Source organism: Ictalurus punctatus, chromosome 9, assembly GCF_001660625.3.
Source record: "Ictalurus punctatus breed USDA103 chromosome 9, Coco_2.0, whole genome shotgun sequence".
NCBI lineage: Eukaryota > Metazoa > Chordata > Actinopteri > Siluriformes > Ictaluridae > Ictalurus > Ictalurus punctatus.
The window spans coordinates 13,645,314-13,772,268 of NC_030424.2; the positions used below are offsets into that span (position 1 = coordinate 13,645,314).

The 126,955-nt window shown below is 39.7% G+C and overlaps 4 protein-coding genes across 26 annotated transcripts; all 4 read right to left on the bottom strand.

Moving 5' to 3' along the window:
• Positions 1-1,623: 1,623 nt before the first annotated feature.
• senp6b (SUMO specific peptidase 6b) lies at positions 1,624-10,993 on the bottom strand. Of its 12 annotated transcripts, none has more exons than XM_053682820.1 (18): positions 10,913-10,993; positions 9,657-9,809; positions 9,506-9,567; positions 9,038-9,141; positions 8,724-8,882; positions 8,313-8,346; positions 7,867-8,025; positions 7,322-7,494; positions 6,424-6,554; positions 6,235-6,351; positions 6,007-6,129; positions 4,918-5,010; positions 4,624-4,814; positions 4,071-4,123; positions 3,931-3,983; positions 3,722-3,790; positions 2,139-2,289; positions 1,624-1,942 (listed from the first exon to the last, which is right to left on the bottom strand). In XM_053682820.1, the coding sequence occupies exons 1-18, from the start codon at positions 10,921-10,923 to the stop codon at positions 1,805-1,807; spliced, it is 1,974 nt and encodes a 657-aa protein (XP_053538795.1). In that variant the 5' UTR covers positions 10,924-10,993; the 3' UTR covers positions 1,624-1,804. The 12 variants fall into 12 exon arrangements, with proteins under 12 accessions (XP_053538795.1, XP_053538792.1, XP_053538790.1 ...); XM_053682817.1 differs by having other exon boundaries at positions 10,917-10,957; XM_053682815.1 differs by lacking the exon at positions 10,913-10,993 and adding an exon at positions 10,792-10,894 and having other exon boundaries at positions 7,322-7,485.
• Positions 10,994-11,237: 244 nt separating this feature from the next.
• Positions 11,238-22,247, bottom strand: mapre3a (microtubule-associated protein, RP/EB family, member 3a). 5 transcript variants are annotated; one of them, XM_017476905.3, is made up of 7 exons: positions 22,141-22,247; positions 17,146-17,268; positions 16,774-16,919; positions 14,819-15,014; positions 13,848-13,984; positions 13,246-13,398; positions 11,238-12,560 (listed from the first exon to the last, which is right to left on the bottom strand). In XM_017476905.3, the coding sequence occupies exons 2-7, from the start codon at positions 17,264-17,266 to the stop codon at positions 12,492-12,494; spliced, it is 822 nt and encodes a 273-aa protein (XP_017332394.1). In that variant the 5' UTR covers positions 17,267-17,268; positions 22,141-22,247; the 3' UTR covers positions 11,238-12,491. The 5 variants fall into 5 exon arrangements, with proteins under 5 accessions (XP_017332394.1, XP_017332396.1, XP_053538615.1 ...); XM_017476907.3 differs by having other exon boundaries at positions 22,116-22,246; XM_053682640.1 differs by lacking the exon at positions 22,141-22,247 and having other exon boundaries at positions 17,146-21,570.
• Positions 22,248-26,918: 4,671 nt separating this feature from the next.
• Positions 26,919-48,316, bottom strand: dpysl5a (dihydropyrimidinase like 5a). Its single transcript, XM_017477192.3, has 13 exons — positions 48,161-48,316; positions 44,439-44,707; positions 38,094-38,252; positions 37,630-37,809; positions 37,467-37,535; positions 36,087-36,131; positions 32,813-32,888; positions 32,513-32,669; positions 30,930-31,071; positions 29,915-30,057; positions 29,472-29,679; positions 28,496-28,664; positions 26,919-27,140 (listed from the first exon to the last, which is right to left on the bottom strand). The coding sequence occupies exons 2-13, from the start codon at positions 44,697-44,699 to the stop codon at positions 27,055-27,057; spliced, it is 1,695 nt and encodes a 564-aa protein (XP_017332681.1). The 5' UTR covers positions 44,700-44,707; positions 48,161-48,316; the 3' UTR covers positions 26,919-27,054.
• Positions 48,317-52,192: 3,876 nt separating this feature from the next.
• Positions 52,193-116,424, bottom strand: dnmt3ab (DNA (cytosine-5-)-methyltransferase 3 alpha b). Of its 8 annotated transcripts, none has more exons than XM_017476842.3 (23): positions 116,275-116,423; positions 114,690-114,889; positions 112,046-112,153; positions 100,800-101,133; positions 90,773-90,819; positions 90,018-90,167; positions 77,882-78,208; positions 77,428-77,586; positions 77,133-77,240; positions 76,882-77,038; positions 76,249-76,398; positions 75,977-76,021; positions 74,673-74,752; positions 72,747-72,859; positions 71,767-71,950; positions 67,074-67,158; positions 65,509-65,654; positions 65,277-65,358; positions 64,939-65,087; positions 61,981-62,066; positions 59,169-59,238; positions 58,940-59,058; positions 52,193-56,599 (listed from the first exon to the last, which is right to left on the bottom strand). In XM_017476842.3, exons 2-23 carry the CDS (start codon positions 114,762-114,764, stop codon positions 56,458-56,460), a joined length of 2,916 nt encoding a protein of 971 aa, XP_017332331.1. In that variant the 5' UTR covers positions 114,765-114,889; positions 116,275-116,423; the 3' UTR covers positions 52,193-56,457. The 8 variants fall into 8 exon arrangements, 7 of the variants coding, with proteins under 7 accessions (XP_017332331.1, XP_017332330.1, XP_017332332.1 ...); XM_017476841.3 differs by having other exon boundaries at positions 65,268-65,358; XM_017476843.3 differs by lacking the exon at positions 90,018-90,167 and having other exon boundaries at positions 65,268-65,358; positions 116,275-116,421.
• Between the last annotated feature and the right edge of the window lie 10,531 nt (positions 116,425-126,955).

A 126,955-nucleotide genomic window follows, 5' to 3' on the forward strand; every position in this document is an offset into this window, starting at 1 on the left:
AACTGCCTCAGGTTACTTAGCAACGGATGGCTGTAAAAAGCGTCCTTTACATGTTTACACTGGACCTTGTTTTTTCCATGGTGCATGCACACTTCTCTCACTGTAGCTTAGAGCAAAACAGATATAAGTGTCAGACTGCTGGTATTCCCAATTAAACCTACAGCAAGTTGTTGGGTCATTACTAAAGTGGAAGCCTCATGTACTCCTGCTTGCCACATTGAATTTAACACAGCTGTAAAGCTCATGCTGTCTTTCCTGTTAGTTTTCCAGAGCCACCCTGATTCTCTTACACTACTACACCAATTGTGTGTCCATCTGTGAAAGCAAGATTAAAATAAATGCTGAGGATAATCATAACAAGGAAGGCACACTGATCAGGTATAAAGGGTTTTCCCACACAAGCATTCAAATCGACAGGATAATGAACTACCCACAACAGGACTTTAATGGCACTGATATTTATAATTTATCAACTCACAACAGATGCTAAATGCTAGTCTTAGAAGATGCGAGTTAAGAACGTGTATTAACCCATCAAGTAATTCTGTAGCTGCACACAGATAGAAGTTACAATGTGAACACAATAAATGAACATTCATATACAGTTGTGCCCAAAAGTTTGCATACCCCTTGCGGAATCTGCTAAATCTTAATACTGTTAACAAAATAAGAGGATCATTAAAAATCCCTTGTTTTGTTTTTTTTAATTAGTACTGTCCTGACTAAGCTATTTCATATAACGGATGTTTACATATAGTCCACAAGATAATAGCTGAATTTATATAAAAAATAAAATTACCGTTCAAAAGTTTACATACCCTTTATTCTTAATATTGTGCATCATTACCTGGATGAACAACGACTGTGTTTATGTTTTGTGATAGTTGTTCAGGAGTCCTTTGTTTGTTCTGAGCAGTTAAACTGCCCACTGTTCTTCAGAAAAATCCTCCAGGTCCTGCACATTCTTTACTTTTTCATATTTGACCCCTTTCCAACAGCGGCTATATGATGTTGAGATCTGTCTTTTCACACTGAGGACGACTGAGGGACTCGTACACAACTATTACCAAAGGTGCAAACATTCACTGATGCTCAAGAAGGCAACACAATACATTAAGAGCCAGGGGGGTTAAACTTTTGAACAGGATAATCAGTGTAAAATTGTTTTTTTTTTTGTTTTTTGTTTTATATAAATACAGTGCCCCCCCCCCCCCCCCATTTAGTACTGCCCTTCAGACACTAAATAAGATTGTTACATCTCCCAGAAGACAAAACACTAACAATTTACACCGATCATGCTGTTCAAAAGGTTTACACGCCCCTGATCCCTTTTATTTTGTTAACAGTATTAAGATTTTGCAGACTCTGCAAGGGGTATGCAAACTTCTGGGCACAACTGTACATCTGTTAAAAATACCAGGAATACTAGTTACAGTGAATCCTGACTGATACATTTGCCCCAAGTTACAACACATTCCATGTGTTGGTTTAAGTACAGAGCAGGTGGACGACATGGTCTACTGTCTTATTAACTTTAGCATGCTTTCACAAAGTACAAATAAGCACACATGAACAACTGAACCATGGTATAAGGGAAATGTGAAAATATATAAACAAACAAAATAGGTTTCATTAAATACTTTATTTTGCTATATACTGTTTACACAATATTTACAAACAAATGTGTTCTTTGTCTAAATACAGAAAACAAAAAGCATTCGATCATAACAGACATTTGAAAGCTGGGCTAAGTGCCTGAATTGGAGTTAGGTTTGAATTATCGAAGAGAATCTCTAGGAGGCGCTCATTCTCCTAATTCAGCTTGCTGTTGCTGGTGGAGCCTAAAAATAAGCCTTTTGATTCTTTCCCTCTTTTTTTTCACAAGCTTCTGTGGAAACCAGTCCCTCAGATCCATGGCAGGATTGAAAGTCCTTGGTGGGTTCTGGAAATAATATATATATATATATAAATAAAAAAAATAAAAAAAAATAAAAAAAAACAGACCTTCAAAGAAACTGAAATACTACTTATTGCATACAGCGTTATTCATTCAAGACACATTTTGCTGACTGAGTCTACAGGTCACACCTTTAATACTCAAGCTGCTCGACACCAAATTAAATGTGTTACATACTTACTGTGATAAAGCTTTCCACATACTGCAAAACATAAACTCCACAATCAGTATGATTATCCTGCTGTGGGACTTGCACACTCCATCCCCTCATGGGTTGTTTCCCAAAACTCCACAACGAGCCCTTTCTCACTCGCCACTCCATCGCCAAATACCTTTTTATTTACGACACATAAATACACAGGAATACAAATCATTTGTACATGTATACACTCGCCATTCACTTTATTAGGAATACTTGTATAACCACACATTCATGAAGTTATAAATCAGCCATTCATGTGGCAGCAGTACAGCAGCACAGTTAATGTACACATCAAACATCAGAATGGGGAAAGTGTGTGATCTGTTTAAATTTGATCGTGGCATGGTCGTTGGTGCCAGATGGGCTGGTTTGAGTATTTCAGAAACTGCTGATCCCCTAGGATGTTCACATACACTGGGGTCCACTACTGTCAGGCAAGAACAGGTATTTGAGACTATCATGAGCACAGACTCACAGAGACTGGACACTGAAGACTTTGTAAAAGACCAGCTGGGTTTTTCCCTCCTAATCTTCAACTGTCCAGTTTGGGAGAGTCTGTGCTCATGATAGCCTCAAATACCTGTTCTTGCCTGACAGGAGTGGAACCCAATGTTGTCTTCTGCTGTTGTAGCCCATCCACCTCAAGGTCTGATGTTTTGTGCATGCTGAGATGCTTTTCTGCTCACCATGGTTATAAAGAGTGATTATGAGTTACCAACCAGATCATCCTGCAGCTCTCGCCTGGTTTCCCACTGCACCAGGATGAGAGACCTCCTGTGGAAAACTAAGGTTGCTGCTGGAAGTGGTATTTGGGAGGCCAGCAGGGGATGCTCACCATGTGGTCCGTGTGTGGGTCCTAATGCCCTGTACTGTAAAAACAGCACTGTCTTTCAGATGAGACCTTTGTAATTAAAAATCCACCAATGGCCCCCTAATAATCATCTCCAGCCCTGAATTGGCTACATCACTCTCCTCTCCATCAATAACTGGTGTGTTGTGGGCATTTTGGCGCACTAGCTGCCTCATCCAGGTGAATGCTACACACTGGTGGTGGTTGAGGAGATTTCTCCCCCATACAATGTAAAGCACTATATAAAATCTAAGGAATTATTACTATATCCTTGGCAGCTCAAACAAATCTGGCAGTTTTCTGTTTTTTGCACCATTCTGTGCAGTTTCTAAAATTCCCAAACCAGCCCATCTGGCACCAACAACCATAACACGATCAAAGTCACATAGATCACACGTTTTCTTTCTTCATTCTGACGTTTGAATATTATCGCAACCTGTGTCTGCATGATTTTTTCCATTGCGTGCATATTTTATTTATATTATACACACACACACACACACACACTCACACACACACACACACACACATATATATATATACATATATGGAGAGAGAGAGAGAGAAAACACGACAGGCATTCATTAGAAAATATTGGGTACTCGGGCCAGAATTCTTTTGCAAGCAGGCAGGCGTGGAATTAAAAAAAAATTTTAACAAAAATTTACGAAAGCAATGCAGATAATCGATTAGATTACTTGAAAATACTTACTCTTGTAGTACTTGCACCACTGTAGGTTTGGCACCACAGCTGAGAGAATCCATAATGAGAATACAGGGCCTACAGATACATGATAAACACAAACCAAGATGACTAGTATGCCAAAAGTAATCTGCAGTGCAAGTGTTTTTAAAAAGATAAAATCCTGATTTGGAACTGAAAGGTACGTCATAGGCAAGAGACCCGAGTGTCATACTCACGGTTTATAAGTAGTATCACTTATTTTGAATGCATATCTGCTGCTTCCATTACACTACAAAAAAAGTATTTAAAAATTACTAATAGCATGACAAACTGATATCGGTTCGCACCTATGAAGCCCAGAAGACTTTGACCAAACCTGCTCATCTAGGTCATCATCTGAAACAAGACAGAACCCCTCATCCATCACACCTAGAACAAACACCATGTAAAGAGGAGTGTAATGTTTCACCTTTTCAACAGTGTTGGTTTGCATACGTGTCAGAATGTACTGTATACTGACAGATTACCACATAATCAATGCACAGCTTGGGTACTGCATGTTATTTACTTAAGGATAGAGGTTACTTTATTCTGATTGACACATTTCAATGTGACTAATGTGGAGTAGGTCACCTGCTAGAGTTATATTTTTAAACAATTTGCTGTCACTGGAAATAAACCCAGCCAGGCTAGGGATGTGCCTTTTGCCACATTTTTATTATTTGGATATCTGTAAGAGATGACGATGGATATTTGGTTACCTTGCTATGAGAGGGGAATAAAAGCATATTTAATATGACAATCAAATAGAAAATTTATACGTTTATACGTTATACGTGCCGAGTGTGCAATGTCACTTCTGGGTGTTCAAATACCTGTGGCACATCCCTAGTAGAGATTGAATAACCGATCAGCACGGAGTTTGTTACCTTCAGATTCACTCCACTTGGAAACCTGCTCAGATGTTTGGTGATTGTAGAAAAGTGACATGGGGTTTGAAAACGGTGAGCTGGAAATAAATACTATCGAGTTCTCATCCTTCTTATTCTCACAAGGATCCACGATGGAGCATTGTGAAGCTCGGCCCGGGAAGCAGATAACAGCCAGGTACCAGTGAGCCCTGAGATAAAATCTGAATTAGCTAATATTTAATAAATGATTCAAAATTCTACATCACATCCGAGACTGATATTAAACATTATATCAGGAAAAGCAGAACTCACGACTGATTAATCGGGACAAAAATGAAGTCCTTCTTGAAAAGATCCAAATGCCTGGTCCAGGTTCTCACCCGTTTATGCCTCCTCTCTTGAATGCTGTGGAGAAATTGGCCAACGTAATATTTGAGGACACATAAGTATCAAATAATCGTTCGGACTGGAGCTGCAACAACTAATCGATAAAAATCGGTAATAATCGATTATGAAAATCGTTGTCAACGAATCTCATTATCGATTAGTTGGTCTGCACGCGGCATGGGGGAATTTTACTCATTAAGTTACTCCTGTACGGAAAACACGCTCCGGAGAGTAAATACTAAACTTGTGTCCCAAATGATGTACAATACATTTTCACTATGCACTACCCGGCTAGTGCAGTGTTTCTCAACCGGGGTTCGCGGACCCCTAGTGGTCAATGGTGTAATTGCAGGGGGTCCGGAGGAAAGTTTTTAAAATGTTTAAATAATATTATGTATATATTTTTTGTTAAATGTATAAAAACATTAAAATTAGATGTTTCAAAAATAATCAATCAATTTGGTTATTCGCAAATATCGTTAATTGATGGATTTATTTGAAATTTTTTACAAATGAAATGAAAATTTGCAAAAACCTATGAGTGGTAGAGTTCAAGTGTTGCGTTGATGGATAAAATAAACAAAGGATAATTCAGAGTCAAATTAAATGTCACACCAACAATTAAATGTAAAAAATAAAATCTTGAAATGTTTGAATTAAATTTTAATGTTAATATTATTAATGTTTAATATTAATAAAATAAAGCAACATATATAGAAATGACTGTTAAATATACAGCCTATAATTGTTGTGGAGCGAGAGGGACCTTGCGGGTTGTTCGAAATATGCTAGGGGTCCAAAGCTCACAAAAGGTTGAGAACCACTGGTCTAGTGTATGTATTTTAGAAAGGTAATAGCGTCACAAAAAGAACAACCGTTTTTTTTACTAACCTGAAAGTTTCCCCCATCTGATTAATCGAGGGGGGAGAAAAATAATAATAATCGGCCAACTAATTGATTATGAAAATAATCGTTAGTTGCAGCCCTAGTACGGACTATAGATTTCAGACTTACGATAAACTTGTACTATCTGGATCCTCCTGCATGTCATTCTGAGTGAGACTCTTGTAGAAGAAGGAGCTGAACACATGATACCTGTTGGCATCCTCCTCCTCTAACGTCTCACAGACCAAATATCTGAGACACATCCAAAATACACAGTATACAATTTCTTCTTTTTATATATATATATATATATATATATACACACACACACACCCCTCCATTAGAGTTAGCACTTACTTCAAATAGAAATCCATAATCACATCATTTAGGAATTCGCCTTCATCAAGACAACAGAGGTCTTCCGTGGTGATGGAAAAGCCACCCTTAGCTGGGGGAGGTGGGTACATGACCAGTCTAGAAAACAAAAGCCTCTAGAGCTGCTACCAGAAGCACATCAAAGTAATGAGATCAACTAAAACCACTCACGCTTTGGTTAATTGAGTGTGTGAGGATGGGCAGGCCATCAGGTCATCATCATCAGCTTCACTGTCTGGGACACTCAGGGTTGTTACCTCATTCTGAACATTAGTGGGAGAGAAGGGGCCTGAGAATAATTCCTAATCCCAACACAAAGAAAATAAATATACTGTATATTATAGAGCTGGGTAAAAGATGTCAATTCTCCGATTTTAATCGATCTTCAATTTAATGAAGCGATATCGATAAAGGTGAAATCCCTGAATCGATTATTAATGCGTGTGCTTTACTTGAGAGGATGTGAATATTATCTGTAGTTCGCCTCTCGTCCTGAAGATGTTGCCATTTTTCACGTTTTGAATTTTGCAAACGTTTTTATTGCCATGTTTCAAGCTGTTAATGAATTTCAGTTACACATTTACAATTTTTTAAAATTATTATTACAGTAATGTGCATTGTGCAGTTGATGTGCGTAAGTGCAGTTACCTTGTGTGCATGCCATGCACATTTATGATTTCTTGTTTGTTTGTTACTCAAAGTAAAAAGTAATTAAACAATTGTGAGGGCCCTATTAATGTGTATTTCTGTAATATAGCTAAGTAGGAGTGTTTCCGTTACCAGCATTTATATTAAAACATGGATTCCATGCCTGCAAAACTAACATTTTAAATGAAGTATTGATAACTAATCAATACTGAATTGAAACCAGATAAAAAAGAATCAAATCACCAAATTAGTCACAATACCCAGCCCTCCTGTTATTAAAATCTTGTAAATTGTCTAAGGTTCCACTAAAAATATATAGACTTCTTACACTTGGTCACGGTACTAATAATAGCTCTTGCTTGCAAAAATAAAGGAATAAATTCTTTAAAAGTAGCAAGCTCACACTTCCATGACAACTCACCTTAGAATGTTTATGTGCCATTAGTCTGTCATTGGCTTCCTCACATGTGAGTTTGACTAAGATACTTAAATTCTTAAGCTTGCCAATTTCTGTGAATATTTCTTCTAGTGTAGCCTCCTCCACCACCGTTGGCACACGCTCAAAGATAATGAGGAGGTATTTTTCTTGTTGATCTGTCAGAGAAAAAGAATAATTTTCTGAAAATGGTCATAATTACACTGATTTTGGCCAAGCTGCTATTGTGGCTTTTAAAGAAATGCGCCAGTTTTTAAAAACAAATTTTTTTATATAAAGTAAATCACCAGCTACTGCATCTGTAGCATTAGGGCGATGACCACAAGCAAGAATACGTTTCCGTGCACCAAGAAAAGAATGGAAAAATCAGAGTAATCAAAAAAACAAAACAAAAAAGGTGTCACTTCACAATAGGCTTATTATTTGTGCCAAAAAATAACAATATGATATGATGGAACTATATGACAGACCAATATATGGAGCAGAAACACAACAGAAACTAAAGTGTGAAAAGACTTTCGGCTACTGACTAGTGCTCTGACAGCCATCCCACGTCCCCATATCTGTAGACACGGCAAGCTGCTCTCTGAGACGGCAACATGCTGCATCAGTCATTTGCAGAAACAGAGCAGGCAGGTGATATCCCTTGCACCATTCACAGCTGGTGAGCTCTAATGCCTCAATTCGCACTGTTTATTAAATAAATACATACATACATACATAAATAAATAAGGATGAGACAGGTCAGAGAGGCTTTTTAAATTTTAAACGAGAGGCTACGGGGTGCATACAGAATTAATAATAATAATAATAATAATAAATGTTCAATAGTCCCTTTTAACCTTAAATCAAGGGCAGAACTGATTAAGGGAAAATGTATTCATTACCAAGTGATGAGAGAAGACTATAAGAATGCTCAACTGCCATAGTAGGCAAACCAATATCCACATTACACTATCCGCAATGTGGCTCTTACCTTCATTTGTAATCTCAATATAATCCACTGAAAACTGAAACAGAAACACAGACCGGTTAGTGGTTGGCCATTTCTTTGCACAAAACACACACTGTACTAGGAATGAACATGAATTAATTCTTCTTGGGTAACTGGGTAAATTAGAACTATCATATCCCGGGAACAACAGGTGTGATTCAACAATACACCCTGGATAGGATTCCATTACAAGGCAACACACACAATCACACATAAGAGCAATTTAGCTTAGCCATTCCAGCTGCCAGTATGTTTTTAGGAAGTGGGTGGAAGATGGAGGTACACAAAGGAAACCTATACAAACACTGATTGTGCACAGAAACTCCACACAAACAGTAACTCAAGACGTTGCAGTGAGAAAAGCCTTAAAATCCAAAAAGGCCAAAGACTCACTGTGACAGGCCCTCTGAAAATCATGTTTAGTGTTCCAAGTTTGAGACGTCTGACATTGAGAGTAAGCTTGCTACACCCTTCCATACGTGATGCAGGTAACAATGTGGCGGAGGCTGGTGCCCTTGCCATGTGTTCTTTTTTTTCCAAAAGGTATCCATACTGCAAAGAAACACACATGTTCATCATAATACATGACATAAGGAAGCAAATTAATAGTTAAATGATAACAATAATGATTGTTGCTTAGACCGGAAGCAAAAAAAACAAAAAACAATGCATTCTAAAACCATTTTTCATGGTTCATAGTACTGTACCTGGTCCCTCATGCGATATTTTCGTGAAACTCTGAGCAGAGGCTGTGCACCCACATAAGATGTCGGTTCTTCCGAGTTGGAACTCTTAGGTTTAACAACCGGGCCTGTGTTATAAAAAGGTCAATGTTATTCAGAAATTTGACCCAACCACAGGCTATATCGCCATCCTCACCTACTCTACAAATTCTTGATCAGCTAGTCCACAAGACACAGCACAAACATGTTCACATTTTCCAAAACAGTACACTACAGAGCAGGATTTTTAATTTGCAAAGTTATACATCACCCTAAAAACCAACAGAAAAATAATATGTGAACTTCACTGTTGCCTTTTGTAACGATATCTCTCTTTTAAAGATGCATCAGTGGTCTTGCATGTGCTTCTTTCAAATACAACACAAATAGTAAAGGAATTCTTACAAGATCAGCAATGGGTGCGTATATTTGGAACGTAAAAGACAAACTTACCCGCTTCATCCATGAGAGGTAATGAGTTCGTCTCAGGATTTTCCATCTCGTCATTGTCATTGCTGAAAAATTGTGGGTTCCTATTTAATCTGAAATCATTTATTATACGCTTAAAAAAATAATAATTAAAAAAAAAAAAAACATAGCCAACCTTTTTGTATTCTTACTCCTAGCAGACAGAAGAGTATGCCGGAAGCGACGCTTTTTAAGGACAACACCTTGTGATGGAGGTGTGCACTGGTTAAAGGACAATTTAACACTGTTCCTCTCTTCTAGGATATGTGGCATGCTTGGTGAGGGCTCACTACAGTACAGAGAAACATTTTTTAAAAGGAAAAACACAAACACACAATGTCCCACTCCTCCACTCCACAGTCATAACAGTCTGTGCAATCTGTACTTCAATTTAATTTTGAGGTTGGAGATATTTTTTTTTTTAGGAGGTAAAAGTGGTTATAGTGTTGTGAGGGAGGTTAGATTTATCCAACATGTCAATTGTTAATTTATGGTGGTCCTAATACAATTTAAATTGTATTTCTTATATCTTAAAACATAAGTAAGTGGTTGAAAATAAGAAAGTGAGACCCCCTAATGAGTTTCAAATTCTAACCATATCTAATGTATTTCAACTAGCACTATCTTCACAGGAAAAAAAAAACACAAACTCTGCCTGTTACCTTCTTAGCACAAACCTTTTTAGTCACTTCCTGAAGCATCAATTTTGTATTATTTGCAAACCTTACCAGCTTTAACTAAGTTCCAACAGGTTAGTTAACATTATTTTCTCCGTTCAAACTCTACCTTGAACGCTCAACAGGACCGACAATTTTTTAGGATCACTATTCATCTGTGCGCGCGCCTTGTGTTCATTGCGCATGCGCAAAATGAAAAGCCCAATCAAGTTAAACAAATTAGCTTTATCAGCCCTAACTGGTGCTGTTCGATTCTAGGAAGTTTCTTGTCGACTCTGATTCAAGTCTTGCTAAAAGATGTGGTCGATTCATTCAAATAATTTTCTCGATTGCAAAAACCAAGAAATACGGAAGCCCTAATAATTTTTTTGTTTGTTTTAATTTTAAAACCTCGCCTTAATTTTGTGGTGATCTCGACATAACAGAAGTTGTAATTTTCTTGTGATCTCGACTTAATTTTTCTGTGTACTCGACAGCCGTTACGTTACGGAAGCCCTAAGGCATGTATAATGCATGGCTGCTTAGGGCTTCCGTAGTTTAAGTACACGAGTGAATATCAACAGAAAGCTGAGGCTGCAGCGGGCACAGGCTCACCAAAACTGTTCAGTTGAAGATTGGAAAAAACGTAGCCTGGTCTTTTGGCTCTGCATGAATGAATAGCTGTAGAGGTGTTCCTAATAAAGTGCTCAGTAAGTGTATAACGTTATGTACTTACGTACGGTCCATGGTGCCAACTTAGCATTGCAACACTCTTGTGCGCATGCGCGTCCAAAAGCGCTTGCTAGTTACATTTAAGTGTATGTACTGTAGTATAGCCAAGTCATCAATTAAATGCTTATATCCTAAGGATTATTAAATTACATTGTCCGTTAATGTAGTCAAATTAAGTTAAGTATATTTTTATGTATAGCAGATTGCATCGTCTGTACAATGTGCAAGGAATAGCTATGATTCCTTAATAGTATTTAAAACCCAGAGATTTTCTGGTCTTCAGTTATGAAGCCACTAAACTAAAATGCATAACAACAGGCTCAGAGACATACATTTTTACAACTGTTTATTTACTCAATAAAATGCAAAACAATTTAGGCAAACACTATCATGTCCATTTTTTAAAATGTAGACAAAACAAGTATGAGTGATGCAGATGGGTGAGGATTCAGACTTTCAGACTGCAAAGCCAGCACAATGCTTCTAGCAAACAGCATTCAGTTCCTTTACATCTGGGCCTTAACTCCTAACATAAAACACAGTCACAAAAACACAGCTCATGCTATTCAATAGCAGAATAAAATAAATAATAAAATAAGATACAGAAATGCAGTAAAATTAGCAGCAAAACTTCAATTAAATGCCAGTTGATCAGTAGTGTCCTTGTTCTGATTGATTAGTACCAAATACCACTTTGCATTCCAACAGTAGTTTTATTATTTGAAACTGTTTGAGCAGTATTGAATCAATCAAACTGAATCAAAGGTCCTTTAAAAAAAATATATCACTCATTCACTATACATGTATTACATTTACATGCTCCCATTAGATATGCAGTAACTAACTAGATGGTAGAAGGGCAATGTGTTACATTCTTTGAGTTTGGTTTCTTTATAATTTTTTTTAAAACGTCCTTCTCTTTTTTTTTTCTTTTGTCTTCCTACACTTCCTTTATTATATCTTTGTAATTGCTTTATCCAAAAAGACCCAAAATAGCAAATCCAAATGTGGCAGACTTATTTAATTCACAGTATTTTTAATTGTTCTTGTGCTAGCCTGTCAGTAACATTAATATTTTGTAGAATAACCTTAATGAACAGAGCAAGTACAGAGCGATGACAAAATATGCAGGAGATCTAAGGCAAATAACTGCATTCCAGGCAGCATCCTTTTTCTTTTTTTTCTTTTTCTTCAAAAATACTTTCTCATCATAACATTTACTGTGTTAAGTCCATTGTGCTACCCTCAGCGTCTGATTCCTTTTTCCTGTTCATTCTCCGTGTAGTAATGAAAAACATGCTGAGATGACTAGGATATATCACTGCTGATGCTATTGTCTGGGGGTGAAGTGGGTAGTACTGGGCCTCTGAGGTGTAGTGCATGAACTGTAGTAGGAGTAGACAAACAGATACTTAGTACATACGGGGCATCCATAGATACAGAGGTAATGGAGGAGATATCAACAGCGTGCAGTGGGGGAGTAATTCCAAAGTGAAGGCAGAGGAGAGGGTAGAGGGGCAAGAGAATGGGGACATGGAAAGGGAGGAACGGAGGGAGGAAGGGATGGGAAGGTAAGGGAGCACTCAGTATTCATCCTGGTCCAAGTGGGCCTGCTCATCTATTTCCTCATCTTCTGGTGCTGCAAATCCTTCCTGCATCCCGAGAAACATGCCATTTTTAGAGTTTATTCTCGTGTCTCTCGATTTCTAACCTTACATTCACACTAGCAAGTTGCACATGTTGCCTGTAGCTTGTCTCTTGTGGGCATGTTAGCGCTTCTGAACTGTCCCGCATTTTGTTAGTTACAATGAGGAACAATAGTAACAAAGCAAGCTAATTGTACCAGCTAAATACATACACTCACCAGAGGCATTAACATCTCTGCTACTTCCTTCCAAGCTTTCATTTCTTTATCTCTATACACATAATGAGAGTCATGGTTGTATTTTGGGCATCAGTCTGTAAATGGGAACTAATTACAGGTAATGATTACAAGTTGTGAGCAGGGAACTGAAGAAGTGTCAGACTATATGCACCACAGGATTGGTCCTGAGGAAACTTGTGAGCCAATTGTTTGGATTTGCTGCTTCACTGTGTCATACATAATTTGCATGAAATCCCAATTCAAATGTCACACTGTCGCTTTGTCACTTGCTGCTGTTACTAAAATCATGGCTCAGTGTTACGCACATACATATAAAACGAATGGGTCATCTGTTTGCTTTGTCTTGCTAGTGTGAACGCAGGGTAAGGCATACTCATTCGACTATTAACAAATCATTATCCACACATCCATCCATTCTAATATACACTGGGGTTGGGAATAGCCAGGCATACCTCTGTGGCATAAAGGATGTCAATTATCCTAGAGAGGATGGGGTTGTTCTCATTCTCGTGTTCCTGGCAGATCAGCTCAATGTCTCGCAGTTTGCTGAAGTAGAAATCTCTTTCTTTCTCCAGACCGTCTACAGTTAACTTCAGTTCCATTAACTTTACAAAGGAAACAGAAAGAAAAAAAACGGGAAGGACGACTTCTTTTACTACCGATAGAGGGCAGGCAGAGGTAGATCTATTCTGAGGAATATAGGTCATTAAAAACAGGCCAAACAGTTCTGAACCTATAATTAGAATATTGGACATACAGTAATCAATATCATCATCATCATCATCATCATTTTCTTTTGGCTGCTCCCCTGAGAGCGCAGGATTCTAGCCACTAGACCAGGAGGGGCAATCATTTGCTACACTATGACTATAGAAAAGAGTTCACTTGTCCGTTCAAGTAGTAGGCTGAGATAAATAGGCAAAGTATCAGTTCATAAAGATAGATTTACAATTGTGTAGAATTATTTTAAAAAAAAAACCAATTATACATCACCCAATACATGTGAAACACTGGAAGGCAGATTAAGACTTCCTTACCGTCCCAGTGACTCTACCTGTTGATTAAGCTCCATGATCTCAGCATCGCCACCTCCATTCCGAGTAAGATTGGGGTTCTTCCTGACAGTCATGTTCATCACCCTCTGTGGCGTGGGCATGTTTTTGGGTACTGTTGGCGATGTTCTCTGTGGCCCTGAAATTAAAACAACTTCAGTGATGAGCCATATGCTTATTATCAGCAAGCTATTCAAAGAAAAACATGTTTCATGCAGTAAGCTGATGTACTTTAAGTATGCAGAAGTAGCAACATTTAATGATGTGCTAGGTTAAATCTGGTGTTTAAAGCCTGCGTAAGATCAGCCTTCTAGTCTAAAGCCGTTGTACAGACATTTTGTTAAATCTGTAACATTGGTTAAACTCAAATAGGAACAGAAACTCTGTAAAATGTGATCTTTTTGGGCATGTTTAACCAAAGTCACATCATTATGAAAAGATGTTATTAGAGACTGAATTGTGGACACATTTCCCATCTGGCCCAATGACATCACAGCAATTGTTAACCATATTTAATTTGCAGGTCACTTTTCATATTTGTTGTCCTATTATTGACTCCAAAATTGCATAATATATTTTTTTTTTAACTATATAGCTCAATTTTAATATTTTCATAGTACTTACTGACATCAAAACAATGAACAATTTCCAGATTGTATTTCTTGGATTGTTGGGTAAATAAGACACAGGGATCCTTGTAGTGCATGAGAATAATCTGAGTTCAGACTATACATCATTTAAACCAGTAGCCATCAATGTGCAACTTTGCTTAGTTAGTCACATGTTTGCTTTGAGAGTTTTCCCAATGGCACTGAGCTGAATATTTCACCACAAGTTGCAATTTCACACAGTTTACTTTTATGGAAGCTAGAGCATGGCGCAATCATTCCCAAGACCGTGCACAAAATGGCCACTTGCAGGGTAGAAGCTTAGCGATGGATGCAGCAGAGGTGCAGTAGAATTATGGGGTTACCTGGACCAGTTCTCTTGGGTTTGTAGAAAAAGGGTTCACCTGGATTCGGGGGAGGAGCGATGTCTTGGCCCTGTCTAGCTTGAAGAGGATCATACTCTTTTCCGTCGTAGTTGGCGTCAAAGAATTTCTTGAACCACTGGACGAATTCAAAGTTGTCTTGGAACTTCCCCTTTACAAGCTTTTCCACTGGGATTATCTGATCGTGTAATAAACAGGAAAAATAATTACAAATAGACAAGTCATTCGGGTCGTTCTGAACATCTCATAATATTGAGTCTGGATAACTGAGTTTGACGTATAAACTTGAAGACATGTTGACACTCACTGCCTGAAAACTGATACCAACATTTTAAATTATCAGTTTTTCAATAAACTAAGCAGAGCACAATGTACAGACACTTGATGTATAAAACTGTTAGATACGTAATCAAATGTAATTAAATTAATTAAATGTAAGGTAATCACTATTACAGAATTCCCATACAGTGTTACAGTGCTGTGAAAAAGTATTTATTTTTTCTGCTTTCTTCTGTTTTTGTGTATATCTCATCCTAAATTGTTTCAGAAATTAAAACAAAATCTAAGATAAAACAAAGGCAACCACACTATGCCAAAGTTTAAAGAAATTCCAGAAATGATGAGGAAGAAGGTGAATTAAATGCATCAGTCTGAGAAGGGTTACAAAGCTATTTCAAAGTCTCTGGGACACGAAAGGACCACAGTGAGAGTCGTGATCTCCAAATGGAAAAACTCGGCACAGTAGGGAACCTTCCCAGAAATGTCTGACCTTCCAAAATTCCTCCAAGAGGACAGCAATGGCTCATGCAGCAAATCACAAAAGAGCCAAGGACAACATCAAAGGATCTACAGGCCTCTCTTATATCAATAAATGTCACTGTTCATGACTCCACTATCAAAAGACACTAAGCAAAAAGGGCATCCATGGAAGAGTGGTGAGGAGAAAACCACTGCTAACCCAAAAGAACATTAAGGCTTGTCTGAATTTTGCCAAAACACAACGTGATGATCGTCAAACGTTTTTTGGAGAATTTTCTGCGGACTGATGAGTCGACAGTGGAACTGTGTGGAAGACAGGGGTTCCATTGCATCTGGTGTAACCCAAACACTGAATACAATTAAAAGAACATCAAACATACGGTCAAGCATGGTGGTGGTAGTGTGATGGTGTGGGGATGCTTTGCTGCTTCAGGGCCTGGGCAACTTGCAATAATTGAGGAAAACGTGAATTCTGTTCTCTACCAGATATTCTTAAAGGACAATATACGGTCTTCGGTCTATAATTTGAAACTCAAACAATAATCCAAAGCATAGGAGTAAATCCACCTCTGGTAAATTAAATAAAAGGTAAATTAAAGTTTTGGAGCGGCCTAGTGATGACGAACCCAGTTGAGATGCTGTGGCAGGACCTTAAACAGGCAGTTCATGCTCGAAAACCCTCCAATGTGGCTGAACTAAAGCAGTTCTGCAAAGAAGAGTGGACCAAATTTCCACCACAGTGCTGTGAAAGACTTATCTCCAGTTATTGGAAGTTGCAGTTATTGCTGCTAAAGGTGGCACAACCAGATTTTAAGTTTAAGGTTTAAGGGGGCAGTTAATTTTTCACATGGGTGATTTGTGTTGGATAACTTTTTTTGGCTTCAATAAGAAAATAATAAAAATAAAAACTGTATTGTGTGTTTACTCAGGTTGCCTTTGTTTTATGTTGTATTTCGTTTGAAGATCTAAAACTATTTAGTATGAAATATACACAAAAACAGAAGAAATTAGAAGAAATACTTTTTCACAGCACTGTCTGCATATTTATATTGCATAAGTGGTTAAAGCAATAATAAAAAAAGGACTTTTAATACATTATAAGACATTGCTGAACAAAAAAGCCTTGCTAACTGATATGGCACAAAAATTAATATTTAAAACAATGAAAACACACTAACTTTGTCCACACTCATCCTCTTGAAAGCTGCCTGAAGAACTTTGAAATTGTGTATATACTCGTGTTCCAGCTTGGCTTGGAATTTCACCTTCTTTAGAAAAATACACCCTGGGAATAACATGTCCATGAACTGACAATATGCTGCACCTATAGATAAACAAAAATGCAAAAAATGTTGACCTTGTTCATTAGGATTTCATTATGCTTAAGTACGGAGTGCCATTTTTATCTGGTGAACAAACATCAGTCAAAAGTTCTCTGATCCAAATGAGTTTGTGAAACCTGGGAAATTTGGGGGGGGACAATGACCAGGACTGAATATAGCTAAGGTGAAATTGTCTGTCTGTTTAGTGATGAACATGGTGAGACTCACCTGAACATAGCTGTTCTATTTTGGTGTAGCTGAGCTGGAGAGAGTCATTCACCCATGCCAGCATGTCATGTCGACTCAGGTTCTCGTTGGTTACAGATGTGGAGTATACATTCACCGCCATTCCTTACATGGAGGAAATTATGTAAAAACAGTTGTTGTTATTATTATGTCTGACTGTCCAAACAGTGAAAAGTGGCCAGTCCAACATGAACATAAAGTCAAACGATCTGTACGGCAGGCAGGAGTAACTGAATGCTGTCATTTAGGTAATTAATACTGATCAATCATGTGCAATGTTACAGGGAGAAAGTAAATTGATCAGGTTTTATTTCAGGCTCTCTCAGCAAAACATGGTGTTTGTTATAAAGAAGGCAGAAACACAGTACAACACCTTCATTATTAAATTGAATAAAGTTGAATTTTATGTAATAGGTTTAAAAAAAAAAAAAACACTAAACAGCATAGTGCTCAGCTCCTCCACATCCTTGCTTATCTACAGTGTTGAATCATCACAGAGTAAGGAAAGCAAGCACATCACAATCCTCACTGCGAAGTTAATGCTTCCAGATTAAATTGGGATTCTTTAGCATTTAAAAAAAAGTTACCAAGTAACCTGGACACATCTGTTTCATCCAACCTGTTCAATAATCTTTGATCTGTACCAGGGGTTCTCAAAGTGGAGTCCAGGGAAGTCCTGGGGTCAGTGAAGCATAGCCAGGGGGTCTCTTTCTTTCTTTCTTTCTTTCTTATTTATTTATCTATTTATTTATTTATGTATGTATGTATGTATGTATGTATGTATGTATGTATTTATCTATCTATCTATCTATCTATCTATCTATTTATTTATTTAGAGCGGTGGAAATCCAATCCCATTCTCAAGCCCAACACATCAAATATTGAAGCACGGTCCGAAGCCTTTATCATCACATGCAGACGGGTGTCTCTGGCTTTGCTATAAAGGTGTGCTTGGTAATTCTGTGGTTATTAATGAAAGCCAGTTTGCTTCAGCTCTCTGATGCAAAAAGTAATCACATTTACTGGCTTTGCAGACGAACCGTGTGCTTCCAAAGTGAATGAATGAACAAGGCACAGTCTGTAAAAAAGAATAAAACTTCTGTGGTTTTCTATTTTTGTTGTGCTTAAGTGCTGGTGGAAATCACAACTCATCATTATCAAGGTTATTATACAGGGTGTCCCAGATGGCTCCATACACAGAGGAAATTAACACTTCTTTTTTTTTTTTTTTTTAGCAAAATGTCTTCCAAAATTTTTCATACTTAGTTTATGTATATATATTTTTTCAGATAGCCTTTAAGAATGCCTCTGACATAAGAAGAACGTATTGAAATCGTTCTCATGGCTGGATCGGGAAGCTGCCGCAAGGTTGCGATGAACTCTGAACTTTAACAGGAAACATGGCAAGCGCATGACACACAACACTGCTGCCAAACGTATTAACAAATTCAAAAAGACTGGAACATTTTCAGACCAACCGAGACGTGGATGTCCAAGAACAGCCACTGACAGAGGCACAACTGATGTGGTGCTGGCAAACATAGTCCCCTACATATGGAGACTTCTGGGACACCCTGCACTCTCAAAAAGGACATGTTAAGATCCTACACACTTATTGTGCTCTTACTATTTCAACACGTTGTGTTAAATTATCCAAGAAATGTGTTAAAAAGGGGGGGGGGGGGGTCACACAAGTGACCAACCAATGTGTTAAATTATTGTCCAATCACGTTGCGGACTGGGCTGCTGACGTCATCGTCCAACTCTAAACTCGCCTCTTGACCTTTTGATTGTGACCGCGGAGTCGAATCCAGAGGCGAGAAAACGAAATGACCACCGGTAAATTAGCGTTCATCACTATTTAGCGTTAATGCTGCTGAAAATGCCTGGCCGAGTTTATGACATTTGGGCAGGGAGCTCTCGAAAATGTATTCATTGGAAAACAGTAACTCGGCGAGTGATAATTAAATTTATGTATCGCAACGGCTTCAAAAGAGAATATCATGTACTGCTTCCTCAGTGCTGGCATTACACTACTAGAGTCATGTTTTTATGTTGGCTGTGAAATATGGACTGAGGTTATTCTATAACTCTCTGTGTCCACATCTTATCTGAGGCTCCAAGTTATGGTTAGTTAGTGATGAGTGATACTAACCTAAATGCTCAATCGAGTTGATATCAACTTGAGCATGCTGCTTGTGGTAATATTAGACATTCTCATTACCTTTTTGAAAGTGAATGATAACGCAGCATTACAGCTATTCACCATGATGTAATACAGACAGTGGGTTAATGTTACTTACATTTAGCAAGTGTTTTGGACAAGGCAAGTTGTAGTAATTAGCATTAGGAGAATGGGTTAGACCTGTGTTTCTGCATGTATTCGGTGAATGTTAATGCTGGTTAACAGGTGCAGATGGTCAGTGGCTATCAGAACTTAGCTAGCTCAGTAATCGAGTCCAAAAGATCTTCACAAGGTTAACATGACAAAAATAGGGGTTGGGGGTTACAGAAGGTAATTAGGTGCTAAAGGCTGAAAATTAAGTATTCGCAAGTTAGCTAGATTTTCCTGGTGAGTATGCAGCACCATTTTATTGAGGTCACATTTCCAAAATTACACAGTTTGGGATTCTGTAACACAATTTTGCTCTTTTTTCACTCTTTTACAGCTTTTCAAAAAAAAGGGAGTGAGACTCCTGTCTTCCCAGTTGGAAAATATGAGATTTGTAAGAAGATGCATCAACTCCAATTCTTACATCTGTCAAATGTTTAAATGATTTTAATAAAAAGTCACCTGAATTTCATGCAACTGTTTGTTTATTTTGTGACCATTTTAGTAGAAGTTTAACATACAAACAAATGGCATTTTAGCATAATTGTAGGGGGAAAACTATAAACCACTAGGGCTACAACAATTAATAGATAAAATCAATAATAATCGATCACTGAAATAATCCGACGAGGAATTTCATTATGGATTAGTCGGGTCTGTGATGTCATTGTGAATAACTTCACACATTTCCATGAATACAACACATGTATTCTAAATGTTAGAAATTCACGCCAGTATTTCCATTTTACATAAAGACTCGTCCTGACAGCGAGCGAGTCTCCATTAAACTTCACTGAATTAGCGCAAGTCCACGCATCAATCAAACAGCACGCAATATAAAGGAAGTGCAATAACTGACTAAAATATTCATTTTGATCAAAAATGTTGTTTGATGCTATATTTAGTGATATTTGGAAACTAAAGTAATTGTGTTTTTTTATGAGAGCAGTAACTGTAATGGGGTTAGAACATGTAATCGTATATAAATGTAAAGAAGTGTCAAACATTTACAGAATAAAGTAATGTTACTGTGTTCAGATGAGTGAATGTGTGTTACTGCAGAACATTCAACCTTCTTATCAGTTAACACTTAGTTTGTGCTTTTGTTTTGCTTTTTTAATATAGTGATTTAACTTGTTCTTTGAAGTACAGCATAGCCCACATAGATACATTTAATACCTTTTTTCACAGCCTTCAGTTTGCACAATGTTTGAAGCAACGTTTGAATCGGGCACAAGGCAGGGTACAAATCCATCACAGGGCACACTCACACACACATTCATACGCTACAGACACTTTGGACATGCCAATCAGCCTACCACGCATGTCTTTGGACTGGGGGAGGAAACCGGAGTACCCGGAGTACCCGCAGCACGGGGAGAACATGCAAACTCCGCACACACAAAGCCGGTGGGAATCGAGCCCCCGACCTTGGAGGTGTGAGGCGAACGTGCTAACCACTAAGCCACCATGCGCCCCAAAAAGAACATGTGATGTGTTATTTTTAAGAGTGTGTACCGTAGTTACTAGCCTGTTTGACCAGTCCCTTGAATAGAATGGGTTTTAATCAAAACATCAACAACTCAAAACAGAGTAGCCTGGAAATAATCTCGCCTTGGGATTGATGTGTTTGCTAGTAGGAAAATATAGAAATGGGTCACTCATAAAACAGATAAAATATTACTCTGTTTACACGTTTAAACAGATCATGGAGCATATGTGTACTGATGGGGTCAGTGAAATGGACCTGCTCTGTCCAGGCCAATACATTTGACTCTGTGCTGCCCTAAAAACATCATCACCTTTATAACACCTTTATCTGTAGTGTCCGCAGATCAGTGGTTCCCTGTGCCATGTTGGATGGGCAATCCTGACATGCAGTGCAGATGTGAGTGGAATCTGCAGATGTTTAACATGTGATTTGATTTGGCCCCACTGCACGCGCAGTACGATTGACTCGTAGAGAAAAGCCCATGTGACTGTAGTTTATTTTGATGATGTATATTTACAATGACAAAAGAGAAAGTATGGAATTAATATGAAATTGAGTCGAAACACGTTGTCCTGAGTTCTTGTGTTACCTTTACAGTATCTCTGCGATGGGACACGAATGGCTTCTGCTTCTGTGTGCATATTTACTGTAAACACGTACTGTTCTAGAGGGCAGACATCATAATAACTGTGGTAGATTTAAAGACAATAACAGCAACGTGATATTTATCAGCTAGCTGAGTCAGTAAATATGCACACAGAGAGAGAGAGAGAGAGAGAGAGAGAGAGAGAGAGAGAGAGAGAGAGAGAGAGAGAGATTACAGCGAGCCTTCACACAGCCCGCAGGCCCACACCGACACTGTCGTCTGAAAAGCTTCACACAGCTCTTATTTTAATGCTAACTTTTACTTAGAACATGGTGACTGGATTAAATGTCATGCTGGCTCACTAAAAATAAAAATAAAGGTCTTCATGGTGACAGGCCGCGGCGTCACTGTAACCGCCGTGTTCACTGACTGGACACTCAGACACTAACACAGCCACAAAGGCCCAACCGCGAAAATAGCCTAAGCGCGTTTTTAGCACATAAACAACAATTAGACAAAATAAATATTCTGTAATTACTTACTGTACTGTATTCTGTAATTACTTACTGTACTGTTCCCAATGTAACCTACGTAACGCCTCCTGTCAAAATCCCAGACTAGCGCTGCTGGGTTTAGCGGTTACTGCGCGGTGCAGTGGTTTGTAACGGATCGCTACTGCGCATGCGCCTAACTGTCCGGCGCCCCGCCCCTGCCGTTTATATGCCCAAGTCTCATGGTTAACACTGTAACAAATACAAAGATTTCTACATGCATTTATTAGGGTAGATAACATATACTACTACTACTACTACTACTACTACTACTACTAATAATAATAATAATAATAATAATAATAATAATAATAATAATAATAATGTCAAATTTTATTTCTAAAGCAAATTCAAAGACATAACATCATATAGCATAACATTAAATATCATGAGACAAATAATAAAATAAGTTTTAAGAGAAGATTTAAAAATGGCTAAAGACAGAGCGGATCTCACATGAAATGGGAGATTGATTTGGTGTGTTTATTATTAGTATTATTATTATTATTGATATTAGTATTATTATTATCATTATTGTTGTTGTTGTTATTATGTTGTTATTATTATTGATAATAATATATTGTTGTTGTTGTTGTTGTTCTTGTGGGGGCACAGTGGCTTAGTGGTTAGAACATTTGTCTCACATCTCCGGGGTTGGGCACTCTGCCCTGTGTGCGCGGAGTTTGCATGTTCTTCCCGTGCTTCGGGGGTTTCCTCTGGGTATTCCGGTTTCCTCTGGGTACTCCGGTTTCCTCCCTCATTCTAAAGACTTGCATTGTAGGCTGATTGGCATTTCCAAATTGTCCGTAGTGTGTGAATGGATGTGTAATGTGTGTGATTTTGCCCTGAGATGGGTTGACACTCCGTCCAGAGTGTCCCCAGCTTCACACTCAACATGATCCTGTGTAGGATAAGCGGTACGGAAAATGGATGGATAATATGTTGTTGGTGGTGGTAGTATTATTATAGCCTGAACTGTAATTTTGTGGATTGAGTAAAAAAAAAAAAAAAAGTAAGATTTTTTTTATATACAGCAGTGCTATTGAATTCTTGATTCTGATTGGCCAGACAGTGTCGATTCATTTTCTAATACATTATATTTTCTATAGTAACAACTTAAACAAGAGGGGTAAAACTGCAACTTAGTTTTCTGATGCAGTAAAGTTTTTAGAATGAAGGCGTTTTCCAGTTTCTCAATAATATGACAAGCTGCATTTTTTTTCTATTATTTTCAAGAGAAAGAGAAAAGAGGAGGTGGTGAATGGGATGACTGTTTATAGCTGTTATCAACCATAACTAACGTAGGAGCTTGTTTTGCACATAAATATAGACTGAGCATTGACAAAGTGCTGTGGAGAAATCAATCACTTCAGTACATGGTGTTATTGGAAAATAATTAGCTTTGGGATCACATCACACCATCATTGATGATTTTCCTATAGCAGCACACCCTGTTTGGTTTTATTCCTTATATAGCGAATGTCCTAGATCTGGCCCCTTCTTGCCAGTACTTTTATACATTAAATGGAGAAAATGGGGGTAGTGGTAGCTCAGTACAAAAGAGATTTGACTTCTGAACAGAGTTCAAGTCCCACTTGAGCAAATCCCACTTGAGCAAATTCCACTTGGGCACTTGAGCAAGACCCTTAACTCGCAATTGCTCAGTTGTAATAAAAAAAAAAATTATAGAGAGATAAATGTAAGGGCCAAATGTCATACACGTAAATGATTTCTGCAGCTTGAAAGGGGACAAACTAAATACATTAATTCAACAATATGTTGAAGAAAATTTCTCAGACAGTGAGGGAATCTGTACCAAGTTTACCCTGTGTCAAGGCTGAATGCAAAGTTCCATCCATTTTCAACACCGCTTATCCATTAGGTCGCTTGGAACCTGGAGCCCATCCCAGGGAGCATCAGGCACAAGGCAGGGTACACCCTGGACGGGGTGCCAATCCATCGCACGACACAATCACATACACATTCACACACCCATGCATACACTACGGACACTTTGATCATGCCAATCAGCCTAACCTGGACTGGGAACAAGGACATGCATGCTAGAGGTTGGAATGTCTGTATGTTTAATTTGTAAGTAAAGTGATGCAGTGGTCAAAGAATATAATTTCAAATAGTTTCTTTGTTTTTGGTCTTTTTTTTTTAACCAACAAATGTAATAACTATATTAGCTATAGTTAAAATGTTACATTACTGTCACATGTCAACAAGGCACTTGTGGTAGAACTATGACATAACGACTTCTACCCCATATGTAGCCTACTATGTCCTTGTCTAGTAAGGAGACAATTGGGGCTCTTTTGTGTCCCAAAATTCTTCAAGCCTCTAACAACAATCCAATTATACTGTAACCATTTGCAGTACCTGTGTATGTTATTACTGTTATTACTATCGTATATTTTGCGTGCAGCTTGTCACAAGTGTGCCAGTAGGCATCACTTCCCCCGCTGTGCCATTTAAATGTATAATGCTTCTTTTAATAGATCGTTCCACATCCCCAGCATTTCTACACAATTTCTTGTAATGCATTGAGTGTTTATTGTCCATTTAGTTTGTTTGGTGCTGTTCGTTGCTCACTCCTAACAAGAAGGCTTATAGACATAAATTAAAAATAATTCTGAGCTTTTCAGTTCCATTCAAGTCATATGCTTAATATAGTTCAATTATACCAGCATTGTTTAGCCCACTAATTAGCACTCTAACATAGGGTAATCTGCATGTCACTGGGTGCACTGCATTATGGGAAATCTGTATGTCATTTGGTCTCATTGCGATGCATTGTGGGATTGTGCATGTGTATGTCATTACAATAATATTACATACTGTAATAATGCATCAATGTGTAGGTTCAACCTGCTTCAATGTTGTAACTCAGTCTTACGCTCAAAAGTACCGTACAAGGTTGGACAGAGTTTATTTGAACTTTTGAGAGGAACAGAACACATACACTTCTAGTGCATACATACATGGTATATATTAAGAAAAGACGGTTGAGAAACATCGAGAGAAATGTTGAGTTCCAAAAGGAAACAAAAACATCCATACATGAATATTCAGCACCAATAGAGAAATCCTAGTGTATCTGTTGGACGGTTTCACTATGACATCTTTACTGTGGTTACTCTGTTACAAATGTTTTCTACAGTGGGGTCTCCCAACGCGGCCGTACTACTGAGGGGAGCAGTAACAGAATCGGTAAAAGACACTCTAGCAATAAATCTCCTTTTAATCTAGCACATCAGTACGTTTGTGAGCCATTTTCAGGGGTTATTCAGTCAATTTAAGTGTTTGAGTTTCGAAGCATTCACAGATGTTACAGATGTAAGACACAATACCAAATCATAATAAACCATCACTTGTTAAGAAGTAGTTTTTTCGGAGGTTAATCTCTTAAAGCCTACATCCATTCTCAAAATAATAAAAAATGTGTTCAGTTTAACACAGACATTTGTTTCGCAGTATCACTGGTGTGACTGCATGTGACTGCGAAGTCAAAAAGGCAATCCCGGGCAATTACATAAATTTGATGCGTCAGATTTCACTGAGAAAATCATTCCTGATATGTGACACTGTAAACATGGCATTCGTGATTGGTTCACATTTATTGGAAATACATTTACTATGTTACTTGACCAAAAACAAAGAATCTAAGAATGAATAGCTATTGATAACACTTGGCAACACAACACTAGTCTACCGCACAGGGATACGCCACCGTTGCCACTCACCATGTCATGTAGGGGAAATCAAATGCTGAACTAATAGGAAAATCAACCAATACAAACATACACAGTCTGGCTAAAATCATAACTGTGGCATTAAATAGATTTGATCAAACGTTTTAACTTGCTTTTTGAATCGTCCACGAGTCAACAGTCACGTGAAAGAAAAAAATAATTAAATATACACACTGAAAATACAAAAGCGATACTGAGGCTACAGTATACCGTAGAAGTATCTTTTTTTTTCTTTTAATGTGTTGTTTGATTACCACAACAGATGTACAGTTTAACAAATGGAGAGGCAGGGTTGTACTGTACATAAGTGCAATTCCAAAGATAAAAACACTGAGGTAAACACATAGTCATGTGCCCAAATAATTAAAAAAATGTGGCAAAATATATAATAATACATTGTCCCACATCCATTAGCTGCGATATTGTAATGTTTGTTAAATTATCTGCCAAATTTATACATGTTTTAAAGGGATATTCCAGCGTTTTTACAACCTAATCAATCATCGGTAGGTGAACAGTGTACGAGCGAGTGATGATACAGTCAGCGTTTCACTGTATTGAGGAAACAACAGAGAAACGTTTCACAAAACAAACGTCTAAAGGCAGTTGGTGGAGTATCAGTAAAGGTTTATGCTAAACGTTTCTTTTTTGCTCTTTTCTCAGTACAGGGAAATGTGACAACATTCTTGTCCATGGAAATAACATAACAGCAAACTTGTGTGGTGGATAGAGATCAGGTTGAAAAAAAACTCCTAAGTATCCCTTTAACTGTTGCAAATCACAGTGCACTGTTCTGAATATAGTGATGTAAAGTGAAGTAGACAGAATCACAGGAGAACTTGCTTGCACTTTTACCAAATGAACTATATGACACCAAGATAGATCAATGCTAGTGTAATTCATCAATACCCACATCTCTCACACAGGATCTACAAACCACACAGATACCTTGTTTTGCATTTCTCCTCCAAAAATACAACCCCCCCCCCCCCACCACCACCACCACCACCACCACCTTTTTTTTTATTTTCTCCCCTTGAAATCATTAACATGGACATTTAATTATGCTAGTAACAAAGTGACAAAGGTTAAATAAATTTTGGTCGATGTGAAATTATCAGATAATATTATTAGGTGTTTAGTTTCCCCGTTTAGTTATTCAGCAGCTGATGTTACCATATGCCACTGGATCTACCACCAGGAGGAGCCAGAATCCTTTGGGAAGATCTCTTTGGAAGGTCATCATCAATCTGGACACCTGGCAAAACACAAAGCTCCTGTAAGATGCATGAATGGGATGTGTTTCTGTGACGTACCATTCACTAGCACGGCGTTGCTGAATCTGAATGCTCGGAGGGTGTTGTTTATTTTGTGATAGCAGCAGCTCTGACAGTAGCACCGACTACAAGGAAAATAAATGGGCTTGTGGTAATATATTATTGTTTCTGTAGTAATAACTCATTCACAGGGACTTGCATGGTGGGCGTGCTACATAAGGCTAAGGCTAAAATCTTTATTCTAATATTCTGAGATACTGGATTTTTGATTTCCATGAGCTGTAAACTGTAATCATCGAGATTAAATGATGAATATAGAATATATAAATGAATATGAATGACATGAATATAGAATATATGAAAGTCCTACTTTTTGAATTAAATTACGGGAAAAAATGAACTTTTCCACGATATTCCCATTTTTTGAGATGTACCTGTAGTGTCCCCGTCACTATACTGGGGCATTAGGAGCCACACACAGACCACATAGTGGGCGCCCCCTGCTGGCCTCACTAATACCACTTCCAGCAGCAACCTTAGTATTCCCCAGGAGGTCTCCCAGCCAGGTACTAGCCAGGCTCAAGCCAGCTTAACTATAAAGGGAAACCAGGGGAGAACTGCAGGGCAATATGGCTCTGGCCAAGCTATATACAAAGAATAATGTACAATCGTTGATATGATCAAGCTGATGTTTATTTAATAATTATAGAATGTGTATTTGTTTTTTGGGTAACAACAAAAAGCTTTTTTTTTTTTCTCTTCATTTTGTCTACATTTTAACTTCAACAGAGAGAAAATAAGAGGCTGGTGAGGGAAAGACAGTTTATAACTGCCGTAAAGCAAGTCATAACAGTAACTACGAAGTTGTCTCATGGACATTCGAGAACATTAAATGTAACTATAAACAATTAAAGAAGAATTTAATAGGGTTATAAGAGGAATAATACACTGCTGTTATTTAAACAATATCGCACATGCAAGAGTGCTGTTATACTGAATATCGACATGGCTGTGATTTGGCCGCAGGCAGGAGCCCACAGGGTAAGCGCAGCGGAAAATAACAGCCGTGTCGATGTAAACGTTTTCAGAAAATGTTGTTTTCAGATCTGTCCGGATTAATGTGGACTAAGCCGTAATATGTTACTTCTAACATGTAACTTTTGTTGAAAAAGTTTGTAAATCTAAAAAAATCATTTTCACTGAACCGCTTAAGCACGTCATAAAATAAACATCTAAGACAAAACTTGTATAAATAAATGAGGGTGAAAAAGACAAGTGCACAGTACTGTATATGTAGAAATGTGTAGAAACGTGCTGTGAAAGCAGGCTGTAATACCGGATAAGCTGAAACTGGACTCATGCAGGTCTCTCATTCCTCCGTGACGAGTGCAGGGTCGTGGGGTCATGTCCCCAGATGAAGGGGCCGCCTCCTTCTTCCCTGTATTCTGCACTGCAGCCACATCACCTGTGTAGGGAGCACGGTCCACTCCTTTCAGAGCCTGGCACTAAAGGGGGTAAAGGGAGCACACAAGTCTACCATGTTAATGCTCTGTTTACTTCCAGTAGCACACACACTTCCAGTAGCGCACACACACGCGCGCGGCTCGATAATTTGACAAACACAATTAAATCCTTTTATGACTGAATTAAACTTAGTTGGCCTTTTTTAAACCTTTTATTCAATATATTACTTAGCTTATATGATTTCATCATTTAACATTAATGTTGCAGCTCTTAAAAATGATTAGATGTGAATTAAGACACTTAATATTTATGGTGGTCCATCCTTTCAGTTTCTGTACCGCTTATCCTACACAGGGTCGTGGGGAGCCTGGAGTCTATCCCAGGGAACGGGGCACAAGGCGGGGGACAGCCCTGGATGGGGTGCCAACCCATTGCAGGGCACAATCTTACACACACTCACACACTACAGATAATTCTGGAAACTCAAGTCAGCCTATATCACATGTTTTTTGACTGGGGGAGGAAACCGGAGTACACGGAGGAAATCCTTGGAGCACGGGGAAAACATGCAAACTCAAGGCAGAGGAAGGATTCAAACCCTCAACCCTGGAGGTGCGAGGCAAACGTGCTAACCACTAAAGCCATGAGAAGCCACCCATTTTTAAGGAGGCATGGTATAGATTGTAAAGGAAAAATAACAATAAATAAAAACTTTAACATTTATTCTATTATTTATATTACTCACTTCTACTTCACACAATAAAGCATAGAGTCTTTCTGATTTTAAGGACAAGCAGATGATTCATGAAACAGAATTATGAACCCCAGTGAACTGAATGACGGCATACCTTGTCCCTCTGCACCATCTTCTTGTAGAGAAAGTCTGGGAAGGTTCGGAGTGGGTAGAACTTTCCGGAACCCTCAGCACAGGTGAAGATGCCGTTTTCATAGACAACACGGCCACGGCTAATGGTGACCAATGGCACGCCGTGACAGCGCAGACCTTCATACAGATTCACATCTCCTCCCTGCCACTGCGTGGTAACAGAGATGGTTCTGCCCAAAGACAACAGACAGCACGAGTCATCACAGATCTTCATTTTATGGAACATAAAGTTGACAACAGACACTCAGGAGGTGCTACCATTTTCAAATCTAAATTCATCAAGCTAGCAATAGCTCAAAATCTAGCAACTCTACCTTGGCCCGAACAGCTTGGTTAAGCTTGAGCTTGACCAGTTTGATCCAAACACTGATCTACAATCACTGAGCTGGCCCTTATTTCTTATACCTGGTTGCATCAGGGTCCCAGACCACCACATCAGCATCGGCTCCTGGGATGATCCTGCCTTTCCTGGGGTACAGGTTGTAGATCTTTGCAGCGTTAGAACTTGTGACAGCAACAAACCGATTTTCATCCATCTTTCCTCCAACCTGGTAAGGAAAATATGTTTCTCTTTGATGGTTTTCTCTTTATTAGTCTTCTGTTTGATGCTATCAGTGTTTATGGGATGTTCTTGGGATGCCATAGCTCAAACTGAGCCATTTCAATATCTTCATGACTTGCACTTGCACCATGAACCATTTTAACAACATATACACCACACTAATGCCTTATTATTGACCACAAAACCACTACATAACTAGCAATGCTTTCAAGGGTTATTCGAAGGTTATATAAATATTACTGCTTACACAGCACTGCTGAAGTCTCGATTCTGATTGGTCAGAAGGTGTTTCTGACTATAAGGTGAATCACAGATATACTGATACACTCATTCCAATATTCAAACACATTATCATGTCTATAGTAACTGCTAGCTTACTGGGATTTGTGTAGCGGATGCTCATAATTTAAGCCTATGCATAACAAAGAAGAGCATGTCATCGTTGCTATGGTGAAGCTTTTTTGTTAGAACGTTTATTCAACATTTTACAGAAAGAGATTCCAGGGTCTGTGCTATGTATCAGAGGTAAAGCTGTTCCTTTAAGTTCTTCTATCACCCTACCGCTTAGTGATTTATCCTGGTTTACACGAGCTGCATGTTTTTTGTCTTATTAACTTCAAGACAGAGAAAAAAAAGAAAGGTTGGTGATAACATAAACGATAACAGGATCTTGTTTCACAGACTTTTCACAACATTAACTATAAATGGATAAAAAGTACGATCTGTTATTTTTAATGAATAACAATTGTAAATATGATGCACAAAGCCTTGTCACGTTTTATCCCTTACTTAATGCAGTAATAAAAATGGTGTGCATTACAAATTCTTATTCCTTTAGGTTAATCGAGTCAAACCTACCACTCCTTTCTCCCAGATGACACTCATGCGGTCCTGCACACCGGGCACTCCATGAGGGATCTTAGTGAAGTCGTCTTTGCCCATGGCCTTCTGCTTGGTGGTGAAGGGCCGGTGGTCTGACGTCACCACATTCAGAGTGTCACTACAGCAGCAGAAACAGATGTGTGTCACATTCTGAAGTTAGGTCCTATGTACAGGTTGAAGCGGAAGCTTTTCTGTGTGTATGTTTCTACAACTTGATTGGAGTCCACCTGTGGTAAATTCAGTTGATTGGACATGATTTGGAAAGGCACACACCTGTCTATATAAGGTTCCACAGTTAACAATGGATGTCAGAGCACAAACCAAGCCATGAAGTCCAAGGAATTGTCTGTAGACCTCCGAGACAGGATTGTTTTGAGGCACAGATTTGGGGAAGGGTACAGAAACATTTCTGCAGCACTGAAGGTCCCAATGAACACAGTGGCCTCCATCATCCATCAATGGAAGAAGTTTGGAACCACCAGGACTCTTCCTAGAGCTGGCCACCCGGCCAAACTGAGCAATCAGGGGAGAAGGGCCTTAGTCAGGGAGGTGACCAAAAACCAGATGGTCACTCTCACAGAGCTCCAGCGTGTCTCTGTGGAGAGAGGAGAACCTTCCAGAAGAACAACCATCTCTGCAGAACTCCATCAATCAGGTTTGTATGGTAGAGTGGCCTGACGGAAGCCATTCCTCAGTAAAGGCACATGACAGCCCACCTGGAGTTTGCCAAAAGGCAAACTCAGACCATGATGAAACAAAGATTGAACTCTTTGGCCTGAATGGCAAGCATCATGTCTGGAGGAAACCAGGCACCACTCATCACCTGGCCAATACCATCTTTACAGTGAAGCATGGTGGTGGAAGCATCATGCTGTGGAGATGTTTTTCAGTGGCAGGAACTGGGAGACTAGTCAGGATCGAGGGAAAGATGAATGCAGCAATGTACAGAGACATCCTTGATGAAAACCTGCTCCAGAGCGCTCTGGACCTCAGACTGAGGCGAAGGTTCATCTTCCAACAGGACAACGAACCTAAGCACACAGCCAAGATAACAAAGGAGTGGCTACAGGACAACTCTGTGAATGTCCTTGAGTGGCCCAGCCAGAGCCCCGAACGTCTCTGGAGAGATCTGAAAATGGCTGTGCACCGACACTCCCCATCCAACTTGATGGAGTTGGAGAGGTCCTGCAAAGAAGAATGGGAGAAACTGCCCAAAAATAGGTGTGCCAAGCTTGTAGCATCATACTCAAAAAGACTTGAGGCTGTAACTGGTGCCAAAGGTGCTTCAACAAAGTATTGAGCAAAGGCTGTGAATACTTATGTACATGTGCTTTTTTGTTTTTTATTTTTAATAAATTTGCAAAGATATCAAACAAACTTCTTTCACATTGTCATTATGGGGTATTGTTTGTAGAATTTTGAGGAAAATAATTAATTTAATCCATTTTGAAATAAGGTTGTAACATAACAAAATGTGGAAAAATTGAAGCACTGTGAATACTTTCCGGATGCACTGTAGTCACATTCTGAGATTATGTACAGCATGAGATGAAACCTACCTTCCCAGCAGGCTGAGCAGGAAGTTCGGTGTGTTGGGGTCCAGCCTCAAGGGAGGCACAGTGACATAGGCAGCAGCATGGACCCAGTCCTGGTGGTAGTACTGCAGCCCGTTTATAACAGCATGGGCAGTGGTGGTCTCCCCATGCACCACTTTACCTACATACACACCAACAATGCATTAGCTAGCTTAGCATAGTGAATGTTGACAATGTGATGTATAACAGCTAGTGTTCAAGGAAGCCTCAAGGGACAAACACTGCACAAGGTGTAATTGGATACAGACAAAGCTGTGCCCTTACCGTGCATCTTCCCAGAGGCCAGAACATCTCCTGCTGACATACTGGCTACATTAACCAGGTATATAGGACAGTGAGCCTGAAGAGAATGATAATATTGGAAAAACAAAAATAACCTATCATATTTGAAGGTAATATTTCATAATATCAATTCTAGTTGACAATGATTTCCTCTATCATGACTGTAGGTGCGTCTCAATCAGGTCGTGAATCAATATATTGTGTACAAGAGTTTGGTCACTGGTAAAGACCCTGGCTCACACATTGGGACACTGATGACTCAATTTCCAGCAACATGACTAGATACTCACGTTGTAAAACGCCACCAGCGGCATTTGTCAACAGCAGGCAAGACTGATATCTTTCTGTCATATAAATTTCTTAGCTTAATCACACTCGATTCTGTCATTTGGATTTTTTCAAATCATTAAACGCTTAAAAGTCGTTAGTCATAAATAAAACGTCAAATAAAGTACAAAAATTTGCCAGAGCCTATTATCCTGCAGTTTTCGTATTGAACCTAAGCAAGGTTGAGCATGGCCAGTACCTGGATGGAAGACCTCCTGGGGAAAACTAAGGTTGCTGCTGGAAGTGGTATTAGTAAGAACAGCAGGGGGCGCTCACCATGTGGTCTGTGTGTGTCCTAATGCCCCAGTGTAGTGACGGGGATACTATACTGTAAAAACAGCACCGTCTTTCAGCTGAAACATTAAACTGAGGTCCTGACTGTCTGTGGTCATTAAAAATCCCAGGACAATTCTTGCAAAAAGTAGGTGTATAACCCCGTGTCCTGCTGAAATTCCCCCATTGGCCCCGATCTATCATGGCCCCCTAATCCCCTAATAATCCCCATCCCTGAATTGGGTACATCACTCTCCTCTCCTGTGGTGGGCATCCTGGCGCACTATGGCTGCCGTCGCATCAGCCAGGTGGATGCTACACACTAGTCGTGGTTGAGGAGATCCGCCCCCCCATACTATGTACAGTGTTTTGAATATCTAGAAAAGCGCTACATAAATGTAACTGTAAATAAGATTTAGAGCTACAATAACGATAACAAGCCACTTTCATTTACAGATGAAGTTTGCTGAGAGTTCGTCTGGCTTTTTTCTTTTTTTTTTTTCGAGCTGAGAGACTTAAAAAAAAACATGACATCATTTCCAGTGAGGGAACACAGTGAGCATCGATGCTCCCTGGTTTTTGCGGTGCATTAAGGGATTTTTTAGGGAGCCAACGTTCCAGTGAACTGGAAAGAATTTGCAACAGTCCTTAAAATGGCCGACTCCCTGATCAGTGCCCTGACTACTGAATTAGAGCGAGCTGATTGAGACACACAGTGTTTTACTGTGATTCTAAACAAGTGCTAACACCAAGATGCTACGACTTGTAAGGTACTGGGACCCATATTTAAAATTCTACTTCCTTATGTTCTGGACTGCCAGGGCTGTTTCCTTCAGAACTGGTGGAGTGTTTCTGTGACTATGTCATGTTCATTATGTTTCTCTTCCTTGTCTTGCTGAGCTAGACATGAAGGATGCTGAATATATCACACTAATCCTTTGTTTTTTGATAATAAGCTTAATCACCTAAACATGGATGTTTAGTCGATGATCTGCATCATCACACACCTTCGGTGATGCTATTTCTATTATTTGACTTATTACTATACTCATCATGTGTCATGGCAGACGCATGGCCTAGTCTTGTGCAGCAGTGTGTGGCATTTCAGAAATTAATCATCTATCATGGGGTACTTTCACCCAGACTTTCCACAATATACCAATTTCATTCACAAGAGCTCATGCACTTTCAAGAGCACACTGAAGCGGAAATCTGATAAAAGGGCACTAGTACTAGACCTCACTAGTGGTACTGGGTAATGAAGCTGTGTGAAGCCTGAATATAAAAGAACAGACACATTGGTTTGCAAAGCTTGTGATGTAACCTTCTCTCCACCATGTTTATCTCTACACCAACTCTATTCACCTGTAATATCACCAAGGATGCACCAGTATAGAGTACGGGGCTGTCTTTTTAAGAAAAAAAAATGTATTCTACACATTTCCCAGAACATACCAATCTCATTTATATTTAATGTGGACACAAGACATTTAAGTGCACACAGATCCCTGAGGAGCTACCTTTGAAAGATTTAAAAGTCTGAGTCTGCACTCCATTATCCACGCCACAATGTGTTTTGAACATTACCTGAAAAACCTTTACGTGCACCTCGACCAAGATAGTCCATATAAAACAGCAGTCAACTGCTTTACTACTGACATTTCCAAATCTACAATTGCTTTTATTTTAATCAAAAATAGTCCCAGTGACCGGTCTTTGTAGCATCACCCCTAGTGACTCCTAGTAACACACACACACAAAAAAAAATCCTGAAAAACCTAGATTTTAATGGAAATAAATGTAATTAAATTGAGTTTCAATTAAATCCATACCTTAAGAGAGAGTTCTCGAAAAGGTACAACATTATTTATCAACAAGATATTAATCTGCAGTAGTATTATTGAAATAGACAATAGTGCAACAGTTTCCTAATCAAATGACCTTTCCTACAGTATATTATACTGTAGATAGTATTTAAGTAGTGATCTTATATTAGCCTTAATATGGCTGATAATGCTAAGCTGCCGTGGGCCCAAAAAGCAAAAGGTGCATGCATTTTATTTGTAGATGCAGATGATCTGAAATGAAGGACTGCAAACATGAAAAACAATAATTTTCATATTTCAAGCAGAATAAAATGCTAATCCAGCACTGTAAAAAAAAAAAAAAAAAAAACCATTGATAACTTGCAATTGATATAAATGTTTGCACATGCACTGTATTCACTGGGAAGTGCTGGAAAATTTAATGTAGAAAAAAGGCTCCAGGTTCACAGTGAACTGCAGCCGATTTTAAAAATAGCCCAATTGCCTGGCAACACTGAACAAGTTGTTGGCACTGTTTGAAGCAGGACAGTAGAGGAAACAGTGTCCTAAATGTTCTCATTACGACTTAAGATATTTGTAAAGCGGTTAGGTGTAGGGATGGGGTTAGTGCTTGTAGCTCTTCTTACTGCTTCATTTGTATGAAATTGAACAAAATCCAACCTCATCACACTTGGTTTGAAACTTGAAACCTATCAGCTTGTCACGAGACCGGTCGAGTGCAAATGGGTCTAATTAACTTCAGGACAAGAGGAAAGTCAATTTGATCAAACTACAATAAAAAGTACACGATAAAGCATGTGACATTAACATTGTACTGTACTGTTACTCACTCTGTTGGCGATGGTGATCGCTCGGTGCACTGCCTCTGCCTCCAGCTGTAACCAGAAGATTACCCACAGTCAGTGAGACATTTGAACATCACTGCTGTAACCTAATGAGCTACACATGCAGCACCCTACATCCACACCAACAAGCGACAAGTCGGTCGTGTCACGTCTAGTGTGTCCACTGTGGGTGTGTAGTGACCGCTAGCTTTGTTACTTGTGGCCTAGTGATCCGATGGCGAACTGAATTAGCTGTATATAGCTTCTAAAAGTTCAACTAGTTAAACACTAATTAAATAATACAATAAGAAGTGTAAAAATTGCCTGTTTGATTTACATGTTGCATGCTAGGTTTTGTACTTATTAGCAGATTAGAAAAACAAGCGAACAGTATTAGCTACTTGAGATCATAAGGTTACATATGCCTTGCAAAATGTTAACAATAATAAAAAATATATAATAATAATTATAATAGAGATCATAAAAATTGCATTTTGTCTTTTTATTTAGTTCTGCACTGAATAAGATATTTCACATAACAGATATTTACATCTAGTCCAAAAGACACAATAATAACTGAATTTACACAAATGAACCAGTTCAAAAGTTTACATATGCTTGATTCTTAATACTGTGTGTCGTTACCTGGATGATCACAGACTGTTTTTATGTTTTGTGATAGTTGTTCATGAGTCCCTTGTTTGTCCTGAGCAGTTAAACTGCCCACTGTTCATCAGAAAAATCCTCCAGGTCCTGCACATTCTTTACTTTTCCAGCATCTTCTGTATATTTGACCCCTTTCCAACAGCGGCTATATGATGTAGAGGTCCATCTTTTCACACTGAGGAAGACTGAGGGACTCGTACACAACATTCACTGATGCTCAAGAAGGTAACACACTAAATTAAGGGGATGTAAACTTTTGAACTTTTGCACCAACAATCTCTGTTACCTCCTTCCAAGCTATAATGTCTCTACGCACGTTGAGCGGTCGTATATGACACGAAAAAATAAAACCATAGTTGTGGTTTTTTTCCATTTTTGAACATCAAACAGTAAAATGGGAACTAAATTCCCAGGGTAGTCGAGGATAGAAGTAATGTTGGACCACCGCACCATAGGACTGGTCCAAGGAATTATTCAAGCTAATTGGTTGGATTTTTTTTTTTGCTTTATGGTGATACCGAATTTGCATAGAATTTAGAAAAGCTCAGGTGAAATATCACACTGTTGCTACGTCGCTAAAATCACAGCTCTGTGTCACGCATGTACATGGAAAATAAATGGCCGGCTGTCGCTCGCTCACATGAATAAATAATCAGTATATCAATCAGAGTTACAAATACTTTGACATAAAACTGGGATTCAACCAATCCGAAGTCACACCTCTTCAGGCCTGCTGATCTCAATGCCTTCTGGTCCACTGATGCCCAGATCCAACGCTTCTTTGGCACCCTTGCAAGAAAACCAACAAAGTCTGTGAAGTTACCAGGACAGGTGAAAATAACAGAAGAATGTTGTAATGAGACTGATAATACACTTTCCCAACCTCGGCCACCAGCTCCCCGTTCTCAGCATGTACACGGCCTACGGCTCCGATGTCCTTACAGTGCTGCAGGGCCTGGAACAGCTCGCTGTCCCTCAGCATGTACACGTCCTTGTAAGCCATGTACATCTGGAAGGAATTCACTCCTTTTTCTCTCACCAGTGTCTCCATCTGAGCCCTCACCTGGTTATAATTAGTTATCAAATGCATTACTGATATAATGATATTGTTGGTTAAAACACGCAAATCACAATTTCCACATTAAGCTCTCTAGTACAGTGTGCTTATATATGTTAAAAACATGTCTATTATATGGTCGAATACTGCCAATGGTTTTCATACAATAAAACCAAAAACTTTTCAAATACACAGTTTAAAATAAAGACACTACTGCAGGATGGTGATGTCACAGTATGTAATGACTGCAGAGTTGATCTGTCTGTGTGTATTTCAGAGAAAATGCATACTTTGGGACTCCACCAAGTCACAGCAACATGAAGAGCATAGTCACAGCAGGTCTTGGCATCAGCGTGAGATCGACACTTTTCATAGGCATCCAGCAAGGATTCGTTCTTCTCGGGCAACACATGACCCAACACCATTGTCGTGCCTCCAGCCAGAGCAGCCTGGAAACGAAAACGCATTGGTCTTTATTAATCAAAGTCAAATCTGATCGTGCACGATCTCCCCGTGTCTGTGTGGGTTTCCTCCGGGTTCTCCGGCTTCCTCCTACCGATGTAACTACAGTAAATTAATCGATATCATCTTTATGATTCACACTCACATCTCTTTGGAATGTGTGTAGATTTGAGTGTAATATTTTCACAACCTGAAAAAAAAATAACTTGCTTTTCAGTTTACCGCCCGAAATCAATGTCATTCTTTCATCATTTATTTGGAGAACCTGGAAGAAAACCGTACAAACATCAGGAGATCGTGCAAAAGACAGCAACCTGAGCTTGGGATCAAACCAGGGATGCTGGCATTTTCTGATTTATCAACTGCATTTCAATCTCCACCCATCTTGTTGCTGTATGACAAGCTTCATGAACCAGACACAGGGTTATTCACATGTCATTAAGGGCATCTGAATCTACGCTTGATTCTACACAACTATAATAAATAAGGGACACGTTTTATACGATATACACAATAGATCTGATTTTCACACTAAAAGGTCATTTTTAAAACATGATTACAATTATGCAAATGACAGAAACCATTAACTGAGGCAGCAACAACGACAAGAACTAACGGCACTGATGAATACATTATAAACCCAATTCCTTTTAGCCCCATTATTGAGCAAAACACTTGCTTTTTGTGACAGTGGGAGAAAACTGGAGACGCCAGAGGAAACCCACGTGAGGAGAACATGCCCTACATAGACAGCCAAGCTCAGAATCGAACCCAAAACCCTGGACCCTATCTATCATCCTATCACCCTACAATAAAGGTCAAGTATGGCAATACTTGAGTATTAGTCAAAGTAAAGAGAAGGTGAAGTGAAAAATGTGTTGAGACATATAGTCATTATAATACAACAAAAATACAATTTCACACTACAAAATCACTCGGATAATGCTCCCAAAACACAGCGAGTACATTCAGAACAGCTCTCGGGACGGCCCCTAAATGCAAAAGCAGGTTAATTGTCCAGAGGAAAGTGCATGCAGAATTTTAAGGCTAGTTCTGTGCCTTTTTTAAAGATTACTGGAAAACCTAATATGGCTATAGTACTGCACTGATTTCAATTTGTGACTTGACCCAGAGTGTGGATGTGGCACAGGACACAGGCCTGTACCACAGTGAACAGTCTGATTGGCCAACACTTTTCACTTCTCTTTTGCATAAAGTTGAGAGCTACATATTTTTCAGCTTGAAACTTTGTTCTCACTTTCATTGCCTGCTTTAAGCCGCTATCAGTCCCTCAATCTTATGCACACAAAAAAACAAGAACAGAGAGGCAATATTTACATGTACAGTATCTCACAAAAGTGAGTAACCTCCTCACAGTTTTTGTAAATATTTGATTATATCTTTTCATGTGACAACACTGAAGAAATGACACTTTCCTACAATGTAAAGTAGTGAGTGTACAGCTTGTGTAACAGTGTAAATTTGCTGTCCACTCAAAATAACTCGACACACAGCCATTAATGTTAACAAAAGTGAGTACACCCCTAAGTGAAAATGTCCAAATTGGGCCCAATTAGCTATTTTCCCTCCCCGGTGTCATGTGACTTGTTAGTGTTACAAGGTCTCAGGTGTGTCTGGGGAGCAGGTGTGTTAAATTTGGTGTCATCGCTCTCACACTCCCTCATACTGGTCACTGGAAGTTCAACATGGCACCTCATGGCAAAGAACTCTCTGAAAAACAAAGAACTCTCTGAAAAAAAGAACTGTTGCTCTACAAAGATGGCCTAGGCTATAAGAAGATTGCCAAGGCCCTGACACTGAGCTGCAGCATGGTGGCCAAGACCATACAGCAATTTAACAGGACAGGTTCCACTCAGAACAGGCCTCGCCATGGTCGACCAAATAAGTTGAGTGAACGTGCTCAGTGTCATATCCAGAGGTTGTGTTTGGGAAATATACGTATGAGTGCTACCAGCATTGCTGCAGAGGTTGTAGGGGTGGGGGGGTCAGCCTGTCAGTCCTCAGACCATATGCCGCACACTGCATCAAATTGGTCTGCATGGCTGTCGTCCCAGAAGGAAGCCTCTTCTAAAGATGATGCACAAGAAAGCCCGCAAACAGTTTGCTGAAGACAAGCAGACTAAGGACATGGATTACTAGAACCATGTCCTGTGGTCTGATGAGACCAAGATAAACTTATTTGGTTCAGATGGTGTGTGTGGCGGCAAGTGCGGAGTGAGGCACCTGCCGCCACACAAGACAAGTGTGTCTTGCCTACAGTCGAGCATGGTGGTGGGAGTGTCATGGTCTGTGGTTGCATGAGTGCTGCCGGCACTGGGGAGCTACAGTTCATTGAGGGAACCATGAATGCCAACATGTACTGTGACCTACTGAAGCAGTGCATGATCTGGGCCGCAGGGCAGTATTCCAGCATGATAACGACCCCAAACACACCTCCAAGATGACCACTGCCTTGCTAAAGAAGCTGAGGGTGAAGGTGATGGACTGGCCAAGCATGTCTCCAGACCTAAACCCTATTGAGCATCTGTGGGGCATCGTCAAACGGAAGGTGGAGGAGCACAAGATCTCTAACATCCACCAGCTCCGTGATGTCATCATGGAGGAGTGGAAGAGGACTCCAGTGGCAACCTGTATAGCTCTGGTGATCTCCATGACCAAGAGGGGTAAGGCAGTGCTGGAAAATAATGGTGGCCACACAAAATATTGACACATTGGGCCCAATTTGGACATTTTCACATAGGGGTGTACTCACTTTTGTTGCCAGCTGTTTAGACATTAATGGCTGTGTGTTGTTATTTTGAGGGGACAGCAACTTTACACTGTTACACAAGCTGTGCACTCACTACTTTACATTGTAGCAAAGTGTCATTTCTTCAGTGTTGTCACATGAAAAGATTTTTACATTTTGGCCCTACAGTGCGATACATACACTCACCAGTCGCTTTACTATGAACATCTGTTCACCTGCTCCTTCATTCCATTAGCCAGTCCAATCATGTGGCAGCAACACGATGCATAAAGTCTTCGGTAAACGTTCACATCAAATACGAGAATATCAAACAGTAACTCGCCAAAACTGGACAGTTGAAGATGTTGAAAAACCATCACCTGGTCTTTTTCCAATCTTCAGCTGTACAGTTTCAGTTAACTTATGCCTGTTGTTGCTGCGGATTCCTGTTCGTGGCTGACAGGAGTGGAACTCGATGTGGTGTTCTGCTGTAACCCATCCACCTCAAGACTCAACGTGTTGTGTGTTCTCTGACGTTCTTCTGCTCACCACACTTTTAAATAGTGGTTATCTGATTTACCGTAGACTTCCTGTCAGCTCAAGCCAGTCTGGCCATTCTCCTCTGACTTTTCTCATCACAAGGTGTTTCTGTCCACAGAACTGCAGCTTACTGGATGTTTTTGTTTAAGGAGACCATTTTTATTTTACAACTCACATATACACATATACAGTGTACCAATGCTGTTACTTATAGTCTAATTAACACTTAAATCAGTAAAAAAAAAAAAAGTCAAATGTTTATTTGTTTGATCAGCTGCGTAGTGGTTAGGACGTTTGCCTAACACCTCCGGGGTTGGGGGTGCGAGTCCCGGCTCTGCCCTGTGTGCGTGGAGCTTGCATGTTCTCCCCGTGCTTTAAGGGGTTTCCTCCGGGTACTCCAGTTTCCTCCCCCTTTCCCTTTCCAAGAACAAATTGTCCATAGTGTGTGAATGTGTGTGCAATTTGTTGGCACCCCCAGCCCTAGGATAGGCTCCAGGTTCCCCCGTGACCCTGTGTAGGATAAGCAGTATGGAAAACGGATAGATAGATGGTATTGGTGCTGTTCAGTAAAGCAAAAAGTCAAGCAAAGAGCCTCACACATGGGTCAGGCTAGTTATTAAAAAGTGGAGTCATCAGTTACTTCTTCTATATGATGTGCGAGTATTCGAAAAAGAAATGGCTAAAAATACTAAAAATCACGAATGAACATCGCAAGTGTCTTCTTACTCATCTTACATCTTACAGTGATTAATAAACCATACAGTAGTGACTGCACTATTTTCTGAATCCATGCTCGGTTTATTAGCGTGAACAGTAATGGTATGAAAAATAAGACAAACGAGCTTTGCCATAATTCTTTGTTGCGTGAGGGTCTTCTTCCGTCTGTCAGTTGGCACAGGGGAATGGACTAGTGTCCTCTGAAAGGGGCGTGGAATTGAGCACCATTGTCTCTCTGTACAATGGTGCGAGTGAAAGGCTTTTGCAGCAGTCTTTGCAGCAGCTCCCGCTGTATCTATGGTAACAGAATCTGATCTGCATTTGTGTCTGTGCTTGGCCAAGATCATGGCAGTGATGTGGACTGGGTGGGGGGATTACCACTTGCGTCGCCAGTGTCTAACAAGCACAATTCAGATAACAACTGATTCATTTGTCATCTTAAACATGACAGTGTTCTCAGACGTAATTGTGTGTGTGTGAGTGTGTGTGTGTGTGTGTGTGTGTGTGTGCATTTGGATGTGTGTGAATCATCTGTACTCTCGCCTTTCAGTGCTTGACAACCAACCCATGGGATTAGGTTGAACGGGGCAGCCTGCTATGATGTCACACCGAGGAGCTGCAGGCATACCACCACAAATGTGACTTCAAATAGAACCAAGATGTTATTAAAAAAAAAGGGGGGAGAAAAAAAACTGAATGCATTGAATACATTACAGAGTAAAACCCAGACTCTGGTCCTTTTTAAAAATATTTTTCAATCAATAAAATACATTTCATGCCTTTCGTTTTTTCAAGCGTCAGCTTCTTGCTATAATCCTCCCAGTAATTTGAGAGCTACAGCCACACCACGCCACTCAGGAATAAAAGCTCACTGGGCTTTTAGAGGAGAAAGACCCAGCAGATGGTGTGCTCCCTGGTGTGAAGGCCAAAAAAAATCCATCCACGTATTACATTGGCCCCAGACATCTACGGATTCATCCGCCAAGACGTCGGATACAGTTTCACAACACAGGCAGTGGTGAGAAATCTGGTTCAATGAACGCAAAGTGAAATAACTGCTTTCCTACTAGGCTAAGGAGAGAGTTTAATAGCAGGCCTGGAACAAAGCAATAACGGTGCATGCCTAGGAATTGAAGATACTTGTACAGGGTGTACAAGCAAGTTATAACAACTTTAATATAAATACAACTGTTATAAACATGAAACTTAACAATAACGTATATAATAATATAATTATAATAATCATCATCATTCATAATAATCCATATCCAGCCTTTCATTCCTTACTATCATAACTATATACATTTCTGTCACTGCACTAATAATAGTTATTAAATAATGTGATGTTTAATAGAGTTTATATTCATATGACATTCCTTATCTTTAATTATTCCAGTCAGAAGGTGTTGATTCATTTTCTAGAAGAACAGCTCTGACAGTATTCCTGAGTGTATGTTAAATGACAGGTTTATAATAACGTGCTCTTTCTTGTATGGTGGACGAGCTTAATAATGCACAGATCAAGATAAGATTAAAGACATTAGGATTGTTAATATGGTGAAGTATTCTGTAGGTTTATTTAACATTTATGGAAGGAGTCTCCAGTGTCAGTACTTCGTAACAGTCTGTTTTGCGACACAGGAGTCTTCAGGAGAGAGGATGGTTCATGTTCCGGTTTCTCAGTAACATTACAAGGCTGGGTTACGGTTTGTTTGGATTGGTTTTTGCTTCGTTTTTTATTATTATTCACGTGAAGAAAAATAGAGAGAGACTAGTGAAGGAATGCCTGTTTACAGCTGCTATAACCTATGTGATGATAAGATTCACTAGCTTGTCTTGCAGGCATTCCACAACATTAAGTGCAACTATAAATGGTTAAAAAGGATGAAGTGTTGTTCATTAATAAAGAGAAAACTGTACACTGTAATCGCTGGTAAATCTTCATGGAATGATGTTTCTATAAAGCTGCTTTGAGATAATGTCCATTGTTAAAATGCTATACAAATAAAATTGAATTGAATTGAATGTGATGTTAGTGCAAAATAATTCCTGCTTTGTGTTGGGCTGCATCACACCACCCTGGTGTTGACCATTTTACTAAACTGGCACTACCCACAGTGTTTTATTCCCCAATTGAACATTTTGACATCAATGCAACACACTGTACCTTGGTGCCACTGTAGAAGTCGTCGGCAGTGGTGGCATTCATGAAGGTCTCCTGCAGGTGAACGCTGGTGTCGATGCCCCCCGGAAGCACCAGCTTGCCTGTGGCATCTATCACCTTGGCACCACCTGGGATCATCAGCTCTTTGCCCACCTGCTGAATGATGCCATTCTCAATGTACACGTCCGCCTCCTGGGTAAAGTCATCATTCACCACTTTGCCTCCCTTTATAAGGATGCGCAACGTCGCAGGACCAGCAGACATGATTCCACCTGTGAGAGAGTGGGAGAGACCAAGTATGTTTATAAATGGATTTAAAAAAAAAAAAAAAAAAAAGTAGGGACATAGTGGCTTAGTGGTTAACATGTTTGCCTTGCACCTCCAGAGTTAGGGGTTCGAATCCCACCTCCGTCCTGCATGCATGGAGTTGCATGTTCTCCCCATGTTTTGGGGGTTTCCTCCAGTTATTCCAGTTTCCTCCCCCAGTCCAAAGACATACACTGTAGTTGATTGGAATTTCCAAATTATCCATCAGTCCCTCCAGGACTTGTGATCTCAGAAATTAATACAAAATTGAGGAAACTCCATTATATTCGTCGGAACTTGCAATTTTTCAAAATTGCCGCAGATTTTCCACGGATTTGGCCCAAGACAGGTCACATGACATCATCACAAAGCACATTCAGCAAAATTACTCAGCGTGCGTCATTTAAAGATCTAATCTAGCAACAAACTCATTGCGAAAGACCGTGCAAAACAATTCTGTGCACTTACAATTTTGCAGATTTAAGTAGTTTTCCACAAAAAATCTCCGCAAACTGCATCGCAAATTTTGAAAAAAAGCTCCAGTCAAATCAAGCTTTTTTGGCCGAAACGATCACAAAAAAAAACTACGTAAAATCCTGCATAGACTGCTCCGTATTGTATAGCACTATCCGGACAGGACTAGTTTTCCAGGGGGACGTTAGAGAAATCTGTGTTTCACAGACGTACTTTGCGATTTTAATCCCGTTCGGATCAGCCGAGTCTTGTTTTTCTCACACAGCCTCTGTAAAAATTCCAGAGCAAATTACCTACTGTTTTTCGGCTAACTCGGTGATCCTCTGAGAAACGTACTCCTGTCCGAATGCGAATGTATGTGATTGCGATAATATTTTTTCACAACGCTTTTCCTTGTGTGTTTTGGCCAACATGAACTACCGTAGAAGCTCTTCCTAATGCACTCGTTTTCTGCTTTCTGTTCAGTTCAGTATGCATGTAGATGTTTTTGCTACACGGTGAAGAAATAAAAAAAAATTATTCAATCAAAAAGAAGAGCCAAATCACGTAAACTGTTAAGACTGGCCACTGTAATATCAGTGTCAGGTGATTACTCAACTTAATTCTGCACTCACTTATATAATTAATTATACAAGTAATCACATCTTTATTTCAGCGGGTGTGTTATAAGCAGACAGTTCCATAAAATCACGTGAAGTTTTTAGTACGTTTTTTAACAACTAATTTGAATAAACTAAAATGAAATCAATAAATGAAGAAATTTGTACTTTTGAAATTTAAAAGTACTTATGCAGTACGCGATGTAAAAGTACCTAAAAGTACGCAATGCACGCATCCAGAGCCATGTGATCTTCTGCGACGCCCAGATGAACAAAATACACACTCCCGCCTCTGTAATAAACACGGGGATGTTAGTCCCACCCGAATCGGTACATGGAATCCCAGACGTCAGGTGATAAGAACTGTAACTCAGACTTCGTTTAGAAAGCTAGTCCGAATAGTGCTTATTTATGTGTGTGTGATTGCGCCCTGTGATGGGTTGAAACGCCGTCAAGGGTATCCCCCACCCTGTGCCCTGAGTTACCTGTGATAGGCTTCAGGCTCCCCACCACCCTGAGAAGGATAAGCGGTATGGAAAATGGATGGATCAGAATGTTTGTGCTTTTGAAACTGATTCTTGCCAGTTTATCTTACGATATGTACCAAATGAGCAAAAGAACTCTAACGACCGTGTAAAATACTTGTAGAAAAGTCAAGAACAAAGTTCACTGAATACTAATAATAGGTTTGGGAGTCAGTTTTCCAAATTCCAGCATTCCTGTGCAGTGAGGCTTGCCTTAGAATAATAAAAGACTCTAGGACTACATAAAATATAAAAGCCAGGTTTTAAGTCCACAGAGCATAATCTCAGTTTGGAGTGGACTTGAAGCACAGCTATAATAATAATAAATAAAAAATCGAATTACTGCGATAGCCACTGACTTGGCCAAGCACTGCAGCAAATCGATAGCGTATCATATAAGCGTGAATATAAATCTGCCGAATTACTACATCTAATGCTCCCATATTGCTAATAATAATAAGCTGATAATAAACAAATCCCATCTCCTGGCAGCGTTGGCCCTTATTAATAAATGGTGATGCAGAGAGTCAGGGCGGTTCTGACCCACATAGTAAAGTGTCAAGTGCAGAGGCGTGGCAAAGAAGACAAACGGAGGAGCTTTTGATTCCATTCGGTTGTGTAAGCCTGGTGCACGCAGGGTGAAGTCATGGAAAGAGGGTACAGTGTAAAACATACACCCCACCCCACCCCCACCGCACCTCCCCCCAGCAACCCTCTCTGCGCCCCTGATTGGGTGGGATGGAAGGTAGCCCGAGGGAGCGGGTGTGGAGATGGGTGTGTCCTCGCGCCTCTGTCTGAACTATATTAAGCAAGCAGCAGCAGTACAGTACACATACTACAGTACGTCCGTGTCCTCTCCGAAGACCTCAGAGACAAATTAGTCACACATTTGTTCTCCGCTACGACTCATGCCGCACGCAGGCAGATTTTTGCCATGACCCATTTCTCTATTCCATACAATACAGAAGGAGTTCTCATCAACACACATGCACTTCATGAGCACCTCACAGCTAGTGGTTTATAGGTTTATAGTGCCGGCCTTCACTAAGTGCAACAATGTGGAAGACAAAATGATTAGACGGATTACACATCAGACTGTGTAATGATCTTGGATGTAATGGTTCTTGACTGATGCATTTCAGTCTTAATTGATGTTTTGTTTGCATTAAAAATGTTCCATTTCCATGATGTGGCAAAGATTTTTTTTTCTCCTCCAGATGGCAGGGAGAATGTGAATGAGCTCTGTGCAGTGTGTGTGTGTGTGTGTGTGTGTAAATGTGAGGCTGCATTCCACATGGGTGTTATGGAACCCATCTCTCACACACAAAGAGAGTGGCCAAGCCCTTCCATTATCAGAGACATAGATGTCAGGATGCTTAACACACACATCCTGCTAAACCAATGAATCTGGATTGTAAAACAACTGTCAGTTAAAACAAGGCGTCCATTTTTATGAGTGATCATTCTGTAAGAGTAGATCAGGACGGCAATATCGACTGTAGCTTCATCAATCATGTTTATTGCTCTGCGGCCGGCTGCTCCTTCCCTGAGCTAAAACTAAACATTTCCGTCCAAACATTTATGATTAACATGTACAACACATCGAGAGTCTAAACCCTGTCACAGCCGGATAGAGGGCGGATCTCCGGGATGGAGACGGATGTGAGTGTAGAAATGAACCAAGCCCAGATGGCAGCCTTTAAGCAGAAAACAGCCTCGAGCCGTGGAACTGTCACTCAGCGCTACCGAGGCAACGCCTTCCCAAACAGCTCCAGAATTCACTGTAAATGTAGGAGCTAAACGTAAACAGTATACAACTTACCTCCTTTGTTATATTCCCAAAAAAGCAGTGTTTCAGTGGTGTGTGACGAGAACGCTGGGTGACACCCGCTGGCAGATGCTCCGGCCGCTCCAGCTTGGAAAACCTTACGTCCGCAGCATCCGCAGAGCGCGAGCCGCTAGCTGACCAATCACAAAGCAGACGTGAGAAGATGGCTGTACCAGCGACCAATCAAAAAGCAGACTGGGAGTGTCCTGTCACTCTGGGTATGTACCATTGTGTGATTTCAAAGGGGGGATGGGTGTTTTAAGACGCGCGTTAAGAGAGCTACTGTCCGGGTTAGCTTTAGCTATAACAACAAGTAAAAATAAATAAATAAATAAATAAATAAATTTAAGAACATGACATTATTAAAATATTAAGGTTGATTTGTTACAGAAATGGCTGATATCAGAATCAAATAGGACACTGAAAGATAAATAACCCAGAACTGAATGTCTCAAAAAGCAGAACAAGAGCTAACGTTGAATTGACACCTGTAGTTACCTCAGCAGCTTGAATCATTTATCTGCATTAATATTTATACAAACCCATATTCAGACGTCACTCCAATTTAATTTTCCGTGCATTTAATAAAAATTGTCCACTTATTTCCAGTGAACACCCTGTTGAAAAGAGGTGGAAAACAATAGAAACCCTCATACAATTTTTAATGGTTTTAATTGGAATTGTATTGGTTTTAATGGAAACTGTAATGGTCACTGTGGGTATCTACTATGAATTTGTTACCTTTTATTGGTGGCATGTTATGTCTAGTGGATAGCATTACCAATAATGGTAATAGTATTGGTTTGTAATGGTATTTGTAGTGGAAACCATTAGAATGTATGTGATGGTTTCTACTATTTGTTTTCCAGCAGGGTAATTATAGAGTGAATATAAATTTAACACACACACAAAAAAAAACAATATGTAAAGAATAAAACACTACCACCCCAAAGTTGATTATTCTCATAATCTACAACACAAACCTGAAGTTTTATTCCTCTTATACCAAAGAGATTTGCCAACGATTACAATTTCGAATGCATTCATGAAAGATATGTCATGCTTTTTAACCACTTATAGTTACATTTTATGTTGTGGAACGTCAGCAAGACTAATTAGTTCCTGTAATCACTGACGTTATATGTAGCAGTCACTCCTTCACCAGTCACTCTGTTTCTTATCTCTTAACAAAAGGAAGCAACTTGCCATGTTAATAAGAAATGTAAAGTGCTCTGTTCCGAAGACTCTCCTGTGACAGAAAACATACTGTTACAAAGCGCTGACATAAGAGACACCTTTCATAAATGCTATATAAAACCTCCTTACAGAAAGCTTTACTATATTAACAATTTTTAAAAAAAAATACGTCTTAAATAATTACGTTTTTGTAATTCATTTATTATTAGTCTTTATTAGTAATTAGTTTGTAGTTGTTGGTATTGAAACAATAATGTATTAAAACAAACAATAATATAAACCTGTGATTTGCCTTGCAGCCAGAACTGTCAGGGCTGCTAACCAATCTGAACTCAACAGGACTAGGTTATTTAATGTACGTTTAATTCATACATTTATATTTTAAAACTCAATCATTTTATTTAACTGGTAAATGGTCTGCACTTATATGGCGCTTTTTTAACCTTAGCAGTTCTACAAAGCACTTTACACTGTCTCTCATTCACCCATTCACACACAAACTCACACACCAATGGTAGCAAAGGCAAGGCGCTAGCTTGCCATCGGGAGAAACTTAGGGTTCAGTGTCTTGCCCAAGGACATTTCGGTATGTGGAGTCATGTGGGCTGGGAATCAAACCGCCAACCCTACGATTAGTGGACAACCAGCACAACCACCTGATCACAGCTGCCCCTAACACCTTAATACTATTTAGGGGTATTGATATTTTTGCCACATATAATTTTGAGGAAAAATAGTGTTATTTAAAGCAGTCCATGTGAAAATGTTTGTTAAAAGGTAAGATGTTTCTCAATTTTTTGAGTGGGAAATAATTATTAGTAATCAATTCATACAATAATTTTTGCCCATTCTCTTAAAAGGTGGCAATAATTTTAGAGTTGACAATAGTAAATCATTCAAGACATGTTTGATGTGCAATTTCTTTTCCCCTGTGGCTTTGCAATAAAGAAAGAGAGCTAAATTGCAATAGAGCTTGTGGCCACCACACAATATACAAAATGTATACTAAAATCATCACACTTGCCTCAACCATTTTGGTTGGTGGTCTCAAATGAAACTAATTTTTGCTCTTTTGAAATAGTTTATGTAGAAAAGGTACTCTGATTTAGGCAGCCAAGTCAAATACTCAAGTTAAAGTTGGAGCCAAACATGTCTCTGCAACAGTTGAGGTACGTGGAAAATTTGTGTAAATTTGAGTTTCCTCCAAACCATTTCTCCAAATATAAGCTCTTAGAAGGTCTGAGGTTTTGAAAAGCCATCCAGTTAAAGATCTTAAACTGTTTTGTTTAAAGAATGTTGGCAATTGTACAATAACAAGAATACAGAATTATGGAAACTGGATTGTGCTGTGTCTCCTGAGTGGGCTCTAAATGAACACATTTTTGAATTAACATGAATATTTCAGAAAAATATTTTTGCTGTTAGGAGTGTTTCCTTTTCTGAAGAAAAAACAAACAAACAAACAAACAAACAAAAAAAACAAGTGATAAATAACAGAAGCTGCTTTTTGCACAAAAAAACAATACATTTATTCAAGTGTTCTCCAGCACAAGTACATAAGGAGCCTTTTTTCTTAGTTCTGGGCACAAAACAGAAGAGAGAAGGAGTAGAGGCGGAGAATGACTGCTACATCTGCTGTATGAGCTGATCTCAAAATGAGAGTATGCTTGAAAACAGTTATGACACAGAGGTCACACTAATTAACAGTGTCACTGAGGAAAACAATATACAATGCTCTCCAGAATCATTGGCACTATTAATAAAAAAATGAGCAATTATTTATATATAAAAATAAAAAAATTTCAGCAAAAAATTATCAGCACCTTTACACTGAATATTTTGGGACGCCTGACCCGGAGAGAATAACAGCACTGGCAGTTTCTCTAATGTTAAGAGACACTTGTAGAAGGATCTGGAACACTCTTCAATGCAGAACAGAGTTTTTGTAGGGTTTAGAGCCTGAGATGGTCAATGCAAAACTGATTTTGCAATGTTATAGTTTGGCTCATCATGTTGTTGAAAGATCTATCTATGGGCAAGTCTGAAAATCGTGATCCTCCTCTTCTGGCTGTTCCCTTTTGGGGTCACCACAGCGGATATTTTGATTCAGGCACAAGTTTATGCCAGATACCCTTGCTGACCCAACCCTCCCCATTTTCTGGGCTTGGGATCAGTACTGATCGTGTGACCCTCCAGCGTCTGGGTTTGGTTTTCCTGACCTGACCAGCATGTTAGCCACTAGTCCACCAGGGAACCAGACTGAAATATCCTGACACTTAGCAGAATTCATGAGGTTGTCAATCTTTGCAAGTTCCCCTAAATCACAGATCATAAAACTGCCCCAATGCATCAATGATCCAAATGATACTTTTCTTTGTCTGCAGTCCCCTTTTGTCACCAAACTAATGGTATAGCCAATGAGTTTAATTTTTTTTTCTCCCTCATCTGTTCACAAAACACAATGGCAATTGTGATGTGATGGCAGCTTCTTCCTTGCAAGGCTTCCACCACAGCCTGTTGTTATGATGATGCCATTTACCAGTTGACTTTGAAATTGGGCAACCATAAGAATAAAACAATCTCTGCCATTCTGAATCTAATCACTCCTTCTCCATCCTCTGGTAAAGTCCATGGGTCAGAATCTTAGCAGATGTTCAACTGTTTCAGACATGTAAAACTTTTTCTTTTTTTTTTAATGGTATTTTTTTTTAACTGCTTATGTAGTTTTATATCCATACCTGATTTGTCTGGGTTATCTCCCAGAGAAGCAAGACATGGTTAAAGGCAACAACGCAGTTCCTGGGGACTGAGAGCAAATGAAAAATAATATAGGTTTTTAAAGTATTTGTTTGCATTTATTAAAACATTCCTTGGGGCTGTCAATAACTGTGGCACATACTTATATGAAATTCTATTATTTAAAAAAAGCAGGTCCAATGATATTTTTTTGTTAAAACAAAGATAAATAATCATATTGTTTGAGTGAAAGAATCGTATATTATTGTGTGTAATGTCATTTTTGCTCATATTTATGAAAGTGCCAAAAACTCTGGAGGACACTGCGATACAGTTGCAATCAAAATTATTCAACCCCATTGCAAATCAGGTTTATTGTCAAAATTTACAGACTTTAAGCTGTTTGCAATGAACAAATCAAACAAAAGTAATCGAAATAGTTCAACAGAACAAATGCTTTGTGGTTACCCCAAATTCAACTGAAAAGGCAACTTATAATGATTTCTCCAGTTTCAAAATTATTCAACCCCCTGAATAGAATCCCTCACAACAGCACAAATATGCAAAACAGATGTTGTCTCAAGCACACCGGATGCAACTAATCAAGGGCTTCATTAGTTGCGCCAGGTGTGCTTGAACAAGAACTCCAAGACGTACACCACTACTGACCCAAAAGCACAAGAAAAGTGTCTCAAAATCATATAAATAAGCCACAGAAGTTTTGGGATTGTGTTCTGTGGAACTTTTCGGCACGATGAATCAGTGGTATGTCTGGAGAAAGAAGAATGAAGAAAGAACACTCTGTCCACAGTCAAGCATGGTGGTGGCTCGGTGATGCTCTGGTGCTGCTTTGCATCCTCTGGCACTGGAAACCTGCAGCGTGTGGAAGGTATGATGGATTCATTGAAGTATCAGGAAATCCAAGGAGAAAACGTTATGCCGTCTGTGAGGAAGCCGAAGCTTGGGCCACATTGGACCTTCCAACAGGACAATGATCCGAAGCACACCTCAAATTCCACCAAGGCTTGGTTGCAGAAGAAGTGCTGGAAGATTCTACAGGGCCAACACAGTCATCTGACTTGAACCCCATAGAAAATCTCTGGTGGGATTTGAAGAAGGTGGTTGCAGCACGCAAACTCAAGAATATTACTGAACTGGAGGTCATTGCTCATGAGGAATCAGCTAAGATTCCTTAGGAATGCTGCCAGAAGCTGGTGTGCATCTCGTTTGCAGCAGGCCATAACCAAAGGGTGCTCTACTAAGTATTAAAGATGCTTGCCATGAAGGGGTTGAATAATTTTGAGACTGGAGAAGTCATTATAAGTTGCATTTTCAGTTGAATTTGGGGAAACCACTTGAAGCATTCGTTGTGTTGAACTATTTCACTTGCTTTTGTTTGATTTGTTCATTGCAAACAGCTAAAGGTCTGTAAATTTTGACAATAAACCTGATTTGCAATGGGCATTGAATAATTTTGATTGCAACTGTATATACTGAGGATATACAGGAAATTGTTACAAGAGCAAACAAATAGGCCACCAAAGCCAAAAATATATAAAATAAACACTGATCTTAATAATAATAATAAAAAAAAAAAAAGATGGAGGGCTGGATATATGCCATGGAATGTAGGACTTAAAAACAAAGTTGCCTGGATAATAAGCAAGTACATGTTAACAGCAAGATCGATTGATTACAATTCTTTTCTTACTTCCCAATATGAGTACATGATTTTCCCACAGATAAGCACCAACTACAGCAAGATCTATTCTAAAACAATATAAGAATCTTTTCATCATTTTTTTTCAAGTACAAAGTTAAAATGCCTTTGTTAATATATTTATATGAGAGAGTAAAATAATAGTGCTTTTCCAATACTAAAAGAAACATAAAAACAGTCATTGTCGAGACAAGTTTGTCCAAATAATACATGATTTTCAATTTGATAAAATGTTTAGCACCTTAGGAAACACCTACAATCCCCCTTTTAGTATTTATAAAAGAATTAAATGCAAATTAAAGAGACTGTTTTGTATGTAGGGCTGTGCAGTAAAGTCGGAAGTGTCCATCTACTGTTAAAATCATTCTTTTACTTTCACTATTCAATGCCTGACATACAAATATGAAATATCAAAAGTCCTCCTACCCCACTGCTCCATAGCTTATGTCAATTTTTCAGGTTGCAGTTAATTACCCCTCTCTTTGCAATGCGAGACTTTCGATTCCATGATATATATATTAGCACAGAATTATATTTGTACATCTCATAGGTAATTTTAAAACGAACACAGCAACAAACATATTGTATGTACAAAATGTACAAAAAAATATGGGCATCAATATCATTTCGAACATATGTATGGAGTAACTAATGAAAATGAAAAAAGATTAAGGTATGTATGCAGTATAATGCATTAAATAAAATTTTTTAAAAAACTCTAATTCGTTTCTATAGTATGTCTTATGACAGTTGGCCAATTTGCAAATCTGTACTAAGTAGAATAATTTAAATGCACACAGACATTTTCTAAAATTCTAATCAAATTCACAAACTCCCAAAACATAATGATAATATAGGGCTATGATAATACAAGTTCAGCACTGAATTTCGGCTGATATAAACTGGCCGGTGCAGCGTTCCCGGGATGGGCTCCAGATTCACCACAACCCTGACCAGGATAAAGCGGTGGATTCGACGGAGAAACTAAACATCACTAATGACAACACAAGAGAAGCATCAGTTAAGCGTTAGGAAAGTAATGACCTGACTGGATATCTAGAGAACATATTTACTGTACGGCTCATATACGCACTACACTGAGAGCAGACAGTAACTTTCCTTACGTGGTTTATGACGAAATATCACTGTAGCAGATGAGGACGTGGAAAAGGGTGGCTTCTTGTTTTCTCATTTAGCCTATTCACCAGAGTGACGGGTGAATTTCCCCCTATCCTACTAACCCATTCTTTCACATCTATTGGCACAGCCCTACTGTACAGAAATAAAAATAACTACCTCATATATATAATGCTAAGAGCATTTCACATCATAGAACATAACAAATAAAAAATAAAAAAAATGATTCACAAGAAGTCAAGAAGAAATATTCAAAAAATATCAACGGAAATAAAAGTATACATATACAAAAGTGCTTGATATTGTTGATAACACAGCACAAAACAATTAGCTATAAAAAGGTAGAAGAACATTGTGAAGCCGCACCATTGTTAAAAGTGTTGCACCTGACTGAGGATAGCCTGCGAGAGGCACTGTAGAGAGGGGTTCAGCAGGCCAGGAGCAAACCCAACACTGCCCTCCCTGCAAACGCCACGCATGCTAAGAGTTGTACAGTAATGATTCCGGCCTGTGTGACGCTAGGTAAAAAAAAAAAAAAGGTAGCTCAACACAGCCTTCTATCTCAAGGTATAGAGGAGAAAATAAAACATCACGGCCCATGTGGCAGGCCAGCAGGTTTTACGTGTGCACGGACGCAGGAAACTGACCTCAGTGACTGCAAGGCTGAGGTTTACACAGAGCACCAGCAAGGTATTGTTTTAAAAAAAATAAAATTAAAAAAAAAAAAAGGCTGTAAAAGATATAAAATGAGATGTGGCAGACCTGGCTTGACGAATCCTTGTTTAGAGTCTCCTTGTTTAAAACCTGGCTAATGGTCTGAAGGTGACCACATCTAGTCTGAAGTAGTAGCACCACATGAGTTGCAATGTTTTTCACCACCTTGAAGCACCATATTGTCACCTATTACAGTAGTACCTTTTATTACCATTGTGTATAGAAACCGTAAACAAAGAGGTATTTGTGATGTGGTGTTTTGGATTTGTTAAGACAGAGCTCCCCTGACATGGAAGAGAAAGACACCATTTTTTTGTTTGTGAATTTTTTTTTTTTGCTCTCGCCAAAGGCTCAGTTGCTCAGAGGAAAGGAAAGGCGAGCCCGTTCGACCTGTAGCCCAAATCTAGCCCGATTACTGAAAAGTCACTAACTTAAGACTTTCCATAACTTATGATGGTGAAATGAATGATCTACTATTTTTCCATCATTTGCTCCCATGCTTTGTCTCTCAATGCCTTGATAGGAGGCCCCATCTCAAGTATAGCTTGCACACATAAATCAATCCAAATTCTGGATAACACCGCTAAAAAATCAAACGAATGAACAAAAAAAAAAAAAAACAATTAAATAGAATTTTTTTAAAAAAGAGTCAAATATTTAAAAGAAAAACAAAACAAAAGAAATACCATGAAATACCTACTTTGATGTTTATGTTGTAAATAATATACAAGGCTCTTGTTATTTCATACACCAGTTTGGGATTCTCGACTCCTCACGGCGCTGACTTTCACACGCAGGCGAAATACTCTTTGAGTGGTGCAAACAGGTGGCGGATGACTGGGACACTCCACGAGCGGCCTAGCAGCCTCTGTCTCGCCAACCGACTCATGTTGGACACGTCTGTGTAGTGGACGGGAAAGCCAAATACCCTGGGGGACAAGAATTCAAAGAGAGAGAACGGACTGGAATGAGGCTACAGTTCGTCACTTTAAACAGCAGTGCCATGCAGTATCTAGCCTACAGAAAGCCTTTACTCAATGTTAACATAACATGATTAAGCGCAAAGTAATTCAAGCAGTGATCTGAACACCGGTTTTGGTACCACCTTGTTTGACAGTTTATAGACAGATGTCAAACTTTTTCTTTCTAGTAAAGACCTGAGAATTGTGATTCACTTGCTAATTTCATCACGGTTAAACTATTGTAATTCACTGTACATTGGTCTCCCTCAAAGTGCATGATCTCACTTACAACTAGCTCAAAATGCACCAGTTAGGCTTTTAACAGGGTCAAGAAAGAGGGATCACATTACCATGGTATCTCTGCATTGGCTTCCCGTGAAATTCAGGGTTGATTTTAAGATTCTGTTCTATGTGTATAAGGCACTCTCTGGTCTTGTGCCCAAATATAGAAGTGATCTTCATCCTTACTCCGCCACAAGAGCGCTCAGGTCATCTGATCAACTTCTTTTGAGAATTCCTCGTGGTCGCTATAAAACCAAAGGCAATCATGCCTTTTCTGTGGTAGGTCCTAAACTCTGGAACAGTCTCCCTTTCCATGCTAGGTCAGCTTCTTCAATAGCCACTTTTAAATCTTCATTGAAAATGCATTTCTATTCTCTAGCTTTTGAATAGGTCTTTTAATAGGTTGAAATATGTAAATACTTGATGCTGTATTTAAAGCATTAATCTTTGTTAAATATAAGTGTGCAATTTCGAGGTCCACGCTGATGGATTCTCCTCTTCAGTTCACCCCACAGGTTTTCTATGGGTTTCAAGTCAGGGGACTGGGATGGCCATGGCAGGACCTTGATTTTGTGGTCAGTAAAGCATTTTTGTGTTGATTTTGATGTATGTTTTGGATCATTGTCTAGCTGAAAGATCCAACCACGGCCCATTTTAAGCTTTCTGGCAGAGGCAGTCAGGTTTTCATTTAATATCTGTTGATATTTGATAGAGTCCATGATGCCATGTATCCTAACAAAATGTCCAGGTCCTCTGGCAGAAAAACAGCCCCAAAACATTAAAGAGCCACCACCATATTTAACCGTGGGCACCTCTCTGTGTGCGCCAAAACCACCTCTGGTGTTTATTGCCAAACAGCTCTATTTAGGTTTCACCATAGAACCCGATCCCATTTGAAGTTGCAGTAATGTCTGGCAAACTAAAGACACTTGAAATTGTTTTTGGATGAGAGAAGAGGCTTTTTTCTTGAAGCCCTTCCAAACAACTTCAGATGTAGGTGACTTCAGATTGTAGTTTTGGAGTCTTTCTGACCCTGTGCTGTGTTTAAAATTGTTTAATATCCATGAGAGCAGAGTATCATTGTGAATTTTTTTAACAAAAGATCAAAAGGTTAATAATAAATACAATTTATAAAGACAATAAAGACAATTTTCCACAGCCTTCTTTGCTTATATTTACCAAGGGATTATTAAAAATTAGTGGATTGCACTGTAAGTGTTAACAGGAACTAACTTGTCTCATGGTCAGCTCTTAACTTGTCTTGGTTAAATGTAGAAAGTATCGTTCAACATTGTAATCGCTGGCAAATCATTGTCGTAATAGCATAATTACACACTCCAAACCATGCAGTTATAAGAAAATAATCCACTTCAGGGTGGTAACGTCACTCCGCTTCGCATCATGCAGCATCACATCACCCCAGAATGGATTCTTTTCCTATAACCTGTCTGTCGTGTGTTATTCCTTGTGTCTATATATGGGCAGTCTGTTTATTAGCTGTACAGTAGACTGATTCATTTATTCATTCATTCATTCATTCATTTTCTATAACCATTTCATCCTGGTCAGAATTGCGATAGATCCAAAGCCTATGCTTGGAACACTGGATGTGAGGTGGGAATACATCCTGGGAGGAGACACGAGTCTACCATACACACATTCACCATGCACACATATTCACAGCTAGGGACAATTTAAAGTAGCCACACCACCGAAGAATATTTTGGGAGGAGGTGAGAGGAAACTAGAGAACCCAGAAGGAAACATGTGGAACTTCACGCAGGAAGGAACCCGAGTTCAGTATCGAACCCTATAGACGTGAGGTGACAGTGCTACCCAGTGCACCTACAGTAGATTCAGATCGAGTACAACACTGCGTAATGTAAATCTTGCTATTGAAAAACCTTAAATGGGACAGATTTAACCCACTGGCCACTAGCTGAATCAGCCTGTTTTACAGTAATACTTTCATGAAACATTATTATTTTAAAGCAAAATGTGAGATTAATGGAGAAATTCTCATACCTCTCCATCTCAGTGCACCACAGGATGTCCTCTTTGTCATTCATGTAAACAGGGAAGTGCTGATCTTTGCCCTGCTTTATGGAATTCGACCGAGTGGTGATGGTCCTCACTTTATCGAACTGAAAAATGAAAACAAATATGAATTATTTTTCAGATTTGTTAAAAAATATTAATTTAGTATTTGCCCATGTCAGTTATATATTCAGGATATTTAAGGGGCAGTTTTTACCTTTGCAGTCCTGCCATGTTCAAGACAGTCTTGCAGGTCCAGTTTGTCATTGCCCATGGCAGTCAGAGGTCTATGTTGAGGAAAACCAGATCAAATGAGAGATGGAAAGAGAAACAGAGAAATAGAGAGGAACAACTGGAGAGATGCACTCTATTGCAGCGTTTCCCAACCCTTTTTCAGTCACGGCACTCTTTGAAATTTTTTTTAAATTTGTGGCTCCCTACACAAACACTAATGCTAGACAGCGTTAAGCCTGGTTTATACTCGACGCGTCCAAAATAGCACAATGCAAAAATGACGTCATCGAGGAGTGGGCGGTCGAGCATGTTGAGTGCGCGAGGCCTCATTCCACGTGGCGGTTTGTACGCCGTTTTTTGTAATTTGCAGCGTGGCGTCACATCCGAAAATGAATGACCCAAGGCACGATTATACAGGCATCTCTATGATCCATCCATGCGGGACCACAGAGATAGCCAGATGGCACAAAATTCATGGAAAGGTTTTTAAAAATAGTGATTTCGATTTGCTTTGTACATACTGTTGAAAGAATCAAGTAGGGATGTCACGATACCAAAAAATCTAGTAGTCGGTACCGATACCACCAAAAGTACACGATACCAACATCGATACTATGGTGTGGTATAATAAATAAATAATAAATAAAAATTAAAAACTCTCCTGGAGGACATCCTCCTCTGGCTGATACTGGCAAAGGGAGACGGGGGGGAGAGGGCTGTATTTTAGTTATCAAACACTGTCTGATAGTGAGTGGAGGTGCACTCCTAAACACGCGCGCACACACAGACCCACGTGCGCACACACGCATGCACACAGATGCGGTGCACACACCCCTTATACTCTGTATGCAAGCATTATTTTAAATTCACTGATATGGTGGCAGACAAAAAAGATTCATTAAAAGCATGAACATTTGAATAATTATTAGTGACATTAGGCTATATTTAGCTGACAGGACACGGGCTGAGTAGTTTATAACATTGCAATGCGTTAGCGTCATTAACAAATAACAGACTATCGCTAACATTACTTGGGGCATAATGTTAGCTGGTTTCATGGCAATAATGCCAGCTGCCTCAAACATAATCTAGGACCGTTCGCTTTATTTGAAATGAATGATGGCATCGGTTGCACACCGAAAACCGATACTAGCTTTCCTTCCTTTTCCACTCAACGAGTCGGGGCGGAGCTAAACTTGTTAAGCTAAGCTAATCTTCTGTAGTTTTTCCCCATGTGCTTGTAGGCGTTCTTCTTCTTCTTCACCACTTGTGGACCGACTAAAACACTTGCGTGTATTTGCTGCCCCCATCAGGTCCGGACGAATTGCAACCTCGGTACCTGCATTACAAACGGTTCCAATGATAGTGCAGAAAAACAAGTACCGTCACATTTTAAGAATGTTGGTACCGACTTGGTACCGAAGTATCGTACTCGTGACGTCCCTAGAATAAAGCCAAAGCTGAAAGTTTTTTGGGGGGTGTGCCATGTTTTCATTCATCAGTATCTTCAGAAATAAACACTACACTACGCTACACTACACTGTCAGACACAGTGATTAAACCGCATTCTTTTGTCTTTATAAATAAAGATGTTTACATGGATGGGCGGCCATACAGAGTGATCATTCTGTAAAAACTTTTTGTCTCTATACATAAAGAGACATTTACACTGATGTGTGAACAATCACCTGATTTTGTAAATGTGAAAAATTACATTTGCAGGAAGCTCCCACTTTTTGCTTACTGTATGTCTGCAGTAATAGCTAACATTTACAAAATGAGCCTACAATAAATAAGAAGCCTATTTAATGTTTATTTAAAGCCATGTTTAATAAAAATCTTAATGAAATGGATAAAATAAAAAAATTGAGGTTGTTCAATTTAGTTTTATACATGTTCTCATATTTATAACTGTATTTTGTTATAATGTGACAAGTGATGATCTCAAGGTTTACTGGGTTTTATATGATTCTTTGCTCTTTTTTTTATACTGTGGGTTTTAGTGAAGTTTACTGAAAACAATCATCAACAACAAACACAACAATTTCTCCTCGGCATTCAGCAACTCCACGCAAGACACCTTGTTTTTAAGCGTTGCTATGGTTGGTCCAACAAACTACTTCTTCTCTCAGCTACTTCCTGTTTGTTTATTCCTGTTCCTTTCGTTTCAGAGAATATTACAACAAGTATAAACGCCTCGTCTGTTTGGGGAGGTGTGCGCGCAGTCAGTGGACGCTGTGGAGCCAGGTGGAAGTATAAACAAGGCTTTAGCTACATGAGGATGAAGTTGATAGTCCAGAAGCATCTGGAGCTTTTCTTTTAACAATACTGTCCATATTCTTTTGCACTACACATGCATCGTCACACGCTAATTATTGGGATAAAACACATGCATACCTTACACATACTGATGTTGACGTGCTGCTGACAGCTCAGAGAGGGGGAGGGAATTTCTTTTATATATTTATATAATTTTTTATTATTTTATTATAATTTTTTATTATTATTGCTATGCTTATTATTTCTGTGTTATTATTTCAGACATTAGATATGTATCATATACATATTAAATGTTTTATACACATTTTAGCATTTTAGAAATGTTTGAAGGATTTTCACAGGGCACCCCTGCTCTCATCAGATGACTCCCCGGTGCCGCAGCTCCCCGGTTGGGAAATGCTGCTCTATTGCATGGTAAGGAGAATTCGTGGAGAATGGTGAGGTAGCATGTGGGGTGAACTGAGGGAAGGTTTAGACATAAGCACTGTTGCTTCCCTCACCATTCTTGAACCAACCTGTTCATGCCAGGAAGGTTTCCCCAGAAGTAGCGGGCACGATGGGCAGCGGACACTTCCTTCGCATCGATCATCACTGGGTTGCACTGTTAAGTGGAACAGAGATAACAGGCTTTTGTGAAGAAATAACAAGTGCCTTGTTTTATATTTTATTTTATTTATTTATTTGTTTGTTTGTTTGTAAGCCAAATCTGTTAAATCAAACTAAGAATTATATTTCACTGACGCTGAACATGTGTAATCTAATAAAAATACAAGCCAGTATAAATATGTCCACATAAATAGGCAAATGCACTAGATGTAGGAATTAAAGAATGAAATATACACAGAATTCTTACTCTGGGTTTTTACCAGCATGATTGCTTATTCAAATCAATTAGTACATCCATCCATCAATCCATTTTCATACAGCTTATCCTACACAGGGTCGTGGGGGAGCCAGGAGCCTAGCCTAGGGAACTCGGGGCACTCTGGTCGGGGTACCAACCCATCGCAGGGCACAATCGCACACACATTCATACACTTCAGACAATTTAGAGATGCCAATCAGCCTAGAATGCATGTCTTTGTACTGTGGGAGGAAACCGGAGTGCCCGGAGGAAACTAGAGGAGAACATGCAATCTCCACATACACGGGACGGAGGTGGGATTCAAACCCCTCAACCCCGAAGGTGCGAGGCAAACATACTAACCACTAAGCCACCGTACACAATTAGTACATATATTTACTAATTACGGTTGCGCTCATTACCAGCAAATTTGTTAATAATGATAATGAGTCTTTATTTTTCACATATACAGTGGGGGATATAAGTATTGAATGCATCAACAGTTTTTCCAGTAAATATATTTCCAATGAGGCTATTCACATGAAATTTTCAGCAGGAATTAACTCAAGAAATACACACATATAAAGAAATCCAAACATTAAAGATGCGTAATAACGTGGAATGACACAGGAAAAAAAGTATTGAACATGCTAACTGAAATTTATTTAATACTTAGTGGAGAAGCCTTTGTTTGTGATGACAGCTTCAAGATGCTTCCGGTATGAAGAAATTAATCGGCCGCGGTATTCAGGTGTGATTTTGACCCATTCTTCTAAACATACTGTCTTTAAATCTTGTTCAATTGGATTCAAGTCAGGTGATTGACTGGGCCATTCTAACACCTTGATTTTTTTTCTCTGAAACCAATTGAGCGTTTCCTTTGCTGTATGCTTTGGATCGTTGTCCTGCTGGAAGGTCCACCCACGTCTCATCTTCATCATGCTGGTGGATGACAGCAGATTCTTCTCAAGAATCTCCCAGTAAATTGCTCCATTCATCGTTCCTTCAATTATATGAAGTCTGCCAGTACCGTGCGATGAAAAACAGCCCCACACCATGATGCTTCAACCTCCAAACCTCACTGTTGCTATAGAAAGGGCCATTTCTTCTCCAAACATGGTGTGTAGTATGACAGCCAAATGAATTGTAGCAAACTTTAAACGAGCTTCGACTTGCCTTTTCTTTAGTAATGGCACCTGCTGCCGCCAAGTGTTTCTGGAGCACTTTCTGAGTGGTCCTTGGCTCTTGGGCTACTCTTCTGACTCCCTGGTCAGAAATCTTTTGAGGAGCTCCTGTGCGTGGCCGGTTGATGACGGAGTAATGTTGCTTCCACTTGCAGATAATGGCTCCATTGGTGCTTACTGGAAAGTTCCGAAGTTTTGAAATACGTCTGTATCCGATTCCATCAATACGTTTGCAATAATAAGGCTTCAAAGGTCTTGGGAGAGCGCTTTGCTTTTACCCATCATGAGATGTTTCTTGTGTGACACCTTGGTAATGAAAAGCCTTTTTATAGACAATCAATTTACTAACCCAGCTGATATTAATCTGCACAGATAGGAGGTATAATTACTTACGGATTTCAGCTGGTTCCTTGCCTTACAGAACCTTGCCATGGAGAACTGCTTTTTCTTAGCGTGTTCAATACTTTTTTCCTGTGTCATTCCACTTTATTACACATAACTTTATTTATGGTCTTAATGTTGTGAATTCTTTATATTTGTGGATTTCTTGAGCTAATACCAAAGTCTGGTGAAAATTTCATGTGAATAGCCTCAAAGTAAATATATTTATTGAAAAAAATGTTGACACGTTCAATACTTATTTCCCCCACTGTATATTACAGCACAGTGAAATTCTTTTTTCATCGCATATCCCAGCATGTCAGGAAGCTGGGGTCAGAGCACAGGGTCAGCCATGATATGGTGCCCCTGGAGCAGAGAGGGTTGAGGGACTTGCTCAAGGGCCCAACAGTGGCAGTTTGGCAGTGCTGAGGCTTGATCCCCAGACCTTCCGATCAGTAACCCAGAGCCTTGGCACCCCAAATGGGTTTCTTTATAAAATGATTGGTCTGCCTTATCTATTTTAAACAAAGCATAGTATATACCAGCAGACTTCAATTTCAAACTTTTACAGTTTTTAAAGTAGGATAAAAAGTTATTGAATCCTAAGATGATTCAGATTTTTCTTTTGAAAGTGGGCCTGAACATAAGCATGAAGCATGAAGGAAGGTTGTGTGAAAGAATTCTCTTCTTTCTGATGGACATGTGTTTTGTCGAAGAAAAATACACACAAAAAGGAGTTTGTGTTACAAAATTGTGCATAAATGTCTTTGTTTAAATGAATTGAAAGAATATGATATGGCACATTTAACCTCACTGGAACTAATTTTAAAAATCTTACTAAAACTGGTTATTAAAAAAAGCACACATTGTGTTTTTATTTTATCTTGGGAACTTCCACTTGGTGGCAGCAAAGAAATGGTTTACTGCTCGCTGCAGAGGAACACATCATACAACTTGGCTAGCAGAGAAAAAAAAAAAATCCAGTCCTCAAAACCTGAACACTTTTTGTATTTGTGTGTTTCTGTGTGTGTAAGTCTGTGTCATGAGTATAAGCAAACACACACCTCTAAAAAGCGAGAGATGTCCCTCTTGTCACTGACACCCATAGCCACTACGTTCTCAAAAAGCCAGAAGAAAGGCCTGTTGTCTCCTTCCTTAGGACGAGCTTCATGTAAAAGCCGGTAAAACTCAAAGAACAGCCGCCCCGTGCCCTCTGGTGTGTGTGTGGCGATAAGAAAATTAGGTACAGAAAAATGAAGGGAAGAGGATCAGGATATACTGCTATGCAAATTTGTTCATTACAATGCAATGCAAAACAAAATACAAACTAACTTTAATTTAAAATCAATCAAAAATGCTTAAAGTGTTGATTTTGCATGCAATATGATTTTACCGTAGAGACCTTTCCGTGCTGGATTAACTATAGACAGATCATTACAGGGGCTTCCTCCGATGACAAGATCAAAAGGTCCCCACTCTTGTATCTATGGATACAGAAAGGAAAGAGACACAGACACAGAAAGAACAGGAGGCCAGTTAAGGGTTAAAAATATCTTCGTGTATAATAAAGGTGCTTCATAAATTATGCACACCTCGGTTCTTTCAGAAGTAACATTTCGAGCAGGGTAACTCACGTGCTTGCGTGTGACGTTCCTCACGTCGCCAACATACATGATGCGCCCATGGTGCCGTACAATACCGACAGTGATGGAGTCCTCACATATCTCAGAGGCTACATAGCGCTCCACCTGAATGCCTAGATCCTTTAGCACCAGCAGACCTACACACACACACACACACACAAATATACACACACTGAGCAAAATGTGAGGGCCCTGTACAGAAGTACATTTTTGTATAATATAGTACTTTTGGTATAGTATATCGTTTTGTGCTTGTCATGCAATTTGGGAAATGTGAGTAATATTTTTGAAATCAAAATGCAGAGACAAGTGATTCTCATTCGTGTAATGTACCAAAAAATAAACAGTGGGAAAACATACGTGTCCATATATACTTGGATCTGTGTGTATATATATATATATATATATATTATATATATATATATTATGTTTAACAGAGTCATTAGAAGGACAGTTCACCCAAAAATGTCTTTCATGTCGTTCCAAACCCATAAGACTTTGTCATTTTTGACACAAAAATGAAGACATTTTTAATGAAACTAGGGAGACTTGTCCCTCCATTTACAGTCCACGTAACCAAAACTCTCAAGCTCTGAAAAGTTTATAAAGGCAACGTAAAAGTAATCTATGTCTTCATTTGTGTTCCAAAGACGAATGAAAGTCTTATGGGTTTGGAATGACATGATTGTGAGTAACTGATGACAGAATTTTCATTTTTGGGTGAACTATCACTTTAAGGCCCTGTTTACACTAGTGCGCTTTAGTTTTAAAACGGCGTTTTAAAATGAAAACGATCCTCGTCCACATTGGCGTTTACACTGTCTTTCAGAAACGATCACCGTCCACACTACACGACCGAAAACACATGTCACATGACATTCATACACACTGGGCATGTGCATGCATGTGTAAACATGAAGTTGGTTGCTAGTCCAAACCGGCATTCCATGTAGGGCCTACGGCGCTTGAAATGAGATTTGTTGCCGATTGCTGTAATCATAGCTTGCCTCTTGCGCATGTAGGCAGCTGCAGTATTATAAAATACAGAATTTAACCGCACAATGGCTGCTAAGAATGACGACAAAGCGAGCAGTTCAGTCTCGGTGTTGTGTGTATGATCAAGGTAACGTATGGTCATATGGTAGGCTTGACGAAACAGGAAAGGATACGGAATGACCCAGAAGAACCAATCAGGGACCGAATGTGGGCGAAGCCACGCCTTCGTTTTCAAAAGTCTTTGGTTTGGTCTGTTTACCCTGAAACACGATCCTGGAGTTTTCAAACTAAAACGGGGTCTTCGGTGTTTCCAAAAGTCTCCGCATTCAAGGGTCAAAAACACTGGAGTAGTGTAGACGACAGGCGTAACCGTAGCAACAGTTACGCGTTTTAAAACGAAAGCGCACTAGTGTGAACAGGGCCTAAGATGCAGTCCTGTCAATAACACTTTAGTCAATATGCAACAATGTAAAGCCACCATAAGGAAAAGACGGCTGTAATGTGATCAGCACAACGTCCTGCTGAGAGTACAAAAACAAAAGTGTGCATTCTCCTTTCACCTGTAGCGATTCCGTCAAAGAGTGATAACACACGAATCGCCTTTCTCTTCTCTGCCAAAACGGGAGGGTAGAGTTTTGGAGGTGCCTGAGAGAGAGAAAGTATATATGAGTGAAAGGGAGGAGAGAGGGAGGGAGAGGAAGAGAGAAGAAGAGACAGACTACACAGTAAAAAGTAATGGCACATATGGGGCAGTTCCAAAATGGTTATTTTCGGTGGGCAGGGTGGAGGGCTGCGGTGGGGTGGGTAAATAGGTAACAACATAGTTGCTTTCTTCAGGCATTGCAAAGTAATGAAGCTATAGATGTACATGTGTGGTAGGCTCATACAATTTTCAAAAAGCAACAACATAATTGACAAACAATAAATATTAGTGCCTCTTGAATGGCGCAACAGAAGAATACTTTAAAAATTCTTTTACAAACTGCCCTAAAGAAGAAATGTTGTTGTTTAGCATAATTCTTGACTTGAGGTGAAATGTGTTATGGATATCGCTGCTATGGCCTCTATGTATTTTTTCTTTTGCTATTTCCCCTGTGTTTTTGTATTGTATATGTTTCAATGTATGTAACTGTTTCTTCTAAATTAAACTATTTGTGCTGATAAAACTAGCCATGCTCTCTGGGTGGCAGGGGTGACATACAGTACTCTTTCCCCTGTCAATCACAGTGACTCTCACCAATCATGGGTATCTGTGAATGTAGAAGGGGACAGACGGCGGATAGCTTTCCTCCAAGTGTGTTACGCCACCCAACATGAGCAGCGGTTCAAAAAGATTGGCTGGCTTCACATGTCTCTGAGGAAGCATGTGATAGCATTCACCCTCACAGATTGGTATCTGATGTATGATAGGAAATCCCTAAATGGTTGGTGGGAAGTGACCAAAACAAAATTAGAGAGAAGATTTATTGCAAAGCAAGGCCGTAACCACATCCTGAACACTGGTGGGTGGGGGGACCAAACCATTCGGTGGGGGGTGGGGTCACAAATGTAATGGTCCTTCTTAGTTCTCTATGTAATAAAGGCCCAAATATTTATATATACACGTCATTTATATATACACACAATGCAAGACCTTTATATTTAGGACCAAAATAACTACAATAAGGTCAATGTGTTTTACAATGCAAAACCAAGTTCGATCAGATTGTTTATTATATTTCAGATTTACTCATTCTCTAACCCCAGGCAGGCCTTTCATCATATTATGCTCAGATATAGTGAATAAAATGTTCCAAACAGTAGAGCAGACCAAATACGAATTACAAAACTTCAACTGTGTATACAGTGCTAACTTTTTGTCCTGTACCTGTCAGCTTACCCTTTTTTCTGCTATCCCAAAGAAAAAAATTATATCATTCGAGTGTCTTTTTATTATTGTCTTTTCATTATGGTCATAATGTCTCTGTAAAACGACATGACTGTCAGCTAGCCAGACGAAATTACTTACACAAATGTATTTACTAACCCTCAAGTTGTTCCCAACCAGTATTCTGTTTTCAGTGTAACACAAAAGGAGAATTTTGAAGAATGTTTACACAGCTATACAGTTATACTTTTAAGAAAATAGGATGCTGTTGATGCAATATGCACCCTGGACTGTACCATTCATTTAAAAAAAAAAAATATATGGTCTGCGCATTCAGCCAAACATTCTCCACACATTTCCACTGAGGTTTTATTCCATGTCGTGACCTTCCATGTGCTGTTTTAATTATATGGGTTTGGGAGCTTTGCCAGTGAAGCTCAACAAGATCATATTAACTTTGACATCTTTCTGGTTTATGTCTTGGGTGAATTTTATCATACAAATATGAAAAACAAAGTTGCAGGGCAGGGATGTCAAACATATAGGCCATGAGCCGATAAAGGTTCTAATCTGGTCCACCAAATAAACTTAGAAGCCGTTTTTGTTAATTATAATCCTCTTTCAATTGAGTTGAAACATTCAACAACAAAAAAGACCTAGTCTCTTTTATTCCACTAGAGGGCAAAATAGAGCAATAAACTTCACTTCATAAGCAAGCTGAAAATGTGATCCTGTAACTATGACTACATTTACATGGACAGCAGTAATCTAATTATTGACCTTAATCTGAGTAAGATAATAATGTGATTAAGGTGTTTACATGAGTCGCTTTTAGAATACTCCTGTCATGTACCCGTTTTACATGTTTTAGAACATAATTAGATGAACAGCCCGCGTCATTACGTCACCGCGCCACGCCGTCCGACGTCCCTCCAGAATTTCACATATCAACATTCAGTTCGTCTACGTTATGGTACCTTATAAAGTTTTTGGTGTTTTTATTTATTTTTTTGTGCAGTTTATTATTTGTCATGCTATACATGCTAATAGACAACTGCTTGAAGCGGTGGTTGTGTCCCAAATCGCGTAGTTACCGTCTATATAGTAGCCCACTACAGGCCTATAGTAGGAACGTATGCGATTTGGGACACAGCCGAACTCTCTTGTTCGCCGTAAAACGTAAAACTGCCGTGTGTGATCGTGTCCTGTCGCAAAATGCGGTGAAAACTCCCACACGACATTCATAATGTGATTAAGGTGTTTACATGTCACTACTACACGTCCATAATGCGACTAAAACAGGAGTACTCCACCTGTCTTAATTAGATTATTGCTTACTTCGATTATGACCTTAATTAGATTAAGGTAAGTAAAAATAGCTGTTTACATGGTAGTATCTTAATTAGAGTATGGTCTTAATCGGATTAAGAGTGGATTATTGTTGTCCATGTAAACGCAGCTTATGTTTCTTTCACACCAGTGGGGGTGAATACTTAATGCAATCACAACTTTTATGACCTTTATCTGTAAATAATTATGCAAACTATATTGTTTTTCACCAAACTTCAATATTATGGATTATTTTGTGTAGATTAATGATATACACTATATGGCCAAAAGTATATGGATGCCTGACAATGACCCCAATATGTGGGCCTTTTGCCACAAAGTTGGAGGCACATGATTGTATAGAATGTCTTTGTATGCTGCAGCATTACAATTTCCATTCACTGAAATGTAGGGGCCCAAACATGCCTCTTGACAATGCCCCTATGCACAAAGTAAGAGCCATGAAGACATGCCAAGGTTGGAGTAGAAGTTGCCTGAACAGAACCCTTGGAATTGAACCTTTGACTGAACTTGAACACCACCTTCACCCCAGGCCTCCTTGCCCAACATCAGTGCCTGACCTTATTAATGCTCATGTAGCTGAATGAATACAAACCCCAACAACCACACTCCAAAATCTAGTAGAAAACCTTCTCAGAAGACTGGAGGCTGTTACTGTATAACAGAAAGGGGCAATGGGGGTCAACTCCATATTAATGGAGGGGGGGGGGGGGGGGGGGGGGGGTTCTTAAGCTGCAGTCAGTTCATCTGTTTTCTAGGTGTTCAATCTGTTTGTGTATTCAAAATGTACCTTTCGTATAAATGCTAATAGATGAGCACATTAAAATGACAGTGATGTGTTATCAGTCTACTAAACTGATTTTTTTGGTCCAGCCCACTTGACATTGGACTAAGTGCAATGTGGCCTGTTGCCTCTGCTTTCCACTGTACTCACGTATAAATAATAGCCATCCATTTTCTGTACCGCTTATCCTACACATGGTCGCAGGGGATACTGGAGTCTATCTCAGGGAACTCGGCGGGGCACAGGTGGGGGACACCCTGGACGGGGTGGCAACCCATAGCAGGGCACAACTGCACACACACTCGCACACCCATTACAGACAATTTAGAGATGCCAATCAGCCTACAACACATGTCTGTGGACTGGGGAGGGAAACCAGAGTACCCAGAGGAAACTCCTGAAGCACAGGGAGAACACATAAGCTCCGCCCACACACACAGAGGCAGGAATTCAACCCCCAACCCCGGAGGTGAGGCAAACATGCTAACCACTAAGCCACCGTGCACCCCTGTATAAATATGAGCAAAATGGGTTAATAAAACAAAAATACAACTGTTCTCTGACTAGGAAACCACTCAGTAAAGAGTCCTCTGGCCCTTCACTCACTTCAAAGTGTGCCACATGTCTTTCCCAGCTTCTGATCTGTCTTAACCTATTTCTGTTTAATTGCTGTTAAAATGCTAGAACTGCCCCACACCTATACATACTTCCAGAAAAAAAAGAAAAAAAAAAAGAAAAGAAAAAATAACTTTTTCACATTAAATCACTTCAGTAACTGGGGCCCATTATTCGGTAATGGAGAACTGGTCAAAGTACTTCCCTGACCATAAATTTGAGATAATATAAACAATCTCAGAAGCGCTCTAACAGTCTGCCCTACGCCACTGCAGCACAGGTGGAACATGAAACAGTCCATAAAGAAATCTTCACTTAACTCCATCAGTGAGTGGATCTCAAGTCTGCACATGCTAATTTTATTAGAAAAGGCTTTTCTGGCATTGTTATGGACTGTTTATGCTTACGTCGTGTCTCAAACTGACAGCTCTTTGGCTTTCTTCAGGCTCGCTTGCGGTCTTCTATGCCATTCGTATTCTTTTGTCAAAATATGCAGAAGGTACATGATGCAGTTCCCAGGAAATCCTTTTTGTTGGGTTAGTCGTTTATAAGATGCAACAATTTCTTTCAATTGCATCATAACGTACTGTTCATGACCAATCATGCCAAAATTATAAAACTTGTGGGTGCAACTTACAAAGTCCTGGTCGTGGTTGTTGGCAAAGAAGTGTTGTAGGCGACTGGGCCAGTCAGCCCGGCGTTCCAGCAGCCCGAACTGAGGCTTCTGACCACACATATAGCAGTTCCAAGGGTCCTCCTTTATAGCAGCTTGTGCTGCACCCGGCCCGACTAACAGATCCACACACTCTACACAGAAACACCTGCAAACAAAACAGTCCGTTAAGACAATGTATTCTGACAGCAGTATCTAGGCTATGACATAACGCAGAATATATCCTCGGTCTATTACATCAGTAGTAGCAGTGACAGTTGTGTTATCATTATATCCAAGCTTCTCCTTAACATTAATATCAACTAATCTGTATTGTTAGAATCTGAGATGCATTAATACCAATAATAGTGGTATTGGGTTTGGCTTCGGTAGTGCGCATTTACTCTTACTTGTAAAAAATAAAATAAAATCTGGTACTACGTGATGTGATCTAGATGTATTTCATCATTAATGTTGGCAATCAAACTTCAGTTCTACGAGCACTGAGCACTGAGCCACGGGCACTTTCTTTCCCCATCAATCACCAGCGTCTACACACTTTGCTCACGAATCAAGGTGAAATTCATTCAACTTTTTTTCCCCATTCATTTTTTAATGACCACACTTGCTGACACTGTTCTGTGTGCTCAGGATGTCTGTCCTCACGCTCTCTATTAAAGATACTTTTTCAATGACATAACTTAAATTCAAGTAGTTCATTGTGAGCAGCTATATGTAAAACAGATGTAAATAAAATGTTACAGGATGCCACAGATTGCTTAATACTAAGTAGGTTAATCATTTCATTATCAGTATCGGAATCAGTACTGAAAATTCCCCAAAATCGTTTACTCATACTCGGTCTGAAAAAAGAATGCTTTTGATGCAACCCTGTATTCATTTAACTGTGCAAAAGCCCATTACGATGGTGCATTAACAAACTGAACAGTCTGTGGTGGTTGCACCTGCAGCAGTTATTGTTTCCACACATGAGCACCTCCCTCCCTCCACAGCAGATTGTGCAGTAAGACTGGTATCCGTCGTCGTCATACTGGTACGCACACTCCAAGAAGCAGTTCTGTAACACAACAGCATTACACACTAATGAACACAAAGCTTGAGTTTGTCTCACTAATACACAAAAGTATTAGTATATGAGCGCTTTATTAGGAACACCTGTACACCTGCAAGTTCGTGCAGGTATCTAACTGTAATTATCTGCCGATCGTGTGGTAGCAGTGAAATGCATAAAATCATGCAGACACGGGCCAACAGAATTTTCAGGGTAATGTTCATATCAACCATCAGTGTGAGGAAAAAAAATTAGATTTTGACCGAGGCATTCTGGTGACACATGGGCTGGTTTGAGTATTTAACTGCTGATCTCCTGGGATTTTCACACACACACACACACACACACACACACACACACACACACACACACACACACAGCAGTCTCTAGACTTTACTCAGAATGGTGCAAAAATGAAAAAAAATCCAGTAAGCGGCAGTTCTGTGGAATGGAAACGCCTTGATGAGAGCGGTCAACAGAGAATGGCCGGACTGGATCAAGCTGACGGAAAGGCTACAGTAACTCATAACGACTCTGTACAACTGCGGTGAGCAGAAAAGCCTCAATGCACAACATGTCGAATCTTGAGGTGGATGTGCTACAACAGCAGATCATATCGGGTTCCACTTCTGTCAGACAAGAACAGAAACTGAGGCTACAGTGGCACAGACTCACCACAACTGGACAGTTAAAGACTGGAAAAATGCAGCCTGGTCTGATTAATCTTGATTTGTGCTGAGGTAAACAAATGGTCAGAATTTGGCACCAACAGCATGAATCCATGGACATAACCTGCGTTGTGTCACCAATCCAGGCTGGTGGAGGTGGTGTAATGGTGTGAGGAATGTTTTCTTGGCACATTTTGGGCCATTAATACCAATCGATCATCACTTGAATGCCACAGTATATTTGAGTATTGTTGCTGATCATGTGCATCCCTTCATGTCCACAATTTACTATCTTCTAATGACTACTTCCAGCATGACAATGCACCGTGTCACAAAGCAAAAGTCGTCTCAAAATGGTTTCATGTGCATGACGATGAGTTCAGTGTTCTTCAGTGGCCTTCAGTCACCGGATCCGTTTCCAATAGAACATCCTTGGGACGTGGTAGAACAAAAGGGCACCTGAAAAATCTGCAGGAACTGCATGCTCATGTCAACATGGACCAGAATCTCAAAGGAATGTTTCCAACATCTTGTGGAATCCAGGCCACAAAGAACTGAGGTTGTTTTCACAGCAAATAGAGGGCCGACCCAGTATTAGTACAGTGTTCCTGATAAAGTGCTCATTGAGTGTATATGTACGTTTGTTCAAATGATTTTGGAATAGGATCAGAGGGATTCTAATTCACAATATTAATCTACACTCTCAGAGAAAAAGGGTGCTAAACTGTACTATTACTTGTTGCTGGGGTGGTACCCTCAAGCATACACCTTTTGTACTTTGAGTATGTATATTCTACCTAGAAAGGTTTAAGGATACACTATATAGACATTTATTTGCTCTTATTTGTTCTATTTGTATTTACTGAAGTTATTGTTTAGTCACTTCTATTAAAGAAAGATTGTGTGTTCTTTTCTTTTGACTTTACAGAGCCTCACCACAAGCATTTGGATTTACAATAGTCTCTGGCATACTGTGCATATAACAAATAAAATGACTGTCATTTGCAGGGAAAAGACACACATTATAGGTACAAAAAAAAAAAAAAGATACAAGTATATCACACCAGAGAGAAGAAAAAGTCCAGGTTAGTACCATTTTTTCTATGATTGGTGGCTGGGCACAAGGCTGATAACAAAAAGCTAGCTTCTACCTTACAGCTTTGGCACATTCCTCCACTGAAGAGTGGGTGCTCACGGGAAACATTCAGGGTTCCACAGGAGATACAAATGTCTGTGAGAAAGTAAGGAGAAAGTAAGGTCCTTTGTGGTTTCAGCGTCTTAAGGCCAATTTATACTTCTGGTTAATACATATTTGCTTCTTTGCGTCGTGACACAGAGAGAGGGATCATGGGTAAAACGTGGCATGCAGAGACTTGCTAGCGTACAGTCCTCATAGCTGTGTTTCGGGTGAACGCTAATTGTCTGGTGGAGTGGCGTGTCGGTTGCGTAGACGTAAACGGTCTATTTCAGATTAAGGTTGTTTAAATCATAGGAATACTGTTCAAAATACATCTGAGGTTCAAGCAATAACAATGCTAATCAATAAAATTGTCCCTGATCCAGAACGTTCCGTCTTCTACACACGAGCTCATGCTCTGAATCTGCTTTTTGAATGTGTGGCCCGTTAAAACCCTTAAAACAGCTTGTGACAGAAATGCATGCAAAAACCTCTGGAAAGTCTCAGTATAAACATCTTCACTGTGAGTTTTTCAGACTGCTGTTTTTAATTCTAACTTCTCCTCTATGATTAAAAACTCTGAACAGTGAGTAGAAATGAACACGAGTGAGTTTTTCTCCCTGCGATTCATGATACGGTCGCATTACTGTATAATGGATTTGTTTACGGAAAACTACAATCACGATATCGTATTAATATAAATATATTGTATAATGTGTGAGGCTTTGTAATGGCTGTAGTTCATTATAATGTCCAGTTTAATCCTGGTGGTTCACACACTTAATGTGCTCTTTCTTCTAATAGACTCCCAGGAAAACAGAGTTTAGGTGAAGTAAACCACAGCAAGTCAATACAAATAAAAACGAAAGCATCCGTCAATCAGTGGATTGAAACGCTAGTTAAACTGAAGTGCTTCAATACAGGAGCCGCTCATACTACTAAATACAGACGAGTTAAAACACTCCAGAAATGATTTCAGGGAGAATTCACTTGGTTTGTAATGAATCACTTTTGAAAACAAATTTATGCCGTGCTTCTATTTATATCTTCTATTTATTATTCCTAAAGTGAAACACAGGACTCACACTGTTTTGGTCCTTCTTCGCTGTCTAATACCGTACATTTTGGTGTGGATCATGCGACAGCACCTTCTAGAGGACACATTTGTCCAGAAGGTGTAAGCAAAAGCGTCCTGCCATGCACTCAGAAGTACAAATCAGCCCTTAGAGTTCATGGGAAACGCTTTACAAGTCAGCAGACTCTATCATAAATAAATACCTTCGATATTCCTGGACTTCTGGCGCACTTCGTATACAAGCCTTTCTGCAAAAAAGCAGAGAAGAAAGGGTCATTAGGACTATCTGATTCCCTGTGTAACTTTTACAGCCTAATGTTTACCTTCAAGTGCTTAGCATTTGAGGCTGATAATCTTGATTAGAGGCATGTGCTTATGTGAGAGGTTGGGTGTGTGTGTGTGTGTGCGCGTGAGCGTGTGTATGAACTCACTGAACTCCATGGCCCTGTATGACTCAGTGAGAGTGAATGCTCACCTCGGGTTCTCTCATCGACGATGTCTTTCACCTTGGGCTTCTCAGTCCCTGTGCTTTTACGAGGCCTTTTGGCAGGTGGGGGTGCATAGGCTGCGGCTTCGGGCTCCACCCACATTTCCGGGTACACTTCCTTATATGGGTTGCGCTCCTCTGTGAAAAGCCGTGTCGACAAATCAGATCAATCGGAAACAGACTGAAGAATCATACTCTGAACATAGAAAGCCGGTATGTGATTTAGCCTGTCACTGAGTGATGGTTATAAACCCAGAGCACTTAGCTCCCGAACACCAGTGTGTACACGGGCTTTCAGGATAAGCACTTGGATTTGAACATAGTTGAACAAAGAAAAAAAATGAAAGAAAGAAAAAAAAAACACTAGATCGGTTGTGAAGATCCCTGAGAGTTCCCAAAAACCATTATACACATCAGGAATGCAGCACCACATCTCTCAAATAAAAACTGTTTGAAGTTGTTTTCTTCAACAACATACATGTACAAGGCTTAGAAACAAATCTACAACAAATTCCCAGCATCTGACTTCACTTCAAGTATGTGTCTTCGCTTGTACAGGAATGTCTTTTAACCACATAGGCCCCATGATCCCTTTCAAACGAGCAAGGCAGTAGCGTTTACCTTCTGGTGGCTCCAGGCCCTTGGGGCCAGTGGGCTGGAATCCTGTCATGGCCCATTCAATCATCTGCTTGTTCTGCATGTCCACCGACTTACAGGTGTCAGTGTCGTCATTCTCAGGACAGGTGAGGAACACTTTTCCTGCTCTACTGCTGGCTACCTGAAAATAACATTTCAGTGGACAGGTGCGCTGGTCACATTTCTGCACAAGACAAAACCCATAGTTGAATACGCTTGAGACTTTTAAGTCGTACCTGTAGCACCTCATAGATGGCTTTCTTGTACATTGGCTGTTTGTTGTAAGTTGGATGGTGAAAAGCATTGCAGAAGGAACTCAAAGGCAACAATTTCTCAACACAGACCTAAAAAAGAAGGAATATTCAGAACACAACGTCAACTATAAGTGCTGATGCACCATTCATTGGAATATTCCTAGGAGATATTTAGAATGACATGCCCAGTTTTCCTGGGATAGGCTCTGGATCCTGACCAGGATAAAGCGGTTACTGAAGATGAATGAATGTAATTGATGTGACTTGAAATACATACCACAGAGAATTTGCCATCACCGAACCACATGACCCATCTGGTTCCCTCGGCAGCTCGGCTTCGGCCAGTCATCCACCAGGAGACGATGCGTCCTGGCCACCAAGAGAAACCCCGCAGTTTCCCCCACACCAGCTCACCAATGCCAAAGCCTCTGCCATCCTGTACATACCACATAAACCTCATCATCCGGTCCATAGGGAGTTCTGTTGCACAGTATCTGTTCTTGTTACTAAGCCTTTTATCATTACTACAGGGTAACAAGCCACTATTTTATACATGTCATACGATCTCAAGAGACTTAATCAATCAGAAGTGCTGGCAGGTTTTGATCAATAGCATATTAAACGCTGTTCCAAAATTAGAGGCTTTAATCCACAATCATGCTTCAATTTGTCATTCTTTATCAATTATAATGACAGTGACAAATGTACACTTGCTGAAGATGTGGCACTACCTCATACTCAGCCTCTGTGTCGGTGGACTTTGGTGAGGTCTTATCTCCGTCCCCTATAGGCACTGGTTCTGGTGTGGTGGCCACTGTAGGGGATGCTGGGTCTGTAGGCTGTTGCTGTTGCTGTTGCTGGGGTATAGGCTGTATTTGTGGTTGTGGTTGAGCTTTGGGAAGAGCCTGGATTAGTTGCTGCTGTTGCTGTGTTGGTGGTGGGGGGTCAGTGGTCAGTGGGCTGTTGATGGTGCCACAGGCTGTCTGAGGCTTGGCCTCCACCTCTTCGTGCTCCTCCATTGAGTTCATTATGGAAACCAGTTTGGCCTTCTTCTCCGCCTGCAGCAAGTGGGACAGGAACAGAGAAGAGAAGAGAGGTGAAACGCATTCAGCAGAGGCAGACTTGCTTTGACAGCCCCTTCTGAGAATGACGCGGCTCCATGACAATAATCACTAGGTCTGTTTACACTACAGTAATCCCAGATGCCGACACAAATATTTCCAGGTCTCTTGATTAAGAGTGAGCAACTCCCTTTTGAGACTGAGGAAGGTCGAGAGAAAGGAAAAAAAAAATGGAAACAATCCCCCCGATCTCCTAAACAGAAAGCCATTTGCGGCCCCTTTGAAGCCATGACGCTTCTGTTGTGGTTGAGGTGCACAGAAAACAGCATGGTGCAGAGTTCACCGAGTTTGTCGAACCGGACTCATTAGGTCAACAACAGAGGACGTGAGCCAAGCTGTGACTTAAGCTGCTCACAGTTAAATCCCCAACAGCTGCGCACATTCTGCAACCTCTCTCTTTTTGTTTCTCGCTCTCTCTTTCTCTGTAGTATAGTCACTCACGTGAACTGTTTTTATAGCTGTATGCTTTTCTGCTGCCAGCAACCAACATCATCTCAGGTTTCAATCACCACAGATGTAAATTGGCCAAGGCAAGTCTGAAAGGAGCAAGAAAAAGGCATTGCTCTTTTGTTTCTCTTCCTCTTTGTTCACCCACTGTATATAGCAAGCTCCAGAATTATTGGCACCCTTGGTAAAGATTGGTAAAACGTTATACAACTGTTCGTGGTTAATCAGACTAATATACAAATACTAACCTTTAACTGAAGGTAAAACCTTTATTCCAAGAAAATTAAACGACCCGTATCAAAAATATATGTTCTAACAAAACCACAATCACTGATATCCTTGTATTTAGTACTGTATGACCTGCCATTGCCAATATAACAGTATTGCGTCTTCTCCTATAAAGCTTGATGAGGTTCCACTTATAGAGAACAGGAAACTGAGACCACTCCTCGCCAGATCCTCCGGGGGTCAGAGGACTGGAATGGCTATGAACAAGTTTGAATCTGTAATCACTTTGCTTGGATTTGGATGTATGTTTTGAATCACTGTCCTGCTGGAAGACCCAACTAAGACTCAATTGTAGCTTCATGGGAGAGGCAGCCAGATTTTCCCTTAAAATCTCTTGCTACTTCATGGAGTCCATGATGCCATGTATCCTAACAAGAGTCTTTAGAGGAAACAGAAAAACAGCCCCAAACTCAACACAAAACCTTTACCATACTTTACATCATCCCTCATTTTACGATAAACCCACTTTGAGTGTTTGTTGCCAAGATGCTCTATTTTTGTCTCTTCTGACCACAGAAACCAGTACCAGTAAAAGTTCCAGTAGTGTCTAGTAAACTCCAGGTACTTACACTTGTGGTTAGAATGAAAACGCTTTCTTCCGGCATGCCTTACAAATTGTTTGTTGGCATTAATTGTAGATTTGGAGACTTAGTGACCCTAAAATGCTTCTGTAAACCTCCAAATGTGATGCTTGGAGACATTTTTGCTTCTCTAACCTTCTACTAATTGTGCACTGGGGGAAAATACCCCTGCATCCTTTTCCAGGCATGTTCATTACAGCTCCTGTTGGTTTAAACTTCTTAATTACTGTCCAAAAGCAGATATGGGCTCTGTTTTAAAAGGTGTGTAGCTACCGTATTTTTTAAAAAGCCGTTGCCTAATTTATGAAGGTTAACACACTTTTGTCTCGTTTCATTTGTGAAATCTTCTCCATGTTGATGAATGATGTGTTACATAATATTTACACCCCAGAGAAACAGGAAGTCACAGATGAGTGTCTAATGAAAACACTCAGGTGAGCTTTAAAAAAAAAAAAAGGTACAATATAAATAGGAATATTCTAATATTACTAGACAATAAGTGATACAGGGTGTTTTGTTTTTTAGGGTTTTTGGGGTTGACTGTATGTTTACAATCACACAGATCCACAAGGGGGAGTGAAGCCAGGAGCACTGAGTTTACACACTCCTAGTCAAATGCTTGGACACACCTGTACGCTGGTGAAACAATATTTATGTCATTTAGCAGACATCCTCATCCAGAGTAACTTACATTTATCTCATTTATACAACTGAGCCTTTCAGGGTTAAGCGCCAAGCAGGTGCAGATTGGTGGTGCTGGGATTTGAACTCATGACCTTCGGATCAGTAGTCCAACCTCTTAACCACAACAAAAAAATCCTAACTAACTGTGTTTAAAAATCATAACTAGTTTATATTTTAAACAGTGTTTCTGATGAAGCTTTGCGCACTCTTGGCATCTTAACCAGATTCATGCTGGACCTTCACCAAGGGGGCTTTTTATTTTATTTAATTTTTTTTGCCAGGCCGAGCACTTGTTGGATGCTTCTCCTAAATTCTACATAAAAACTACTTGTTTGGAAAGACACTTTAATTTTAATGTCCAAACTACTCCTTAATTAAATAAATTGCCATTAACGTCACTATGTATGTTTGTGTTAGCAACTAATTTCGACCACAGTTCCCTATCAAAATGTCCTCAGGACAATGAAAATATATTTACTCTAGTGTGTCCAAACGTTTGATTAGATGCAGTGTGTGTGTCAGAGAGAGATAGACAGAGAAGAAGAAGAACAAGAACAAGAAGACGAAGAGAGGAGGGTGATGATGTGGAGTAGAAACATGTGGCCTCCACTTTAGTTTATAAATATCTGTACAGCTTCCCTGGCTGCTTCAAAGCACTAGGCCATATGCACTAAAATGTTTGGCACGCCCTCAACAGAGACCGTAGTTTTTTGTGAGCGGCTTTGTCTGTACGTGCACACGTATGTATGTTGGTATTATATCCCTAAAAATTCTAGGTGAATCAAGTCAGCTAGACACACAATTGCATTAAAAAGAATCCGCAATCTACACCTTTATCTGAGCCAAATATTTGTCAGGGTTCCCTGTACTGATTGAACCTCCTAGACTGTTCATTATTGTAGAGAATTTATATTTGATAGAATAAACCACACACCTATCAGGAGGAAATAACGCAGACTGAGTGAAGTTGCACTTGGCATAGAAAGTCTTATGTAAAAAGGAAGGGGGATGGGGGGAGTGGGGGTGGGGGTTACACCATTTTGTTGCATGCTTCCCTAAGAATAAAGGAATGAGGGGAATTGTGAAAGTAGGGGGAAGAATCTTATCATGCCCGCTTTCTCCAGCGGGAGTAAGGAAGGGGTTGTTTATCTAGAAAATCAGTTGAAAACGAACTCCCCCAACACCCGCTGCTCACAGCTCTGGGAAGTAAAGAAGAGTGAGGTGGCTATAAGAATTCGGGGTTTGTTTCTGGATGTTTTCCCAGTTGTAAATGCCCCCTTCTCAGGGGCCTCACTGCGGGAAGAGTTTGACTCTCCAAATCACAGGAGAGGAGGAGGGGAGGCATGGAGGGTGGAGGGTTATGGAAGTACAGTACAGTACAGTCTTTATCACTCACACACACTCATACACACTCACACACACACTACTGATAGCTTTGGCAAGACCAAGGCATCTGTGCCACAGGTCGTGTGTGAGGCAGAAAGCAAACGAAGGAATCGTCTGTACTGCTGGATCAGCTAGTAAGCACCACTGACGATATAACCGACAAAATAAATCAATCCAAATTAGCTTTAGTTTTAGTTTGTAACAGATCAGAGGGCACAGCAAAGACAGGCTGCTGTCTGATGAAATAGGGAAAAGAAATACTTTTTCCGTACGACACTCCAACACATGGTGGGGACTTGTTCAAATCATAACCCAGTGTCTTGTCTCTTGTGCTCATGGGTCAAAACCAGTCATGAAAGGCCCAAGAAGGCAGCAGGGGCAATCAGTTATGATAATGGAGCCCAGCCTGCTCTCTGGATGAAAAGAACATCCCTGAGGCAATACCACACACACACACACACACATATGAACGCTCACCCTGAATGAACGCCATCTATAATTTCATGGTGTGTCTCCAAAGTAATATGAGTGCAGTGTACAATGGGTTTTAATAACTATAAATAAATTAAGGAAGGAAGTGAAGTGACCTAAACTTTGAGGTTCCACTCTCTTCAGGCACACTACAGAGGGCACAGCGCAGGACACACGTGGTTTCTACTACAGACGGTAGATAGTCTTATAACTGAGCTTACAGAAAATCGTGCTGAATGGTTATTTATGGTTGATGTCTGAAATGGTTATGGCACTGACAAAACAGAGTCAGCAAACGTTTCTGCACAGAGTCAGCGTCACTACAACGAGATACACGACTAAACCCATAGCTTTCACTAGTGAACTTTTCTAGGAAAAAATGTCACAGCTGGATCGATTCTTGACGATCCAAGCAGACAAGCTAATATCATTTACATACTACACATAACATGTTGAGATACTTCAAGCACCTTGGGCCAGACTTACGAAACATGCTTAAGAATAAAATTCCTAACGGCGATTTTCTTCTTATTTTAACTTAAGGAAAAAGGTTTCGTTTTTTTTAGATTTTTAATTTTTAAAAAGAATATTCTTAAAAATCATCATAAATAATCTTTTTTTTTTTTTTTTTTTTAAATCTTAAAGTTAGGATAACTGCCAACTAGATCCCCAAAGAGGACGATTTTATGACGAATTTACTGGGTTGTTTCAAATACTAAACATTATTTAAAAATCATCAAACTTGCAACATTTAATAAATACTGTATAACTACAACATTTCTTATATGAACTCACATACTTGGATTATTGGTTTCCACTTTCTAGCAGTTAATTCTTCTACAGCGTGATGGTTAATGTCGGTTAACGTTGTTAAACATACACATCTCACGCCTTTTACATTTGAATAAATGATCTGGAAGTGATTGCTACTTTCAATTTTTTTGTTAAAAAAAGGATAATAAAATGGAGGTATAGGTATTACACAAGTCATTTTAGTGTTAAGAAGATTTTTGATCATTTTCATAAGAAAATATTTGAAACCTTGAGAATTTCACTTAGGAACATTCTTGCAAACTTCTTAGAATTGATCTAAACTTGAACTTTCTTGACTTCTTTCTTAAGAAGATTTTTGTGAATCCGGCCCCTGCTGTCTCCATATGACGACTTAAAACGAGCCCCAAACACAAACGTCTTTCTAGAGATGAGCATTATCTCTTGCTTGAAATGAGTCAAAATGTCTAGAAATCAGCCTAATAATCTTGCATTTGTTTTATTGCAATCTCAAAAGGAAGGAATAAAACGCGATAATAAAACATGATGTGGCGTGCTGTTATATATAATAATCAGTGCCTGGGTGGTGTGATGCACCCCACTGCAAAGCTGGTTCTTTATCTTTAACAGAATGCCGAGAAAGCGTTTTATTTCTTATACCACACTAATCTGTCCACAGTTACATATCTGAATTTATTCATGAACATGTACTTTTAACTGTTTAGAGTTACCTTAAACGCTGTTGAGCATCCGCAAAACACGCTAGTTCCTGATATCGTTTACGTTAACGGCAGCCATAAACACTCGTTCCCTCACCGGCCTTGAAGTTAATAAGCTGAATAGAATCGCAGCTTGCCATGTTACTGAGAAACCAGCAAGCACAAAGTCCTCGATCTACTTTCCCGTGCCTGAAAACTTATGAACCGCCACAAAGCTCTGACATTGATGACGCCTTGTTTTTAAAATAAAATTTCTCCCTACAGAAAACATCGCCATATTAACAACTTTCCTTCAAATTAAATAAATGGTTTGTTTTTTTTAACCTGTTTATTATTAGCTTTAGATTAGGTAGATCCAACACCATATGAGCCCCTAGGAACGAGAAACGATAGCGTATTACAATGAGTGCATTAACATAAACCTATGATTTGAATTGCAGCCAGCATTTTTTTTTCCACTGTATTTTCAGGATGTCAATATCGGTGAGTAAACACCCCAAAGTGACTACACACACACCAAACAGGTTGTCTATGTAAAAGCTCAGTACAATATAAGGAAGATGCCCTTGAGAGAACTGTTCAATGCTTCCTCTGGCAGTGTGAAATTGAAATGTGACATTCCTGTGGAGTATGAATTGCCATCATCGTCATGATGTGACGATCGCATATATTTTGACGTGACCTCTGTGAGGGGCCGAACAAAGCGCCCTCACTTCTTGGCCTCTGGAGAGCACAGGACAGAGGATGCATCTGGCCTCCATTGTAGAAAGTCCTTTAAAGAGCTCCAACAATTAGGAGCCTTACAAGGGTCAGCCTTGCAAAAAGGAACCGAATCAGGTGCTAATAAAGAAGCTCTTTCAAACACTCACTCTTCTCTTCCTTTCTACTAGCATTGACAAAAAAATCTTTTCTTTTCTTTTTTTTTTTTGGTCTTCAAAATTCTGTCATTTCACTAATAACTGTTTATTAATTGGCAAAATATTATGTTTAAAAGTGCCAGGCAGGACTAAAAGCCTGGCTGTGTTTGTGCTGCTAGCCTTGACCCACAGCTCTGGCAGTGCGCATACGCCATGCAGGTTCACTGGGTTCGTTCTCTTCATTTGCATATTCTTAAAAAGACAGGCACCACATTTCCGTTTCTACACAAGCCAGGGTGAAAGACAATATTTACATGCTTATACCGTTTCTTCCCGGAATCCAGAGAAAGAGATAAGCTTATCAGCATTGCTCAAATCAACAACGACTGCACTAAACGGCATATTTTCCTCCAAAGCTCTGACATTCAGCAGAAAATACATCACTACTTTGTAGCTTGTTGCTTTAAACAGACACAGGAAAAAGCGTGCATAAACAACCAGCATGTAACATCTTAAACTTCTCAGCAATTTGATGCAAAATTGCAGCAGACACTTTGAAAGAAACTGCAGCAGAGACACTGAAACAGGAAATACTTTGAGCATGCGGCGATCCCCTGCGATTACATACAGTCAAACAAATCTACTTTTTTTTCCCCCGCGGACTCCAGCGAACGCCTGCGCTCCCTCCTCTCCGAACTGAAAGAGACGGGTTTCCTTTAAGCCACCAAGAGCAGATGGTCCATAACAAGTCTCCTGGAAATACCTGAAGTCAGCATATTTCCCCCCCAGCAAAGTCTACTCAAACCTGCACGCTGACACCAACAGCCCCCACCCCCACCCCTCCACACACACACACACACACACACTCCCGGCGCTATCGACAACAAACAACCCAGCCGACCTACCCATGCACGCCTGCGCTCAGCACTTTAAATCCAACGTGTGTCTCCCAGGCTTTTTTTTTTTCCCTTGCCCCCACTCTCGGGTTAGAGGAGACCACTCAAAAAAAAGAGCAAGGAAAAAAATAGAAAGCATGAACATTTCTTTGTCTGGGAATTCAGGGTCAGGTGGTTGTCGACAGGAATTCTGGTTGGCTAGAGAGGACTTGCAAAGTGTTGGCAGGCAGCCAGGAGGCCGTCTTGCAAGGAGCTCTGGAAACTTGCTGCAAACCTCATCTTCACCCTTATATCCATGGCACTGGGATCATTTCCATAGTAGAGAGGAAGGATGGTGAGAAGTGAAGACGGAAAAGGGGTGGGAAGGAAGAATGGACTGCACACTTATTTAAACAGAAACATGACTGACTTCACTCATATCCTCGATTCTCTTCAAGGCACTACTTTTATACCATAACTACTACTTCAACGAAGCTCGACTCACTACACTGGTACTGTAACTGGTAAGAAGAAGCACCTCGACATTCCCAGTCAGTTGTGTTTTGAACTATTTTGAGCTGAGACCTGCACGAAAGCATGACGACAGAGAGGTTTGAAAACAAGCTGAACAATGTATTCAAATATGAACTCTTCTACAAAATGCTTACCCAGACAGAGAGAGGGAGAAAACATACCCTGACTTTACCCGATGGACAATTCCAAACGTCCATGTGGGTGCCTGCTCCACTGGAATGTTACGATGATCACGAGACAACTGCGTATCCTGCTAATTTGGCAATATTTTCAGCTGCCCTGACATTTTTATGGCTTCTCCTCGGTCCTGCTTGGACAAAGGGCAAAGGGGGTAGGGAAAAGGCTTGGGGGGAGAGGGGGGGGGGCAGTCGTCCAATAGTAGGCCCCATTCGGTTGCCATGGAGACAGAAAATTATGTAACATGGAGGCTCTCACTGTACCCTACATTACTAGAAGGAGAAATGTCTCTTGCCAGCAAAAGACTGGAAAGACATTGGAAAGATGCCCTACAAGTGACTGCCTGCAGCTCAGTGAGCACCGCGCACACCATCATCCTCTTAAAGGAGAAATCCACCCTGAAAGACTCACACATTAACATTTAGAATTACACAAAAATTAGTTATGGTTCATTAATTTGATTGGTCAAGTGCGGTTCCAAGAGTGCTGATATTTAGTATAACGGCACTGGGACATTTCACTGTGTGGATCGCTCGCATGTCTGTGTTTGCAAATTTCAATCCTAGCATTAGTCAGCTACGTTAAACCCGTTACTGCACTTACAGGCTGCCAGTCAGTTTGTGCATTACCATGGCAACAGGCAACGCTCTATCCAGCTGTGACTCTGGGAATTATTTCCGTTGACAGAGGAATAATAACAAAGCATTGGATCATATCGTGTTGGAAATATCAGTTACTCAGTCCCTCGAGGATTTTGCGATGGCAGAAATGAATGCAAAATAAAGCAAACTCCGCAATATTCGGAGGAGCTTGCAATTTTCCTTAATTACCGCAGATTTGGGCCAAGGCGCATCATGTGACGTCGACACAACACACATTCAGCCACAGCCCTCTTCGATTCACGCGTGTCGAACATGATTATGGCTAAAAGATCTCATTTACCAACAAACATCACTGCGAAAGACCGTGCAAAACAATTTCGCGCAGTTGCAGTTTCGCAGCAAAATCAAGCATTTTTGGCGGCGACAATCACGAAAAAACTCTGGGAAATCCTTACAGACTGATTACTTCATATTCATTTCTTATTAACAGAGCGATTATATAAAAGTAATATCCATTCGCAACCATGCTGTTAAGCTGAACATTGACTTGGCTATGATTATTGCAGCCTCATGCCTACAGCCGAATCACAGCCATGCCGAAATTTAGTATAACAGCACTCTTATGTGTCAGCGAGTGTGTTATTGCTGAATTAATGTGCTATTCAGTGGTGTCCAAAATGTATTTTATGAGGCAGCTTATGAGGAGTTTTCTTACACGATTTCCTCCGATGCCATTTAATTACCCATTGACAATGGTGCCAGATGCTTTGCTTCATTTCCACGTAAAGTGACCTGCGCACCTGTGCAGCAACGCTTTACTCCTTTATTCTGTCCATCTCTCTGACTTCCTCTTCTGTACACTGACTCAAATAGATAGGGTTCTAGTGGCTCGCCTTTCAAGCTAATACCGCTGTCCTCAATCGATGTTCTTGACATCTCATAGATCACTAGCTAGCCAAGTTGGTTGGGGACCACAACCCCTTACTCAGGCCAATTGCGTCATATAGCTGTGTTGCATTCTGAAACTTGGGAGTCCAACTTTTGTTATCTCCACTGTCACTGCACTGGATCTCACAATAAAATGACTGGCTGAAAAATAGTGTATGCATCAGCATGACATAATGACTAATTATTCACGGAAATAACACAAAATACAGCAACCAATGACAAATTAGCACCAGAATCACTAATCATATCACATGACCAGCACACCCCTTGTCCTTGAACATCCCAATCCAAAACCATGGGCATTAATATGGACTTTGTTGGCCTTTTGCTGCTATAATAACCTCCACTCTTTTGGAAAGGCTTTCCACTAGATTTTGTAGTGGCTATGGGCAGCTGTCCATTCAGCTACAAGAGCATTACTGAGGAAAGGCTCTGATGTAGTAAGAGAAAGCCTAGTACGCAGTCTTCAGAGTTCCAGCTCATCCCAAATGTGTTCAGGGCTCTGTGCAGGCTACTCAGTGTTTTTATGCACCGATCTTGGCATTCCGTGTCTTTATGGAGCTTGATTTGTGCACAGGAGCATTGTCATTCTGAAACAAGATTGAGCAGTCCCTCCAGGATTTCATCATTCTCCAATCACAGAAATTAATTCAAAATCAAGCAATATTCGGAGGAGCTTGCCATTTTTCCCAATGACCACAGATTTGGGCCAAGACCTCATCACGATGAGCATTCAGACAAAGCCGTCTTCGATTCACGTGCGTTGAACAGGAGTGCAGCAAAAGGGTCTCGTTTACCAACAAACATCTCTGAGAAAGACCGTGCAAAACTATTTCCTGCAGTTGCTATTTTAATTCCAGTAGATTTCTGGGGGAAAAAAAAGCACAAAAGACACAAAAAGCCAGAGGAACTCTGAGAGGAACTCTCATATTTGGCTGCAACAATCACACACACACACACACACACAAAAAAAAAAAAACCCTCTGCGAAATCCTGTATGGACTGATTTCGCCTCTAAGTTCCGGTGAACACTGTTCTCAGTTCCAGGGAAGGATAATCGTAATGCTACAGCACACAAAGACATTCTAGACAACTGGTGTGCTTTCGGATTTGTGGCAACAGTTCAGGGAACGATCCGCATGTGATGGTCAGGTGAGGTGTCCACATATTTTTGGACATGCAGTGTATTTCAATTTAGACATATTTAACGTGTTTAAGAGTTCCTGAACATCAGCATAAGTCAAGGCAGTAAAAACAGTCAGGAAAAACGACTAGAGCAACTTGAACCCGAGCTTATCAGATGAACATCTCATAATGAAAGCTTAATGATGATTAACTATCCAATCTTCCTTCTGTGTTATCCACTTATTGATTTCCAATTATGACTCTGTCATCAAGGAGGAGAATAACTTAGTCCTACTGTAGAGCTAGTAAGGAACAACACATGCTGGACCGTGCTGTTATACGAAAATAACGGCGTGATGAGAAGCACTGGGCCGTTACCACCCTGAAGTGGATTATTTTCATATAACAGCGCAACCCAAAGTGTGTTATTCCGCTTACACCAGAGCGACTTGCTATCAATTACAACTGTTCATTTATTAATCAACAGCACATCTTTTTAACTGCTTATAGTAATATTTAATGTTACAGAACATTTGCAAGACAAGTTAGATCCTGTCATCACCTACAATACGTTACAGCAGTTATAAACAGTCGTTTCCTCACCAGCCTCTCCTGTATTCTAGCTCTTTACGTTAACGAGACATTAAAATAAAAACCAACATGGCCTGTCATGTGACTGTGAAACCGGAAAGCACAAACTCCTCTGTCCTGAAGACTTTAGTTCAAAGTGCTGACAACTGAGACTCCTTCCATAAATGTTAAATAAATGTCTCCTAACGGAAAGCTTCACCACATTTACAACTATCATTTTTTTAAAAAATCTGTTTATTATTAGCCTTAGACTATGTAGAGCGTCCCTCCATATGAGCTGTTACTATAGGAATGATGCTGTACTGTTACAGAAAATTAATCAACACCATATTCTTCTAAGAATTCAAGGACAATCCACTATCACTACACACATCTAATATGCGTTAAAAAAGGATGGGATTCAGGTTTAACATACAACCAGTAAAACTGCTCATGAAATAAATGGTACCTTCAGATGAGTCATCAAATACACTTGGCTTTCGCGTGTTTTTTCCTCACTCTCAAGTCTCTCTGCAAGAATAAGTTCTTGGGTTGTAACAAACATCTCCAACTTTCAACGCCGACCCAAGACCGGCTTTTACCTTTCCCAAATCCTAACCAACACGATTAAGAGCGAATGTGATCGTGGAGCAGCACTCGTCGATGCATATAGGTCCTGCGTTTCTACCTGCCTATCTCTCCAGTACTCACCTCCATCTTCCACTTGGCCAGCAACTCCTCCCTGGTCCTCTTGCTAATGTAATAAGGATCACCGGCCTGGAAGGTTACTCTGGGCATGGGTCTCTGGCGCAGACTGATTTCCCAGCCCACTCCCCCACGTAGCCTGCCTCGAGCTCCCTGCTTAAAGGGACAAATAAAAAAAGAAAAGAAAAGAAAAGAAAAGAAAAAAAATAACCGCTTGTTTAATTCACTCACCTTATCTTTCTGTGCTAGCGATTAAAAAAAAGGGAAGGAAGCTGGTGTTTTTGGTTTCTGGCAGATCTACGGGAGAATTTGCTCGTTGGAGGTTTGGGTGTGGTCGAGGAAAAAGACCACAGAGCTGGGCAGTCTATAGAGTGTGTGAGCACTCAGACAAGGAGCTATACTTGTTGGCCTGTCTTCCTATATCCCCTCAGCCGGCCACCGCTTGCAGAGGAACGGGAATTTCCATTCAACCGGAGGACCAAGTGTATTTGATATTTCAAATCTAGTAGCCATCAGGGTACCATTTCTTTCACAACTACCCCATATCAGGAAAATAGCTTTGGAACTGTTTTTGTAATCATGCTACTAGAAACCTCTTCACTGCAAACAGAATATTGAAGAAGAAGAAGAAAGAAAAAAAAAAAAAACAATGTAGTGGAACATATTGTATACATACACACATGTATACAATGTACACGTATACAATATACAGTACACACAGAGATAGAGGACGGCTGGACCACACCATGAGAATCCCATACCTCATTCTTCGAAGAGTCCCCGATCTCGTCCTCCCGGTGCTCGACATCTAGAGAGAAACACAACCGCACAAGAAGAAATAATTACCGCAAAAGGTCTGGAAAGTCCATCCAGACGTTGTCAAACTGGAGATCGATATCTGTTAGGAAATCTAAGCTCTCCTAGTAGCTCTTCTATACGATGATCTAGAGATGAACACTCTCTTTGTACAGCGGTGCTATAAAGTTTGTGAACCCTTTAGAATTTTCTGGATTTCTTCAGAAATATAAACCTAAAACATCAGGTTTTCACACTACTTCCTAAAAGTAGACAACGAGAACCCGATTAAACAAATGAGACAAAAATATTATACTTATTTATTTAGGAAAATGATCCAATATTACATATCTGTGAGTGGTAATAATATGTTAACCTTTGCTTTCAGTATCTGGTATATGCGTTGATCAGTCCTGCGCATCGGCTTGGAGGAATTTTAGCCGATTCCTCAGTACAGCGTATTCTAATAGCCTTCTGGCTTGTCCACGTGATCTTTAGCAAACTGCAGAAGGGCAGCAATGTTCTTTTTGGAGAGCAGTGGCTTTCTTCTTGCAACCCTGCCATGCACACCATTATTGTTCAGTGTTCTCCTGATGGTGGACTCATGAACATTAACATTAAAAATGTGAGAAAGGCCTTTAGTTGCTTAGCGATTACCCGGGGTTCTTTTGTGTCCTCGTGGACTATTACACGTCTTGCTCTTGCACTGATCTTTGTTGGTCGAGCGCTCCTAGGGAGGGTAACAGTGGTCTTCAGTTTCCTCCATTTGTACACAATCTGTCTGAATGTGGATTGGTGGAGTCAAAACTCTTTAGTTTTTTAACCTTTTCCAGCCTGATGAGCATCAACAACTAATTTTTTCTGAGGTCGTCAGAAATCTCCTTTGTTCGTGCCATGATACACTTCCAAAGACATGTGTTGTGAAGATCAGACTTTCATAGGTCCTTGTTCCTTAAATACAACAAGGCGCTCACTCACACCTGATTGTCATCCCATTAATTGAAAACACCTGACTAATTTTCACCTTCAAATGAACTGTTAATCCTAGAGGTTCACATTTGATAGCCACATATATGAAATATTAGATGATTTTCCTCAATAAATAAATATCCAAGTGTTATATTTTCGTCTCATTATGTTTAATTGGGTTCTCTCTGTCTACTTTTAGGACTTGTCTGAAAATCTGCTCATGTTTTAAGGAATATTTATGCACATTTATAGAAAATTCGAAACTTTCAAGCTCCACTGTATATATTCCACACATACACAGTGAAATACTAGAGGATGAAAGACTACTGGTTAAAAGAGCATCTGAGACTAATGATGCAGATGGATGGATGAAGAATTTGACAATGGACTTAGCTGTATGATAGGACTGATCTATATTTAGGGGTAACACAGTACCACATTGTTTTTTATAGGTTGTTGTATAGTGTTCGGTCATTCTAAAATGACAAAGTTATGACGCTATAGATCTATTTTTATTCAAAGCCATACGAAGGTTGTTATGTACAAGTGAAAACAGTGCCAGTGCAATGTGTGTTAACTTTTGGATATTGTTAAAATGTGATTTAGATGTGCTTTAAAAGTTAAAGACCACTTCAAAATAATTCACAACAGCACTGCTTGATTGTTTGACGCTAAGCAGAAAAGCCCCATGCTGTGTGCGTGCGTGTGTGTTTTAAGCCGTACATACGGCAGATACTCGAGTTCATATTCTGCTGCCTGTAAGCAAAATTCTTGCCCAGTAACCTTTGAGTTGCTTTGGCATTTTAATGCTCCATTGAGAACATGTGGAAAAGTCATTTTTGAGCTAATTCACCCTGTAAAGTGCACCGTCAATTTCGTCAAGCAATGTGCAAGCAGTGGCATTGCAGTCATTTAAAAATTCTGTTTCAATAAGATCCCCACTACGGTACAAAGTGCCACTTGATGTATCCTCATTATAATGGTCTTTTTCATAAATGAGGTTATGGTCGTATGAATGTGTTCAGTCCAGGTCTATATCATCCAGTTCTCTCCCAGCAGCTCAACAGACCTGAGTGTGTGCCAGATGTAGGCTCAAATGACAAATGAGCAATGAGGGTCATTAACATTGTGGCGCGCCTGGCGCATTCTGAAGTGTCAGGCTACCTGGATGAAGACGGTACAGTCTCGGTGACTGAGACAAGGAAACTGTGTGACTCAGAAGGTTGTGGTTGAGGATGAAGGAAGCAGGAGGTTATGGAGTGTGAGCCAGAGTGGTGATGAGTATGGAGGGAGGCCAGGTTTACTTTGGCTTTGCTCACAGCCCTGACCCTACATCTCATCGTGCTGAGGCTCCACAGCTGCGTGCTATTAGCTCTGTCCCTCCCTACCCCCACTGCCTGCTGCACACTAACCTTAACTCCTAGCATACGTAAAGAGCCACTTGGGCTGAACACATCTGCAGCTAGCTGACTCGTAAAAGCGAAACTTTTACATCCCACCAAGGTCCAGTGCAAACTATGTTATGTTGCCTGGAGAAATGCTGAACAAGCATCACATATCGTTCATCTAAAGCTACTCACACTGTAAATCAGGAGGCCGTACAAGAAGGTTTGCAGTTCTCAGGAAAATGTGCAAGAAATTAATTGGAATGCAATTCTAAAGCAGAATTATTGAAATTCAGACCAGAGTTATGAAAGATAAAAATCTCACGGAATGAAACATTCATGGAAAACTTTAACAGCTCACTTAATGCGCTTCTTCAAACAGAAAATGAACTTTCTTTATTTTTTTTTAAATAAAAATTATCACAAGCTGTGGTTATTCTCCTTCCTTGGAATCGATTTACACTTTTTTTTTTTTTTCATTGTTCATTCCTAAACAGCTTTGTTTGCCTGGAATGAGAAGAGCAGGCAGGGGGTAACGAGAGGCTACGATTGCTAGTGACCTGAAACACTAGCAAGGCTATAACACTGATTCATGATTCATGAGCAATAAGACATCGTCTTAAGAAGAGCATGGGAAACCTGTGAAGGACAGCCAACCTCAGTGGAGCTCATTAAATTTACACCTCCAACCTGACACATAAATATCAAATCCCTATTCCCAGGTTCGCTTTCCAGAAGTTCTACCGTTATACTGCCCTAATTGCTATTTGACTTATGTGTGAGTTTAAACATTCAGTTTATCATAAACCTCAGAAGCTGTAAAACCAATAAAAATAATCATCCTTGAAGGGATTTTTTCATTGTTTCTATGTCACAATTACATAATTACATCACTGACTTAATACGAGGTGTTTGATATTGATTATTAGATTCAACAATTTTACCCATCCACATAAAGATATGTAATCGGTGAACCAGTCTTAAACACAGACAAAGCATTTTTCATCATTATAAAAGCTGACTATATGAGTGGAAACATACAGAGTGCAGATACTTTGTGAGCATTTTGCTGGCATGCTTTGGGTTTGCTTGTCTCTTTAGAGGGAATGGTCACTGCAATATTCTGACTAATCACATTTATGCTATGATGAAACATTTCTATCTTGATTGGAGTGGTTTCACTGACATGGTGGATGTCAAGGTTTGATGACAATGATCACAGAATCTCAACCTGATTTGAACACATATCAGAGGTTCTGGATTGATGTGATAGATGGCACTCTTTGCCACGATCATCAAAACACCAACTGGAAGAATATCTTTTTGGAAGATTGGCATTTCATCCCTGTAGTACGGTTCCAGAGACTTGTACAATCTGTGCCAAAGTTCACTGAAGCTGTTGTGGTGATTCGTAATGGCCGAATACGTTAGTAAAACACTTAATGTTGGTTGTTCCTTTAATTTGTCACCTGTTTCTATGTTGTCTCATATATTCTCTTATCTATCGATCTATCTATCTGGTAAAATAGAGAGAGGAGAGAGAGAAAGAGAGGGACAAAGACTTATAAATTCTAAATGCAAAAATCATCTACATAGCAATAATCATGCCTTGCCTATCATAACAAAGTAACAACACAGGTGAACGCAGTGACTCTCACTCCTAGACCTCCACATGCTTGTGTTTTCTTTACTCACACACCTGTCTCCATAATTACTTTATTACTTTGATAACTGCCTGACAAAGTGAATCAGATGCATTAAAATGGGGGGAAATGTATGAATGAGAACCACTGGATCGCCCCTAGATATATCACCATGTCTGTTCATCAAATATTGCTTTAAAAGTCCGCTGGTACTCGCAGTCGTGCTATTCCTAATGTACCTATGATAGATTTAGCGTCTTGTGCGGCCCAAAATCAAACCCGCATGGAAGTAAAAGACGTTCGCGTTTGTTTCCTGGACTTTCCTCGCTCCCAGCTACTGTACTAACAGGCATCTCGATCATCTCTCCTTCTCTCTCGCCCACTCACAGACTTTCTCTCACAATGGGAAGAAATGACTACATAACCGGTTACTGAGGCAGAGGAGGGGTCCTTCCCACTGCCGAGGTCAGCGGGTTCATGAGTGTAGCTGATATACTGTGCCGGTATAGATTTCAGTGTGGAAAGCACTGAGCTGAGGTCCTTCCTCTGCTTTCCAGATGAATGACATAAAAATTGTATTAAACACTCTTGAACCTTAACTGTACGTTAGAGTATTCTGCATTGCACACTGTTTAGAAGCTTGAAAGAGCTCAGAATAATATGATATTAAAGGATCTGGTTTTTTTAATAAACATCAAGTATCAATGTTTCTGAGACTGGCAAACAGGTGTGGATCACTGTCGGAGGAAATAACAAAGAAGAATGTTGTGATCCAGTCCTACAACCTGAACACGCCTTCCATACTGTATGCCGGAAATGGATTGTTTTTATCGTCCAATCCACAGAAGGATTACAGAAGGACACTTTCAATATGCATAATTCAGTAGGCTATGTATAGTAAACCAAAAGATCTTGGCAACATCAAGCTTGCAAATCACGTAGTAACGTGGTAAGGTTACGCGGGTATTTTCAAAATTCTCAATAGTCTAAAGAATTTACAGCCTAAAAACTATCCAGATTTTGAAAATAACTCTTGCATCTGAATTCCCATGTGACCTGCAACTCCAATTGTGTTTGCAAAGAAGAGGGGTAGTTTCATGAGCCCAATAAGTTTAATCATATGTCGTGAAAAGCACAAACCTTACGCATGAATGGTCTCAATATGTTTTTAAAAAAATGTGAAAAATTTTATAACAAATAGATTTTATTCATATAGCGGTAGTCTTAGTTAAAATACGTTGATGCAAAACCTGGCACATGTAACACACAGAGCATCTGAATGGACGTTTGATACGTTGCTATGCGACATACTGTACACTTGTGACAGAATGCTCAAGTTCAAATTGCAGAAATGTTGCATGAAAACATTTTTTTTTTCTGTGAGAATGGGTTGTAAATAACAACCCATTTTTTAATATGTTTATTATTTGCCTTCGATTATATAATTTATACGCTTATAGCTGCCATACAAGTCCACGTGAATACGTTGATACTATAGAAACATTAAAAGAAGTACATTCATATAAAGCTCAACGCTCCTTTAGTGAACAGTGGACTTAGTTAAAAAAAAACCTTGTTCTTCATATAAACTTCATATAAAAACCATAATGAACTTCTATTTACTTTCACACTGTCCCTTGTTACCCAGATGAGGATGGGTTCCCTTCTGAGTCTGATTCCTCTCAAGGTTTCTTCATCATATCGTCTTAGGGAGTTTTTCCTTGCCGCCATCGCCTCTGTGTTGCTCAATAGGGATAAATTCACACACTTCAAATCTGTATCCTGTGTTTATATGTTTCCGTAAAGCTGCTTTGAGACAATGTCCATTGTTAAAAGCGCTATACAAATAAATTGAATTGAATTGAATATAAACCAGTGATTTGAATTACACCTACAGTAGCACTATTGTCCTAGCACTCCTTCGGACCAGATCTGAGAATTTAACTACGCTGTGATAAAAAGTACGTCATTTGTTATACATTCAAATCTCTGATAGCAGACAGACAGACAGAAATAAATAGGCAGTACTATTTCAGTCCTGCAAGACAAGCCGAACCTCATGCACACGCTCAAGCTGTCACTTTACACTTTTGCTGTCTCGCTACTTCAGAATGCTATGCAGGACGATTCAGCTTGATTCTGCACAGTTGTGCAACAGCTATTTGTAAAAGACTGGTTATTTGTTATTACTAAAAGCCAGATCTGTGCCAGTTCAGGTTGAAATGTGAATACACAATTTCAGCCCTGTAGCATTTAATGACTGCTCCATGTTTGATTGCTGCTATTCAGTACGCTTGAGGAGGACTTGGCTATAGCTTTAGCAGAATCCCCAGCGTCAACGAAAATAAATGTCTTGTTTATTGTTTATGTCAACGCTACCGTTTATACCCAACATGACCTCAGTCACCATCAACCAGAGACATGAGGCAGGGGAGCATTTTTTATGAAATGCCACGGAGAAGACTGTACCCTGTAAACTTTGCAAAATTGAGCTTGTGTAGCACGGAAGCACGACAGTGATGCACGAGCAGGAACATGTTTATATCCAAAATGCTGCACTGTTCAAAGGGCTGGAGAAACTGCTGAAAGATTTTGTTTAATTCCAGTTTAATGTCATCATATGTTGCATTTGCACGCTTGCAGTGTATCTATTAGTAACGAGGCCGTGTTGCTCCTCATTCGCAGTGTAGATGCGGTGATAAACATTGGGAGCACGAGTAAGCTCTGTAGTGTCTAATTAAAACGGTATGATCAAAGTAAACACAAGTAAAATAATATGTCTAAGCGTAGCGAGCAACAGAAACCACAAGGTGCAGTGAACGTGAGATTTTATTATTAATTTAGTACTGTAGTTTAATTATCAGTGCTTTATTGTGCATCCAGTAAAAGAATACATAAATACATAATCTTGTTACATATATAGAACGTATGTATGTATGCATATATATATATATATATATATATATATATATATATATGTGTGTGTGTGTGCGCGCGTGTGTGTATATGTGTATATGTTATGTTTTATAATTTTAGAAGTTTTATATATATATATATATATATATATATATATATATATATATATATATATATATATATATATGAGTGTTTATAATCATTCATACTCTTAATCTGTAAAACTGGATGTGTTTATTTGGTTGGTAATAATAATATATATGATTAAACTAATATTTTAATAGAATAATTTTTTTTTTTAAGTATATAAATAAATATAGTGCCTGGGTTAACCGGCTGATCTAGGGCCAGGGCTTAAATGTGTATCCTATCTATTTGGGATATGGTGTGTTTGCACTGGGTGAATGAGTGCATACTGTGTTTTTGGAGCACTGTGTAAGTGGCTTGGGCAGAGTGCCATCCACCTGGCAGAGTCCCTGCTGAGAGAGGGGCCATAACACAGCACTGCTGTCTCTCCACGCACTGCACCCACCGAGGGCAGGTTGCCAGGAGACAGCTGTCTCCCTGGGCTTTATTTACTGCTCTCATCAAGGTCATAGCCTGCTCTGGCCAGGAAATATGGTGAGAGAGAGAGGGAGAGAGATTGAGAGAGAGAGAGAGAGAGAGAGAGAGAGAGAGAGAGAGTTGAGGGCATGGAGGTCTGACTGACAGTAGGATCATCTTTTAGTACTGAGCAAAAGCTTTAGTCCACCTAACAAAATATATTCATACTCTTACTCTGTAAAACTGGATCTGTTTATTTGGTTGGTAAGAATTAAACGAATGATTAAACGAATATTCTAATAGAATAAAAATTCAAGAATTTAATGTGTTTTAAAAGTATGTTTGTGACGTTCCATAGAACGCAGAAGTGACAGTCCTGCGTCAGATATTCCATCCATGCATTTTCTGTATCACTTATCCTACAGAGTTGTGGGGAGCCTATCCCAGGGAACTCGGGGCACAAGTCTAGGGACACCCTTAGCTGGGTGCCAACCCAGTGCCGGGTACAATCAAACACACATTCACACACTACAGACTATCAGACTACAACGCATGTCTTTGGACTGGAGGAGGAAACCGGAGTACCCAGAGGAAAGCCCTGAATCACAGGGAGAACACACACACACACGTAATTCTGCACTTCAGCTTCTCTTCAGATTTTCTGTCCAATCTCTCTAGAATCTGAAGTGCCCCGCCACCAACATTATAAAAATCCATCTTACTAACTGTCAAGTACGGCTTAGCCCAGGCTGTGATAAACACTACTGGCTATTTTAAAAGGGGGAGGAGCCACTCGATACGTCCTGCCCTGATTTCCTGATTCAGTGGAAATTATGGTTGCGTCCGAAACCGCATACTGTGACAGTACCTACTGCACGGCCGTTGAAACAGTACGTACTAATCAGTATATGCGTGTAATATGACTACAATCCTGGACAATGTTGGCATTGTCATGTGACCTTCAACGTCATCATAACCACAAAAATCATAAAGGGACCACCAGATGGGCCCTTGAGCAAGGCCCTTAACCCTCTCTGCTCCAGGGGCACCATATCATGGCTGACCCTGCGCTCTTATCCAAACTTCCTGGCAGGCTGAGTTTTGCGAAGAAAACAATTTCACTGTGCTATGACCAGATAAGGCGTGATGGAGATCACAAAAAAGGTTTCAAATGCTGTGACAACTGTTTTCTTGTTTAAACCTTCAACAAGTTGACGATTTATTTGGGTACTGTAAAACAAGTCCTGCTTAACCAGCGTTTAATACTTAAAAAGAGCCGACGCGCTGTCTTCCGACATTTTTTTTTCTGAGCTCGACCGCACATTATGGGATTTTTGAGTCGCGTAGTGTCCACCAGTTGCACACTGCAAAATCTCGCCGGAAGCAGTACACCATCCGGGTGTTTCTCGCCTATTGTTTCTCTCTTATTGAGAATTCAGACATACTACCCCTGTAGCGTACTGCTTTTTGCCTACTGCGTATTAGGGTAGTACGCCATTTCGGACGCAGCCTATGTCAACACACTGAATAATGCTGTACATTTCAGGGCACTTCACAGGAACTTTAATGGTCTCACCTATCACCGGTATCATATTTCTCTTTTCCTTTTCTCAAGGGAAGAAAATAAGCTTCATCTTACTTATGTTCTATCGCTTGCTTAAGTATTTCCAACAACTAGCCAAAGCACTTGGCAGCAAGCGATCTTCCTCCTGGAGTCATGAAAACTGGCATGAAATTTTACCAGCGCCACCTAAACATACTGGAGCACTAGTTTAAGCGTTCATTTACTGTAGTTGCTGAATAATATGGTTTAAGATGAATAACTGAATAATAATCTAAAAGAGTTTGTGTTAGCAGTGTGGTTGGGAGGTCCTTATTGAGATGAAAGGAATGTTTCCCAAAAGCACAGGATAATGAATCAAAATCTGTTAGAATTTTGCATAAGTAATAATTTTGCTCTCCCGAGCCATTTCTAAGTGATTTCGATAGATAAAAAAACATGAGGTCTCTCCAGTATTTGTAATTACCAATCTAATACAGTCATGCACTTGCTACATCCCACCAACAGGGCATGTGATTGAGCCATTAATCTAAATTATGTGTGGTGGAATTTAATGCACGGTCTTAAGCAGAAGTTGGGAAATCAAACGTGACCTCTTCTAGTCAGTGGCATTTTTGCTAAATGCACGAAATGAGTGTTACTTTTAATTAATGCTCATTTGCGTTTACCTTTAACTACCCAAAGGCTTTTTACGCATCACTGTATGTGCTTTTATTGAGTGTGCTGTCTTTGAGAAAGTAGTCTTATATTTTCCCCAATTAATACGTACATGTACATGAATAATGACCCGTCGTGGAAAGCCACAGCTGCCAAATTTCCACACGCACGACCACAACCAAAGAATGCTATGGGAGTGCTATTTTACAACTCCTCTCCGTTCATCACTAAAGGCTGAAGATTGAACGCGGACGATGATGACACGCGCTGACTCAAACAGCAGGCGGCTATTGTAACACAACGCTTAAGTGTAACTCACATTTGGTTGGTCGCTCCAGTTTCCGTCTTCCTCGTTTCTTGCGAGGTAGAATTGGCAGCGTCTCGTCTTTGTCCTTCTCGGAGTCGCACTTGTCCTGGGCAACGGCAAATCCGTTCTCTGGGGAAGGGCTCATGCTGCAGGCAGCCTGGCGAGGGAGGCCGTTTTCCAGAGCATTCTGCTCCTGTGTGGGATGAGAGCCTTCGGAGGATCTGTTGCCATGCCTCTCTCCTACATCACCATTATGAACCTGAAGCTGTGAACAGGACTGGATTCCCGTTCCTCTGTGATTCTTGGACACACCCACCAGCTCTGTCAGTGATCCACAACTCTCCACCTGCAACAGGAAATGACAGCATTAACATTCCAGCCAAAAATATTCAATAGTACAGAGGAGCACAGTCTTAACATACTGAAAGTATAAGATGCTAAAATAAGATGTTAAACAGACGGATTTTGATCTTTTATCAAAGACTATAGGTAGATTTTTATCATCTTAGCAAACAAAAACTATTGTACTTAATAAATATATGTAATATGTAAATAAATAACATTTTTTAAATAAGCAATTACCACAAAGTGCGATTTAATGTAATATGATTTGAAACATTTCAAACAAATTAAACGGTACGGAATGGATGCATTAATCTTCTGTCTTTCTAGGCATTAAAGAAAAGTGTCGTCGAACTACGTTGAACGATTTTTGTTTATTTTACTACTGTTTTGCAGACAGTTTGTTAGATAAACTATCGTGTATCGTAGAAATGTCCTGAAGTATCGTGATACGATATTTTTGTCATATCGCCCAGCCCTAAAGCATAAAGTACAACCTTATACCCTAACACTGGTGTATGTACATGTAGAAAACTTATTTCTGTTTGCTTATGTTCGTTTCCTTAATACTTTAATAATAACGTTGTACAGTATATACGCCCTAAATGAATGCTTTAAACTCTCAACTTAATGTTCAGGGATTCATCTTAAAGCATATTCAGTACATACTACGGATTATTGAGTAAATACAGTGAAAGTATTTACAAGAATACAGAATGAATTTAAGGGGTTAAGATCTATTGTAGTGATGGTATATAAGTTGTGGAGAAGGAGGAGGGAGACAGTACTAATACTGATGATCTGTGTGCGGGTAGAAAAAGTTACTTCCTGATTAGTTCAGTATGAAGCGAAACCTCAGAAATCCTATAAAGCGTTAGCGCTTTCTTATGTAAACCTGTATTCAAGCCAGGTGTTGTCAATATCCATATAACTTCAAGTTCATTAGTGAAAATTAGTCTGCAACAGTAGCATCTTAGTGTAATTAATATACACTACCCTTCCAGTAATAAGGATGTCTGCTCAGCTTGCAAATCCATTCCAACGACAAAACCTCTACATTTGCTTTTAATTAAGTATGCAAGTGCGTGCATATAAATAGTGACATACATAATAAAGACATCCTTGTTGATGTATCCTAAAACACAAGTATTACTGCTTTATCATCAACACAGCAGGCAATAAAGCAGCAGGTATAAATGACTTCTTACCAGGGGTGGAAAATAATGAAACACATGTACTCTCAGTACAGGATTCACTGTAATGCTCCTTTTTGCATATAATTATTCATTTTAGTTTATTTTTAAATAAAATATGAACCTTTGTTACTTTTATTTTTGATCACCATTACACGAGTAAAGAAAAAAAAAGAAAAAAGAAAAAAAAAGAAGATTTTTTCTTTAGCCTCGAATAATTCTTCACTTGGAGCAGGTTGTCACTAAGTAACTTGAACATGAGTAAAAGAAGACAGCAGTGTTGTAATTTTGTATTTTCAGTGAACGGAGGCGAGACCAATAAGACAGGGTTTACAGGAAAATACGTGGAAATACTCGTATCTTATTGGCTGACAGCTCTCAAGTCTGCCAAACGCTAGCTCACACAGTCAGTTAGTATATAAGGATCTATTTACATTCATCTATCCATCCATTTTCTATACCGTTTATCTTACAGGGTCGTGGGGAACCTGGAGCCTATCCCAGAGAGCATCGGGGCACAAGGCGGGGTACACCCTGGACAGGGTGCCAATCCATCGCAGGACACACACACATACACATTCACACACCCATTCATACACTTTTCATACACTATGGGCACTTTGTACATGCCAATCAGCCTACCACGCATATCTTTGGACTGGGGGAGAAAACCGAAGTACCCGGAGGAAACCCCCGCAGCACGGGGAGACCAGGCAAACTCCGCACACGCAGGGCAGCGGTGGGAATCGAACCCCCAAGCCTGGAGGTGTGAGGCACACGTGCTAAGCCACCGTGCGCCCTGGATATATGTCGATTTTATTCATCCATTTATTTATTTATTTATTTACCAGTAAAGGGGTTGAAACTGAAACACTAACAGGAACACAAGAAAGCAAGGTGTGCAAATGTAGATATGAGTTGCAATTTACGTGAACATCATCAGAGCATAAGGATAGTGAACGTACTTTGCATGACACTGAAGAAGCTAAACCCATACAATGATAGCTTAGTTGTGCCTCCCCTTGGCTAACGACACCAAACTAGCCTAGTCTCATGTTAGTTATCCAAAAAGTTTTATATTTTATCAGTCTGGTAGCCCTGCAAACCATGATAACACCCAAGGCAAGTTTTAAGCTCAATCCAACTTTTTGTCCACATTTAACTGTTTTTTAAGCAGTTAGCCATCACATGCAAGACAAAATGCATGGAAACAGTTTATTTACAAGTCTATTTAGAAGAATCTGGGCACAGCCCCGAATGATTAACAATCCAGCTAATGCCCATGCTTAAAAGCCTGTAAGCCAATTTAAAGACAGTAGGTGTGAATTTTAAATAATTGAATTTCGAGAGCCAATCAAAATGAAGCAGTTTCCTGCCCAAAGTCTATACTTCTTGCACCAGATGCTTAGTCATCAGCAGCAATATCTGAGACAGTGGAGACAGAGATCTGCTAAGATGAGCAGCCCTGACTCAATTTATCAGGCATTTTCAGTTTAAAATACTTCAGAAGGAACCGCATGATAATGATCTGCAAATTATGGGAGCCAAAACCTATTAAGATCTCGGCATTTTACGGCTCAACATCCCACCTGCAGAAACATGAAACCGATAAAACCTTAGCTAGCTGAGTGAACTACACTAGCTAGCCGAATATTTTTGATGTTTTACAGTATGAAAGCTCTGTAGCTCTGTTCGGTAGCAATCGCCTGTCAAGTAAAATCTCTAAGTGCTGCTACAGCCTATAATGCTCAGGATAATGTATAATGTATCTAACATAGCTAGATATCTAACTATATAGCTAGAAACATGTTCGAAATAACATGAGCTAACCCCAACAGCATCTAGCTAAGTAAGCTAGGCAGCTAATCTTACATTTCTTTATATACAACTGATAATCAAGGTGGCCTTCACTTCAGCATCGCTCACTTGGTTAATTATCATAATAACCAAAGCATGTGGCAAAATGTGTCATGGTCTGATGAGGACCAAGGTAGACCATTTTGGACATAATTCTAAAACATACAGTACTGTGCAAAAGTTTTAGTCACCCTATTTTTGTTACAGATTTTTTTTATTTTATGACTTCTACATTATCGAGTCAGTACAAAAACATTTTAGATTCCCAAACATTAGTTTTCCAGAACAAAATTAAATGTTACAGATAAATGTATGTCAGTAAAGAAAGCAGCATATTACGTAAGAGACACTTTTCAAACAAGACACAATGAAGGCTGCAGGGTTTTGCTGCAAAAATAACAAGCAAGTACGACAGTCAAAGTCTCGAGAAGAACTGTGTCTGATTCTGTAAGATGCTCAATAAAACTTACAGCTCATTTCCTTATAAAACTGCACACATTGTACCGGAGACTACTATTTTAATTATTTTTGTCACACTTTGTTTCGTTTACTACTATTTACTGCTCTTTACCGTATTTTTTATGTAGAAACAATTAATTATTTTTGAAGGCATCTTTGCTCTATAGCATTTCTTTGCATATGCCTAAAACTTTTGCAGAGTACTGTATGTTTAGTGCAAAAACAAGACAGCTTATCACCCAAAGAACACCATGCCCATGTTGAAGCATGGTGGTGGTAGCATCATGCTATATGGCTGCTTTTCCTCAGCAGGGACTAGGGCTCTAGTCAAGTTAGAGAATGTACAGTATCTCACAAAAGTGAGTACATCCCTCACATTTTTGTAAATATTTGATTATATCTTTTCATGTGTCAACACTGAAGAAATGACACTTTGCTACAATGTAAAGTAGTGAGTGTACAGCTTGTGTAACAGTGTAAATTTACTGTCCCCTCAAAATAACTCAACACACAGCCATTAATGTCTAAACCGCTGGCAACAAAAGTGAGTACACCTCTAAGTGAAAATGTCCAAATTGGGCCCAAAGTGTCAATATTTTGTGTGACCACCATTATTTTCCAGCACTGCCTTAACCCTCTTGGGCATGGAGTTCACCAGAGCTATACAGGTTGCCACTGGAGTCCTCTTCCACTCCTCCATGATGACATCATGGAGCTGGTGGATGTTAGAGACCTTGTGCTCCTCCACCTTCCGTTTGACGATGCCCCACAGATGCTCAATAGGGTTTAGGTCTGGAGACATGCTTGGCCAGTCCATCACCCTCACCCTCAGCTTCTTTAGCAAGGCAGTAGTCGTCTTGGGGGTGTGTTTGGGGTCGTTATCATGCTGGAATACTGCATACTGATCATGCCCTGCTTCAGTATGTCACAGTATATGTTGGCATTCATGGTTCCCTCGATGAACTGTAGCTCCCCAGTGCCGGCAGCACTCATGCACCCCAGACCATGACACTCCCACCACCATGCTCGACTATAGGCAAGACACACTTGTCTTTGTACTCCTCACTTGGTTGCCCCACACATGCTTGACACCATCTGAACCAAATAAGTTTATCTTGGTCTCATCAGACCACAGGACATGGTTCTAGTAATCCATGCCCTTAGTCTGCTTGTCTTCAGCAAACTGTCTGCGGGCTTTCTTGTGCATCGTCTTTAGAAGAGGCTTCCTTCTGGGACGACAGCCATGCAGACCAATTTGATGCAGTGTGCGGCGTATGGTCTGAGCACTGACAGGCTGACCCCCCACCCCTTCAACCTCTGCAGCAATGCTGGCAGCACTCATACGTCTATTTCCCAAACACAACCTCTGGATATGACGCTGAGAACGTGCACTCAACTTCTTTGGTCGACCATGGCGAGGCCTGTTCTGAGTGGAACTTGTCCTGTTAAACCGCTGTATGGTCTTGGCCACCGTGCTGCAGCTCAGTGTTAGGGTCTTAGCAATCTTCTTATAGCCTAGGCCATCTTTATGTAGAGCAACAATTCTTTTTTCAGATCCTCAGAGAGTTCTTCACCATGAGGTGCCATGTTGAACTTCCAGTGACCAGTATGAGGGAGTGTGAGAGCGATGACACCAAATTTAACACACCTGCTCCCCAGACACACCTGAGACCTTGTAACACTAACAAGTCACATGACACCGGGGAGGGGAAATGGCTAATGGGGCCCAATTTGGACATTTTCACTTAGGGGTGTACTCACTTTTGTTGCCAGTAGTTTAGACATCAATGGCTGTGTGTTGTTATTTTGAGTGGACAGCAAATTTACACTGTTACACAAGCTGTACACTCACTACTTTACATTGTAGGAAAGTGTCATTTCTTCAGTGTTGTCACATGAAAAGATATAATCAAATATTTACAAAAATGTGCGGGGTGTACTCACTTTTGTGAGATACTGTATTTTGGCACAAACCGGTGGAATGGACTGTGCACAACAAATCCCTTAGAAATCTGATAGATCTGGAGCATTTTCGCAAGGAAGAGCGGAATAAAATTGCCAATTCAAGAAGTGCTAGGTTTGTAGACTCTTTACAACCAGAAGGAACTTTAAGAAAGTATTAGTTAAGGGGTGTGCACATCCAGGTTACTGTATTCCACCCCCCTACCCCCCCACCCCCCCGAAATGTTTCAATTTGTTTTTCACTTCAATTTTGATGGTTTACCACATTAAAAGTGGAAAAAGATCTGATTTAATTTTTTACATCATAAAATACATCGCATATTAACAGCATGCAGGCTTTTTATATCCACTGTATGTAATGTATTATCCTAATTCAGGGGTATTCAACTAAAACGTGTAAAGTTCCAGTTACGTAAAATTCATACAAAACAGATAAGCAACTAACCCTGACTGAATGGCGACAACAAATAACTTTTCATGCTTAACCATTAACGATTTGTTTCTGGCTGTGAATAAGATGATTCAAAGCGGTTATGTTTTCGGAGTGGTGCGTCACGTTACAAGTTTAGACTTGTAACGTGTAAACTCATCTGTTTTGATGTTATATCATCACATTGCCCAGCTCCAGGTTATATATCTTTACTGACAATGTCTTAGAAGAAAGTGCCACATTTACTGAATATAAATAAAAATATGGTTTTTGTGCACATAATAAAAGTTTTCAATAGCCATAGCAGATCTATCTGGAAAAGCAAACCCACGTGACATAAACCACAGGCAGCTCAAGCTTGCTGAAAACTGAACTACATCTTTTAGATACTGCAGTTAATGCACATCTACTGTTGTTAACCTTCTATCTTTACCATTTCACAATCCTTCTTGTAACATCCTCTCTGTACATTTTTGCTAACCAGACCTCACTTTCATACTGTGTCTGTTTAACTATAGGAGGCACACTTGAGGGTTGACTATAGGCAAACAACAGGCAGGGATGTTGATGTACTATGACATATGATATAAATGTATCCTTTAAATCGAGGCTTGGCTTAAATAAATACATATTTCACTTAAGGATTACAAGTACGATTAAGCATTCACATGTTTAGTCTGTCAGTGGCTATAAGCGGCACAATGGAGCCTAAAAGGCATACTAGGATGAAAATTCTGAAATGAGCCTAACGTATGGAAATAAACAAGTCACAAAATGGTTTGCTTTTCCATTTACCATTAACTGTTCTAAAACATGAAGGAGCAGTGTTAGAAATGGTCCTGGCCTGCATGCAGAAGAATAAATACAGTATGAAAGAAATCTGAAGGTAAAATGGGGGAGCGTTTGCAGCTAGGCATAAACTCTTTCAGCAGTGGTCTTTTTTCCTCAAAACCCCACCAGAGCAGATGCTTTGCGTTGGGGGAGGGTACAGAGTGGTTATGACTGAAGGCAAATACTGTGCTCAGTTGATCATACTGTCTTCAGAAGAGTCTCAGAAACCCACTTTATATACTTAAAGAAATGACTGTTATATTTTGCATAATGCTTTCTTTACTGTGTCATTTCAAAACATTTTCCTTTCAATACTTTCAATAAGTTTAACCTTTGTTTGAGAGCCCAGAGCACGAGAACCACATCATTCCACACAAGGATGGTTCTTATTAAGCATGTATCGCTTACTGGACATGGTTCCCAGCGTATGAAAACAGTGGCAAGTCACCCAAGACGCCAGCACAAAGCCCCAGGGCTTTATGACAACATATCCTGTATGGCTGCTTATTAATATCCTCACACAAAGACATAGTGTATCGGCCCGCTAATCCAACCACCTGCTTTAGGAGCACTTTGCGAGTGGTAAAAGATTCATATGAAATCAGAAACTGCTGAAATCAAGGAGGACAGATTTAGGGCCACAGGAGAACGGCTCTGCCAGCCTGACAGTGGTGCTCTTCGTACCCGCTGCTGCTTCGCCTCACTGGCTCTGAGCGTCAAAGCCGTCCTCATGAAGAGGAAATCAAAGAAGGCAGACAGAACACAGCCATTTTATGTCTCATGCTAAAGAACCTCTAGAGTCACTGCTGGACCTGGTTGTTTCTCGCTGCTCTCTGGAGTGTGAGAACATCATCAGGTCTCAACTTTTCATCTGGGATCATGAATTTATTTGAAATGTCTTGGATCTATGTTGCAGTGAAAAAGTGCAGCTTTTTCCCCAAAAAACATCTGTATGGTTTTAAGGAAAGTAACACATGAAGTAATAGACAATTTTATTTTTTTTAGCCATGATCATCATGGCTAAAAAAATTTTTTTTTAATTTAAAGTAAGTCTGCAGAATAACTATGGCAGGTTTTACATGATAATTAGAAGCTAATTTCCTTACACAACTGCACAGCAGTGTACTTAATAAAACTTACAAACTTCTCATTTCATTAGTTTTAGGGTCCATTTACACGACAACGATGTACTGTAAACGGAAAAGTTTTTCCTTTGCGTTTTGCGTTCAGACGACGGTTCCCGTTCACACGGATCCACGAAAACAACTAAAAAAGCTGTATTGTGCATGCCAGGCCAGTACTTGGCGATGTAACTTTAGAAAGAAACACTACACGCCTGTGCACATAAGCGTTCACATCACCGTGACCGCCATATTGATCCAGGCAAGACCGCCCTATAAACAAATACAAGTAAACGGCGGAGCTGCGGTTTTTCTGGATAAAAAGCACAATAACGTTTATATTTCTCAAACCAATTCAACGGTTTATGATCTATGTGGAGTACAAAAAACAGTTCTGTCTCCAGTTACTTAGAATCTCTATAGTTAGACTTGGAAAATGATTCATAGTCATAAGGAATTGTGAAAACTCACGCTTGTCAAGCATAGATTTGGCTTATTTTTCTTGGTTAATAAATGCTGAGATGTCCCTAATGTAATATAATTTAACGTACATGAAACCTGCATTAAGGTTTTTTTCATTGTGGAAATGGATTTTTCTGTCTTCGACCCCATCCTTCAGCTTTTCTTGTGCTGCAAGTCAGAAGTCTGTTAACAAAGCTCGTTCGTTTTTAAATACTGAAAAAAATCGAAATAGTGCATCTTTAAGTACTAATAACTGACCGTCACTGTACCAAATTGGAACAAAATTGTGAGACACTCACAATCATTCTGTCTGCTTTCTATATTTTATTAGCAATAAAAGGATACAGATTTACTCCAAAACAGACTATTACAAAGATAATTATAAGATTTTGAACACACGTCGTCGGCGTAGATGCGGGTTAATAATATGGCGTGTGTAAGATACGTGTCTCCGCTGGTCGTCATAGTGATGCAGTAAATCTCCACTTTGCTGGAGAGATGTCAATAAACTCAAAATCTTGAGCGGCACAAGCACAGCCCTGTAGTCCGCCATTGTAGTTTTGAATGTCTCACGCGTTGTTTTGAAGTACTCTTGCGCATGCCTATAGCCTGAACACATAATACGCCTGCGCATGACGTCATCGTTTTCACAAGTTTGCATTTTCAGGCCCCAAAAAGACGCTGTCGGGTAAACAGCCAAGCCGCATGAAAGGTTTTCCCTTTTTAGTCTTAAGGCGCCTCAAAAGCATCTTCTCTTTGCAAAATTTCTTTACACGTAATACTTTTGCACAGTACTCTATAAAATAAAGAATGTACTGTATTTTTAATAATCTTGTTCAATGAAACGGGTGTGTTACATGTAAAACTCACTAAAGCGGGGCATTTCTACTTCCAGAAAACTCTATATGCGTTATGGCGCATTCTTTCCGTTTGTTTCAGTTTTTTCACTCAACGTTACAAAGAGGCAGAGGTATGAGAGGAATGTTGGCTGTTTGTCAGAAAGGAGCTAGTGGGCTCCGCGTGTTTTACTTTCCTCAACCCTCAGTCTCGGCCTAATAAAGCAGAATAAAGCAACCATTACTCAGCTCTAACAAATAATAAAACAGCTGGCAAATTGCAACCAGTAAACATGGCATTAAGTACACGCAAATCAAATGCAGAGCAGCATGGGCATTGAACAGATGTTGACTGAATGAAAATATATGGTGCACTTTATACAAAGCACCTTTCCTACACGACCTATGAAATTTGCACGTGTGTAGTCTGACATTTTTCAGAAAAGGAAGGGGCAGGAAAGGGGTTGTCTCAACAGCCGCTAGAATACAGTGTAAAAATAGTGGGTGAAAAAAAAAAACCACACACACACACACACACACACACACACACAGTGTGAAGAAACAATACCATTACTGGGTCAGGATGAAAAGTGGAGCACATCTTATGAGAGGGAGAACACCTTTCTCATTACTTCCCTGAGGGACATCTTCTCATAGGGTTATGTTTCAGAGATAATTCACAGAGACAGTCAAAAGCAGCATGAAAATATCACAGTCCACCAATGCATGCACTGAAATTCCCCTACTATTACCACAATTACCTGTTGAAGGGTTGGTATATTGGGGTAATAAAATCAGAAAGCCCTAGGGGGCGGGAGGAGCGGATGTGGGGTGGCTCAGCGCCATGTGCTCTGACATGCCCTGTCCAGATTAATTATGCAAGAGCTAGGATTATTCTCAAACGCAGGAAAACGGGCTCCGTGGCAGACGATGATTAGCAGGGGGTGCATGTGAAAAACACTAGCTGACTTTCTCAGAGTGGGTTCTCTTTGGAGTAAATGACAGTTAAAAAGACTGACACTGAGAAACAAAGGGAAATATGAGAAGTGAAATGAGTAAAAAAACAAAAAAACAACAACAAGTCAAAGCAAAGAGAAATTGTGAGAGTGAAAAGAGAAGATAAATGAGTCAGCTCTCAGCCTGTGTGAAAGAATGAGTGTTATGCAACAACCTCGGTGACCCTGTGACCCAGACATGATCTCTGTCACGGGTCAGAACTGAAGACTGGCTAAACGCACATGCAGGGTAACATGAGCTGTAGCCCCAGTTAGCCTTCAGCCGTGCAGGCCACGAACCAGTCAGGTAAACACACACACACTGCCCAGATTAAATCCAATACCTCAATCACTGGAGATATTAATGAATTATGCAATTACAGCGAGACAGAGCAACTACTGCTACTTATACGTCTTAATTATTTATGTCTTATTTCATCTTAATTTGCATGATATGTTTCAAGCTGTTTTGGAAAAATAGTCACATATTTCAATACAAGCGTACATTCGAATATCTTAATGTTTGAAACATTTTCATTTCGGGAACTTTATTTTTTTTTACTAAATACTGAGTCATCATCAACAAGTGTAAGAAAATGCTTATGTTGAGGGGGAAAAAAAACAACAACAAAAACATGACGGTTTATGATTTGCACTGCTATATTTTGTGTTCCGACAAGCCTTCCTGTATATCCTGTTTTTCTGCTTTCTTCCTGAAAGTAAATCCTGCGTGTTAGAGCTAAACTGTACACCGACTGCAGAATACTCACGAGGAGGTGTCTGCGTTTGCGGCTGGGCCGTCCGACTTTGCGGGCCGGAGTGCTGAACGTTGGCCTGTCCGCCGCAGCCAGCTCCTTCTCCCGACTCACACTGTCAGTCTGCCCAAATGACAAAGAGCCTCCATGTCACAAATGCATCACACCACACCTCCACTCCCCACTGTTTCCCATCTGTTTCAGTCTTGTAATCTGCTACTTTTTCACACTTATTATCTGTTCATTTTGCATAAAATCACACAACTGAACTTTTTAGTAAAGTGGAATACTGAAGATGGTTTCTCAGACATTTTTTTCATTTGGCTCAATTTCTCTAGGATACAGTACAAATAAACATCACATTTATATTACCGAAATTTATGTTCAGGACATTTTGACGTGAAAGTAATAAACTCTATTAAATAGACCTTATGTGAATCCCTACCACTTTTAACTCTTATTTGTTATCACAACTGTGCACACACACCTGCTACCCAGAACATGTCAATGGTTTTCAATATTTGAGATGAAGGGCTGTTTAGTATTAAAGTATTAAAGAGTACTAATTAATAAGTGTTCATTATGTGAATAAGTTGGAAATGTGATTGATATTAGGGGTGGGCGAAAAGAAAGAAAAAATAAATCATATCACTATACTTAAAGAAATCCTCATGATACATGAAATATATCATAAGAAATAGTCTGTAATGTCCAATCAGTTACTTTTTTACAATTTAGTTTTTTTAAACACTGACACCTGATGATAACTTCAATACTTATGTGCATCATGAAGTGTATCATGATCTTATTATATCACTATATCGACATCATATCATATCATAGCGCTAATGGATATAAATCTACAATAGTGCTCTAAGAGCATGCGGCCGGTTTAGCCAGTTTGCGTTCTCTAAAGGCATCCTGGGAAGACAGGATGGCATAACATGATCATCTCCATCATATACATTGCTGTCTCTGACACGCTTACCATAAACTGTGCATGCCAAAGCCAGAGACACACAACTACATGAAAAGGGGTGAATGGGTTTCTCTTTTCATTCTTCTTTTTGTCCAGACAAGGATGTTTAGATAATGAGAAAAGCCGGCACTTGAGTGACACATCCCTTTTAGGCACTATGAAGTGAGGATTCTATAGCCCTGAAGCTGACCTACCACTCTCGGCTCCCACTTGACACAGTTACAAAGACATTTGGCAGCTCTTTCTCTTCCCTCCTTCCCATTCCTCTTTGTCTGGAACAACTGTCTCTCCCCCCCTCCAACACCCAGTCTCCCTGCCAGCCAAGCACCCTAGGGTGTACAGGCAAGAAAAGACGGTCCGAAGGTTGTCACGACACTAGACTTGACTGAATAGCAATGCTCTAAATCATGTTAATAGGGATACTGAATCTGTCCAACATGACCAAAGGTCTGCAGTAGCGGACCGCCAATACCTGCTTATGCCTAGTTTTATTTCTGTTATGTATATTCAATATATGAGTATATAATTCTTTCAAAAATATGTACATAATGCAACAGTGCCCAATGACTATTACACAACAATACATTATTACTACACTATTACTACTAATCCGCAAGTGCTCACAAAAATCAGGTGAAATATCTGAATGTCTCCCATAACAGCGCTAAGCCAAGAAATAATTTCAATTTTAAAAATACAAAGTGAGGTTTTGGAAACTTGCCGCTGCCTGTTGTGAACTCGCCAACCTCGTCTATAGCTTCGCTCTATTTCTGGCAAATGGCCAGATATTTAAGGCGAGCCTTGTTGCCAGGCAACAGGACTACAGTGAGCCTCGCACAGCTCCGCGGGTGGAGAGGAAGAGAATGAATTCGTCTATAAATCAGCCATACGGCATCCTCCTATCCACAAGCCAACACCCACGTCACCAAACACTTGCATGACACAGGCGCACAAATCTCCCGGGCCAAGGAGGATAACAATGCGTGAGTGTTTAAATACGATACGTTGTGATACAAACAGCCCCTGTGGCAGTACACAATTATTATTCCAGCTCACAGTTCAAAAGGAAGGGAGTTTTGCTCATGTTCAAATACGATAAAAAGAGAATGATGTCAGGCCGTCTTTAAACCTACTGCCAGAGAATATCTTGTGTTTGGTTCTGAAAACATCTGGTCCAGGTGAAAACATGACAAGGGTGAAATTTAATGGGACAAACCACTCAATCAAACATGCCTTAATTATATTTACAGTAAATTTGATTACCATCTGGCCATTTTCTATCACTGATAATGCCTTAAAATATCATGAGTGAGTTTCTATGCACTGCTTGTCAATAGTGTCTATGGTGCCTTTTGATTTTTTTTTTCTCTCGCAGTATTCGAACCAATACCCGATGCAACATTATTACATTTCACAGACATCTTATTTAAGTAGAGTGCATATTTACTAAATAGAGTGCATATTTACTAAATCATACTTCATGTATGACTTTAATACATAGTATTAAATAGTATGGTATGCGTATTACATTCAAGACCACATCAGTGGTGTAATGAAATGAAATGAAATGAAATGAAACTGCACTGGTTGACTCTGTCTTACTCAAAATTTCACCTCATGTAGTCATTACAGAAATTATTTACACCCAGTGCCTGACTGCTGCAAAGAGCACACTCTTACCATGCGATTTCCCCCACTGTTGAAGTCAGAGCTTTTGAAAGCAGCGGTGGTGGTGGTGACTGTGTTGGATGGCATCACCAAACGAATCACTTTCCAATACAGTACAACAGTGATTTAAAAAAAAAAAAAAAGATCAAAACAAAAACAAAGCAAAAAAAGATATATATATATGTTTCAGTGATCCTCCCTTGTTTGGTTTCCTGCAAAATAAAACACCATATGTCACTTTCTTCACATAGACACTTTATTAAAATGCTTTCTTTGGAACACACTCTGACAGAAATACTTCCCCTGTAAGCCAAAGGACTCATTTGTGAGGCAAAACCAAATCCCACTGACTCCAGAATTCCTACAGTGTAAGCAATCTTAGTGAAAATATAGCTTATCCGAACAGTTCCAAATATAGCATGTCCTACTGCCCTAATCTCATTTGCCCAATCTTATTCCGGTGTCCTTATCCAATCGTGGAAATATGTTTCGGTTACAAAGTATGTGATAAATCCATCTAGACCACATCTTCCCATCTTCCTGACACAGTATAATGTCCAAAGCCTGACAAGATACAATAAATCAAACAGGCAACAAGTCACCCTCAAGTACTCTTCCCACTATCTGCATCTAGACATCCCAACCCATACTTCTTATATTCTGTCCTGAAATATGACAGCAGATTCCCAGAGATATGCTTTTATAACAAGGTTATAAAATATTGATTCTCCACAGTGCATGCATACAGGTGATATTTGAATCATATATCACTACACAAAAGGCACATTTATTTGTGTGTGTGTGCTGGATGTGCTTTTCTCTGCCCAGCTCAGTTCTGCCTATGATATACCCTCTCCAGGAAAGACATATGCATTGCATATAGGTTGTGGTACTGCCCTAACGCCATTTTACTCACAGAAGTTGTGTAGCTGTGGAAATGTTTGTACTCTGCTTTGTTCAGTGTGATTTTTCTAGCCTAACACAATGACAGTGCGCGAGCCAATGAATTAAAAATACACAAGCGTTTAGATTTTGAGGTCAATAAATCAGGTCTGGAAATGATAGCATATTCTTGAAACAATAACAGATCGTTTTGGGGGGAGGGCGGATGTGGGGTTCTGTAATGGTTTATCTAGGTTACAAATCTATGAAAATTAGTAGCCTTGTATCGATGTGTCGTGTTTTAGGTAGCGGAAGCGCGCACGCGTGTGTGCATGTGTGCGTGTGCGCGCGCGCAGGTCACCTGCCTTGGACATTCGAGAAAAGCACTAAAAGCCACTTTTATCCCCCAAGGGATTCAGATTTCAAATTGAAACTCAGTGTTTAAAAAAATGTTAAAGGCACGAAACGTTTCTCACTAACGTGCTCACATTTATCTGCAACCTATTTAAAAAAAAATCAGTTCAAGTTCAAGCGCATAAAGCGCAATGTCTGAATCTCACATCTGCAGAAGCAGAGAGAAAAGCGCCTTGCTGTCTCTCTCCGACATCGCGCTCGCTTTACACGGCTACAGTTTCCTCCTGAATAGCGAACTGCACGAAGGCGGTTTTTGACGAAGGGGCAGGGTGTTATGAAAACGCAGCACCACGTTAATTACCCGTCTTTTGCCAAGTCCCAGGCCTGAGCCCTTTTTCTGTTTTGTTGCCGCGGACTCCCGAATCCTCCTCGCGCTCCTCTCCCCGTCCTCCGCCTCCCCGGCCGGCCAGCACTTCTCCCGCGGCCTCGCGCGCACTGCAGAGGGCCGGCTTGCTTCTGGCGCGACGCGTGGTCCTATTGCGAGTCCGCTTATCCTTACGTCTGCCAACACTTTCTGTTCGTGTTTAACTCAGTCACTAGTTCACTTGCCGTTTATATCTAATTCATTTAATGTCTGGTGGAACTAGAATGTTGTTGTTTTTTCCTATTTAGGTACACTATTCACATTATTTATCATGTCTAAACAATTCCAGTGGCATCAGTTTACAAAAAAATAAGGTGTCTCACGGTCTGAACACATTATTTTTGATGCTAATATAAGTTAGTGATGTGTCGCTCATGAATGATTCGCTCATTTTGAACGGATCTTTAATATGACTCGGGAACAACGAGTTGTCTCAGAGAGTGATTCGTTCATTTTGTGTTGACCACGCATGCGCGGCAACATCCCTTTTATTTTTTGTAGAGGAAACAGAAGTGATTAGTTCACCTCTTGAGTATTCGAGTCCGAGTCGTTCGTTCATCACGTCACAGCCCCAGTGCATTCAGCCTATCGGGCGGTCACGTGATGAATGGACGACTCGAACACGAAGACTCGAGACGTGAACTAATCATTTCTGTTTCCGAGGAACAGACGTGACAAATGTGACGTGATGAAAGAAAGAACGACTCGGATCTGTAGGTGAGGTGAACTAACAGACTGCATAGCCTGAAGACCCAACTAAGCTATTAATTAATCATTTCTGTTTCTCATAATTCAACCTTGGTTGCACTGGTTTATTTTATAGTTTATTAAGTACTAGATGTGTTGGTGAATGTAACATGTAACATTTTAATTATATTCTGCTGAAATTAATGAAATGACTCGAAAAAAGATTCGTTAATTTTGCTGAACTTCCCATCACTAATATGTCCTGTACACCTTAGCAAGACACAGTAAATATTCTTCTCAACACATAGAGTGCAAAGTATCGTTCATATCTAATTAATTAAATGTTTAATACAACTAGAATTTTCTCCCCCTATGTAGGTAGACTTTCCACATGACACAATAGTTCACTTATTTATCATGCCTAAGCTATTCCAGTGGGATCAGTTTACAAAAAGCAAGGTGTGTCAAGGTCAGAACACACTACAACCCCTGGCAAAAATTATGGAATCACCACACTCCGAGGATGTTCACCCTTTTTTTTACTTGGTAGCTTTTTTACTTGGTAGCAGATAAACAAATTACAGATATGACCCAAAAGTATTTTTGTTTAATAGCTGAACATTCTGGCTTTGTGAAACATACCTCGAACAAAATAAATGAAATTGTTTTCATTAATGGTGTATCGTTTTTTCCAGATCAAGAGGAAAAAATTATGGAATCTCATTGTAATTTGCATTTCTAAAACAAATACCAGCACAAGTCTAAAAATGCAAATTAGTCTGCAGTTAGAGAGTGCTTACAGACCTTAACCTTGGGACTTTTTGAAAGGAAACATGGCCCCAACAAGAGAGTTGCGAATTGAAACAATGGAAAGGATTATAAAACTCCTTCAATAAGGAAATCCAACACAGAGTGTGACAATAGATGTTGGTTGTTCCCAGTCAGCTGTGTCAAAAAATTGGTGCAAACTTAAATAAAATGGGAAGGTTGTAAAAGAGAAACATACAAGTAAGATGGCAAAGTGTCAGGATAGAAAATTCAAGACAATATGCCTTGAAAAAGAAAATGCACAACAACAAAAACAAAAAAAAGAAAGACAGATGGGTGGAAATAAGAATCAATGTTTGTGACAGAACCGAAAAAATCAGCTGAATGAAATGAAAACCAGCACTAACACCTAAACAGAAGAAAAAAGGTTACAGTGGTCTAAAGAGAAGCAATCATGGAGTGTGGATGATTGGATGAAAGTGATATTCAGTAATGAATCATGAATCTGCATTGGCCAAGAAGACGATGCTGGAACTTTTGTCTGGTGCCGTTCTAATGAAACATATAAAGATGACTGCCTGAAGAAAACAATCAAATTTCCTCACTCATTTATGATATGGGGTTGCATTTCAGGTAAAGAAGCAGGGGAGACATGAACAGTCAATACACAGAAATTTTGGACACTTTTTTCATTCCATCGATAGAAAATAGGTTTGGTGATGATGAAGTCAATTTTTCAGGACGATAATGCATCATGCCACAAAGCAAAGAGTGTTAAAGCTTTTCTTCAGGAAACGCAGATAAACTCAATGACATGACTAGCAAACATTCTGGATCTCAATCTGAGTGAAAGTTTGTGGTGGAAATTAAAAAACTGGTCCGTGACAAGACTCCATCCTGCAAAGCTGATCTGGCAACCGCTATTCAAGAAAGTTGGAACCAGCTTGATGAATATTGTTTTTCATTAGTGAAGTTCATGCCTCAAAGAATTCAGGCCATCATAAAAGCCGGAGGAGGAGCAACAACCTACTAATTGTGATTTTTTTTGTTGATGATTTCATAATTTGTTCTTCAACATTAAATGATTCCATAATTTTTTTGCTCTAATTGATCTGAAAAAAAATCTGCCATTAATTAAAACAATTGAATTTCATTTATTTGAGGTATGTTTTATGAAGTCAGAATGTTCAGCTATTAAAGAAAAAATGTTTTATGTCATATCTGTGATTTGTTTATTTGCTGCGAATTAAAAAAAACTGTGAGTGTCCTGTAAATGTGCAGATTCCATAATTTTTGGCAGTTGTACTTTTGATACTAATATACTGTACAGTGCTGTCCACAAATATCATCACCCTTGGTAAATATGAGCAAAGAAGGCTGTGAAAAATTGTCTTTATTGTTTAAACTTTTGAAATACTCTGCTCTCATGGATATCAAACAATTGCAAACACAACACAGGTCTATGCCCCCAAAAATAGTTTTGTTAAATATGTGTGTGCCATAATTATTGGCACCCTTATGAATTCATATGAGAAAAATATATTTGAAGTATATTCCCATTGATATTTAAAATTTCTTTGGAACAGGGTGTACTAGGAACACCCTGGGTGTACTAGGAACAGGAAATTGTTCAACTATGACTTCCTATTTCACAGGGCTAAAATTTTAAGGTAACACATAGGCCAAATTCCCTTAGTCATTCATAACAATCGGTAAGATCAAGGAATATAGCACAAGCATTGAAAATGCCCATTTCCACCATCAGGGCAATAATTAAGAAGTTCCAGTCAACTGGAAATGTTATGAATCAATCTGGAATTGGACATGTGTCTATATTGTCTCAATGCACTGTGAAGAGGATGGTTCGAGTGGTGAAAAAATCTCCAAGGATCACAGCTGGAGAATTGCTGAAGTTTTGTGTGTCTTGGGGTCAGAAAGTCTCCAAAACTACAATCCGAAGACACCTACATCACCACAAGTTGTTTGGAAGGGTGTCAAGAAACAAAGCCTCTACTGTCATCCAAAAACTCAAGTATCTTCAGTGTGCCAGAAACTACTGGAACTTCAAATGGGATCGAGTTCTATGGTCAGATGAAAAGAAAATAGAGCTTTTTGGTGGTGGTTTTGGCCCACACAGAGAGGTAGCCATAAGGAAAAGTACCTCATGCTCACGGTTAAATATGGTGGTGGCTCTTTAATGTTTTGGGGCTGTCCAGCGGACCTGGACATTTGACTAGGATACATGGCATCATGGACTCTATCAAATATCAACAGATATTAAATGAAAACCTGACTGCCTCTGCCAGAAAGCTTAAAATGGGCCGTGGTTGGATCTTCCAGCAGGACAATGATCCAAAACATACATCAAAATCAACATAAAAATGGTTTACTGACCACAAAATCAAGGTCCTGCCATGGCCATCCCAGCCTGACTTGAAACCCATAGAAAACCTGTGGGGTGAACTGAAGGGGAGAGTCCACCAACGTGGATCTTGGAATTAGAAGGATCTGGAGAGATTCTGTATGGAGGAATGGTCTCAGATCCCTTGCCATGTATTCTTCAACCTCCTCAGGCGTTATAAGAGAATACTCAGAGCTGTTATCTTGGCACAGGGAGGTAGCACAAAGTATTGACTAAAAGGGTGCCAATAATTATGGCACACATATATTTTCAAAGATATATACATTTTTTATAAACCTGTGTTTTTTGGGGTTTTTTTTTTTTTTTGCAATTGTTTGATATCCATGAGAGCAGAGTATTTTTGTGAATTTTTTAAACAAAAATTCAAAAGGTTAAACAATAAAGACAAATTTTCACAGCCTTCTTTGCTCATATTTATCAAGGGTGCCAGTATTAGTGGAGGGCACTGTAAGTCCTCTAAACTTCAGCGAGACACAGTAAATATTCTCCTCAGTACCAAGCATGCAGCTTGTCATTCATATCTAATTAAGGTCTGGTGGAACTATAATGTTTTTTTTCCCTATGTAAGTACACTATTCACATGATAGTTCACTTATTTATTATGTCTAAGTTATTCCAGTGGCATCAGTTTACAAAAAACAAGGTGTCTCATGGTCTGAACACATTACTTTTGATGCTTATATAAGTCCTCTAAACCTTAGCAAGACGCGGTACATATTCTTCTCGGCACCAAGGGTGCAGGTTGCTGTTTATAACTAATTAATTGAATGTCTGATACAACGAATCTGTTTTTTTTCCTATGTAGGCAGACTATTCACTTGTCTAATCTATTCCAGTGGCATCAGTTTACAAAAAACAAGGTGTGTCAAGGTCAGAACACGTTATTTCTGATGCAAATATACTGCAAGAAAGTGTAAGCTTTCTAAAGACAACTGAATTGTCATGTCAGGTTTCACTAGCAAAGCTTAAGCATCACACCAAACCAAGATCTTGACACAAAGACCTTAAAAACAATGTCACATCCAGCACCAAGCATGCAGCAGGTAGGATTGATGCCTCACATTTCCAGGGTCTCTGGTTTGATCCTGAGTTAGGGTTACTGTCTGTGTGGTTTCTCCAGTTTCCGCCCATCTCCCAAACATACTGATGGGTGGACTGACTATGATAAATGATCTAGGTGTAAATGTGTGTGTATGGTGCCCTGTAATGGACAGGTGTTCCATCCAGGGTGTATTCTTGCCTCACATCCAATGTTCCTGGGATCCACTGCAACCCTGACCATAACAAAGTGGTTACTGAAGAAGATGAGGACAACCAAGAGCAACATTTTAAATTAAATTGTAATGGAATTCATCATTGAAATTTAAAGGTAAATCTTACCTTGTGCTGCTCTTCAGGGGACAGCCCAAGCTTAACAGTTTGTCAAAACAGTAACAGTGTGGTCATAAACTTGTTTCCTTTTACCTAAATAGAATCCAATGTGGTCATAATTGTGCAAACCTGTGACCAAAGTTCTGTGATTTTACATATTTAACTGACATCAATATGACTGTCATATGACAATAGCAGGTCATATGTCACTGTGGCCTTTAGGGATCTGTTAACCTTGTCTCAATTCTGAAAAAAAAAAAAAAATCTTTCATCAGATGATGTTAAAATAGCGCTGTTAAAATAGTTAATTGTCAGTGCAATCTGGAATAACTTTATTACTTCAAGAAATATGCACTGAAATTCAATCAGTAATTTGTTCTCCGTTGCCTTTAGCAATATGTTCATGAGGTCTCCTTTTTTCTCCATCTTCAACCTTAAAGTTTTCACAGTTTGCAAAGTGGAATCTATTTGTCCTAACCTTTGGCTGACTTTTCAGTCTTCCATGCAAACTTGGTTTCTTTTCATGGTTAAAGATCTATGCTAGGTAACTCACATACTGTATACTTCATGTGCCCAGTGTTTTCTGTGTGAACTGCTTCATTGCCTAGAAATGCTAGGCACACTCACTACTACAGCAGGCAGAGTAGCAGAGGGGGTTGACACAGCTAAAGTAGCCTTAAAATGTATTCATTTCACTTTAAACCAGCAGCCAACGTGTCTCATTGCCCTAATTGCCCTAATTGCCCTAATACTTTGCTTGTATTTCCTCATTTGTAACTTGTTTTGGCTAAAAGCGTCTGCTAAGTGAATAAATGTAAATGTAATATGAGGTGCATTGTAAACTGAAACAAAATCTTTTAACATTGAAAACTACCACTGCTAACAAGGTGGTAATTTAAAAAAAAGTACAATGGTTTTATTTTCAGAGGCATTGACTATAGGAGATCAGCCTAAAGTCTTCTACTTCCACAACTACGAGACATAAAAATATGATGAGATGACAGGACTGGGCTACTAGCAAAGAAATACACAAAAAAAAAAAAAAAAAAAAAAAAACCTTTATCTCAGTACATTGGGTAATGCAATGTCTAGCTAGATTTACTCTGTACAGCTGAATCACCTAGCTAGTCTACGTCTTAACTAAATATTCTCTGTCATAATGGCATAGGGTATGCTGTAGCATTAGATATGTATGACACTAGCTAGCTAAATGGCATGCTTGCTAGCGTGGTTTGCTTGTAGATTACAAATATTTCATGCTTTCAGGTTAATGCTACCCAAACCAAAATGCTTACAGTGTTAAACATACAGATTGTGAAGCATTAACATTTCAGTAACAGACAGCCACATAGTTTACTAGCCATATTCTTTTGAAGCTTTATTGACAGCTCTTCTAGAACAGCTTCAAACAATGAGAGACACGTTTAAAATACTACACCCTAAGCCCCCTTCACTATCACTCCATAATAGAACTTTCTGCCTAATGGTAGCTTGAGTTCATATGTTTCCATACATCTGTGTGGCATATGCAAGAGAGGGAGCTTCTTTTGGATGTCTTACACACAGCCACACTGCACTCCCAGGGTGTCTAATCTATTCTTGCCACAAATCTCTAACATAGTCCTTAAGGTAAGCAGAAGTCTGGCATCCATGGTTTACATGAAGAAAAACCCTGGCTTATTGTTCAGCCAGGGTGCAAGAAGATGGTGGTGTGCAGGATTACAGTGGTCCAGCTGCAGTAGTTCACTCTGACTGCTAGCTGATGCAATTTCCCCAGTTCAGCTGAGGCTTCAAGAGAGGGGTAGGTATTTAGCTGGGTAGATGTGTTGTGCAAAACGCCTCAGTACAAAGCCAGACTTCACTGATGCAAAACCACCATCTGTTGTTGTCACTGAGGTTTCATTCAGTACACCTCCACTACAGCTTGATGGGGGATCTCCAGGGTGAGTCCAACTTTGGTGAGCAGTCATTCTTATGATGTTGGTTATATACTGTACACATACACTACCTTGCCAGTCTGAAACCCTTGCCCTGTACAGTGCTTGCAATTTTTCTATCCTTTATAGGTGTGAGCCTTGCTCAGGTGGTCTAGGTTTAGATTGAAAATGGCATTCTGAAATTCCTTCGGTTATATTAGCTACTAAGATATTTTCAAGGGTCACATATTTTCACATAGTTAAGATCAACGTCAAAATTCAGCCTTTCAGCAGTGCTTGTTCAAGGGTGCTGTTAGATAAGCCAAGACTGCTTAATGCATTCCACAGGGTAAAGTCTGTTTTAGGCCATGTCTCCAGACCCTGAGGGAACCTGCCAGTAGCCTCAATTGACAAATATATCATATTATTTTTAATATAGATTTGTTTAGGTTTTTTTACTCCCCAATTTGGTTATCTGACAATTCCAATCCACCAACCAGCTGTTCCGGGTCATACTACAGCTACCAACCAGGGAGGTACCATGCTCCCGCTGCTGGGTAACGTAACACACTCGGAGGAAAATGCTAACTGCCCTCTTCTGCATACATGAGCTCACTGTTGGTTAGTGTCAATGTGTCTTCAGGGGAGACAGAGAGCAGTGAGCATGGCCAATATTGCTCCCTTGGCACCAATCCACAAATAGCTGTGGTACTATCGGGATTTGCGTTGCGATCTCCTAATGATAACTTGAACTGATTTATGTTGTACCATGCATCAACTTCTAACTCTTCATCATTAATTCTACTTAGCATGGTGTGTTTTATTTTTTTCTTACATGGATGAGTAAAATGAAAGCCTTTTTAATAAATTTTTGCATTGTTCATTGTAGATACTGTAGGTGGCACAAAATCGTATCAGTTTTCTACATAATCTCATTCAATGCATGTGTTAACAAGTGTCCAGATTCCTCTAGAATATTTTTTTTATTTAATTTGATTCAATTCCGCAATTTTAAGGTTTTCACTTGACTCGTAGTATACACGCCTCCTGCATGTGTGTTTGAGGAAAAATAAACTCAACCAATAATAATGTATACGTAATACATAAGGTGAGTGGCTTTGGGCTGAACTGTGTGATACTTTATTACACTTGCTTGGTAGTTGCTTTCCCTCCTCACACCCTAATTTTTACTATTAAATAAATAACTTCATGTCTCTGGTTATCATGAAATATTAACCTCTACAGGATGTTGGATGATATCAGTTTGAGCCCCCTCTACATCTGACGTTTTATGTAACAAAATGACTAGAGATGCACCGATGTATCGGCTGAAAAAGGCTATTTTTCATGCTAGTTTAAAACATCCCATAATCAGGGCCGATTATATCCTGTCAATCAAAAGAGGGTGGGAAAACACATAGATTTTGTATTGTGTGTAAAGATGATGTCTCTTGTGTGGAATGATGACTACACTGCAGTTTCTAATCTCTGCCCTGCTAAAATTTACACTGGACGCTGCAGCAGTGAAGCGGGAGTTTCGGCATTGAGTCAATTTTTTTTTTTGCCGCGCTGAATTAAAGCACCAGTATACCGTTGAAAGATTTAAATGAAGATGAATTGACAAAAAAGTATATATTGCACAGAAAAATATATTTGTAGAGTAGTATATATATATATATATATATATATATATATATATATATATATATATAATAAATGTATATTATTACATATCCAGTTAATCCATCCATCTTCTATACCACTTACTCCTTTTCAGGGTCACAGGGAAACCTGGAGCCTATCCCAGGGAGCATTGGGCACAAGACAGGGTACACCCTGGACAGGGTGCCAATCCATCACAGGGCACAATCACATACACACACCCATTCATACACTACAGACACTTTGGACATGCCAGTCAGTCTACCATGCATGTCTTTGGACTGGGGGAGGAAACCGGAGTACCAGGAGGAAACCCCCACAGCACAGGGAGAACATGCAAACTCCGCACACACAGGGCCACGGTGGGAATCGACCCCCCAAACTTGGAGGTTTGAGGCGAACGTGCTAACCACTAAGCCACCATGCGCCCTCATATCCAGTTAATGTTAATATATATATATAAAAAAAGTTGATATTATATATTACCAGTTTGATGTCAGTGATGAAGTAGAAATGCTTTCTTTGTGGTGAGTGAATGTGAGACTAACAGGAGGATTTTTAGCATTCAGTCAATGTTAATATGAATGAATAACATTCAATGAGTTAAGAAATCTTACTTTAATCTTCAGAATTTAGTTCATGTGTTAATGTTCATTAGAGTAATGTGTTTTCTGTTTATGAGACCAGTTACTGTGAAACAACTTGTGAAATGGAGAGAATAAAGCTTTTATTTCCATTTCTTTCAGAATTGTGGAATTCATTATTATTCATTTAAAATAAGGTATAAAAGGCAGAACTACCTGTATTGGTTATCGGTATCGGCCGCTAGCACTCTGAATAATCGTTATCGGTATCGGCTGAGAAATTTAGCATAGGTGCATCTCTGAAAATTACAAATTACAATAGCCCTGAGAGTGTATCGTTTAAGCTCAAAAGCAAGCTGGATTTGACCTTTTGGATTAGAGTTTATGTTCCAACTGTGTTAGAAGGACAGATTGAAAAGAAAGAGTGAGTGATGGTTTGAGAGCTGATGTGGTTCAGTGGACCGGAAGCACCTGTGCAGCAGCAATATGTGGCACGGTGGGGAAGACTGGCTGGAACAGGTTCAGACGTGAAGAAGGCACCACTCAGCAACAAAAATTTCTCTCTCCCTTACCTGTGCTAGATCCAGAATAACAGCAGCTCTCTTCAACTAAAGCGACTGGTCTAGTGATGTAAGCATGCTTTCTTCCTTTCATATCTAGCCAGACTCACCACCAGAAACTATTTCAGCTATGGCAGCACTCCAGTGAGGGTTTAAACACGCCCGCATGCACACACGCACCCCTTCCTCTGACATACTTATGAAGGCAGCTAATTAATTACATGCACCTATATCTTTCTCTAACCTTAACCTCAGTAACCAAAATAACATTTTGGTTCTTTTACTTTTTAAATAAAAGCTTAGTTTAAAAAAAAAAAAAAAAAAAAGTCCTCACCAAGATATAAAAACATATTTCCTCCACACACAGGTTTATATATTTCACCTTTAATAATTTACAAAAAAAGAGACATATATCTGATAGACATAAATCATGATTTTGAAAGGTAAACATTGCAATAAACGGGGAATACAGCGGCAAAGCCCTGACATAAAAAAGTAATTTAGCACGAGCAAGTTCTGGCTTTTCAAACAAATCATATAATTACAACAGGATATTAAAAATGAAAGAAGTATTTAAATGTATTATGTCATGTTCAGACAATATGACACTATAGATCCACATTTAGAATTTGTGGCATGTAGTACAGT

Coding starts and splice junctions, on each gene's coding strand:
- senp6b (XM_053682814.1), bottom strand. CDS start 10,847: ATGCAGAGCCAAAAGACCAGGCTACGTTTTTTCCAATCTTCAACTGAA. Junction 8,026..8,312: donor TATTGAGATTACAAATGAAG/GTAAGAGCCACA, acceptor TTTAATAAACAG/TGCGAATTGAGGCATTAGAG. Junction 2,290..3,721: donor GTGGTGCAAGTACTACAAGA/GTAAGTATTTTC, acceptor GTAAATAAAAAG/GTATTTGGCGATGGAGTGGC.
- mapre3a (XM_017476905.3), bottom strand. CDS start 17,266: ATGGCGGTGAATGTATACTCCACATCTGTAACCAACGAGAACCTGAGT. Junction 15,015..16,773: donor AGAGGATGAGTGTGGACAAA/GTTAGTGTGTTT, acceptor TTACACGATCAG/ATAATCCCAGTGGAAAAGCT. Junction 13,985..14,818: donor ACCCAAGAGAACTGGTCCAG/GTAACCCCATAA, acceptor TTTTAATTTCAG/GGCCACAGAGAACATCGCCA.
- dpysl5a (XM_017477192.3), bottom strand. CDS start 44,699: ATGTCTGCTGGTCCTGCGACGTTGCGCATCCTTATAAAGGGAGGCAAA. Junction 32,670..32,812: donor GGCCTCTGGGAAGATGCACG/GTAAGGGCACAG, acceptor GTGTGTATGTAG/GTAAAGTGGTGCATGGGGAG. Junction 28,665..29,471: donor AGATGGTGCAGAGGGACAAG/GTATGCCGTCAT, acceptor TACCCCCTTTAG/TGCCAGGCTCTGAAAGGAGT.
- dnmt3ab (XM_017476841.3), bottom strand. CDS start 114,764: ATGCCATCCAACACAGTCACCACCACCACCGCTGCTTTCAAAAGCTCT. Junction 76,399..76,881: donor GGGCCTGGAGCCACCAGAAG/GTAAACGCTACT, acceptor GGCTTTTCACAG/AGGAGCGCAACCCATATAAG. Junction 74,753..75,976: donor GAAGTCCAGGAATATCGAAG/GTATTTATTTAT, acceptor ACTTTCTCACAG/ACATTTGTATCTCCTGTGGA.